Raw genomic sequence first — 144179 nt, forward strand, 5'->3', positions numbered from 1 at the left:
CCACTAGGTAAGCTCAGACTGCCATAGGTTCTAGTCTGGAGTCTGGAATGGGATGTAGAAGAGGGAGAAAATGAAAACCACTTCCAAACTTGAGACCAACTATAGCAGCACAAGCTGTGGTTCATCCTACTGACCTTCCTCTTTTCAGTTTTCTCAGGACAAGAAACCAATCAAAATCCTGGAGGGGCTGCTCCTAGATGGCGTCAACTTACTATGAGGTAGATTATAGTTGATATTGTGGTTCATCATCCAAACCTTTCAGCATTGAGGGACTCTCTGCCTTGACTGCTGGGAAGGTGGGCTCCTGATAGCTCACAGCTGCATGCCATTGTGGGAATTGTTCTCCATGAAAGAAAGCTTCCACCAAGTTACGCCCCCTCCCCAGAGCAGTTGGCAACCAGTGACTGGACAGTGTAGGAGTACAAAGGCCTGAGTCCCTCGCCTCAATTTGAGATTCTCTGAAGGGCTGCCCCAGTTTCAGTGCTCCCTGTAGGACAGGCTGAAGCCATTATTGCCACTGTGACACAATTTAACCTTACTTCATGCCTACTCTTGCTTCCCTTGCTCCCTCAAAATTCCTCTTCATGAGAGTATACTTCAATCAACCGAATCTCAGAGCCTCAGACTCTTTTCTTAGGGAGCCCTATCTATGACAAGGCTCTCAGCTTTAAAAGATAAAGATAGAGGGAAATTAGTTTTAGTTTACATTTAATTTGTCAGCCCAATTCAATAGGTGGGAAAAGAGTTGAGAATTCAGGGTAGAATCTTTTCATGATAAGTCGATGCTTTGGAATGCAGTATGCTTGCACTTGAGTTCTGAGGAATCTGGGCAAAATGTGACAAAGAAGCATTCAGAAATCTTGATATGGATCTCCATTTAGGAAAGTTGTGAAGGAAGATTGGTCTATTTTTGCATATTTAGATTTTTAAGCACTATATTAGTCCCTTTTTTCCCATTTGTTCATTTATTCATTATCTATTAAACTATTTTTGTATGACAGTTACCATGCTAAGCACTGATAATTCAAATAAGATGCAGTCCCCAAATGCAAGGACCTTATAAGCTAGTGAGAATAAAGACAATAACCTAAAAGTGGCAAACAGTGTAATAGATGCTGTAATAGCCACTTACAGAGGATCCTACTTGAGTAGATGTGAAAAAAATAGATGTGGTGGGGTGGAGGGCAGTTGAAGCCTTCTTGGAGCAAATGAAGATTGAATCACCTTTGAGGACAAGAAGAAATTACTTGAGCAGGGGATATGGGAAGGGGGATATGAATGTATTTTATGTAAGAATGATAACATTGTGAGACACTTAGAGAGAATTCGATGTTCAGAATAACTAATATAAAAATATCACAAAATAAGCCATGCTGTGGCAGCGTCCCATATAAAGTGGAGGAAGATGGGCACGGATGTTAGCTTAGGGCCAGTCTTCCTCAGCAAAAAAAAAAAATAATAAAGAAAGGAGGATTGGCAGATGTTAGCACAGGGCTGATCTCCTCACAAAAAAATAAAAAAAAATCACAAAATAAGGTTAGAGGGGTAGGTAGTGGTCAGGTTATAGCAGTGCTTAGGATAAAGGAAATGGGTTTGAATTTAATCCTGCCAGATTTGAGATGGGTGCTTTGAAGAGATTAAAAATAGAGGAATCTCCTGACCAGACTTATGTTTTACAAAAATTACTCTGAATGTAAGCCACTGTATCTTCATTCCTCTTTTAAAGACCAAAAATGTAATCTCACAGGGTCCTGGCTGACTATCCTATGGCATGCAGAGTAGTCCTACCCCTTTTCTAAGACTTAATAACATGATACATATAGCCCAGATCTGTTTCAGTCAAGATGACGCCCAATGATGGGGGGGCAGGTTGCAGGGACTAACGAGGCATTGTGACACACCCTGGGGCTGCAACGGGGACAGTCCATCACCACAACTGGAGCTGAATGGTTACAGAAACCTAGTTTCTCACAACTGGAACTGAGAAAACATTAAATCAACCTTTAAATTACATTAAATTTCACGTGGGCAGGGGAGGGTGTGATTAGGAAAAACATCGAAAAGGGCTGAATGAGGGAGGGCAGTAATCATGAAAAATAAAAGTTGATATACTCTGTCCCACAGGAACCTCCTAGTGGCCAAACCTAAGCAGAAGCCAGAGTGCAATGGAGTCTGGGTGATGCCAACCGTAGAAGTCATCCCGGAGTTCAAGAGAGCTCAGCTGATGGCTTCCACAGAGGTCAAGCTCTAGGGCAAAGAGCAGGATGGAGAAGGTTGGAGACCACATGGGGATGGAAATGAAGGTTACTCAGCATGAGATCCAAACTATAGGACAGGAAAAATAATTTTATCTCTATGCTTCTGAGTTCTTAGCTGAGACTCCTGTCATAAAAGGTAGATTAACAAGAGAAAAACAGACAGAGTTTTATTAACATGTATACCTCATGTATTCATGGGAGATACCCAGGGAAAAGTGAGTAACTCCCTGAGTTGGCTTAGACTTCAGGATTAAATACCATCTTACTAGGAAAAGGGAAGGGGGGATGTAGTCTTTTAGGAGAGAATAAATGATTTCCAGGAAAGATGAAAGGGACCTTAGAAGAATAGCTGGGAGGTATGATAGTTTGTGACAAAGTTTATATGGGTGTTGTGTCAACTTTAGTCTCCTTTCCTGTGATAAGAGTCAATCTTCCCTGGTTGATGAAACTCTGCAGAAGGGGATTTCTGACAACTGAGTTCCTTTTGGAGGATCTGTCTTTAGTCAGATAAGAGGAATCCAGAGAAAGCCTCTCCCTGCATTTGCTGTTTTCCAGGTGCCTACAGCACACAATAATCCGTATACCAAAGCAGTATATTTTGGGGTGGCGTGTCCCGACCTCCTACAGTCATATTTTGGGGTGGCATATTCTGCTACCCTCCAAAACATCCCTACAAGACAAAGCACACAGTCCCCTTCCTGACTTCTTTCTTCTTCCCACTTCTTTCTCGTCTCCTCCCCACCCCCCTTTCTCTCTTCCTCTCTGTCTCTGTCACCAGTAAAGCTGAGGCAAATGATTTCAGGAGTTCAATTATCCATTCCTCCTCCTATATTATTCATCTTTTTCTCTATTTTTTTAAAGACATGAATTATTGTTATTTTCAAGTCCATGTGTGTTAACTCTTATTATTTACTGGATAACAGGTGGTCTGCTCTTATTGTCTTTGTTTCCTGTTAAGAATTGTATTACTTTTTATATTCTGTGAGACTTTATGCATAGAAGAATCTTAGAGGATTCAGATGGTGAGACCCTCCACCAGAGAGCATATCTTCCTTCTGTTCTTAGACAAATAGGATGATTAGGGGCTGATCACTTCAATCCAATCAAGGATCACCCTGGGTTGGGGCTGGATTATAGTTATGGTAAAACTTAGTCTCCTTCTTTTTACCCTGTATGTAGGGGATGGCCCTTCCAGAGTATTTTTCTCTTGAAACTTAAAATTATGCCCAAGAGACTTAATTTGCTCCTTCAGAAGTTTTCAGCTTCTCTCTCCGGTCTCTTGTCCTATGCAGCTTCAAAATTTGTGAAGTGTTTTCTGAAAGTGGCCAGTCACATATTGAAGTACACTTTCCCTCCCTTTAGCGTGTTTTTGTTCTCTGTTCATTGCGAGATTGAAGGAAATTCACCGTCTTTAAAGAGGGATCAACTGAGTTCTCCATACTACCTCAGGGCACTGGAACTCAGCAAATGGCCGTGTGTTTGAGTTTGCACAAGAGTCAAATTTGTCTCTCCAGTCATAAGTAAGAACAAAAAGCTTTTCCAGTTTCTCATTTCCCCACAGCAGGGTCCTTCTGCCTAGGTTAACACCGATCCTTAGTCCACACTCAGAATTGGAAATGTCCCCAGAGTTCAAACCACTTGTGATCATCAGCTTATTTGGAGGGATTCTCTTTTCCCTGTAATTATAGTTCACCTAGCCTTCATTGCTTTCACAGTTCTTTGATGCCTTTAAAAATTAAATTTTATTTTGTAGTTTTCTGGCTTTTTTCAAGTTGGTACTGTGGAAGTATTGGCCTTCCTGATTTACTTTACCACCAATTTTTAATGTCAAAAAAAATTCTAGACAATGTATTCTCCCCATATGATAATGATTTCATTTTCATCATTTATCAGTTTAAAAAGTATGTAACAAGGGCCGGCCCAGTGGCACAAGCGGTTAAGTGCACGCTCCGCTGGGGCAGCCCAGGGTTCACCGATTCGGATCCCGGGCGCACACGGACACACTGCTTGTCAAGCCATGCTGTGGCGGCTCCCATATAAAGTGGAGGAAGATGGGCATGGATGTTAGCTCAGGACTGATCTTCCTCACAAAAAAAAAAAAAAAAAGAAAGTAATTATACATTTATTAATACTTTTAAATAAATTTGAATTTTGCTAAACACAACAGAATTTATAAGCCTTTGAAAAATAATGCTACACGTAGATTTTATTATATTTTCAGACTATAGGCAAAATATCGTGGCGGGTAGATTCACAATTCACTTGCATGGTCCCAAGTTACAGATTGGCAACCATGGGATTAGGTGCTTTATTGAAACATACTCAAATTCAATAGCCTGGGCAGTGTTAGAAGATATTAAATTCTAAGTTTATTTGAGCAAAAATCGATTTGAATCAGGCAGCACCAGAGCAGAAGTGGTTAGAGCTCTGTACTGACAGGAGCTAAGGGAAAGATTTTTATAGAGAAAAGGTGGAAAGAAGCAAAAAAATTATTTGATTGGCTATAGCTTAAGCGTTTGCCTTATTTGGAAAAGTCTAGTTGGCTGTTTGTGACTGTTGTCCTTTGGTTTCCATTTCTTAACCCTGAGGCATTTATCCACAGGCTTAGGTTTTGCTTTGTTTACATGGGCTGCTAAGGCATGAGAATCACCTCCATCTAATGGCCTCCTTGTTTAACTAATTTAACAGCAGGAATTAATCAAATTTCGCCAATTCTAAATTCAGATCTCAAAACCCCGCAACTTCCTCATATAAAGGTGAACCTGTAAGCAAATTAAATATTGGTATGGATCTTCCGTGAAAAAGTTTCAGGTTTGGGAAATTTTGGTTTAGTAACTGGATCACGCAATATTAACTGTTACATGGCATTACCATTACTATTAAAAAATCTACACTTTTTTTTTTAAGAGAAAAATGCAACGGGATGATTCCAGAGATAGTAATCTGTGCTTGTTCTACCTGCTTCCAGTAAAGAATCCAGGTTCTTCGTGCATCCCTGGCTGAAAGAGTTTTTACTGTTAGGCTAAATCACAAGTTACTCTCAGGCAATCTGTTTTCTAGGCTTTTGTTTCTGGATGCGTGATTTCTGAATGGGATAATGCTAATGAGGACTGGGGTTTAGGGCGTGGTAAATGGGAGTAAAAGGATATAGGGCTTGGTGGGTCCTGCTCCTGCATGAACCCCAGGGAGAGATGGCTAGGTCTGTGAGAAGATTGGCTGCCAGACCCAGATATAGGTGCTTCCAGAAAGGAGAGCCCTGTCATCCATGGTGCTGTGCTTTTAAGTGACCCAAATATAAGTGACCATGTGGGCTTAAAAAAAGAGGATACAACTGAAGGTCCAATGATTAGAAGCTGTTCCCTAGTTCTCCCATATCCAGACAAGTATTCTCAATTCTTTTATGACTTCAGGGAAAGGAAGAGAGAGACCATAACAACAGAGATTGAATTTCCTGGCAAGTCAGTCAGATAGGATCTCAGAGTCACATTTAAATAAATTTTTGAAGTTTTCAGTTTTGCTTCCCCAATTTTATGGTTTCAAAATTGATATAAAATAGAGGCCAGCCCAGTGGCATAGTGGTCAAGTTTGTGCACTCCGCGTCAGTGGCCCAGGGTTCACAGGTTCAAATCCCGGGTGCAGACTGATGCACTGCTCATCAAGCTGTGCTGTGGCAGTCTCCTACATACAAAACAGAGGAAGATGAGCAACAAGTGTTAGCTCACAGCCAGTCTTCCTCAGCAAAAAGAGGAAGATTGCCAACAGCTGTTAGCTCAGGACCAATCTTCCTCACCAAAAGGAAAAAAAATATGGTACAAAATAAAGCACCAAAATGGGCATTCAATAAGTCAAATTATTTATAGTGACAACATGAATGTAAAGGCATCAACATTGGTTAGATATTTGGACTCTAAATCAAGCTTTTCCCTGAGAAAGTTGCGAAAAGAGAAACCAGAATCCTGAACTACACATTAATCCACCTGAATTTAAACTTTTGGAGTATTTTATGTGTGCACACATGGTTAATGAAGCCTTATTGAATTCTTTAAGCACTTTGTAATGATAACTGTAGGAATTATTAAGGAGAATTTCAGAACTGGCCCAGCAAAGAGCTGAACAAGAGGAAGTTGGTTCAGGGTCTGTTATAGAAGGAAAAGGCAATATAAGATATGAACATCTTACTGAAGCATCATTCACAGGCCCTTTAAGTGAAGGAAAGACCTTGTGCCTCTCCTCACACTGGGATTCCTCCTAGAGCATGCCGCACCTTGGTTCAAAACTTATATTTTATTCAATGAAATGGCAGTTCCTGAAGAGTTAATATTTTGAAAGAAAGAAAAACATGAGAGTAGAGGAGGTTTCTTACAGAAATTATTTGCAACAATAAGTCCCATTGTAAAATGTAAAGATTAATGTATTAATCAGAGCTTTGTGAACTCTCACATTAAGCAGCTTTGTTATTCTAATTCACTTGTAAATGAAGAATGGAGTGATTCTCTCATTACTGAATATCATTCTTAAAGGCCTGATTTAGAAAAATAAAGATGTCCTTTATACTTGCAAATGATGCTAAGTTTTAGATCAAGAGTCTATTTTAGTGGAAAAGTCACCTTACTTTTTCAAGTTGCTACGTATCCATTAAGCTTTATATTTAGTTTTATTCAGCACATGAAATTTACAAAAGAAATATCTGCTCAAGAAGGAATAATCTGCCCAAGACAACCTTGGGAATTTATTTTCTTGCAATCTCCCATGAAAAGGCCAATGTGGAACCTTTATACAATTCAGCAATACCACTTCTGGGTGCTTATCAAAAGAAAATGAGAACAGTAATTCAAAAAGATACATGCATCCCTACGTTCACAGCAGCATTATTTACAATAGCCAAGATATGGAAGCAACCTAAGTGTTCGTCAGTAGATGAATGAATAAAGAAGATGTGGTGTATATATACAATGGAATATTACTCAGTCATAAAACAAGAATGAAATCCTCCCATTTGCAACAGCATGGATGGATCGAGAGGGTATTATGCTGAAGGAAACAAGCCAGACAAAGAAAGAATACTATATGATTTCTCTTACATGTGGAGTCTAAAAAAACAAAACAAAATAAAACAAATGAACAAACAAAATGAAACAGAAACAGACTCGTAGACACAGAGAACAAACTGGTGGTTGTCAGAGGGGAGAAGGGTGGGGAGAAGGAGAAAATAGGTGAAGATGATTAACAGGTACAAACTTCCAGTGATAAAATAAGTCATAGGGATGTAAGGTATAGCATAGGGAATACAGGCAATAATATTGTAATAATTTTGTATGATGACAGATGGTTTCTAGTCTTATCATAGTGATCATTTTTTCATGTAAATAAATGTAGAATCACTGTTGTACACCTGAAACTAAAAAAAAAGTAAATAAAAAAGGCCAATGGATTATAAACTGAGGCAAATCTCAGTGTATCTACACCAGAGGTCAAAACTGGCTGACTTGGGGGTTATGTAGTCAAAAAAGGTCTATGGTTTACTCTTTAGTGCTTTGCTTTGCTTTCTAAATATTTGAATTGTTGTAAATATTTGCAAATCGACAGATTACATAACAAGATCCTGATTTCTGGATTTTTGTGGAAAATTAGAAAACGTGACAATACTAAGGCAGCCTTCAGACTTGGCCACAGCCACCTGGAGCTGAATAGCAGCTATTGCTACTAGACTGACAGTCTCCCCAATTCATGCCGCATGTTACGTGCAATGTATCATCATAGCTGGTGCTATTAGTCTTTTTATAACGGAATTACAAGGAAAGTAATATATTCTTATAATCTGTCTCGATCAAAGGTGGAAAAATAGAGGATAAGCTGAGAGAGCTGCAATCTTCAAGAAAAATATCCGAGAGCACTTTTTTGCAGAAGGTAATAATATTTTTATATTAAAAATTATTCTACTTTAAAAATACTACGAAGACACATAATAAAATCTGCCACATAGTTAAGAATGTCAACCAACGTAAGAAAGAGGACTGTGATGAAAAACTCAATAAACAAAGAAGTTCCATCAGGATTTATTTCTATCTTTATTTGATTTTTGAAGGCGTGTTCTTAAGTCAAATGCTACTATAAATTTAGTTACTTATTACATAAAAATAGTGTCAAAACCTTGTATAGATTTTAAGTTTATAATTGAGGGTCTATTGAATGTAGCACAAATGTAAGGGTAGCAAGCATTTGCACGTATAAACCTATCTCAAAATACTGCAGCTCAATTTATCGAAGAGATACTTGGGGACTGACAGAACAATGTGTGGGAAAAGTAAAATCATTCTATTGCAGTTAATTAGGAAGTGAATACTAAAAATACCACCCAGTTATCCATATTTCTCCTGTTGTTGTGAAAATTAGTCAATATTTTGGGCATGGAGCTTCTGAGAAGCACAATATCAGGCAATGACTTACGTTTTATCTGTTGAGAATTCTTCAATCATTAATTGGCTAAGATGAGTAAGCAAGAATACAGATGTTCCTCTGATAGTCAGTAACAACAGATTTGATATGAAAATTAAAACCAATGGCAATATTTTTCAAGACCATGGTGCTTAGATTAGTTTATTGCTTTCAGAAATTCCTTTAAGATGAAACATTAAAATGGAATATATTAGCACTTGACTATTAATAATATAAATTGAACAATCAACAAACCATCTGCACTTTGCTGGATTAATCAATTGCACAATTGAAGGTAGCACAAAGTAAGGGTGGTAAGCATTCGCACATGTAAATCTATCTCAAAATACTGTAGCTCAATTTATTGAAGAGATAGTTGGAGGTTCTGTCATAAACAACAGAATCATTTACAGTGCTACATGGAGTTTAGGTAACTTGGTCTTGACCCGATTAAAGAAATTGACTCTCTCATGCCATCCAAGGAAAAATCTCCACCTTTTCTTATAAGATTGGCTCAACGATTTAGACTTTTTCATTACTACAACCAATCTAATTTTTAATAAATTTTAGGTTATTCACAATCAATTATACAACCATATGATTAGAGTCACCAATTCCTGGTTAAGTTGCATCTTTAAGAAATTCATTTGGCAAGAAATAATAGCAATCGTTTTGTTTTGTTGAAGTCAGTTTCTAGAAATAACAATGATGGGCCAACTACATTCCAATACTGTGTACCTCAAGACTGAAATTCAATGAAAATTTTCTTATTTCTGACTTTGTGAAAATTAATGTACATTGTTTAGCCTCTCATAATTAATATTCATAGCTGATAGTATGAATAAGTAGAAATTAAATTATTAATATGCAATATAATGGGGTCCTGAAACTAAATGTGACAATATTAAAACAATAGATTTCTACAAAGATCTCTGGAGTAATCTCCCTAAAAATACACACACACACATATGCACACCCAGTCATAACATGTTAGGATAACACCTATATTTGTGAATAGCTGATTCCCATTATGAAACCAAATATTATTTAAAATGAAAAATTTAAGGATAAATTCTTAAACCTTGACACGCAAATAATTGAGAAATAACAATGACATCTCGGTATAAAAGAAAAGTTGTTAGGTCTCCAGATCCAATTGAAGACTGAATTGTAAAAGAAAATAAATAAATAAATAAATAAATATGTATTTTTTTTCTATTTTGAATTTAAGATATAAAATTCCAAAGCATGCATGTTTTGTTATATTGATATATTATATTTCGAAAAAAGTAAAGATATTTCTAGTATCCGATTTTTTTTTTTAAGCAGCTGATTTTTCTAATACCAGAAACATTTTAGTAATTTACATTATCTCCCTAGTCTTGTAGGCATTTGATTTTTGGGTTTTAATCCACACTAAAGAATCTGTTTGTGGTTATTCTATTCAATTTAATCCAATCCAATATAATTAAATTTTATTTAATTTAATTAATTAATTCATTAGTTTAGTCACAATTTAACAATATTTCCTCCAAAATTATCAGCTGGTGTTGGTTTTTGATGCATAATAAACCACCCTAAAATTTGGTGTCATACAAAAAAACACATTTATTTCTCATATGCTAGTAGGCCTCTGGTGATTTAGGCTAGGATTGGTTAACCTTGACTGGGCTTGCTTATACTCATGTGTTTGTGGGATGGCTCTGCTCCTGTGCTCCTCATTCTTCTCCTGGGACCAGTGGGGTAGCCTGTGCCTGCTACTTTGGAAATAGCAGAGGCATAAGAGAGCAAGTCCAAAGTACAAGCCAATTTCCATCCTTTGCTGGTATCGCATCTGTTAATATTTCATTGGCCAAAGCAAGTCACATTGTTGATCACAGAGTCAAAAGGCAGGCAATTCAGCCTGCCCATGTGGGAAAGCACTACAGAGTTATGCAGCAAAGGGTATGGATAGAGGGAAGCGTGATGGATTGGGGTCATCTTGAAATCCATCACAAGCATTTGACATAGATGCCATAAAAAAGTACGAAGTAAACAAAGCATGAGGGAACAAAATAGAAAAAAAAAACACGTTTCAAGAGAAGAGTCACAGACAACTGTGACTGTGTGACAACAAAGGCTGTCAAGCGGTCTTTAATAGGACTTTTAGATAAGCACCAAAAAATATCTATTAGATATGAAATATGGAGAGCATCGATGATCATAGCAAATGTGGCACAGTATTGGCGCTGGAAGCACAAGGTGTGTAAAAAAGCAAATGGGAACTTCTATTTCTGGAAGTAGGTTGGAATAAATAGTCTAAAATCGTCTCGCTGCAAAACAGCAAGAAATGATACATGCAATATAGTTCAAAATCCTTTCAAATGGATAACAGCTTGCATAAGTAAAAGGTAAATTATCAGAAGCCAGATATGAAAAAAGAAATTGAAAAACAGAGTGATAAGTATTCATCGTTTTTTTGGTCTTTCCTTGGGATATTTGCAGGCCCTATCTGTCACTCTGGGGGACTGAAAAATGGCCTTGGGCCCAGTCAAGGTATAAAGTTGGAACTGAAGACCCTGTGTGATGCCTGGACCCTCAAAGATCTCCAGGATCCGTAGCAGGGTATAAGAGAACCATGGCCCTTGGCAGGACCAACCTCAACATCTCTCTGTAGGCATTCATCCTTAACCTCCAAAAGAATTGCACATATAAGGCTAAACACAAGTCCACAAAACAAAATTCAGAAAATATGATAAAATAAGCTACTATGAACAAAAATAAGCAGGAAGAAAATCAAAATATTACCTCCCAGTAATGAAACTTTCAGAAATATTAATAAAATTCTCACATGTAGATTCTTGAAAACTTAAGAATGAATAAAGAATGAAAGAAAGAATAATCATGATAAAAGAGTAGGAAACTAAGGGAGAATATCAAGTCATTGAAAAATGATGAATTGCAATCCTGAAAGTAAAATATATATAATAATTAAAATGTGTTGAACATTGAATTAATGAACTGGAATATAGCCTTAATGGGCTGCTAAATGTCTACACCACAGTGGAAGACAATAACTCATTTGAGACTCATTCTGATACAGTATTAAAAGTTTATTAAATGTGCATTGCCTGCATCTCTATCTCTTGTAAGGATTTTAGTAAAAGATTTCTTTTCAATTTTATTCAAATTCCTCACTCATTAGGTCTTACAGAAGATTACTCGAAGACAGGTCGTAGACATATGAAATTGATGTACACCATACAATACTCAGAGTTTCTTTGCTCATCCAATATCTAAAACATTGTTATTGTGCTACAGTTATCTCACCTCCAAGTTTGAGTTTTATGGCAACAAGTGCCTTAGCCCAAATACAAACACACATCCATTTCCCCAGCCAAACAATTTTCCAGACATGCCCATGTGTGTCTCAACTCCACAGCCAAACAGAGCTCAATCCAGTATTTCTTTGAATTTACTTTACCAGCAGCTAGTAAAGTAAATCTATTTGTATTTTTAATGATTAAACATTTAGAATAGCTGTACTAACTGGAACAGATTTTTTAAATGTTATTGGAATTTAAAGTTTAGAGCTGACCAAGCATTTATCTGCAGGATTTTAATTTTGTATCAGGCATTTTTTTAAAATCAGTGTCCCCACAAATCTTATTAACTGTAGCTTTACATAGACTAACCAAGAAAACATCACCGGTCATTAAAGGGAATGCTTTTCTTCAGTCCAGTCATCACAGAAATGATTTCTTCCCTTTTCTCCATTGTAAAAACTCTCCAAGAAATGTCTTCATTTATGAGTTTAATGGGGAAACGTTCAAGAGCATAGAGTCTGGGGCCAGAATGCTTTAGTTTGAGTCCTTACTCTGTCATTTAAAAGCTGTATGGCCTTGGGCACAAATCACTTCACCTCTTCTTGGTTCAGTTTCTTCATTCAAAAATAGGGGCTAACTATGGTATCTTATATGGTTACCGTAAGGATTAAATTAATTTTTACACATAAAGCATTTAGGGCTATTCAGACAAACAGTAAATACTGCATAAATATCAGCTTTGATTAATATTGAATATTCAATTTCTCTGCGTTTTCTCCTTCACATCTTAAATATACCCCCATTAGATTCATAATAACCTTGTATTAATTCTTATAACCTTAGAGACTGCATTTATAACATGCATTCTTCATGTATCAAGTGCCGATAGACTAATAATTCCTCTACCCATCCATCCACTCACCCATATATTTATACCCTTACTAACAAAATATTTATTAATCATCCCTTTTCCAGCCTCCTTTATAGGTTGAAATGAAGCCTACACTGTAGTGGAGGAGCAAAGCCATGAAAATGAACAATTACATCCAATTTTCAATTAAAACTATAGTCATAATACTTACATTTGCCTGAGGGTTAGGAAAGTCTTTACAAAATAAATAACTTGTGAGTTGAAACACGAAGTACGAGTAAAATACATCAGGCTGCTAGGGGAGTGCAGGAGTTGTTGTGTGAAAAGCGAAAAGAAGTGTGGCAAATCAGCCCTCACCCTAAACAGTAAACAGAAAATATCCTAGAGAAATTTTAAGCCTGTGGAGCACTGAAGTTAATCATAGCAACAACCAACCTCAAATCCAGACCAATTCCTGCCTAGATTAGTTCAAACTCCTACATTAAAGTCTAGTAGAATGAATGGACATTTCCAGGCCTAACAGTCATTTACCTCAATCATTACTGACCTACTTAAGCTGTCTAGCTTTCAACAGCTATGAGGCATACAAGAAGAAAAGAAAAAAGTCAATACACTGCCAAGAAACCAACCAACAAAACAAGACTTAAATGTGATGTAGATGTTGGAACTATCTGACAAGGAATTTAAAATAGCTATGATTAATATGTTAAAGGGCCTAATGGAAAAGGTGAGCAGCATGCAAGATCAGATAGATAATTTCAGCAAAGAGGTGGAAACTATAAGAAAGAATCAACAGAAATGCTAAACATACACACACGTGAACACACACACACAAACTCATACAAATTGTAACAGAGAGGAAGAATGCTTCCAATAGGCTCATCTGTAAACTTAACAGAACCAAAAAGAACAAAATCAGTGAAATTGATAGACAAATACAAAGTGACAAGTGGAGATTTCAACACTCCTTTCTTAGTAACTGAGAGAAGTGGACATAAAATCAATAAGGACGTGAAAGACTTGAACAAAACTACCAACTGACTTTACCTAATTGACGTTTATAGAACTCTCCACCCAACAAACACAGAATATGCATTATTTTCAAGTGCATATAGAATGTTCTCCAAGGTGGACCATATTCTCAGCCATAAAACAAATCTTAACAAATTTAAAACAATAAAAATCACATAAATGATGTCCTTGAATGATAACAGAATAAAACAAGAAAACAAAAACAGAAAGATGTCTGGAAATGTTCAAATATTTGAAAGTGGGACAATACATTTCTGATTAACCTATGAGTTGGAGAGATGTCTCAAGGGAAATTAAAAATATTTTAAGCTGAATGAAAATTAAAATACAATAAATCGAATTGTTGGTATGTAGCTAAAACAGTGACTAGAGGGGAATTTATAGCAATGAATATTTATATTATAAACGAAGAAAAGTCTTAAATCAGAATTCTAATTTTCTACTTTTAAGAACAAACTGAACTTAAATCAAGCAGAAGGAAGACAATAATAAAGTTAAAAGCAGAAATAAATGAAATCGAAAACAGGAAAATAGTACATAAAATCAACGTAACCAAAAGCTGGTTTTTTGAACAAAGTAATTAAATAGATAAACATCTAGACAGACTGAACTCTTAGATAAGAGAGAAGACACGAATTAATAGGAATGGAAGCAAGGACATCCGCTACAGCCCCCTAGACATTAAAAGGATAATAAAGGAATACTATGAACAACTCAGTGCCCATAAATTGAACAACTTAAATGAAAGGAACCTAGTCCTTCAAAGACACAACGTACTAAAACTTACTCAAGATAAAAGTAATAAATTGAATTGCCCTACTTCTATGAGAGAAATTGAAGTAGCAATTTAAAATATTCCAATAAAGAAAATTGCAAGCCCAGATGATTTCATTGGTGAATTATAGCATTTATAGAGGAAATATCAACTCTTCAAATTGTGTTAACATTTAGAGAAAAGTGTGTGAGGGGCATCCAGGAACTTGCTATTTTAACTACTTTCTGTAATTCAAAAATTATTTCAAAACAAAAATTGTTTAAAAAAAGTAGAAGGAATAAGTTAGGATCCTAAAAATGTTGAATTTTGTGAAAAGGAGCATATTGATGATCTGAGCTATTAAAATTTCAGAGAAGTCATGAGTCTTCCGATTTTGATTTTCTTCTTTAGGATTTTCCTCCCAGGATTATCTTGACTATTCAAAACTTATTATGATGGTATACTAATTAAGAGAGTGAGATATCACCACTGAGACAGACGTATAGATCAATGAAGAGAGCACAGTCTAGGAACAGAGTCACACAATTGATTTTTGACAAAGCTATCGATATAACTTATTGGGGAAAAGGAAGATCCATAAATGGTGCTGTAGCAACCAGATATCTGAATGCGGAAAAAAAATAAACCTTGATCCTCATCTCACAGCATACACAAGCATTAAATCAAAGTGTGTAATAGACCTCAAGTGAAAACTACAATAATATGGTTTCAGAAGAAGACAGAATGCTTTCAAGATCCTTGGATAGGTAAATATTTCTTCAACAGAAAATAAAGTGAGTGCTCTGTTTATTATAAAATTAATAAAATGGGATTTCATCAAAGTAAAAAAGTAAGGTATTGGGAAATATAACATCAAGAAGGTAAAAAGACAAGCCACAGACTGGGAGGAAATATTTGCTATAAACGTATCTATCAGACTTGAAGAATTCAAGAATAAGACAAAACAATTCAATTAAAAAATAGGCAACGACTTAAACAGATATTTTACATAAGATATACAAGTGACCAATAAAAATATCGAAATATTCCTTAAGTCATGAGCCACCAGAGAAATGCAAATTAAAACTACAATTAGATGCAGCACACTTATTAAACTGTCTAAAAGAAAAAAAATGGAAAATACTAGATGATGTTGAGTATGTGAAGCACGTCTCATACTTTGCTGTGGGAGTGTAAAATGGTGAAATCACTTTGGAAAACATCTGGCGATTTCTATTAAAGTTAAATATATACATCCTCTGTAACTGAGCAATTCTGCTCCTTTCACTCCTGATATTCCTGAGATGAATAAAAACACATGTCCTTAAAAAGGATCGTACCAGTACCTTCATAGCATTTGAAAGTAACTGAAATGTCCAGCAACAAGAAAATGAACGGTTAAACAAATGTGGTATATGATACGATAGAATATTACATAGACGTGGTGAAGGCTAGAGCCAGATTCATTGAATTGAGAAATAAATGAAAGAGGAAACATAAAACCATAGTATAAACTATACCTTTTGTACAATTTGTTCTCAGTGGGAGATTATTGTTCTCTAGGTGGCACTTTGGATGCATATGTGTGCATGTGTGGTTTCATGTTCGTTGGAAGGTATTTCTGATATTTAGTAGAGAGGTGAGTCAGTGAAGCTAGACATTTGGCAATTCACAGGACAGTACCATGTGACAAAGATTTTCCTACATCCTGGCCAGCTTTTGAAATACCTAGGGGATATTCATATAGTTAAAAAAAATGTTAAGAATTCTCTTTGCCTAAAACCCTACTCCATTTAATATAAACAAAATGTTTTTGTCTAGTGTTAATACCCACTGTATTTTCCAGGAAAGCAACCATTATGTAAATCAACAGAAGATTTTACTTTGTTTGCCAAGAGTTGTTCGCTATTTTAGAAAATTACAACAGTAATAGCAATGTTAATGTTTGAGATTACAGCACAGCACATTTATATCAGTCTGCTTTTGTAGCTATTGCATTAACAAATATTCTATGTACAAGTACAAGTACATATTTTATTACTTCATTATAACTTCTTTGTGTAGTCATGTCTAAACATTTTCAAACTGAAATGTATATTATTATAAGATACTTTTATCATCTTTCCTTTATATTACATTTAGAGCTTTGTATTGATTTTTAAAATATATATGTAATATGAAGGTTATCTATGTATTTTATTTTAGGATGGAAATTTGGGTGTTAAAAATATTTGTAATTGAAAGAAGATGTTAAGTCTGATAGAGTCTAGAAACACTGTCTTAGAAACTTGTGAAAAGAAGAAGAATGTTAGTAATTAAAGGTATATTTTTAAATTATTTTAATTTAATGTAAAATTGGGAAGTTAGACGGTCTTAGGTCTATAACGTAGGAAGAGGTGGCAATGAAGAAGAGGGTAAATGTACAGAAGGATAAAATGAGTAGTATTAACTCAAAGGGATTGAACAAGATGATTAGAAATATAGTTTGTCCTAAATGCCTAATAACAAGATATACCTGATTAGTCCTGTACCCTTTATCATCAATGTCAGAGAGTCTTAGTGTATATTTCTGAGTAATTTGTTGCTGTTTCCCATTGTTATCATTGTCTCACCCATTTGGCTTTAAGCTCCTTGGGTAAAAGGACCATGTACTTCAGCCATGTACACTGCCAAGCAGATAAGTCCACATGTGTTAAATGCTCTCCTGGTTAATCGCCCATTTGAGTATGGAGACTGACACAGACACTGGATGCAGAATGGTGATGGGACAGAGAAAGGCCTGGGGGAGATAGAACACATAGCCAGCTTTGTCACTAATAATGCAGCTATCCTCTCCTCTACCTACTTCTTTTATCTCTGACTTAAAAACTTCAGAGAATGGGTGAGTGGGATCCTTGCCAAACATAACAGACTACTTGACTTTGACCTTTTAGTTAAGCTTTAAGTAATAGCTGTGACTTGTGGAATAAATTACTTTGGCAATAGAGGGCAAGTACCCCATGTACCGGATCAGGTTAAGGTTACTGCATTTTTTTATACTGTCTTACCATGGTTTGATTCTTCTCTATACCAAGGCTTTAGAGCTATTCACATTTCGGTCCCAACAGTCACAGCAAGAAACTATTCTTATCTCTGTTTTTCAGATGAGGAAACTCAAGCGGGAGGTTATATGACTGAGGTAAGATCAGTCAAGAAACCAGCCGGTTGGAAACAAACATCAACTCTCCTGAGGTCAAAACTTGTTTTCCAAAAAGACTTGTTACCAAATCATGCAGAAATATAATAATTGAAAGGAAATATCTCTGAATTTGTTCTTCCAGATTTTGATCACTTGAAGTCAGGTTAAATGAAACAGCAGACTCTGTAGAAACTTATAAAACTTGAAAAATATTTACTTTATAATATTAAATAACATGTGTAGCACTCAGACAGCACCTTCTCAGTTATGTGCAAGTTGTGCTTGACACATTTACTGAAATTAAAACATAAGAATTCTATTTCTGGATTGAACCTTAACTCATTTGCTATTGCTTTAATAATTTTAATTATTTGCATTTCAGATACCCCATCTGTAAAATGAATATATATATATATATATGCATAATAGAGAGAGATCAAAAGAGAACGCAGACAAGCAGTCTCAAGAAAATAGTCTGTAACACTTCATGATGGAAATATGTTTAACATTTTAGAGTCTATTAGATACTCATTTGTATTGTAAGACCTTAGAGCACCAGATTATAAAAAATCTCATCATTGTTGTTTTCTGGCACTCTACTGTTCCTTTCCAGTTTATTTTTACCTATAGCACTTGTCACTAGCTGATCTTCATGTTTTAGAATTGTCAGCTCCAAGAGAGAGGAGATTTTACCTTTATTTTTCCTTTTTTTGTCCCCTGCACTTGGAAAATTGCTTTGCACATAGTATATACTTAACAAATACCATTGTATAAGATGAATATAAGAAAGTCTGAGATAGATTAGTTAAATCAAGACTTTTCTGGGTTCGTACAGTTCATGCAAGTTATCTACATGTACAGCTATGTGTTGACTGCTTACACTGTGCTTCAGAGCTATGCCTGCCAAATTGGTCACTACAAAAATATGATGTGGTCTTTTCCCTGTCCTCAAGGAGCTACAATTCTATACATAAAACAAAGAAACAACTGAACCAAAATATGATTGTCAAAATTTGTCAGCCAGACAGTAACAATGAATCCATGTTGCAGAGTTAATGGGTATTTTATTGGAATAAGAGTTAACTTCCAGAGAAGAGAAAAAAGAGAAAAGGTAGAAGGAAATAAAGAGCTCTGCCACATACAGTTTTGGAGCTAACATTTTTAGAGCAATATCCCTATTTAGTGTTTCCACGCAACTAGCTCATAGACAAATGCATTAGTATTTAGACATAATCTTTTCAATACAGAAAATAGTATTTAAAATCATTCCAGCAGGTGCTGGACTGATATGGCCATATATTCTTTTTTATAAAAAAAGTCTATTATGCCATTTTTTTCCAAAATCCCAGATAAGGTTGTAAGTCCTAGAATTCAATTCAAATGCTCTCTCTTATTCTTAGGGCCATATCCTAGAAAGAAGCACAGCATATGATTACTAGGTGTACAATAAATCCTTCTTACATAAATGAATTAGAAAAAGCCAAAGAAAACAGAAGTTAGGAATTTTCCCCAAATATTATATATGAATGCAATTATATTATTATATTTCATTTTTACTGCTAATGTGTCTACATTGTCTCAATCTATATGGTTATTGTAATTATAAGCATCAATTACACTCAATATGTTACACTAAAAGGCTTAAACTCTGACGTTCATCTATTCAGCTAATACTTTCTGAGTAACAGTAGATACATGGCAAACAGTGGATACAAGGCTCTTCAAAGAGCCTTTAGTGGAGAAAACACATTACAATATGGATTGATAAGCAAAAAGGGAAATAAAGATGCTATGGATACTCAACGTTTTCTTTAGGAATCAGGGTATTGGCCAAGGTAGACTAGACTTCAGCCACATATAAAACAACCTCCAACTCTTAAGGTCTATGATACAAACATGTGTTTCTTACTCATGCAAAGTCCATTGTAAGGTTTTTAGGAGAGGTTTGTTCAACATGGTCATTCAGAGATCCAGTGTGAAAGAGGCTGGGCCATCTGCAGCATTGCTGGTCTCCTATGCAAAAGAAGAGAGAGGCTGGGGAATTACTTAGAATCTTTTTACTGCCTCAGCCTGGATGTGCCACATGTCACGCCTCATGCATTTCACTGACCAAAGGCAACTTGCAAAATCAAGATGGGAAATAGAATCAAATTAATCCTCTTGGAGAGAAAACAAGACATTGATTCCATTATTTAAAAAAAAAAATAGAAAATGATGCCGAATAATTAATGTCCTGAAATTAAAAATATGAGAGCAGATAGATGGGACTCTAGTTCTGTTCAAAATAGAGTAACAAAGAACAGATTTACTCTCCTGCTTGAAACAACCAAAAAGCAGACAAAATATATGAAACAATGATGCCAAGACATCAGACATCAGACAACAAAGGACAGTGAGAAATTTGAGAAAATTGAGAAAAAATAAGATAAGCCCTCTATTAAGCCCAGCTACTCCTTCGAGACAGTTTCCAAGCTGTGGCACAAGGAGGAGGAATGCAAGTAGAGCCCTGCAGACCCCACGACTTGGAATAAAGGAACTGAGGGTCTCGAGAGAACAATCTGGGTAAAGGTCCAGGGCAGAGTACTGAAGAGGAGAGGGAAGCTCAGAGAGAGAACGTGGAGATCTGCAGAGAGTCCTCTCAAGTGTTCAGCTGAGTACTGACTAAAGCATTTGTGAAAGGAAGTGATCTGAAGCAGGGAAAGGATCCCCTGAAAGGATTAGATGTAACAGTGCCCCATGCTCACACAGGACTTGGAATAATGCCAGTTTCCACTATTCAGATGGGAAAAACCTCAAGATATGTGGTGAACTGAGTACACACAATGGTCTGGCCTTAGTAGCGAGAAGGAGTTAGCACTAGATTGAGTTTGCTCCAGTCCCACTTAGCTAACCTTAGAAACAAGAACCAAAAGGATCAAACCATTTCTCAGTAACTAAACCGTATCCCAGAACAAAGACTGAGAATGTCTGTAGTAATACAAACATATCTAGCATCCAAAAGGTAAAATTCACACTAGGAGGCATCCAATATAAAATTAAAGGGCATGAAAGGAATTGAAAAATAAGGCCCATAATGTGGAGAAAACTTAATCGGAACTGACCCAGAACTGACTTGGATGTTAGAATTAGCAGACAAGGACATTAAAATAGTTATTATAACTGTATTCTATATGATCAAAAAGTGAAGTAGGGACAGGAAAGATATACAAAAGACCTAGATGAAACTCCTAAAAATGAAAACTAAAATATCTGAGATGAAAAATACACTCATTGAGATTAACAGCAGATTACACATTGCAGACGAAAAGATCAGTGAACTTGAAGATATAGCAAAAAAAACTATCAAAAATAAAGCACAGAGAGAAAAGAGAATTTCAAAATATGAACAGATGTTAGTGAAATGTGAGACAATTTCAGATGGCCTAATATATGTGTAACTGGAATTCCTGAAAGGAGTAGAGGGAACAGGAAATGTTTGAAGAAATAATGGCTGAAAATTTTCTAAGTTTAGTGAAAACTAAAAACCCACAGATCCACAAATCTCAATGAATCCTAAGCCTTACATGTTTTTTTCTCAAACATGAAAAAAAAAAAGACCAAGTTACCTCATCAAATTTCTCAAAACAAATGATACAGAGAAAAATTTAAACACGGCCAGAATAAAAAGTCATGCTACATACAAAGGAACAAATATAAGAATGGCAGCAGATTTATTGTCAAAAACAATGCAAGCAAGAATATAGTGGGGGAAAATCTTTAAAAAATTGAAAGACAAAAAACCTGTCATCCTAAAAATTTTCAGAAAGAAAAAGAATTAATCATATACAAATAAATGGTATTAAGAAAGGCACTGTATTTCTAACTGTAACATTTAAACTTAGAATGCAATGATACATTGCTCTCAATGTTCTGATAAAAAATGGTATCTAGGGCCAGCCCAGTGACGTAGTGGTTAGTTTGTGCACTGCGCTTCAGCAGCCCAGGGTTCGCGGGTTTGGATCCCAGCAGGGACATGCACATCGCTAGTTGGCCCACACTGTGGCAGCATTCCACATACAAGGTGGAGGAAAATTGGCATGGATGTTGGCTCGGGGCCAATCTTCCTCAACCAAAGGGAGGAATATTGGTGGCAGATGTTAGCTCAGGGCCCATTTTCCCTACCCAAAAGAAACGGTATCTAACCTTGAATTCTTTACCCAAACTTCCAATCACTTTGGGAGGTAAACGAAAAATATTTTCAGCCATGGAAGGTCTCAAAACTTTTATCTCCCATGTTCCCATTTTTAGGAACTCATTGGTGATGTACTATAACCCAAAAAAGAGGGGAAAAATGAGACCCAGGAAACAGAAGATTCAATATAAGAGAAAGAAGAAAATTCCAGGATATTGTTAGTAGAAAATCCTAGAGAATGTATAGAGCAAGTCTAGAGAGCTGCAAGTCCAGCATCTAATACCAGACTTTTGATGGTGAACACAATGTAGTCTATACAGGGGTCGAAATATAATGATGTACACCTGAAATTTATATAATGTTATAAACTAAAGTAACCTAAATAAAATAAAATAAAATACTGATAATTACCTTCCAGATTAAGAAAAAATCCTATTGGAGATTTTAGAGTTAAATTAAGAGAAAACAAAGCAAATAAGTAAGGCAGTTATTAACTCTAGTGAAAACAGAAAGTTATAGAAGAAATGATCATATAATTGTAAAATACTACCTTGTTCAACTGTAAATAAGATTTAAAGTCATTATATGAACATTGATTATGAATTAAACAAAATTATTATATAATTACACTGGGAAGATGTAATTATCTATGTGCAGTGTAAAAATGTTGAATCTTTGCATTTTGTGTTAGCATAATTAATAATATTTAATACTGATTATGCATTATTTAGATATTTCGGAAAAGACAGCTCAAATAGTTGACAGTGGTTGCTTCTTTGTCAGTGCTGCCTTCATAGACACATCATCTGTGAAGGGCCCTATGCTTGATTTAATCCTCTGCTGTTGCAATCTTGAAATTTTTGATATTTTGTATTTGAACTTAGGTTTTGTAAGTAAAGTCCTCTAGGACAATAGAGCATGTGTGCAAGCAAGAGATAATGCAATATGTGTGTCAACTGCTCTTTGCCAGCCTATTTGCATATAACGCTTGAGATGCCCCAGGAGCACAGACTTCTGGGGCCCCCATGAGGAGTGGGAGTTCAGCAAGATTCAGAGTAAGTAGGAAGTATGTGTGTTACATACATTTGAGTTAGCGGAAGTGAGACTTCCCTGAGTTAGCCAACCACTTACACTGAAAATGGTGACATAGAAGGAAAGGGAAAGATAAGCCAGAGGTAGCAAAAGTTAGTAGAATGTGTGTGTATCAAGAAGTGAAATAAAAACAAGTTAGTTCGTGCAGTATGTCCAATGTTCTGTTAAGAATTAAATGCATATTTACATACAAGCTATGAAATACTAATTGTATAATTTCGGAGATTCCATTTACAAGTTAAACGCTTTTATATTTTCATTTAATAGGCATTGCATAACATAAAGATTAGCAAGATTCATGCTAATACTTTAAAATTTTAATTTCTTTACCTAAAATGACATTAAATAACAAATAAAAGTAAAACACCACACAAGTTGAGAGAGACCACAGACGAAATAAAAAAGCTTTATATTTTAGTACCTTTACCAGCATTTTTTTCCTGTGTTTAGAACAAAAGTACCCATATTTTCATTTTTCTCTGCATCCCACCAATTATGTAGCTAGCTGGGCTCTAGGGATCAAGATTTGAAGTGGTGCAGGAGGTAGAGAAAGGGGGAACTTTTGTTCTTCATATAATCCCATTAGATTTTTTAAATGAAAAATATGTATTGCTTTGCTGCAAATAAAAATTTAAATTAAAATAATAATAGTGATAGGTACAATTAGCCAGCTAAAGAGAGGAGGAAAGAACTTGCCTGGCAGAGGAACCACATGTAAAAATGTTGTGAGGTGGAGGTGGGCCCAGTGGCGCAGCGGTTAAGTGTGAGCACTCCACTTCAGCGGCCTGGGGTTTGCTGGTTCCGATCTGGGCAAGGACTGACGCACCGCTTGTCAGGCCATGCTGTGGCAGGTGGCCCATATAAAGTAAAGGAAGATGGGCACGGATGTTAGCCCAGCACCAATCTTTCTCAGCAAAAAGGAGGATTGGCAACGGATGTTAGCTCAGGGCTGATCTTCCTCACAAAAAAAAAAAAAATGTTGTGAGGTGATGATGAATTCTAAGAACCAAAATCACTAAGAAAGGCAGAACATAAAGTAAGAATGTGACTAGTGGGGAAATAGTATGGGACAGATTGTGAAGAGTCTTATGATCCACAGTAAGGAGCTTGGATTTGATTTGTTCCGTGCTGGGAGACATTGAAGTGTTAAACAGGTCAGATTTTACTTAGAGCAGATGCAATTAAGCAGCAATGAGGGAGAACCTATAGGGGACAGCTATACTTTTTGAGGTTTAAGCCTCTCTAGTAATTGTAATACAGACGGTGATTAGAAAATAAGATGTTTGAGTGAACCATTGAAACAAATTTACAAATCAGTGTATGGGGATTTATTTTAAAGTGAGGTGGGGAGTTTATCAAAGTGATTAAAATTTACCACAATGCTTTCAGCATCAAAATAGAAAGAACGCTCTAGTTTTTTAAAAGAAATATATTTTTCATGAGTAATTGTTTTTACTTTTACTACATAACACATTATTTTATTCTAGTTACTTTGTAGAAAAAAATGGCCAGAAAAAACTTTCAGATCTTTCTCCCGTATTGCGCTGCTATTTTATCTTTAAATTTGCCAACAGAAGAGGGATTTTATTTCAATTGTGTAAATGTCTTAGGATTTTCTTAAATGATCTGATTCTTGCCTAAACACAATGGCATCTTTGCTTGGGGGGAAAAGGGCCAAGCAGAGAATCATTCAGCCCTACTAAGTAAATCATTCAGAGCCAGGTAACTTAAATTTCTAGAGATGGTGAATAGCTATACAGGCAAAAGCTAGGCTACATTTCCTTTGGAGCAATGGAGGATGATGAAAATCATCAATGAGCTGCCAAAGAAGAGAAAAAAATGCAAATGTTCCTAATGCTCCTCAACAATGTGCCAAAAATGTATTTAAAATGTTAAACTATTGTTGTGATTTGAAAGCATGAAAATTGTATAAGCTGCAAATAGAAAATGGAAGAGATAACATAGAATCACAAATTCACGGATTTTCCCTCTTTTAATAACTGCCAAAACCTCGTTGATCAAGTGGATTCTGTTGACAGAGACTTTTTTGCAGCAGATGGAAGCTCTTATCTTGAAGCTATGAAACAGAAGAACTGTTCATCAAGATTGCTTTGAATGTCAGTTTCCCTGTATTATGTAAGTCTAGGGATTTGAAATATACAAAAATGTGTGAGATAAAAGATACAGTGCAGCCTGTATTCTAATACACTGTAATTTATTGCCATTTTTACCACTAAATAGCACATTCTTCTGGCAAACATTGCTCCCCATTCAGAAATTATGACACTGGTTCTCAGCTAATTTTTCTAATAAAAATCATTTTGTACAATATGAATTTCTCTTAACACATGTAACCAGTTTAATCCGATAGTTTTCCCTGTTAATTCAGTTATAGTTCTTGAAAACCATGTACATTTGGTTCATTACCAATAGACTGGCTGAAAAGAAGATAGAACAAAGAAACTTTATGGTTTGAAAAAAAAAGACCTAAGGTGACACTATCGGTAGCTTGTTAAAATTCATGCGTTTTTAGGAAAAACTAATTATATCAGATTTTAACCATGTTTTGTAAAGGGGATGTTTCTCTTGCATTCATTAGCTTAATTGGCCTAGTAGAAATTTAAAGTGGCCTTTCACCTTTGGATACGGGGTTGTGGTTTTAGCAACAGCATTTCAAAAACAGTAAAATAATTTAATAGAAGCTCAAGATTCCAAGATTGTTTTAGAGGGAAAATACAGGTCTCTTGAGTAAGGAGAGTCTTTATAGCTTGACCAATGGAAGCTTTTTGGAACCAAGTAACAAATATTTTATAAGCAACTGCTTTCGGGCAGAGTCTGGCTGGGGTTGAGTGACTGCAATAATTTTGGGGAGTGAATCCTTTGTTCTAATTATTTTCTTCTACCCTGGTATAAATGGCATTGGTTTTTATGATGCTTTCCTGGGAAAAAGGTGTTAGGATTGATATAAATTGAGACTCCACCACTATGCTGCAAATGATGTTTGTTTGTTTGTTTTTGCTGAGGAAGATTGGCCCTTAGCTGTTTCTCTTTTGGCTTGGGGAAGATTGTCCCTGAGCTAACATCTGTGCCAAGCTTCTCATTTTGTATGTGGGAGACCACCACAGCACGGCTTGATGAGTGGTGTGTAGGTCCAAGCCCAGGATCCAAACCTGCAAACTCCGGGCCACCGAAGTGGGGCTTGCGAACTTAATCACTACACCACCAGGCCAGCCCCTGCAAGTGATGTTCTTTTGAATGTTTTTGAATGTTTATCCAGAAAAATTCTAATTAAAATGACAGTAATTTGTACAGGAGAGAAGATGTATAGACATAATTGTTAGACACTTATAGATTATTTATAAAGAGCTTTGAGCTCTTCCATCTTTTTTTTTTTAAACCCAATATAGGAAATCCTCAGAGAAGTAAATGGGAATATTTGAAGAAATTGTAAGCCCCTGAAGTTTTCATGGGTCTTCCAAGGGCAGAGGGAACAGGGCGTCATGACGTAGAAGTGCTCGGGTGAGAGTGCACTTGGCTTATTATCAGGGTGATTCAAGAATGATGGGGGAATATCTTGGGATCTCCCAAGTCTGTTTCCCTTCACGATCCAGAGAGGGGTCTTTCCTTCTTTCACTTATAAGGATTTAGTGATGTAGCTAATTGATGTTTAAAAATGTTACTCTCTGACCATTATAGTGATACCAGCTTCTAGGGAACCATTAAAGAGAATGAGACTAATGTGACAATGATTTGAAATTAACCAGCTGAAGACAGGGAGTAGCAAATATCAATCAATCTGTTGGTCACTAGGTCTTTGTGGGGAAAATCGAGGGTGGAAAAATCAGGCCGTGTGTACTTCTGCACATCTCATCCTTCTCTCCAGCTATGGCTTCATTTCTTTTCTTTAAATCTTGTCTTTAAGGCTTCCCTTTCCCTTTAGTTTATGATTAAATCTCTCGTTGAAAGCCACTTATTTTACTTGAGATGATAGATTGCTTGTGGAAAGAAATTGGACTGCATTAATATATCTACTGTTCCATGTATCGGGAGAATCTTGTAATCTACAATAAAATGTCACAAGTATCAAAGAAATATAATATTTGCTGTGAAAACATTTCTATACCTAAAGTTTACTATAAGAAAAACCCTTAAAATATCAATATTTTATTTTATTGACAAGCTCATGAAAATGTGAAAATATAAATTAATATATGCTCTGGGATGTGCATTTGGAGACATTTCTCTATTTAGGTAAGTCTAGTCTTTTTAACTGGTGATAGCCACACGTGATAGTTTGGTGGGGTAGTGGAGCCTCTCACTAAAGATCTGCTCATCAAATACGTGATTGTATGTGGATTTGCGTGCTGTCATAGAGATCTTCAGAGAGAAAGATTTATCTTTGCTCTCCATACTGTTACTGTTAGTTATTAGAGTTTTTTTGACTCCAGATTTTTCCAGGAAAGCAACAGCTGTCATAATAACCCAAATCTGCCATTTGTAACTTCGTGCCTTGTAGAGTTGCAAACTCCTAGGATGTGCCATTGCTATAATAAAAGCTGACATTAATAGAATGCTTACTACTCACCAGGTGCTTTCATTATTTAAACTCATTTAATAGTCACAATACCCTAGAAGCACTAAAGCCATCTCCCTCATAGAGATGAGAAACTGAGGCAAAGAATACCTTTGGTAAATGTTGAAGTGGGAGCTGGGATTCAAGCCAGACAATCCGAGTGTAAAGCCTACACTCTTCATCACTTTACCCTCTCCTCTATCCTGACACTATCTCTTTGATGGCTCACTCAATCCCTCAATGCCCATCCATGTGTTACTGGGCAGGAGTTATTTTATTTTATTTGTTTATCTTATTCCATTTGGGCTGCTATAACACAACACCACAGACTGAGTGGCTTATAAACAAGAGAAATTTATTTCTTACAGTTCTGGAGGCTGGGAGGTCCGAGATCAAGGCGCCAACACAGTCACGTTCTAGTGAGAGCCTTCTTCCTCGTCCATAGATGTGCCTACTCGCTGTGTCCTCGCGTGGTGGAAGAGGAGAGGGGTCTCTCTGGAGCCCCCTTTGTAAGAGCACTAATCCCATTCATGAGGACCCCCCCCCCCTCATGACTTAAGCACCTCCCAAAGGTCCCGCCTCCTAATGCCGTCATTTTGGGGAGTTAGGATTTCAACACATGAATTTGGGGGAGACAAAAACATTCAGATCATAGCATTGCTATTTATTTTATCAGGGCTCTTTCTAAGCCAGTGTATCTTGTTTTTTGGTGTCTGTTCTACTTGAATCTCTGGTGGTGGGGAAGTATGACCATTGGGAGGCGTAGACATTCAGAGTTTTTCAGATCATACTCTCTCTCTCTCTCTCACATACACACAAAGTAACACATTAAAATACACTTTTTTTGGTAATTTATGTGAAAATATGGAGGAAATATTTTTGAGACATATTTAGGAGGATAGAGTGATCTCAATTTATATACAGATTTTCAAAGAGAATTTTTTTTTTTGGTGAGGAAGATTGGCCCTGAGCTAACATCTGTTGCCAATCTTCTTCTTTTTGCTTGAGGAAGATGGTCTCTGAGCTAACATCTGTGCTAGTCTTCCTCTACTTTGTATATGGAATGCCACCAAAGCATGGCTTGATGAGTGATGCATAGGTCCACACCTGGGATTCAAACCTGCGAACACTGGGCCACCGAAGCAGACTGTGTGAACTTAACCACTTCGCCACTGGGCTGGCCCCTCAAAGAGAATTTTGAAACAAGAATTTTACAACAATTTGCTGATAGAATCAAGGGATGCCAAATGTTTGCTCAGGCAGAACCTTAAAGAGTTGCAGTGCCTGATTAGAATCACAACAATTCAACATGTGATCACCACTTTTCACATCCAGAAATGTGATTGTGTCAGTGTGCTTAAGGAGCACTCTTCCATGGATTCCAAACACACCAGAGACTATGGTGTGAATGAAGATGTGAGTGAACTAATTTATAGTGAGAATTTCAGTCACCAAAGGAACTACATCTTTCACGTTAGTGGTCAGAGCATTCTTTTCCTGACAGCCAATTTATGTTTGAAAACAAATTATAGACTAAGGGTTGCTCACTGAACACAAAAGACATCGAGGAGAGTTAGAAAGGACCTCCAAACCTGATGTGACTTTGTTGTCACATTTTGGTGACTACTCAAGTGCTCATTCCTGAAAGGAAAGAACCCAGGTTATAAACAGCAATTTTTATTACTACCTCTCCATGTAATATTTGGTGACTTTGAACCCCTCTTATTAATTAAAAGATTTTTATTTTTTAAAACCTAAGCAATCTATATGTTTATCAATTTTATGAATATCTAAGAATTTACAAGTATACATGCATAGGTATGTTTCAGAAACTATTAGTCACCTTAGCTGTGCTATATTTAAGTCTTTCACAGGAGACGTTATGGAAAACTTCTCCAACAGGTTTGTGGGAAACCCTGTCTGTGCATGGGAAATGTTTTATTACATTCTAGACAATAGTGCAGAGCTAGACAATAAAAATGATATGGATCAGAAATAATATCCAAGACTCCTTTTATTTTCCTATCACTTTCATTTTTGTCTTTTTTACCATTTCAATTTTGTTCAAATTGTCATTCAATGACCATTTGAAAGTTATTGGAGGCTTCAAAGCTTTATTGGATTTGGAGCTAATGTGATGCCAAAAATGTAACTGACAATTGCTCTGAGTATTCATTTCTTTCCCAATTCACAGACAATCAAATTCGTTCCCACCTTGTGAGACCCAGACATCATCAGTCACCTTGGTCTATCAAAACAGTCAATCTACATAATGGGAAAATGTAAAAATCCCAGGGTCAGAAAAGAGCTCTTGCTACTTGAAAGCTGCAGAATCTTTTATTAACACATCATAGCGATTTCAACTATGCATTCAGCATAAGTTGAAGAAATATTTGTTTGTTGTGCTCTACCCTTCTTCCCAAATGAGATGAAAGATAGAGTTTTTGAGGTTAAGCTATCTTTTCTGTACAAACTTCCTTGAAAAAAATTAAATTTCCCACTATCTCATTTTTTAATCTATAACATTAGATTTTTTAAAAATCTATTCTTGGAAAAGGGTAGAATAAAATGCCATAACTTATCCATCTTAAGTATCCTATTTCAGTCTCCAAATCAGTATAAAAAACAAAATGTCAGTTAATATTTAGCAAATAGATAATAAGACTCTTTTAATTCATCTATGTGTACCAACTGTTACCAAGCCATAGGGTTAGTTGATCTTTCAAAGTTTCTTTTTGTAGTAATTTCTAGCAAGTAGCCTAAATTTTAAAGTAAATGAGCTGTTCAAGGATCTGAAGAGGGAAAAACTACAGCGGGAAAAGATCTTAAACTAATTGAGTTTCAGACTTTAAGGAAGAAAATCATAAATCAGCAAAAATAAAGACATCCAATTAACAAAAAAGTTGTTAGTGCACTTAACACAGCAGGGTTCATAAGTGCTCTGAAAGAATTTATATATATTGACTTATGTATGATGATTATTAAATAGACAAGGTTTTCATATCACGTCAAAATAAGTCTCGTGTTTTGAAACTAATTTGGAGTCATTTACAATTTTCATGTAATAGCTTATCAGGGTCTTTTGACATAAAAAGGGCAAACTCAGTGAGGTAAGTCAACAGAGCAAAAGGAACTTGAAATATAGTAAAAACCGTGTAAGGAAGAGAGTTTCAGTTTGGAAATCATAGTCATGGAGGGCATTTAATAAAATTGCTACCAAGAGACAAAAAGAAAACTATGGCACAGATCTCTTCATGAAAAGGGCGTCTTTTGAAAGCCTAAAAAAAAATTGGTACGAAAACTTAATAATATTACGGTTCTCAGCAAGAATAGAGAGTCAAGAGTTGGGGTAGAGCTGAAAATGAACCTGCAACTATAAAAGGAGTTCAACTTCTGTGCAAAATTTTTGAAGAGCTTTATAACTATATAATATCCTTTTTAAGGACAATTTAAAGCAAGAATCTTCTTGAAAGTGGAAAAAATGTGCTAAGTGACTCATCATATATGAGAGCACAGAGAGGCAGTGCCAAGCAAAATAGAGCGGAGGGCTGTGTTCTCGTCTCCCTGACAACCTTTCCGCTTCACAGCGGTCCTGGGCAAGTGTTTGCTTTCTTCTCACCAAATAACTTTCCCTTTCTCCTTTTAGGTTTCCTCTCGTCTTTCCTTTTTCTTTAATTTAGCTATCTTTGACTTTGTGCAGTTCATTCATCCAAATATTTATTGCACCCCAACTGTGTGCTAGTCACCAATGTTAAAAGATATGGAAGATGCAAGTCCCTGTCATTGAAGAACTTATGCACCGAACAAGCTGCCAACCAAACCCTGAATCCCAATTGCAGACCCATTTCACAGATGAATTATGATGTTGGACACTTGTTCACATGCTCATTGGCAATCCATATAGCTTCTTTTGTGAAGTGACTGTGCAAGACTTTTGCCACTTTTTATGTGTTCTTCGTCATTTTATTATTGAATTTTAGGAGTTTTTATATATTATGAATACAAGTCCTATTGTCAGGTTTTCATGTCACAAATATTTTCTGCCAGTCTACCACTTGCCTGCTTATCTCATTAACAGTGTCTTTTGACATTTTTATTTTTGTTTTCTGTTTTTCCCATTCGCCTTTTGTTTGCTCTCATTCTCTGTTCTTTGGGGAGTTAGTCAAGAATATTTTCATCCTTCATCTGATATCCTTTATTGCTATTTTTAGTTATGCATCTTTTTGTTATTTTTTAGTGGTTGCTGAATATGCAATTTAACTTATCTAATTTATCTACTTTCAAAAATAATTCCACTATTCCATGAATAATGTGTAAACTTTACAATAGTATATTTAAAATACCAATTAATGGTCTATGTTCTTATTATCACATAGCATTCTTTTATGTATGCTATATACCCTACATTGCATTATTATTTTTACTCTAAACAGTCAATATTTTAAAGAAACACACACATACACATACACAAACATACATGTATATATATGATATGTATAAAATAACTTTTAATAGGCCCTTATGTTAACATATTTACACTCTTCATGTTATTTCATCCATCCTCCAGAATTAGGTTTCTATCTGGTGTCATATTCCTTTAATCTTACAATTTTTAACTTAACCTGGAATGGAGGTTTAATGGAGATAAATTTTTTTCAGCTTATATCTAGTTGAAAATGTCTTTATTTTCTTATGAATTTGTGTCTAAATTCATAAAGGTATTTCACCTTTATGTTTTAAAATGAAGGCATAATTTGTGTATAATAAATTTCACCCCTGTTAGTATATATGGTTGGTCAGTCCTCCTCTTTTGCTAGGCGGTTAGTTTGGGAGTTGAGTCAATCTATGCAAAAGTTGAGCTGGTTTTGGGTTTTGTTATTATGTTTATTGCATTCAGTTTATCACAGGTGTCAATTTTATCTATTAATACCTTGTGTTGATAGTGGGCTAGTCTGTCATATGGTTTTTCTCAATGTCCTGCCCTCAGACGTAGGTGTCCCACTGTACCTATGCCTCAAGAAAGGTCCCCTCACATTCTTTATCTTATTCCACTGGTAGTATAGTGTTACTTATTACTCAACACTTGTGAGCCTAGTGGCAGTGGCAGTGGGGGTAGGAGTTATAGTCTGTTGCTCCGTTTAAGCTTTAGCCTTAAGCAGGCATTGGGTCTCTGGGTCTCAGGATGAGGCCTTCTTAGGGAATCTGACCTTCCTTTAGTTGTAGAACTCTAATGGTGTAGGTCAGCTTGAAGAACTTGACTATTCTTTCTAAAGTGACATCCAGCATCATCCTGCCAGTTTTGCTATTTCAGCATCCTATATGTTTCATTCACAGTGCTTTTTAGAATTTACATTTTATCGTATTTATTTATTTTTTGCTCATTATTGTCTGTGTCACCCATAAGGTAAAAGCCCCACTGGGGAAAAGAGTAAGTCCACTTTTTTGACTTTCATATCCACAATACTCAGTAAAAAACCTACATCATAGTTGTAATTCAGAAAATATATTTGAATGAAATAACAAAGCCCTGTTTTTGGTTGTTGTTTTTTTTTTTTTTTTGGTAAGGATTCGTTTTATATTGTCTGTAACTTTGGTTTTTATCTAATTTCAAACATACAGAAAACTTGCAAGAATAATACAAGAAAATCCCATCTTCCTTGTGGAGAGTTTAGCTAAGCTCCTCAACAGAATTGCTGACTCAGCATCCATTTTGTTTGGCCAAGTGGCTTCTGGGGCCTTAAACTGACACCAGCCCCTCAGGCAAGCACATCCCCTCAAGAACAGCCTGCAGAGTTGCAAGCAAGCAGAAGTTCCTGATATGACTCCCCAACATCCCTTGTGATTAATAATCTCCCCCATCTCTCAGGGCCTGTCCCTTGTGTACCCCTAGGATAAGACTCTATGTAGAGTTTACCAAAACCCCACTCTTTTTGGTTTGAATTGACCAATCTGACCTTAGCTCAGGAACCCCAAAGGCTCCACCCACAGACCCTTATAAAGGCACGTGATGCAGGTCCTGCCTCTCTCTCTGTCTGCACTCTGCCTTGACCTCTGCCGAGGCCCCTCCAGGAATGCCACGTACTGACCTGTGACCAATAAACTCCTCTATTTCAGTTTCTCTTGTGGTCCTTTGTTGAACAGAGGCTCACCATCTGGCACTCTGTGCTCTACTTAACAATGTTAATTTAACAAAGTCATAGCATATCCATTACCCAAATTCGTTAATTATTTACATATTGCCCTTGGCTTTATCATCTCTCATTCTCTCTCCCTCTGTGTTTGAATGTATATTTATGTATATTTTTTTTCTGAACTGTTTGAGAGTCATTTAGAGAAATTTATTTCTTTTATCCTATCCATCCCTTAAATATAGCCGTGTGTATTTCCTAAGAACAATGGCTTTTTATTGCATAGCCGTAATACAGTTATCAAAATTAGGTAATTTAAATCTTTAAATTGATGCATTATTACTATCTACTCCATAGCCCATATTCAAATTTTGTCAATTTCCCAACATTGTCTTTTATACATTTTTTTGGTCCAGGATTTAATAGAAGATCAAGCATTGACTTCATCTGTCATTTAGTTTTAGTTACCTTTCAAACTGGAACAGTGTAGCAGCCATTCTTTTTCACATGTGACTCTGATATTTGTGAGGAGTACTTGTAGTTCTTTTGTAAAGTATCTCTCAGATTGGGTTGGTGTGATGTTTCCTCGGGATTAGATTCAAATTTTGCGTTTTTGGCATGCATATCTAGAAATGGTGTTGTGCCCTTCTTAGGGCATCATATCAGACAAAACGAGATGTCAGTTCATCTCATTCTGCACTTTGCATTGGTTTTCTCTTCCAAGCAATTGCAAATTCTTACATAGAAAATGGTCAGATAAAAAGAGGTTAGAGTGGCTGGCCTGGTGGCATAGTGGTTAAGTTCATGCGCTCTGCTTCAGGGCCCCAGGGTTTGCAGGTTCAGATCCTGGGCGTGAATCTACACATCCCTCATCAGGCCGTGCTGGGCGGCATCCCACAGACAAAAAACAGAGGAAATTGGCAACAGATGTTGGCTCAAGGCCAATCTTCCTCACCGAAGGAAAAAAAAAGAGGTTGGAAATCTGGGTTGAGCTGTTGTTGGTAACATAGTATTAGGTATATAAACACTGGAGTTCCGGATTTATGAAGGAAAAGTGGCCCAGGTAAATACCCCAACCTCAATTTGCATCCCTGGAAAGTGGAAGCAGTTAATAAATAGAACAAACCTTACAAAGTCTAAAATCAAGGGTCTAGTCATCTTGATTCCTGATTTGATTGAGATAATCTATCCCTACTTTAGTTTCTGAAAATCTATAATTTTTATATAAAATGCCTGACATTCAATAAAAATATACAAAATACACAAAGAAATAGGGCCAGACCATGAAAGGAAAAATAAAAGTAAATAGACCTAATAAATTAGGATTATTAGACATAGTCTTTAAAATAACTATGATTATGATGCTTAAGACAACAGATATCAAGAAAGAGAATTTCATCACCAAATTGGAATAATTAAGAAAAGCAAAAGTCTTTAACTGAAAAAATATAATACATTTTAGTCAATTAACTAATTGACTACTGACTAACTGACTACTAACTGACAGCTGATGAGAAACAGCTAAGGAAAAGATTATGAAGTTCAATAATACAAGAAAATTCCAGATTGGAAAATCATAAGAAAAACAGAGAGAAATGCAAACAAAACCCAGGGAACAGAAATGCAGGGAAAAAAATCATAAGTGTTATGATGCAGAGGACTAACGTACATATTGTGGAGTTCCAGAGAAAAGGATAGTGAGGATGTGCAGAAGAAATGTTTAAAGGCTCATTGGCTGAGAACTTTTCAAACTTAATGAAAGAACTAAAGCCATAATTTTAATAAACACTATTAACACAAAGCAAGATGAATATAAGGAAAATAATACCTAGTACATCGTAATAAAATACTTCAAATAAAAAAAAGTCTTAAGAGTCAGAGTAAAAAGACACATCTTATTCAAAAAAGAAAAAATACGTATGTCAGCTGCCTTGTCAACAAAGTGTTGAAAGACAGAATACAATCAAATGACAAATATTATGTGGGGTTTAAATTTATGTTTAAGTAAAATACATACAAACAATAAGAAAAAGTTAGGGAATAAGGGTAAATGGAGTTAAAATATTCTAAGCTTTTAGTGTGTTTACAAAGTTGTAAAAGGAATAATTTATAATAAACTCATAATTCAAAGATTCCAGTAGTAATATCTAGGGTAATTCTTAAAGAATAGCAAAAGAATATATACATAAAATATAGTATAGAATGGGACATAAAAGTGGGATCATGAAATGCTTAAATAATCCAATAAAGGCAAGAAGAGAGAGAGAAATTAAACTTGGAATAGATAGAAAAATAAATAATAATGTTGGAATTAATTCCAAATAAAACATACATGGACTAAATACTACAATTAAAAGGTAAAGATTATTTGACTAGAATAGAAATAAACAATAAGAAATATACTCTGATTACAAGAGACACAATTAAATAAAAAGCAAAGATAAATTGACTGAAAAAACAGAATGAAAAAGAAAAATTGTAGCATAAAACCACTAGCTAAAAGAAAGCTGTCATGTTTAAACTAATACTAGACTAATTATAAAATAAACTTAAAATAAAATGCTTTATGGAGATAAATAGAAATATTTTATAATAATCAAATAGTCAATACAACAGGAAAGTATAATAATTTCATATTTGTATGCAAATAATAACATAGTTTCAAATACGTAAAGCACAAATTGAAAGAAGGGAAAAACAGACAAATCCAAAAAGTAGGAGACATTAGTAAAATTCTTTCATTTACTGATATAAGAATTAGATAAAACATCAATATATGAACGATGCATTTAAAAACTTCCACATGATTTTTATATATATACTTTTACATACAACAAGGGCAAAATATATATTATATTCAAATGCATATGAAATTTTTATCAGAATTGATAATATGCCATATTAAGCAACTCACAATAATATCAAAGGATTAAAATTAGATTTTTTTTTATTAGAGAGGACTTAAGCTACTAATCAATATGTAAAATAACTAAATATTCCAAAATGTTTAGAAATTAATCAATACAGATCTACATAAGCAATGGGCTAAAAAAGAAATCACAATGAATTTAGAAAATATTTTAGGGGCCTGCTGGTGGCACAAGCGGTTAAGTGCACGTGTTCCACTGCGGTGGCCCGAGGTTCGCCAGTTCGGATCCCGGGCATGCACCAATGCACACTTTGGCAAGCCATGCTGTGGCGGTGTCCCATATAAAGTGGAGGAAGATGGGCATAGATGTTAGCCCAGGGCAAGTCTTCCTCAACAAAAAAAAAAAAAAGAGGAGGATTGGCAGATGTTAGCACACAGCTGATCTTCCTCACAAAAAAAGAAAAAAAAGAAAATATTTTACAGTGCATGGTAATGAAAATTTTATATATCAAAATGAGTGGGCTGCAGCAAAAGCAGTGCTTAGGAGAAATTTATAGACACAAATGTGTGTATTAGGAAAGTTCAAGGGCAAAAATCTATGATGCTACTTTAAGAAGTTGAGTTTAAAAAGTAAAATGAAGAGTGTATAAGGAAAGAAAGAAAGATAAGAGCATAAATCTTTGAAACAGAAAATATATGTAAAATAGAGAAAATCAACAAAGCCAAACATCCATTCATTTACGTTGCTAATAAAAATCGACAAACTCCTTGAAACCAGATAAAAAAGAGAGAAATGGATCAAATATTATCAACAAGAAATGACAAAGGAATGATCCCCACAATTCTTAAAGATCTAATTTAGACATATGATAGATATATATATATTAGAAGAAATAAATATATATTATAGATTACCTTTGGCAATAAATTTGACAATTTAGATAAAACGGAAAAATCCCTAGAAGAGCAAAACTTACCCAAACTGACTCACAAAGAAGTAGAAAATAAAAATATTTTTTTAACTATTAAATAAATTGAATCTGTAATTGAAAAAATGTGCCACAATAAAATCTCTAGACTAGATAATGGCTGCAGTGATGAGTCTTCCAAACATTAATGGAATATACAAAATAGTATTACACAAACTTGACCAGAGAATTGAAAAAAGAGGAAACACTATTTGCCTTGTTTTACAAGGCTGCCCCAACTTTAATATCAAGTGAAAAGTTTAGGCCAATTACTCTCATGAACATAAAGGAAAAGCCCTAGTAAATTAGTTAATTGAATTCTTGGGAAATAGAATTCAGCAATATACAAAAAAGATCATATATCAGATTGAGTTGAGATTATATCAAGAATGCAAGATTTTTTTAAGCTTTATTTTTTATTGAAGTATAATGGACATATAGAAAAGAGCAAAAATTGCTCCACTGCTGTTCATAAAGTGAACACGTGTGCACTCAGCACCCAAATCAAGAAAGAGAACAGCACCAGCACCCTAGACACTCCCCAGGGTGTCCCCTCCCAGTAACTACTTCATCTAAGGGTAACCACAATCCTCATTTCTTTTTATTTTCTCCAGCTTTATTGAGAAATTATTGACACATAAGATATATAAGTCTAAGGTGTACAACATGATGAAGATTATTTTAATAATTGAAAAATCAATCACTGTAACTCGCCACATATAATAAATAAAAAGAAACACATATGAAAATATCCTTAGATGTAAAACAAAATTTTGATAGCAATTGAACATCCATTTATAATTTAAAACTACCTGATGGCTTCTTAATCTAATAAAGTGTATCAAAAAAAATAATAAACAGCAAGTGTGATATTTAATGATGAAACATTAAAAGCTTTCTACCTGAGATTTTAGACAACACAGGGTGCTCACAGTCGTGACTTCTATTTGTTTGAGGTTATAGCCAGTAAAGTAAGACTAAAGAAAGAAGAAAAAAAAAGATATGAATTAAAAAGGTAGAAATAAAACTTTCATTTAGTGTGCATAGGGACTTCCTCCCAAAGAGTACGGTATGAAAAGGGGAAAATAAGAATAACTTTACGGTGCAAAAACGTGGCAAACACTACCTCAACCAGGTCATCAAGGTCAACAGCCACAGTCATAAATCATATGGATAGTATGTACCCCCGATATTATGTGATGAAAAATAGCGTGTTTACCCCTGTGGCTTTCCTCCACAAGACCCATAACCCCAGTGTAATCAGGAGGAAACTATTAGACACATTCCAATAGAGAGGCATCCCACAAAATATCTGACCAATATTTTTCAAAATTGTGAGGTCATTAAAACAAGAAAAGTCTGAAGGAACTGTCAGAGCCTAAAGAGCCTCAGGAGTCATAATTACTAAATTTAATATGGTATCTGGGATCTCGAGCAGATAACAAACATTAGGTAAAAACTTAGGAAATCCTAATAAACTATGGACTTACGTTAACAGTAGTGCACCAATATGGTTCATTAATTGTGTGAAATGTACCATACTAAAGTAAGATATTAATAATAGGAGAAAGAGTAGTGTGGAGTATACAAGAACTCTGCACTATTTTAACATTTTTTCCTGTAAATCTAAAATTAAAAATTCATTTAAATAGTATATACATAAATTTTACTTACAATAAAAAGATATGTATTGAAAACTTTCTTTCTAAAGGTAAAAGATATTTCTTCCAGAACAACTGTTATAAATTTAGCTGATCCGGGTGTAGGTACATGGTGTAAACAAAGCTTAAAGACTCATGAAATTGTTCATTCCACAATTCCCAAAGGTGTAGGTTTGACTCGGTCAACATACATGACATATCATTTAAAAAAAGGTGGTTTTTCAGGAAAAAGTAAAATTAATTTTCCATCACAATTTAGATTATTTCAAATAGAATGGCAATCTCCAATTAGAAACAAAGTCATTTATATCAGCTCGTAAGAGTTGGCTTTTAAAAATGGGTTGCATTAGCAGATTTCATTGTTCATCCTTTGGGAGTCTATTTATAACATTATTTATATGTCAACTTGATGGTGTTCTTTCATCATAAAGCCCACCTAATTTTGAGTTAATTGGGTCATAAAACAAAATACAAACTAAAGGGAAAAGCTTGTTATATTTAGAGGTGAAGCTATTTCTAGCAGGTATTGGTAGAGAAAATTGTTGGATGTAGAAAGTTCAAGCACAAATTGAAACAAGACCTTTTTGTGACATTTATAAACCATAAATGTTACATAGATTGCAATGAAATTTTAATGAAGACATAGAATTACTTCAAAGATTAACAAACTTACATTACTTTGAATAATGAAAAATGTTATTTATGATCATTAGCCAATGTGGTACATGTTGCTATAGATTTCTTAACTTTTTAATTTTTATTCTTTCTAACTTTAAAGATAAAACATGCATATGTTATCTATCATTAATATATAACTACTAAAAAATAATTTATTTGTTTCTACAGAAAAATGTAGGACATCATAATTATTAACTTCTGATGGCAAAATATACAGTAGTCTCCCCTTCTTTGAGGTTTCACTTTCTGCAGTTTCAGTTACCTGCAGTCAACAAGGTCCAAAAATATTAAATGGAAAATTCTAGAAATAAACAATTCATAAGTTTTAAATTGAGGCTGTTCTGAGTAGCGTGATGAAATCTCGCGCCATCCCTCTCTGTCCCACCTAGAACATGAATCTTCCTTTTGTCCAGCACGTTCATACTGTATGAACATACCTGCCCTTTAGTCAGTAGCCCTCTCAGTTACCAGATCGACTGTCATGGTATCGCAATGCTTGTGTTCAAGTCACCCTTATTTTACATAATAATGGCTCCAAAGCACAGGAGTAGTGATGCTGGCAACTCAGATATGCCAAAGAGAAGCCATAAAGCACTTTCTTTAAGTGAAAAAGTGCACGTTCTCGACTTAAAAGGAAAGGAAAAAAACCATATGCTGAGGTTGCTAACATCTACAGTAACTTTTATTATGCTATATTGTTATAATTGTTCTATTTTATGATTAGTTATTGTTGTTAGTTTCTTACTGTGCCTAATTTATAAATTAAACTTTATCATAGGTATGTATGTATAGAAAAAAACATAGTACATATAGGGTTCAGTACTATTCATGGTTTCGGGCATCCACTGGGGGTTTTGGAACTGATTCCCCATTGATAAAGGAGTACTACTGTAATTAGTTATTTGATGTGTTAGGAAAGAAAACTTCATGGCTTCTTATCTTGTTTCAGAAGTTTCCATTCTCCTCTCCACAACTGGGAAATTTTTGAAGGGACATTTTGGGTCTCTTGGTTCCCCTCATATGGGAAATGAGCCATCACTAGTCCAAGTGTATTAGCTCCAGTGCATTGTAGAGTACATCCCCAGCACCAAGTTCCACTTCCTCCTTTCAAAAAGACCCTGAATGTTCCAATTCTGACATTTAGATGAGAGAGATCACTCAGTTCTAAGGATGGGTCATTTCTGGCTTAAATCAATCAGCATATTTCCCTACTGTTTTCCACAGTTTTTGGTTCAAGGTTGGATACAGCAACCAGATCTAAATAATGGCTTCCTCCTAACTGCAGTGATTAACATAGTGTTGGTAATGAAACTTGGAGCAAAACTGTTGTGTGAAAAGTCTTCAGTTACATGATCTCTCCATCTCTATCTTGATCTTTCTCTCTCTGCCGCCTCTTTCTTTTTACTTTCCTATATATGTACTTTCTGCAGAAAATGAAATGACAGAGAAGGGGATACTACTGTATATTTTGTCATAAGGTGTTAATAAATATAATGTCCTACATTTTTATGTAGAAACAACTTATTTTGTAGCAGGAATCAAGTAGCTTCAAGAATTGTTGGTGGCCATGTTGCAACCACAAAAGAAGATAGCTACAAAGTAACTGAATCCACAAAAAACTGAGTGAAGTAGGGAAATAAACTACATTCTTAGTGACATCATAGACCTATGATATTACACCAACCATAAAGTCCATCTAACTACTTGCCTTCTTTGTTGCATGAGCTACTAAAGCCCCTCATGATGAGGTAGTTGACGTTATCCATCATCTTAACATCTCTGGATGTTAAGAGATCTAGACTTCTAACAGATAAGTCAGTGCAGTGGTCACAGTGAAATATCACTTGTATGTATTACGCTCTATTTCTCACTTAACCTGTCTGTGCTCAAGCAGAGTGGGCTCATTTTTCTGTCTCTGCTTCCCTATGAGTAGACTACATGCGCAGGACCTCCGTACGTGACAAGAGAGACTCACAATTTCTCTCCCTCTCTTTATACTTTCTAGCAAACTGATATGTGAGACAATGAGCTTGGTAAATCAAGTTCTGTTCAGTGCATCCAACTCTTCACACAGGTGGATACACGGGTGTGGATGTACTTAGGGAGTAGGGGACTCTCATTTTAGCGTCGGATCTAAGTCACATTCTCAGATTCAGCTCTAGCAGCCCCACCTCTACTTTGAGAAGTACAGTCACCTCCCTGTCCCATCGCTAATGTGTCACATGGTTCTCATTTGGTCATCAGTTTATTTTGTATAATTTTTTCCATAGTGTAAAATCTAAAGGGAAAAGGGAGTTCAGTTTAACGCTCATTCCTACAAAATAAATTTATTCATTTTGCAAATTATCTATGCAGCAAGCTCAAATAATTAATAACTAGAAAAATACATAATGTATCATCTACAATTTTTGTCTATAAGGGCAGACAACCAGATTTGTGGTTCCGTTGCTCTAATGCATCTCCTCCTCCAGGCTGGATAATGAAGAATAGACGAACAACTAAGCAACTAGTTCATAATGGGAACAGTTTACCTTAATGAGTGTCACCTACTAGGCAGACACAGCACTCCAAACTATGCATATTTTCCCATCCTCATAATAACTACTCCAAATTTGTTCAAAGAGGTTAAATAACTTGGTCAACAGCAATGAGAGTTTGGCAGAGCTCGCTTCTCAGAGCAAGCCTGAATTTCTACTGCATTACTTGGGACAGCGACAATAGAGACTTAAGAAACATTTCAGTGCCTGCTGACTTCCTCATCCTCTAAGCATCATCAGTGAAACTCTGGGAACATCTCGAATTTTTCACTTCCTTAAATTTCTCACAGCAACTACCTGGTTATACCTCTCCTCATCTCTCATCTGAATTGCTATTAGAACCTCCTTAAAGGCTTCACGGTTCTATAGGTTCCCCTGATCAGTAAACTTCCGTTCCATCCTCTTACTACTTGTGTGACTTGGAGTAAATTATAAAACTTTTATGAATGCTTTGTCCCTAGATGTAAATTGTATATTACACTTCCAACACAGGATTAGGGCCAGGATTAAATGTGTTTGAAAAAATGGAAGTGCCAAGGACATTGATTGGCACTCAACAAATGTTATTTTTATTTCTTTCCTTTACTTAATGCAACAGTTCTAAAGTTTAACTGTTGAAGGCTCATCTTATTCAGAATACTTTGGTGAATCCATATAACCTACAAAATAAAGCCCAAACTCTTTAGACTGGCGTTCATGATTCACTACCATGAATAATGATCCCTTTACAACTTTATTTCTCACCATTACCCCACCATACTACTTATGGTTCCCAGATCATACCACGCATTACTTGCCTTGCACATTCGGAAATGTTCTTCAAACTGCCTGGAATTTTGTTCTTTTACTGTTAAAATCCTTCTTACCCTTCAAAGTTTATCTTACATTTTCCTCTTCTTCAAAGCATTCCTTGACCTCTAGATTATAGTTATATCCTCTGTGTCCTCATAAAACTTGGATTTTTTGTTCATTTTGATTTTAATCATGCCTCGACTCCTAGAGAGCATCTCCATCTCTAATAATTTCTTAATTAATATTTATTGAATTTTGATATGAAAATAAGCTTCAAAGAGTGTGAAAATTATCTGAATAATATTTAGCAGTCATAAATGTGATGAGAATCAGATACTGGGAAATGTACTCCTTCAGGGGAGAAAAAAACTGAGATCTCAGATTAAGGAGTAATTTTCATTTCTGAGTTGTGAGGAAGGAAGAATTTATGGTGTGTGGATCTTGTTGCATACACAAATAACACAGATTTGAATATTTAAATATTTTTTAAAATATCTGGAGAATTTGGGAAAGCTTTTTGTACATTTGTGCATCAGAGAGGAGACAATGTCCAGAAGGCTAATTCAGAGCCATGGAAAATCATAGAGAGACCGCATTTCTCTAACTGACGGTATCAGCCTTTGCTGAAGTGTAATTGGACAGTCACATGGAAAGAGTCTATTTATTTATTAAAATTATGAATATAAAAGCACTTTAAATGCTATGTTTTATCCACTTTGAAGATAAAACTGTATCTAATACATGTTTCTCCACAGTAGATGCACTGTAGGAAGTTAAAGAGCTGGCCTGTGATGCATTCATTCTTTTTATGAGGTCTGGGGGGTGACTTTGGGGAAAGGAAAGAAAGAAGGTGACCCAGCTAATTTCCTTGTCAATCAGACCTTCAAGCAAATGGTCTAAAGACATATTCTCGAGGAAGAGACTTAATCTATTGAATGCTTTGAGCAGGATATCTCTGGATAAAAGATTAGATCCAGAATCTATACAGCAAGGGTCCCTGGAGAATAAGTAAGCTATACAGCTCTCTGTGTATGACCTTTTCTGTGTGAGGTAACCACATGAAAATTGCTTGGAAACCTTATTTATTGTTCTGTGCAAGAGATGCAAGTCCAATGCAAGAAAAGTTGTTTTATCCACCATTTTCAATTGTTTTCTGAAGAAGAAATGTTATGGTACTTAGTCTGCCACATTCCTGGAAATGAAAATCTTGATATTTTTATTTCTCCAGAAAAGATTAAGACCTTATACAATTGAATACTCAGAAATAAAAATGTAAGTTGATATATGAGCTACACATTCAGAAGTAAATGTTGCCATTTTTAAATGGCTAATTAATAATGACTGATTATAGGAGTAAAATATGAATTTGGGCTACTAGATTGGTCTGAAAATCACAGTTAGGATCATTTCTATAAATTATCTATTTTTTTGCTCGAACATCCAAAAAGTCCATTTTTTTGCCCACACGTATTCTCCAAGCCTCTCTGTGTTTTGTTGTTTAATGTAGAAAAAAAGTCTCCTGAAGATAATACTATTTCTTCTAAATTAAACATATGGCTTAGCTTATTTTCTGTATTTAACATGTATACAATGTCTCCAGGATTTATTTTACTAGGAAAATATATTTTATTAATAATGGAAATATAATTTTCTCCTCAAAAATTATGCATGTTGAATAAAATATATGAGTAATATATAGAGGAGTTAGAACTCTAGACAATATTTCACACAGATCATCATATCCTAACAAGTACACACACTTATAAGAAAGGTAAATTGATGCCTTCAGCAAAGATATATATCAGCCCACTTGATTTAGGCAGTTATTATATAACTCAAGAGTTTCCTAACCACTTAATCCAAATGGGCATGAGAGAACAATTAGCTCAGTATTTATGTTGAAACTAGGAAAATAAAACTCTGCTTACCAGCAAGTAATAGAATGAGACCAGGTGAAGTACGTAATATTTTACATTTTGCAACCACTTTGCATTTTTATTTGAAAAAGATGACCTGTCATCATAGGAATTTAAACGCTCAACTATACTATAGAGATTCAATCTCGTGAGAATGAGGGTATGGTTTAGCATCAAGTTAAAAACCATTATTTTATATATTTTGTCTTATTTTTCTTAGTTGCTTCAGGTGGAAGGGTACATCCAATCCCTGTTTCTACGTCTTAGTCTGAGGCAAAAGTCACAGTCCAATTTTTATGTTTATTGTAAGACACTAGACGTGATGCAATGAACAATGATTCCTGAGAGAATGGAAACAGGCAAGGTGAGCCCTCTGATTGCCACAGCTTATGGCCTTTAGAGAGCTTCTGGGAGAGGTGCGAGGAAGGTAACCCAAGCACAGCCCAGTGGGCTCCCCAGGTTGAGGAGATGGAGCTGACAGTCCAAGGGACCAAAGAGACTGGAGTTTGCAGGAGAGAGTACCGGAGAGGAGAAAGCTGCGGACAGAGAGAGAGGCCCAGATATCCGCAGAGAATCCTCTCGAATATTCAGTAGAGTCCTCATCAGTGCATGCAAGTGAGGAAACTACCAGAGGCTGGGGAAAGAATCATCTGTAAGGGTTAGAGGAAATAGGGTCTGGTGCTCACAGAGAACTGGGAATAATTCGGTTCCCACCAGCCCATCTAGAAAACCTCATCATTCACTGGGCATTGGACACAGAACTTAGAAGGATCCTACTTGAATATCGGGGCATAATTTGTCCTGTCCTAAATGCAGCTCTGATCCTGATTAATGAGTCTTGAAAGCAAAACAAGAGAGAATCAAGCTACTTCCAAGTAACTTAACTGCATCCCAGGATAAAAGCCCTAGAATATTTATAGGAATAAAAGAAATCAGCACTTGAAAACGTAAAATTCACAAAATCTGTAAAATAAAACGCCTTTTTTCTCTGTACTACACACAACACTTCTGGTACCAGATGTATGAGTTTTTCCACACCAAGCAGTTGTCCAATTCTTTGTAAACTCTGACTGGGTGTCCTACAATTTAACTCAATTCCTACACTAACTGCCCGGAATTAGTGCAGGCCCCACAGGTTTAGTGTTTAGTCTCATAAGTCTGCTCCCCATCTCAGATGCTCATCACAATTCCCAGGTCATCACCAGCACTTCTGACAGACCAGCTATAAACTGGGGGGTTCCTACAACCCCCTCCTCAGATTCAATAATTTCCTAGAATGGCATAAAGTAGAATAAGGTTAAATATCAAATATCAGTCATAATTTTTGAGATTTTTACCTAAATGACATCTAATGTATTTACAAGTACTTTGCTTACAATAATTTCCATTTAACTTTATACTTCTTTTCTAATTTATACCAAGGCAGTGACATTATAATTAGTAATAAGTGAATAAATAAAAGTGATGTGAAATTGTATTTACTCAAAAAGGATTAATATGAATTCTGAAGTATTTAATTTCTTTATTAGCATAGTAAAAACATTTTGATACTCTTTGGAATTAATCTATTTTTTCCCTTGTGACATTGCTTGAAAGCTCAGAATTTAGAATATCACCTATGGGTTTCTCTGATGTAGTAAGATGATAGGAAAAATATTAAAACAACATAAATATACAATATTATATATGGATTTCTCTATGGTAACTTTTTGATACAGAGTATTATTTATATTACAAGTGAAATGTGCTTTAAAATGGTTAACTTTAGCAAAGTAAATAACCTTTATTATGAATAAAAATATATATTTGATAGTATATTTTATTATTAATAAAAATACAAAATCCAAGCAATTCTGTTATTCACTCATAATAAAATATGGCTTATGGAGACGTCCTTATTTATATAATATACGTATCTTTTCACTCAGTCACTCATATATTGAAAATATTTATTGAAAATGAAAAACAAAATGTGTAACTTACTCAAATCTTTTGTGCAAAATCCACTTTCTAATATATGTAATTTACATTCCAACATGAGGTTCGATATAGAAATCTTCAAGTTTTGCTGTAATTCTTGAAAGACGATGGTATAAAAGGCAAGAAAAATAATTGGTATGCAGCAATAATAGAATCTAATAGAATCATTTGTGTTATTCTTTACAGCACACAACCCTCTTGTGTTCAGTACCTTCTGGGCTGACAAGAAGACAGGTCTGCTGCTGGTACAGTTTTTACTTTGCTCTTTAATTATAGCTATAATTTCATTTCTGAAACATATCCTTCTATGATTATAAGAAAAAAGATACATGAGGAGTCATTTGTCTACATCATGACTCTGATAACATTCTTGCTTGTTGCCACAGAAACCCAGATCACGGTCATGCGTTACTATAAAAATAGGAAATATGAGAATAGTAGACTTGCAGTTCCGCTCTTTAATGCTTCTTTTATTTTGATACAAAATCAGATCTTTACTCAATTCAATTGCCTTACGTACATCACTTATATCTGATAACCCACCTTCATTCATGGTTTGCTCTACAAAGAGTGTGTCTTGACAATTTGCACATCAGCAAATGGAGTAGAGCACATGGTATGTTGAATTTTCTTCTAAAAATATATGCTGTACAGATTTTTGTAATTCTCATCACCATATCATGATATTTTAAAAATTGTGCTGACCCTAACTCTGGTCTATTAACTCTGTATAATTATTCAAAGCTATTGGCTTAGCAGTTTTTTAAAATTCTTCATAGCTTCAAATAGATTAAACTCATTGTTACTCCCCTTTGCAGTAGTGGGTTATATAGGTCACAATTACCGGATAACATTTTCTGATTCCTTTTCTTGTGTCTCACATCCCTAAAAAATATGAAAAGGAGGCCTCCATTCTGCTTGGCTTTACATTTTAGATAAGTTTGTATTCTTCAACAAGTCTATTGTTTTAAGGCTAAAACAAATCTTTCAACAGAAATAAAAGTTGTTTACGTACATGCCCCCACTTTCTTTGCTTCTAGTGATATACACCACTGGAAATTAGCAATAAAGAGAGGCTACATAACAGTGAGTATATAACACACCATGATTTTTTTTTAATCGTTCTAAAGAATTTTGTTCATCTTGCATTTTGACTTAGGAAACTATGTGACCAAAAACTAAAATAAAACTAAATCTTGCTAAAGTTCTTTCTGCCACAACATTTCAGTATGGAAAACAAATAGAATTTATACATATTTTTTCTTTCTTACAACCTTAGGTAGCTGATTTGATCTAAACTAATCAGATCACCTCAGATGTGTATATTTTTTAATCGTTATGAAATTATATATAATAAAATGCACACATATTAAGAGTATAGTTTGATGGGTTTTGACAAACGTATACCATCATTTAACCAATATCCAAGCAAAATATTGAACTCTACTACCACACGAAAAAGTTCCCCTCTGCACATTTATAGTTAATTCTCATCCACACTCCTTGCCCCAGACTAAGCTACTGTTCTGATTTCTCATTCCAGAGATTAGTTTTGCCTGGTCTATAATTTCAGGTAAGTGGACTCCTATACACTAATGCACGGTTTGGTGTCCTGCCTCTTTTGATCAACCTAATGTTTTCAGATTCTCATATGTTGTGTGACATCTTCTTTGTTCTTACTGTATAGTGTGCCTTTCTTAAATATACCACATCGTGTTTATCCAATCTTCTGTTAAGTACATTTGTGTTTTCTACTTTTTTCTCTTTTTTTGCTATTATAAGCAAAGCTGTAATGAACATGATTGTAAAAGGGTTTTATGATAAATATTTTAATTTCCTTTGGGACTTATTACCTGGAAATTATTACTTTGGAAATTAAATACCTGAGAGTGTGTGCTGGCTACTGATTTACAGCCTCTCAGTTCCAAATTCACAGATTTGGCCTGCTCTATGACAGTGGTTCTGGGCCATTTAAGTATTTTTTTCCTTTGTCGATTGGCACCATGTTAAGTTTCGTCAATAGAGGGCGCTAGAGAAACATCGTGAGAGGAAGAAGGTTTGCTTCAGGGTTCCAGATCGCTTCTCTGCGTGTTTCAACGTCGATGATTTCTCCAGCCACTGGCTTCTTCAAAACACGGGGCTCCTCCAGCGCCTGACTCCTGCTGCATTGCAGACAGCTGCACCCAGTAACCAACAGCTCCCCCTGGCAGCTTACCCGCCTGGGAAGTTTTGTAGGAGAATGTCTCCAGTGAGATACCTCTCCATGAACAACTTTCCCTAGAACTCCTTTTTTTAGCAAAACAACTTTACTGAGGTATAATTGATGTACAAAAAAACTGCACAAGTTTAATGTATACAATTTGATGAGTTTGGACATAAGCATATACCCATGATACCGTGACCACAATCAAGGTAATAAACATAACCATTACGCTAAGTGAAATAGGTCACTGTCAGAAGGATAAACACAGCATGATTCCATATATAAGGGAATGGGGGGAGGAGGAAATAAGTAGTTATTCAATCAGTATAACATTACAGTTATACAAGATAAGTTCTAGAGATCCACTGTACAATGTAGTGCCCATGGTTAACAATATGCTGTTGTGCATTTACCCAAGACTCTTGAGGAGTTGATTTCCAGCAAGTTCTGCCCACACGGCACCACAACACTTCTCTGCCATCCTGTTAGCCCCTACTGGGCCTTCTCCTAAGAGGTGGGTGCCTTTTCCTTGGGTGCTGTATCTCAGACCTAGGAGTAGTGGCTACTTCTTATATGTGCTATTCCTGTATTCTTTAGTATTCTCTTTTCTTCTCTAATCTCTAATCCCTTGTTATACTTAATCATTTTTACATTAATCTTTCCCTGTTCTAGTTGCTTATGATTTCTCTTTTCTGGCTCAACCAAGACTGATACAGAGTAGAATTGCTGAACCATGAGGACCTCATGGTAGGTGCATGTTTAACACCATTAGAAACTGCCAAGTAGTTTCCCAAATTGATTAAATCATTTTACACTCCCACCAAAAATATAGGAGTTTTCTAGATACCCCATATGCTCTCTAACATTAGCTATTATGCAGTCTTTTAAATTGTAGACATTGGGCCGGCCCCGTGGCTTAGCGGTTAAGTGCGCACACTCTGCTGTTGGCGGCCCGGGTTCGGATCCCTGGCGTGCACTGACGCACCGCTTCTCCAGCCATGCTGAGGCCGCGTCCCACATACAGCAACTAGAAGGCTGTGCAGCTATGACGTACAACTATCTACTGGGGCTTTGGGGGAAAAAAATAAATAAATAAAAATTTAAATTGTAGACATTCTCATGTGTGTGTAATGGTGGCTGTGCTTTTACTTTACAATTCCCTGAAGACCAATAATGTTGAGCATCTTTTTATGTGCTTGTTGGTTATGTATATGATATCAGTTGTGACACTCCTTCCCAAGTCCTTTGCCTATTTTTAAAAATAGGTTATCTTTTTATTACTGGTTTATGGAAATATTTATATATTCATGACATCAGTACATTGTCAGATAAATGTATCATGAATATTTTCTCCCCTTCTGTGTCCTGCTGTTTTTATTTCTCAACTTTGTCTTTTGAGGAACAGTTTTTAATATTAATGAAGAATAGTTTACAAATTTTTAAATTTTTGGTTAGTTTTTTTTTCCTCAAGAAATCTTTGCCTACAATAAGATCACAAAGATATTCCACCACGTTGTCTTCTAGGTGCTTTGTACTTTAGCTTTTTAATTTTAGGACTACCTCAAATTCATTAATCTAATTAATTAATCTACCTGAAATTAATATTTGTGCACAGTATAATGGTCAAGGTTCATTTCCCCCCCATATTGCTACCTAGTTGATCCAGCACCATATAATGAGGAGACTTGGCTTTCTCCCTTGAATTGTATTGAGATCTTTTAATTCCCTCTCTTCCCTTACAGCCATTGGCTATAACCAGCAGTGCAATGCCAAATAGAAGCCACAAGACTAGACATCCTGCTCTGATCCCAATCTTAGGGTAAAAGCATTCGATATTTTACCAGTAAGTGGTATCTTACTACAGCTGTAATGAAGTATAAACGACATACAATAAACTGCACACAATAAAATGTACAATTTGATAAGTTTTGATGTATGTATACAGCTGGGACGTCATCAACACAACCAAGATGGTAGACATACATCATCCTCAAAAGTTTCCTTGAGTAATCCATCTCTCTTACCCCTCCCATCTTTTACTTCTGATCAACCATAGATCTACTTTCTGTCACTGTTGATTAGTTTGCATTTTCTAGAATTTTATATAAATGGAATAATATTGTATAAGATCTTTTTTTTGTCTGTATGCTATCACTCAACACAATTATTTATAGATCCATGTATAGTGTTGCATGTATCAATAGTTCATCCTGTTTTATTGCTGAATAATATTCCATTATACAGATATACTGTAATTTGCTCATCCATTCATCTATTGAAGGATATCTGGGTTGTTTCCAGTTTTTGTCTATTATAAACAAAGCTCCTATGAACTTTCATGTACAAATTTTTGTGTGAACACATGACTTTTTAGAGAAGCAAAATTTGCCATGACAAAATGTGTTCGGCATTAGGATTATTTTAGGCTGATTATTTTTAAGAAACAAAAGACTCAGGAAGTTTTTCTTTTTACCTCCCCCCTAACTGCCTAAAAGAATTTAGATGAAGGGCCTGTTCCAGGAAGGGAGCTATCACCATAGATAACTAGAGTATAATATGAACTAGGTATGGTAGACAGGGAGAAACTTAGCAAAGTCTGTTTGTTAAAATTCCTCTCTGTGTCCCATTGTTTCTGCATGGTCCAGTAAACATTTGTTTACCAAACACTTTCTCTTTTCATCTTCCTGTGAATTGTCTTCCTTCCCTTTGCAGTTCTAGACCCCTAGCCCCTTCTCCTTAGCTCAGGATAGGCATATAAACCTCAATTGCCTGACTGTCTTTGGGCCTCTTATTCTTATGGAGCCCCCATATGTATGAAATTAAATTTGATTTTCTCCCATTAATATGTCTCATGTCAATTTAATTCTTAGACCAGCCGGAAGAACCTGGAAGGGTAAAGCAGAAATTTTTCCTCACCAACACTTTCATTTCTTTTAGGTAAATGCCTAGTAGTTGAATGGCTAGGTCATAGGGTAGACATATACCGAACTTTTAAAGAAACTCCCAAATTGTTTTCTAAAGTGGTTATACATTTTATACTCCCATCAGCAATGCGTAGGAATCCATATGCTCCTCATCTTTGCTAGCACATGGTATGATCACTCTTTTCAATCCTAGCCATTCCAGTAAGTGTGAGTAGAAGTTCATTGTGGTATTAATTTGCATTTCCCTAATGACTAGTGATGTTGAGCATCTTTTTATGTACTAGATTGCCATCCATAGATTAACTTTGGTGAATTGTCTGTCAGATCTCTTATCCATCCTTTTTAAATTAAATTGTTCCTTTACCTTCATTGCTTTTTCTGGGCTCTTTATACACCCTATATATACTGCTTTTAACATATTTTAAAATATTTGATTTGCAAGTATCTTTCCCATCTATGGTTTGTATGTTAATTTTCTCAACAATCTCTTTCGAAGAGCAGAAGTACTTATTCATAGTGAAGTACAATTCATCATGTTTTCTTCTCTGTAAACCATGTTTTTAGTATCATATCTAAGAACTCTTGGTGCAACTCTAGAGTTTTATAGCTGTAGATATTTTATTTCAGAACATGATTCATTTTGAGTTAATTTTTCTATATAGTGTATGGTATGGATGGAGATTCATTTGGGGGCACATAAGTATTCAATTTTTCCAGCATCATTTTTTGAAGAGACTATCTTTTTTCTATTGAATTGTCCTTTCTTCTTTATGAAAAATCGTTGGACCTTCTGTGTGGGAGTCTATATCTGGATTCTTAATCACTTCAAGAGATGTAGAAAACATCATTCAGTAAAAATGAACATCCAGTTATAATTTCAAAAAATCAGCAAATGTAGATAAAAGAAATTTTGCTTAACCTGATAAAAGACATCCAAAAATACCTAATACACACACTATATGTAATGGTGAAACATTTTTTTAAATCCTCTTTATATTCATGAAAAAAACAATGAGGATTACTATCTAATCAGTATGGCCAAGCAAGAAAAAGAAATAAAATTATATGGATTGGAAAAGAAAAAATTAAACTCTCATTTTTCATAGATTTTATGGTCATGTAAGTAGAAAACCTACAGTGATTTACAGATAAATCATTAAAATTTATAAATTTAGCCAAATTGTGTATGCATAATTAATCTAAAAATATTTTTATTTACATATAGTTTATGTGATTTAAAAATGTATATTATGGACATTAACCAACAATATATATATAATTCTCACAAAAGATGCCTATTATGAAAAAAATTATTGAAAGACTTCAGTAAATGGAAATATGTACCATAAGAGATTATTATAGAAGATGTAAAAATAATTCATATAAATGGGAAAGAAAAAGATCAACAAACTAGTGGTCAAAATAATTTGACAGTCATTTCTAAGATGAGGATATACAAATGTCCTTCACCAAAAATGACTGGAGTCTGAAATGTAGGAGGGGGGAGCAGGAGACAGGATGGGTCAGCTGGGCCAAGGTAGGCAGTGCAGGGCCGAGAATGATCAACAGTGCCCAATGCCTCAGGAACGTAAGGGCTGTTTTCAGATCCTTGCATTTTGCAATCAGGAGGCAATGGATGAATTTTTCCGCTGCAGTTTTACTGGTACGTTTAATGTGGAAGGCTTATTTTATGATTCGGGTGTAAGTGGGATTTGAGGAAGTACCCACAGTAAATAGAGTAAATTTCATTTTATACGAAGGCAAGAGACAGAGAGAGGAAGTGACTCGAGGATAAAGCAAGTTGAAAGTAAGGACTTGTTGCTGTGTTTTTAAAACAGAATTTCCTACCTCAAATTCCCATTTTTTAAGTTTTCTGCTGAAGCATTTATTGTGTTTGCCTTGTATGTACCTATTACTGTAATCTCAATTCGTTGATGAGCTCTTGGAGGGCAGGGATTATATTTTATTCATTATTTTAATCCCCATAGCATGTAATTTCTAGATGCATAAGAAATGAGAATTGAATAAAATTTACTTCATCAGTATGTAGTATTTCATCTTTCAAATGATTCTCAAGTATTTTGCCTTGAACAGCAAATCTTAGTTGTAAAATGTAAAATACCCCAAATATGTCTTTCTAATGAAAGGCAGCACTGTATAGAGCAGTGGTTTTCAGTGTGGTTCCCAGACCAGCGGCATCGGCGGCATCACCTGGGTAAGAAATGCAAATTCTCGGGCTGCACCCAGAGCAACTGAATAGAAACTCTTATAACCGCAGGCCCTCCAAGACCAGTTCAACTGACCTGCATCTCTTAACAGAGTAATTAAGAATTGCCTTGCAGAAAATCTGCAAAGTCACATAGTCAGGGCATACGCAAAAGAAGAAATTGTGACCTGAAACGAACTCGGAACCAAAGATCCTCCTTCCCACGGGACCCAAGGACAGGAACACGACTGGAACTTGAGAGTTAGACTCTTATCAGAAGCGAGGAGTCCATCATTCAGGATGATCCAGTGTTAAGCCTCCCCAACTTCATCAAAAATGTTTAGAACCCCGTCACAAATGTTTAAAACCTTATCATAAATGCTTGAAGCCCAGCAATCAAAACCTGTCCCACCAGTGTTTCCATGTGCCAGCCCGTTCTCCTTAGCCTCTTAAATTTTGCCTAAAATCCTGAATAGGAGATGGATCTGAGCGCACACATCGCCTGTCTCTCTGCAGATCAGTCTTGCAGAATAAAAGCTGATTTTTCCCCCAAAGGCTGATGCCATAATTAATTGGCTTGTTTAGGCACATCAGGCAGAGAACCCCAATTTTGTGCAGTAACACTCTGGGACTGAGGCCCGGCAATCTGTGTTTTTACAAGCCCTCCTATTGATTCTGATTTGCCTTAACGTTTGAGAACCATTGATGAAGAGAATCAAGAAGACCCTTGGATTTAACCAAATCTGTTTTCACAACTCATTTTTATAACTTATAAGCTGCATGCAGTCAGCATGTTTTTAATAACTCCAGATAACTTGAGGAATCGTTATGAGGAGTGATATAATAGGTGAAAGCAATTACCCCACTGTCTGATACAATGTCAATATTAAATAAAAGTGAATTTTCCTATTTAATGCACAATGTGTTGCTGTTATGGAATTATGTTTTCCTAGAGAAACTCAGAAATACTATAGTTAAAAAGTGGGGGCAATGGTGTTACTAAGCAAAGGTTTACCATCCAATGCACACAAAAGCTGACACCATGGCACACTGGTCTTTGAAAGAAGAAAGGCTTTGTTGCACAATCAATTGGCAAGGAGACAGAAGGACAGGCTTTCAAATCTGTCTCACTCATCCAAGGTATGGGGTAAGGTTTAAGGGATCAAGGATGGCAGGCTGGTATGCAGAAGCACTAGCAGGGTGAGTTTCGATTGGAAGATCAAAATTTTCTCTTATGCACATGCCCCTGGCTGACTCGCCCCTGAAAAATAACTTTAATATCCTGTTATTAAGATGGGCTCAGTTATGGGAGGTGACCAGGAAAAGCACAGTAAACAAGGGTAAAGTTTTTATGCAGATTTTTAAGTCATTGCCTTCTCTGATAAGAGTTTCTAGAGATTTAGAGTCATCCTCCTCTTCCCAGTTCAGAGAAGGAGGCACCCTTACACATGGAGATTTCTGTTATAAATGTAAATTTCCCTTACAAAAAGGTCACTTCTGCTAGGTCTTCAGAGCTTTTCCTGTGTCTGCTGTTTTATAATAATCATCAGCTCTAAAGAGCCCTTATGCCAAAAAGGCATATTTTCGGGTGGCAAATTCTGTTCCTGGTCCTGTGGTTACAATGGGAATTGACGTAGGCTGAGCACTTACTTTCATTTGGCAGTTGTCCTGGGTGTTTTTTCAAGACTATTAAAGGGGGGCAACATTTGTCACCCCAAAATGTGTCTTTTTGGCATGAGGATTATTTTAGGCTCGTTATTTTTAAGAAAAAGCAGACATGGGAGAAGCTCTGAAAACCAAGTAGAAGTTACCCTTTGTAAAATGCATTTACATTTGTAAGGGTGTCTCCCTGCTTACCAGAAAGAGGGAGATGGCCTTATCTCTAGAAAATTATCAAAGCAGAAGGTAATGACTTACATCTGCATTAAAAACTTTACTCTTTTTTACTGTGCTTTTCCAGTAACCTCCCATAACTGACACCCTCTACCCCCAATATCCTCTTTGTCTTTAGCTGAAGATGGTATTTAAGATGGTGACTTCAGCCGTTTTGGTGTTACTCAGTTTTCCTGGGTTTCTGCAATGTATACATGTTATTAAACTTTGATATTCTTCTGTTATTCTGTCTCATGTCAATTTAATTCTTAGACCTGCCAGAAGAATTTATAAGGATAGAGGAAAATTTTCCTTGCAGTATCACTTCGATTTTAAACAAGGTCTTATTTCAAATGTTAGGGCAAATCTCACTTCAAAGTCTATTTTATTTTTAGCATCACTCCAGTTGCCTTTGTGACAAGAATGAGTTAATTAATTGCAAAACAAAACAAAACAAAACAAAAAGATTTCTGTAAAGAATTCCAAGTTTTCACTTAAAATTTCAAATCCTTTTTAATTTTTAAACTGGGTGAGGGGGATACTCTAGCGAGTGCTTTAATAGAAAAGTTCTAAATCAGGAAGATTTCTCATATTTGGGGAAAATAGAGGCACTAATGCTTGTTTGCCCTATAAATGCTTTTCATCATCTGGGCAGGAATGGAAAGATAAAGGGATCAATCACAGGGAAAGGCATGCATTTTTCAGAGCTTTGTCTCTTTCTATTGTTGAGCGTTAGCGAGGGTATTAAAACAGCTTCCTGTAAACAGCACTTACACACTGCTCACACTTTCATACAGCTTCCCCCCATCCTCTATCTTTAAATGCAAGGTCAGCTCTACACTGTTATGAAGAAAACTGTTTTGAAATCACGCCTCCTTCTTTCTCTCATGCCTCAAATATATCTCTGAGCCCTGTTCTTGAATTGACGTACGTTTAAAAACAATTCAGTCATGGATTGATCAGCTGATCCAGTGATACAGGCTACAGCTCGCTCTTGCCATTGTTTCTTTGTTGCTAGTGGGCCTTTGTTTGAATCCTGCAGCATCAGCCCTGGCTGCAATAATTGATTGACTGAGCTATGCCACAGGGCACAAAATAACAAAGGAAGGAGAATATGAACAATTAGTGAAAAAAGCCCTGGGAAAAGACATAAATAAACATAGTGTACCCTAATACTGCAGCGTTTGTGGAATCCTAACCAAGGCAAGATAGATCAGGTGACTGTATCTTTATTTTAATGTTTGAGAGGTGAATTCAAGGAGAGACATTGTGTTCCAAGAGCTGTGTTAAACCTTCAAGTGATTATTTCCTAAGCTAATGGGACAAACACCCCCACACATAGATAAATTCTGAACCTAAATGGCCTTCACAGTTGGAGCTCCTTAGATAATATGGTAATGAATATTTTAGAAAAGTCTATATAGATAATAGTCATCAAGTCAATAAATACAGACTGGCTACATCTCTGGTAACATTAGCATATAAATCCATTTGAGTGAGCCATTCAGAACCCAGCGTTTAGCCTTTCCCATGAATTTGAATAGGACCTAATAAAATCCCTAAACATTCTGTGAGGTTTGTATATGCATGAGGAAATCATAGCCTTTTAAAATCTCAGAATTGGAAAGAAATTTAAAGGTCAGATAATCCAGTTACCTTGTAATGAGTTGTTTGGGAAAAGCAACATTATCAAGTTGTGTCAATTGTAAACTTACGCACATTTGGTAATTTGGGCTGAAGCTCAGCATCTGGGGCGCTTTAATTGATGACAATGCATGTGGCAAGGTTCAGACAAAATTATGTAATCAATGAAAAAGATAATTTTGAGCTAGGTGCCTTTGCAAGAGGACACAGCATTTATATGGTATTAAATTTATATGGTATTAAATGAAGAGATTTCCTTAAAATGCTCTTGTTCACATCTAAGTGGGCTGGTTTCTTAAGACTTCTTTCTCTTCCCTCCCTTCCATTCTTCCTTCCCTTTTTCTGTCTCCCTCCCTCTCCCTTTCCTCCTTCCTTCTTTTCTACATGATAAAAACTAGTTAAAAGCTAATTACAGAATCCATCTCAAGAATTGTTTAGAAACACACCTAATAAAGCTATTTAGTCAAGAATATGAGGCTGAGGAGAGAGAGTTGGCTGGGGCTAGACTGCTCTACATAAGAATTTAACAGGATTTGTACATGGGTACAGTTAGCTGAGAGATAGAGAAGATGACCTGAGCAGTTGCTTTAAAATATCTACCTGTGAAAATTCCCAGAGGCTACAATAGCTACAGATTTTTATGAACAGTGATATTTCAATTTTTAAAAATGTTTGCTGGGCAGTGCTGTACTATAATGCTTTTCTATTTCCTCAAGACTTTAATAAAGTATGCTCATATGAAATCATCTTGTTTTAAGTGGGGTTGAATGAAGGTAAAACAAACAAACAAACAAACAAAAACCTGTGCTTCAGCTCTGGATTAACACAGTGCAGAGAGAAAAGTCACAGATAATGAGAAATCATTAAGATCAAGGTTTTAGCAGAAACAGAAGTTAATAACTAACATTTACTGAAGAAAAGAGCCAAACGTTATGTTATGGGCTTCCCTGGATTTTCTCCTATTGGGGAGGAAAAGTTTTTCCTCCACTCTTCTAGGTTATTCTGACTGATCCAAGAATTATGTTGACATGAGACAGAGTAACAGGAGAAAATCAAATTTAATTTTGTACATACAGGGGCTCCATAAGAATATGAGGCCCGAAGACAGTAAAGCAGTTGAATCCTGAGCTAAGCAGAAGAGGATAGGAGTCTGGGACTTCAAAGGAGAGAAAGACAATTCACAGAGAGATGGAAAGATCAAATGTTTGGGAAACAAATGTTTGCCCTGCCATGTGGAGAAGTCTTTATTATGTAAAATAAAGTTATCATTGGTAATAGCACTCTTCCTGGTACAGGATCCTTATCTAAATCCTTTTAGGCAGTTGACAGAGAGGTAAAGAAAAGCTTCTTGAGTCTCCTGTTTTGTAAAAATAATCAGCCTAAAATAGTCCTTATTCCAAAGACACATATTTTCGGATGGCAAATTTTCTCCCCTATCCTCCTTTACTCCATGAGAGGAATGATTATTTTTCTCATATTCTACAATAAGAAAATAGAAGCACAAAGAAATTGTCAGATCCATTAAGGCACACAGCTAATAAGTAATGTTAATAAGCTTCAAACCCAGGGAGTCTGACATAAAACACAGAAAATGATAGATAGATCGATAGATAGATAGATAGATAGATAGATAGATAGATAGATAGATAGATAGATAGATAGATGATAGATAGATAGAGAGTTATGGACTGAATGTGTTCCTCCAAAATTCATTCATTGAAACCCTACACCCCAATATAAAGGCATTAGAAGATGGGGACTTTGGGAGGTGATTGGGTTAGATAAGGTCATTTGGGTAGAGGCCTCATGAATGAGATTTGTACCCTTAGAAGAGTCACTAAAAGTTTACTTCGCCTCTCTGCTCTCCACCATGTGAGGATACAATGAGAAGTCAGAAGTCTGCAGCCCAGAAGAGGGTCTTCACCAGAACTCAACCTTGTTGGCACCCTGATCTTGGACTACCAGCCTCCAGAACTGTAAGAAACAAATTTCTATTGTTTATAAGCCACTTAGTCTATGCTATTTTGTTATAGCATCCTGAACTAAGACAGAATACATACACGATAGAAAGATATTTGTTAAATAAATGTTTTTTCCAAAGAAAATCTGGATTATTCTGACTTCAACAGTATCATTGGGGCTGGCTGGGTGCCATAGTGGTTAAGTTTGCATGCTCTGCTTCAGTGGCCCAGGGTTCACAGATTCAAATCCCAGGCACAGACTATGTCCTGCTCATCAAGCCATGCTGTGGCTGCATCCCACATATAAAATAGAGGAAGATGGGCACAGATGTTAGTTCAGGGCTAATCTTCCTCAGCAAAAAGAGGAAGATTGGCAACAGAGGTTAGCTCAGGGCCAATCTTCCTCACCAAAAAAAAAAAAAAGATTATCAATAATAAATCCTTTAGATATATAATGTATTTTTAAACATAGCTTATAAACATAGTTATCTTCTCTGTAATGTAACTGCTCTCACATCATCCACACTTAGAGTGGTAATTTAATGAGTGACAATCTTTACTGTTCTAACATACCATATTGTTAATTCATAGGAAGAAGTGGTAATAAATTTAAAAGCCCTTTTTCATTTTGAGATAAGTCTAAAATATATTATAGTAGGCTATACTGCTTCTTCAATCTTTAGTCTGTGCAACTCCAATTAGGTGCTAATCATAGGTGTGCTAATCTGTTTTGTCCTTAAAAGGAATTCCACTCCTTAAATGCTAAGTTACTAACTGCAGAAGGAATATGGAAATGACAAAGATGTGCATTTGTTGATCATAGTGACTCTCAGAAATGATTCAGTAGACTAAAGTAAAAAGTTTGCCCATTGACTTTTTCATAGGTTTTTGTTTTTAATATCTTTTATTTTTCTATTCCCAAGTGCTACACATATTGAAAGACTTATCTTTTTACAAATTTATGCTCTTCTCAAAAGGAATAGAAATAGTTTCTTTTAAGAATCATCTCAAAATAGTTAATAAATATGATTTAACGTCAAAGAAATTTTATAAAGTAAAAAGGGAGATGAAAAATGGTGTATACAATGAAGTTCCATTACTTCAAAAACAGATGTGTTAATTTTGCTTCCAACAGAGATGGAAGTACAATAACTGGATTTATCTTCTTTCCTGAAACAGCAAAACAAAAGGAAAAAATACATGTAACAACATTCTTAAGCCACTGGACATCAAACAAGGAAGGCCAATGATTGCTGAGTGATAGGACACAAACAAGGAGATACCCATCATGTCCACAGGTAAATGCCTAGAGAAAATTTCCAGGCTATGGAGCAGAGCCAAGGGAGGTGGAGTTCACAGGCCAGAGTATGGGAAAGGAGAGAGAATAGAGAGAAAACTCTGGAGATTTGCAGAGGGTTCCCTCGAGTATTTAGCTGAGTACAGATCAGCATTTACTTGTGAGGAAAAAATGTCTGAGGCTGGGAAAGAATCACATGGAAGGACTGAGGGAATGCCAACCAAAGTCATACTAAGCTGGGAATAGTGTCTGTTCTCCAAAGCCAGAGTGAAAATTCTTTTACTTCATGGAGTATTTATTAGAATATTAAGGAAAGTTTTGTCTTTTGGGAGGGAACAATTAGTCCTAGATTAATGTGTAATGAATAATTGAAGTCCTGGAGAAAGAAGGGGAGGCAGAAAAAATATTTGAAGAAACAGTAGGCCACAATTTTCCAACCTTGATGAAAAGTTGTTATGTATATGTGAAGTAACACGATGTCACTTTAACATGCATTCAGATAACTTGCAGATGTATACAATAAATCCTACGGCAACAAATAAGCATGAAAATTCATAATTAATGAGAAAACAAAGGCAATAAAATTGAATCATAAAAGTTACACAATCCAAAAGAAGACAGAAAAGGGAAACAAAGAGTGATGGGACAAAAAAATAAATAAATAGAAAGATTATAGATTTAAAACCAATCAAATCAATAATCACATTAAATATTAATGTTCTGAACATCTCAATTAAAAGGCAGAGATTGTTGGATTAATAGAAATGCAAGACCCAACTCTATATATAGTCAATCTATATACAGTTTAAATACAAGAACATAAATCGGTGAAAAGTAAAAGAAAAGGAAAAAAATATGGACAGTGTTAACATTAATCATGAACACTAGAGTGGCTATATTGGTATCAGAAAATGTACATTTCAAGATAAAGAATATTCTAGAGTTTAAAAAAAGTAATTTCATAAGAGGATATAAGAATTCTAAATGTTTATGTAGCAAATAGAGCTTTAAAGTACATGAAGCAAAAACTAATAGAAAGGCAAGGACAAACAGACAAATCTGCAAATTAAGACTAAAGACTGTTAATATCTCTCCCTGAAAAATCAATAAGAGAAATAAAAAGTCAATGAGCAAGATTATAATAGACTTGAATAACTCTATAAACCAACTTGACCTGATGGATATTATAGAACACTCCACCCAACAATAGCAGACTACACATCATTTTAAATTGCCAAAAAAATGTACAAATAGGCCATATTTAGGGCTATAAAAAATTCTCAATCGATTTTTTAAAATTCAAGTCATACTAAGTAAGTTCTCTGACCGTAATAGACTTAAGTTAGAAATCAAGAACAGGAGATTTCAGAAAATCGTCAAATATTTGGAAGTTCAGTAACACCCTTTTCCTTAACCCATGAGACAAGGAAGAACTCAAAGAGGAGTTAGAAGATATTTTGAACAGAATGAAGTTGAAAACACAATATATCAAAATTTGTGTGATGCCGGTAAAGCAATACTTAGAGAAAAATTTATAACAATGAACATCTATTAGAAAAAAAGAAAGGTCTCCAATCAATGACCTCGGCTTCTACTTTATGTGACATGAAAAAGAACAAATGAAACAAAAATAGGTAGTAGAATGGAATTGATAAAGATCAGAGTGAAAATCAGTGAAACTGAAAACAAAACATATACAACAAATTTTTAAAAATCAATGAAACCCAAACTTGATTCTTTTAAAAAACCAATAATATTGATAACTGTCTAGCTAGGCTGATAAGAAATAAAGAGAGAAGATACAAATTATCAATATGAAAAATGAAAGAAGTGATACTACTACATATTCTACAGATATTAAAACGTATTATACAAGAATATTATAAAAAATTTATCCAAATATATATAAAATTTTTGTAAAATGGACAAATTCCTTGCAGGATACAAACTATTAAAGCACACTCAAGAAGAAATTAGTAACCTGAATAGTCCTACCTCTATGAGAGACATTGTATTTATAGTTTAAAATCTTAAAAAAAAAAAATAACAAAACTTCTTGGTCCAGATGGCTTCACTTGACAATTTTACCAAAACAATACCAATTCTAGCCAAATTTTCCCTCCAAATTTGAAGAGGAAGCAATGTAATACAATTCCTTGTATGAAGCCTGTATTATTTTGATACCAAAATGAGATGGAGATAATTCAAGAAAGAAATTGTGTAAACCAATATCCCTCATGAACACAAATGCAAAAAAGTCTTAATAAAATTTTAGCTAATAAAATTCAACAGTATATAAAAAAACTAATACACCATGATCAAGTGGAGCTTATCCCAGGCATGCAAGGTTAGTTTATCATTTGAAAATAAATCAAAGTAATTTATTATATTAACAAAAAAGAAAATCCATACAATCATCTCAACAGATGCAGCAAAAGCATTTTACTAAAACAAAATAAACTAAAAATAAAGGAAAACCCCTTTCATGATTAAAAAAGTGTTTTAGCGGGCAGGCCCCGTGGCTTAGCGGTTAAGTGCAGGCGCTCCGCTGCTGGCGGCCCAGGTTCAGATCCTGGGCGTGAACTGACGCACTGCTTCTCTGGCCATGCTGAGGTCGCGTCCCACGTACAGCAACCAGAAGAATGTGCAGCTATGACACATCATTTTTTGGGGGAAAAAAATAAATAAATAAAATTAAAAAATAAAACATTAAAAAAAAAGTTTTAGCAAACTAAGAATAAAAGAGAAGTTTCTCAACTTGATAAAGGGTGTCAACAAAAACCCCTACAACTAACATATTTAATGAGGAAACACTATTGCTTTCCTCCTGAGACTAGAAATAAGGCAAGTATGTCTATGCTCTGCACTTGTTGTCAGCATTGTACTGGAACTTCTAGTCAGTGCAAGAAAGCAATAAATACAAATAAATCTCATTCAGATTGGAAATAAAGAAGTAAACTTGTCTTATGTGTGCAGAAAATGACAATTTGTATAGAAAAATAATACGGAAACTACAAAAGTGCTACTGGAACCAATAAGTGAGTTTAGGAAGGTTGCAGGATACAAGACAAATGTACAACAAACCAAATGTTAATTACAAACAATTGGACATTGAAATGAAACAAATTATCATACATAATAGTAACAAAAACTATGAAATAGAGAGAAATTTGATAAAAGCTGTGTAAGACAGCACACTAAAAGCTACAGATCAGTGCTAAGAGAAACTGAAGTAGTCCTAAATAGATAAAGAGATGGTCCATGTAAAGGATCAGGAGAAAATTTTTGAGACTTTCAGTTAAGCAAAGATTTCTCGCATATGACATCAAAAGGACGATCAATCAAAAAATTTAGAACTTGGACTTCATCAACTTTAATAACTTCTACTCTTCAAAAGACTCTGATAAATGAAGAGAAGACTAGTAGCCATGGACTGGAAGAAACATTTACCTGATAAAGCACTTGTATCCAGCATATATAAATATATAAAATTCTGGTCACAAGTTGTTATACACTGAATATTTGAGTCCTCTAAAATTCATATGCTAAAGTCCTAACCTCCAATTTGATAGTATTTGGAGGTGGGGCCTTTGGAAGGAAATTAAGGTTAGATTAGTTCCTGAAGGTGGAGCCCTCTTGTGGAGATTAGTGATCATCTAAGAGAAAGAGAGTTCTCGCTCTGCCTCCACGCATGTGTACTGAGGAAAGGCCTTGAGAAGTGCAAGTCAAGAAGAAAGTTCTGACCAGCAACCAAACCCTGCCAGAACCTTGGGCTTGGACTTCCCAGCCTCTAGAACTGTGAAAAGTAAATTTCTGCTTTAGCCACCAAATCGATGGCATTTTGTTTTAGCATGGTATTTTGTTTAGCAGCCTGAGCAGACTTAAACACAAGCACATAAAACTCAATAATAAGAAAACAAAAATTTAAAACCACAATTGAAAGCAGAAAAAAGTTTTTAACTGATACTTTGTAGATACACAAATTGCGTATATGCATATGAAGTGATGTTCAGCATCATTTTTCATTTCGGAAATGCAAATTAAAACCACAATGAGATACTACTATGTGCCTGTTAGAATACCAAAAATATTAAAAATCTGATGAAATGGTGACAGAAAGCAAATCAGCAGTTGGCTGTGCATGAGTGGGCAAGAACGAGTGGGAGGGAGAATCTATAAGGGACATGACAAAACTTTTGGAGGTGATGGATATGTTTATTACCTTGACTACACCGATGGTTTCACAGGTGTATACGTATGTCCAGATTTATCAAATTGTACACTCTAAATATGTCCAGACTAAATTCAGAGGCAGCTTCTACACTTAGATGGAGAGTTATATGGCATCTAACACTCCGCTAGCACGTTCATTCAAGTTTAGCAACGAGAGAGTAAGAATACATTTTATTACCTTAGTAAGGGTGATTAATTTGTAATCCAGGAAAATATATCTGGATTTGATAGATATAGGCACAGATTTACCTATAACTATGTCATATATATATATAACACAATTTTCTTATTTTTGAAGTAAGTTTAAACATAATATGCATCTCACAAACTTGTGAAAATTAAATGTTAATGCAGTTAAAGTATTTAGGATATTAGCTGGCCCAAGGTAAGCCAGTCCTCAAATTCTAGACCTTATTTTTGGTCAGGGTTGGTTCCTTTATGTATTCATAGAGATTTTTAAATATTTGTAATGAACATTTTGAAGAATTTTTCATCTTCCTCTCTTAATTCAGCAACATCCGCTTGGATGATAGTGGTTTTCATTATCTATCTCTCAAAATTAATATTCTAATATTCTAAATGTACCTAAATAATCTGAGGAATATATCTTTTACATTATCTATCAGTAATAAATTCATTTTTATTGCTCTAAAATTTTTTTGAGATTCTATTTACTTTATTGCTTTTCCACTTATAGAAGTTTCAGATCACAGAAAATTTTTGATGGAAAAGAAATTGACATTAAAATCTCTCAAGGTAGCAGATAACTATCTATCTGGTTAAAGTTTACTTTTTTTCGTACACCGTATCTATTCTCAGTGGAATGAGAGAAGGAAAATTGACCCAGAAAAATTAACCAAATCTAGTTCGAAATATTGTTTTACTATTTTTACTGTTTTTATCTTAATATTTTTCATTGTTTAGTGTTGGAAGAAGTCATCTATAAATAATTCCAACCTTTATAATATATAACCAATTAGGAAGCAAGAGGATAAATATCTATAGTTACCACTTGAAAATTTAAATGTTTATGTTGCTAAGATGATTGTTTATAGAGAATCGTGATGAACATCTTACCTAAATAAATAAACATATTTGTCTTATTCACTGGACATGGTCTCTCTCTCTCTATCTCCATATGTATGTACGTGTACACACATAATCATATATATACAAGTAAAGAGGTAGTGTACACACAAACTGGATATATATACATGGATATATAAACATATGTATAACATACACATATATAGCCATATCTTATGCACATTTTGTATATGTATGTAATATTTTACGCTGCATTTTGAGTACAAATTCTTATATATCAGTGTATATATACATGTACACATTTGTATACACGTATATGTACTTATACATGACATGCTTTGTATATGCTGAACTAATAAAACTGTTTTAATGTATTGTCTACCTGTATGTGACTATTCTTTAACTACATGGGAAACTATAGAAGTTAGAGTTGGTTAGGAGGGATAAAGAGGTAAATGTGAGCTGATACACATGGACTTGGTCAATGCAAATTTTGCAAGCTGCACATAAATTTTGTAGACCTAATGATTTTTGAAAACCATTTCCAAGGCTGTTTGTGTCTCGTGGAAATCTAAATGGGATCTTACAGGAACTGGATTAAAGAACTTAGCTCTTGTCAAATACTGCTGGTCTCTGCTTTTTAATTTTCCTTCTCCCCTTGCCTTTAATACATGCTTAGCCTCAGTAGGCCAAAAGGAGAACTCTCTAGCTAATATTTTTTTCTTCCTATTGTGCAAAAGAATTCTTCTTTAATGCTTACGTGGTTATCTGAGTTTTACCGTAGAATGCTGTGCACTGCAGTTTTGCTTTGAAATGAATGATCTGGTTTTTCTGTTTCAAGGTAAACAATTTTCTGCAGTGTTTTTGTTGCGCATTGTTAGAAGTCATCCTATTGCTTAGAGGTAGAAGGGGTTTTTTTTTTTTTTTTTAAATCTCTGCTGTGAACAACTAGCCGTTTGATCAGCAATGCTTCCTTTTCTTTCTTCCTTCTTTTGTATTGGTCTTAGTCCCTGTCTGTTCTCTATGATACATCAGGATATGACTAGCTGGTACCACTCAGTGGAAGCAATTTAATCTTTGTTAGAAAAGTGCCCTGTTTCTCAGAAGTCACATAAACATCTTAAAAAGAACGGTTGATTAAATTGTTTTTGCCAGCAGTTGTACTTATCTGACCACATACTTTCTTTGTGCAGGATTTGGAATTTTTTTCTCTTTCGCTTTAGAGGGTATAATCAGGCTCAATTTCTCCCTGTGTGTGCATCCTTTATCCTTTGAGCATTTTCCATAGAAAGAGTGAATTTCAGTTCTGAACTTACCTTTCAGTAGGAAAACTTAGTTTCCTACTGAAAAGGAAAAGCTCAGCATTTTAGGAAGCAGAGCTTCTTAGCTTAAAACTTCCATTTGGAGCTTTGTCTTCTGGCCAGTGAATAAAATGACTGTGTTTCATAAATGGTGTTTCACTTCATTTTCGGCATCATTTCTTCTATCACAGTAGAGTCTGTATACATATTAAAACTGGATGAAGGATTTGGTAAGAGATTGGTGTGTACCAGCTGAAAAATGGTGTACTTCCCTGCTGAGAGCCTAGTCTAATTTACTTTCCTTTCCTGTAACTTGAGAGAAAACTGACGATTGATGTTCTTTAGGACTTGGATTAAAGATGATTAAGGGGATTTCAGTGACAATAGGTGTTCTCCAAATAAAAGGAAAGGATAGAACTAGAAGCATACAAAATATTCCCTTTGTTGGGACAATGAAAGGTTCAAGCAAGGAGAAAAATAAAAGGACTTTTCATTGTTATGAAAAGTTATGAAAAGTTCATTGTTATTGTATTTCAGTCAGTCTATGTGAATGGATAACTTGGAAAAGATTATCTTTCTCTGATTATGTATTAAGCCTTTATATGTATTTATAGCTATTTTGAGTACAATTTCATAGAATGCATAGATTAGGTTTATGTACTTGCTTTTAGAGGTTGCTCAGCAAAATATAATGTTATTTAAAAAATATATATGCAAAAGCTTGAGCATTGAAGCTCAGATGCTGACTTATTTAAAAAACCAAAGGTAAAAAAGAATCTGAAAAAGATATTTGAAAATGGAGAAAATTTCAAATAGTTTTGCAATATTGGAACTACTCTGACTAATAAAGGGAATAAAACTTTATATAAAAATGAAAAAATAATGCATCATTATGAAAAATTCCTGAGTTTTCTTGTTAGTTGATCCCACTAGAAAGATTTAAAACAGCACTTCATGATAAAATTTTGGAATCGAGACCTTGGGAAGGGGATGTTGAAAGAAACATATTTGATTTACAACTGATATGCTGATCATTTAAAAGGATTTAAACATTCATAATGAGAATATTTGTTACAAATGTGTGCAAAGGTATTACTCCATTTTCTGTTCTTAATGTTCGATATGCTTAACGTTGTCTGTTTTCATGTTTCACCAGAAAATGACTATAGCATGTTCATATATAAAACAGGCATCTTTAAATACACATTTGGCTGAATGCTACCACAATGATTTTTTTCCAAAGACACTATTTTCGTGATGACAGAAAAATAAATTCTGGTTGTAGCCAAAGCCTTTGCATTTTCTTTGCCTTGTGCAGACATCTATAATATTCCTTTAGATAAATGTTGTCTGTCAAAATGGCAATTTTGTGTTCTCTTGTGAAAACTGCTTTGAAACAAAAATGAATTTGATTTTACTTCTTTGGAACATGTGAGAATGTTATTTTTGCAATTCTCCCACTTGGTATTCCCCATCAGTCCTTTTTGAAGTCTTACCTATGTTTTTGCACAATTTTTTTTTTTTAGATATAACTCCTTGTAAATCCTGTTCTCTCCCATGCCTCTCCATTGCTGGGTTGGTATTTGTCTTGATCATTTACATTCAAGGAGCACCAGCCATTTTTAGTCAGTAAGTTGTTGGTAATGTGCTTCTGCAAACTATAAGAACGCTATAGGTTTTTATTAGCTGTAGCTAAAAATGAGTTATAATTTATCAATTTTATAAGCTATAGCTCATGTAGCTAATTTACAAGAAGCCCAATGAGACACAAAGTCACGTTTTCTGTCTGAAATATTAGTAGATGAAACAGAGCTGATATCTAGTTTGCTATAATAAATTAGAAAATGAAAAGAAATGTTTGGAGCTCTTTAGGAGAAAGAGTATCATAGATCTTCACACTTTCAACCTTTTCCTCTTTCTCTACCAAATATCCAGTTGTTGTTTGGGTTCTGTCAGTTTATTTTTGGTAACTCTTTTGAAAGTTCAGATACAAAACTTGGAGGAATATTAAAATATACTGGGACAGTAATGCTCTCCTCTCTGATTGAGTAAAAAGAGTACATAATCACTTATACATTTTCAGGGCCAGGGATCATTGAAAGAATATATAGTAAAGAACTGTAACTAAACTAGCAAAGTCTATTACCATGACTATGTTATGAATTTAGATTATTACAGAGTAAACTACTACTAATAATAATCATTAGATTGGGAAATTTTAGACAATATATGAAAATACATGTTCACTAATCTTGACTTGAATGATAATTTTTATCTAACACAATGGCTTTATCTTGGGAAATGAAACCATTATCATTTATAATTCAGGTTCCTTAAAGACCATCCCATTTTGTTAATTAAACTTTTTATTTTGAAATAATTATAAATTCACATCCAGTTGTAGGAAATAAAACAGAGAGGTTTCATGTATCCTTTACCCAGTTACCATATCCAATGGTAATATCTTGCAAAATTTTAGTACAATATCACAATCAGATATTGACCTTGATGCTGTCAAAATCCACGACATTTCCATCACTACAAAGATCCCTCTCATTGCTCTTTTATAGACGCAATCACCCCTTAGACTTAACCATTGGCAATCACTAATCTGTTTTCCATCTCTATAACTTTATCGTTTCCAAAATGTTTAAATAAATGGAATCCTACAGTGTGAGATACCTTTTAGGATGATCTTTTTCACTTAGCATAATTCTTTGGAGATTTATCCAGGGTACCACGTTAACATAAGTTTTCCTTTTTCTGGGATAAATGCCCAGGAGTGTAATTGCTGGCTCATATGATAGTTGCATGCTTAATTTTTATGCAACTGTCAAAACTGTTTTTTAGAGTTTACCATTTTACATCATCACTAGTGATATATGGAGTGATACACTTTCTCTGTACTCTCACCAGCATTTGGTGTTGTCACTTTTGTTTATTTTAACCATTCTGATAGGTGTGTAGTCATATCTCATTGTGGTTTTAATTTGCATTTCTCTAATAGCTAATGATATTAAACATCTTTTCATGTGTTTGTTTGTCATCAGTATAACCTCTTCAGTGAAATGTCTCTCAATGTCTTTTGTCCTTTATCTAATTGGATTGCTTATTTTTTTACTGTTGGATTTTCTTTTTATTGAGGTAACATTGGTTTATAACGTTATATAAATTTCAGGTATACATTATTATATTTCTATTTCTGTGTAGACTACATTATGTTCACCACCCAAAGACTAATTACCATCCATCACGATGCACATGTGGCCAGTCACCCCTTTCGCCCTCCTCCCTCCCCACCTCCCCTCTGGTAACCACCAATCTAATCTCTGTATCTATGTGTTTGTTTGTTGTTGTTGTTGTTTTTATCTTCTATTTAGGAGTGAGATCATGTGGTATTTGACTTTCTCCCTCTGACTTATTTCACTTAGCATAACACCCTCAGGGTCCATCCATGTGGCCACAAATGGCAAGATTTCATCTTTTTTTTTAATAGCCATGTAGTATTCCAATGTGTATATATACCACATCTTCTTTATCCATTTGTCCCTTGATGGGCACATAGGTTGTTTCTAAATCTTAGCTATTGTGAATAAAGCTGCAATGAACACAGGGGTTCATACATCATTGCACATTCGTATTTTCATGTTCTTTGGATAAATAGCCAGCAGTGGAATAGCTGGATCATATGGTAGTTCTATTCTTAATTTTTTGAGGAATCTCCATACTGTTTTACATAGTGGCTACACCAGTTTGGATTCCCACCAGCAATGTATGAGTGTTCCCTTTGTTCCGTATCCTCTCCAACACTTGTTATTTCTTGTCTTGTTAATGATAGCCATTCTGATGGGCATGAAGTGATATCTCATTGTAGTTTTCATTTGCATTTCCCAGTAATGAGTGATGTTGAACATGTTGTCGTGTGCTTCTTGGCCATCTGTATATCTTCTTTGGAAAAATGTCTGTTCAGATCTGTTGCCCATTTTTCAGTTGGGTTTTTTTGTCTTTTTGTTGTTGAGATGTATGAGTTCTTTATATATTTTAGGTACTAACCCCTTATCAGATGTATGGTTTGCAAATATCTTCTCCCAATTGTTAGGTTGTCTTTTCATTTCATTGATGGTTTCCTTTGCTGTGCAGAGGCTTTTTAGTTTGATGTAGTCCCATTTGTTTATTTTTTCTATTGTTTCCCTTCTCTGGTTAGACATGGTATTTGAAAATATGCTGCTAAAACTGATGTTGAAGAGCATACTACCTATGTCTTCATCTAGAAGTTTTATGATTTCAGATCTTAGATTCAAGTCTTTAATCCATTTTGAGTTAATTTGGGGGTATGGTGTAAGATAATGGTCTACTTTCATTCTTTTGCATGTGGCTGTCCGCTTTTCCCAACACCATTTATTGAAGAGACTTTCCTTTCTCCTTTGTAAGTTCTTGGCTCCTTTGTTGAAGATTAGCTGTCTATAGATGTGTGGTTTTATTTCTGGGGTTTAAAATTCTATTCCATTGATCTGTGTGTCTGTTTTTCTACCAGTACCATGCTGTTTTGATTACTACAGCCTTGTAGCATATTTTGAAATCAGGGAATGTGATACCTCCAGCTTTGTTCTTTTTTCTCAGAATTCCTTTGGCTATTTTGGGTCTTTTATTGCTCTATATAAATTTTAGGATTCTTTGTTCTATTTGAGTGAAAAATGTCTTTGGGACTTTGACAGGGATTGCATTGAATCTGTAGGTTGCTTTAGGAAGTATGGACATTTTACCTATGTTAATTCTTCCAATCCAAGAGCATGGACTATCTTTTCATTTCTTTGTATCTTCTTCAGTTTCTTTCAACAGTGTTTTATAGTTTTCAGTGTACAGGTCTTTCACCTCTTTGGTTAAATTTCTTCCTAGGCATTTTATTCTTCTTGTTGTAGTTGTAAATGGGATTGTATACTTAATTTTTCTTTCTGCTACTTCATTGTTAGTGTATAGAAACACAACTGATTTTTGTTTGTTGATTTTGCGTCCTGCAACTTTACTGTATTCATTTATTATTTCTAAAAGTTTTTTGGTGGATTCTTTAGGGTTTTCTATATATAAAATCGTGTCATCTGCAAATAGTGACAGTTTCACTTCTTCCTTTCTAATTTGGATCCCTTTTATTTCTTTTTCTTGCCTGATTGCTCTGGTTAGAACTTCAAATACTATGTTAAATGAGCGGTGAAAATGGGCATCCTTGTCTGGTTCCTGTTCTTAAAGGGATAACTTTCAGTTTTCTCCATTGAGTATGATATCAGCTGTGGGTTTGTCATATATGCCCTTTATTATGTTGAGGTACTTTCCTTTTATACCCATTTTAGTCACAGTTTTTAATCGTAAATCAATGCTGTATCTTGTCAAATGCTTTCTCTGCTTCTATTGAGATGATCATGTGATTTTTACACTTCATTCTGCTAATGTGGTATATCTTGTTGATTGATTTGTAGATGATGAACCATCCCTGTATCCCTGGAATGAATCCCACTTAATCATGTTGTATGACCTTTGTAATATATTATTGTATTTGATTTGCTAGTATTTTGTTGAGGATTTTTGCATCAATGTTGATCAGTGATATTGGCCTGTAATTTTCTTTTTTGTGCTGTCTTTGTCTGGTTTTCGTATCAGGATAGTGTCAGCCTCATAGAATGAGTTAGGAAGCTTCCCCTCCTCTTCAATTTTATGGAAGAGTGTGAGAAGAATAGATGTTAAGTCTTCTTTGAATGTTTGGTAGAATTCTCCAGGGAAACCATCTGCTCCTGGACTTTTATTTTTTAGGAGGTTTTTAATTACTATTTGAGCTTCCTTACTGCTGATTGGTATATTCCAGTTCTCTATTTCTTCTTGATTCAGTTTTGGAAGGTTGTACTATTTTAAGAATTTATCCATTTTTTTCTAGATTATCCAATTTGTTGGTTTATAGTTTTTCATATTATTCTCATATAATCTTTTATATTTCTGAGGGTCCATTGTAATTTCTCCTCTTTCATTTTTCATTTTATTTGAGCCTTCTCTCCTTTGTTCTTGGTGAGCCTAGCTAAAGGTTTGTCACTTTTATTTATCTTTTCAAAGAACCAGCTCTTAGTTTCATTTATTTTTTCTATTTTTTTTAGTCTCTATTTCATTTTTTTCTGCTCTGAATTTTATTATTTCCTTGCTTCTACTGATTTTGGGCCTTGTTTGTTCTTCTTTTTCTTGTTCCTTTAGGTGCACTGTTAAATTGTTTATTTGAGATTTTTCTTTTTGTTGAGGTAAGCCTGTATTGCTATAAACGTCCCTTTTAGAACTGCTTTTGCTGTATCCCATAAATTTTGGCATGCCATATTTTCATTTTCGTTTGTCTCCAGGTATTTTTTAATTTCTCCTTTGATTTCTTCATTGACCCTATAGTTGTTCAGTAGCATTTTGTTTAATCTCTATGTAATTGTGACTTTTCTGGTTTTCTTCCTGTAGTTGATTTCTAGTTTCATAACATTTTGGTCAGAAAAGATGCTTGGTATTATTTCAATCTTCTCAAATTTATGGATGCTTGTTTTGTGGCCTAATATGTGATCAATCCTGGAGAATGATCCATGTTCATTTGAAAAGAATGTGTCTTCTGTGATTTTTGGATGGAATGTTCTGTATATATCTACTAAGTCCATCTGGTCTAATGTGTCATTTAAGGCCAATGTTTCCTTATTGATATTCTGTTTGGATGATTTATCCATTGGTGTAAGTGGAATGTTAAAGTCCCCTGCTCTTATTGTATTACTGTCTATTTCTCCTTTTATGTCTGCTAATAATTGCTTTCTATACTTAGGTGCTTCTATTTCGGGTGCACAAATATTTACAAGTGTTATGTCCTCTTGTTGGATTCTTCACTTTATCATTATGTAATGCCCTTTTTTGTCTCTTTTTACAGTTTTTGTTTTAAAGTCTATTTTGTCTGATATAACTATTGCTACCCCAGATTTCTTTTCATTGCCAATTGCATGGAGTATCTTTTTCCATCCCTTCACTTTCAGTTTGTGAGTGTCTTTAGATCTGAAGTATGTCTCTTGTATGCAGCATATATGTGGGTCTTTTATTTTATCCAGTCAGCTACCATGTGTCTTCTGATTGGAGCATTTAGACCATAGACATTTAAAGTAGCTATTGATAAGTATGTACTTACTGCCATTTTGTTACTTTTTTTCTGGGTGTTTTAGTAGTTCTTCTCCTTTCCTTTCTTCTTCTCTTGCTCTCTTCCCTTATGGTTTGATGGCTTTCTTCAGTATTATGTTTGCCTTCCTTTCTCTTAATTTTTTGTGTATTTATTGTAGGTTTCTGGTTTGTGATTACCATGAGATTCATATATAATAACCCATGTAAATAGCAATCTATATTAAGTTGATGTTATCTTATGTTTGACCTCTTGCTAAAAGCTCTACCCTGTTACTCCTCTCTGCACACATTTTATGTTTTTATATCATATTTTACCTCTTTTTTGTGTGTGCATTTCTGTTAATCTTTTATCATGGAAATAGATAATTTTAGTACTTTAGTCTTTTGACCTTCATATTGACTTCATAGGTGGTTGATCTGCTTACTTTGCCATATATTTGCCTTCACCAGTGATTTTATTATATTTTTTTTGACAATTTTCTTATTCTTATTTGTGGCCTTTGCTTTTCCACTTAAATAAGTCCCTTTAGAATTTCTTGTAAGGCTAGTTTCTTGGTGATAAACTCTTTTAGTTTTTCTTGTCTGGGAAACTCTTTATCTCTCCTTCCATTCTGAATGATAATCTTGCTGGGTAGAGTATTCTTGGCTGTAGGTTTTTTTCCTTTCAGCACTTTAAATATATCATGCCACTCCCTTCTAGCCTGTAAGGTTTCAGCTGAGAATCAGCTGATAGCCTTATGGGCTTTCCTTTGTATGTAATTTGTTGCCTTTCTCTTGCAGCTTTTAGGATTCTCTTTTTTTCTTTAGTTCTTGACATTTTAATTATAATCTGTCTTGGTGTCGAGGTCTTTGGGTTCATCTTGTTTGGTGCTCTCTGTGCTTCATGTACCTTGATGTCTGTTTCTTTCATTAGGTTAGGAAGTTTTCATCTATTATTTCTATGAATAGATTGTCTGTCTCTTTGTCTTTCTCTTTTCCTTCTGGGACACCTATAATAGTGTTGTTAGTGCTAGACTGCCCTTGTTCTTTTTAACTTTTTTTTCCTTTTCCTGATCAGGCTGTCCCCCTGGCTGACTTGTTGTAGGGCTCAGTTGTGTGTGGCTGCTATGGCCCCTGCTTTCACTATATCGGATGTGGGGAGCCCCAGCACAGTTGGCTGCAAGGTATAATCACACATTGCTGTTGCAGTTTTTCTGTTAAATGAGTAGGCTCCCAGCATGGCTAGTTGGTGAGCTCAGAGCTCACAATTGCTGTACGCCTCCAGCCTGCAAGGCTGTTGTCAACTCTTTCAGTAGTGTAGTTGGGTGGGGCCAGTCCCTGGCGTGGCAGCACACAGTTGTTTCAGGCATTGGATGGTAGGGAAAATTCCCTTTCTCTTACGTTCCATAGATTTTCTGGGGATATTCCCATTTGTTGTTGTTAATAGCCAGCAAAGCCAGATATTATGACACTGGTCTCATTTGTGCTGAGCTTCTTATTGTGGCATAGCTCTCCTGCTCAATCCCCTGCTCCTCAAGGGAAAGCTTTGTACCTTAAGATTGCCCCCAGCCATGAAGTGCCAGGGCTAGAATTGTCCAGAAAGGTATTTCTGCCTCTTCCACCTCAGTCAGCACTGTCCCTTGTTGTGGGGGTTCTTTTTATCTAGTTTCCAGTTCTCTCTCAGGGGTAATTGTTCCAAGGGTAGTTGTAAATTTGTTGTGTCCATGAGAGGAGGTGAGTTCAGAGAACTCCTATGCCTCTATCTTCCCAGCAATCCTACTCTTGGGTTTTGAGAGTTCTTTATATGGTCTAGATACTAGTCCTATGTTGGATATGTGGTTTGCAGATATCTTCTCTCACTCTGTACTTTGTCTTTGCATCCTCTTTACAAGGTCTTTTGTGGAAGAAAAGATTTTAACTTTAATGAAGTCTAATTTATTAATTTTTTATTTTATGGATCATATTTTTGCTGTCAAATATAAGAACTCTCTAACCCTAGATCCCTATGATTTTCCCCTACATTCTTTTTGTAAGTTTTATAGCTTTATGAGTTGCATTTTGAGTTAACTTTTTTATGAGATCAAAGTTCATTTTTTTCCCCCTGAGGAAGTCCAAATGTCTTCATGCCATTTGTTGAAAAGGCTATTCTTCCTCTATTAAATTAATTTTACACTTTTGTTAAAAATCAGTTGGGCATATTTCTGTGAGTCTTATTTCTAGATTCTCTATTCTGTTCTGTTGATCTCTATCTATCCTTCATCAATACCACTCAGTCTTGAATACTGCAGCTATATTAGGAGTTTGGAAATTAGGTAGATTTCTCCCATAATTATTCTTTTACAGAATTGTTTTAGGTATCCTATTTCATTTGCCTATGCATTACATTTTAGAATAATCTTGTCTACATCTACAAAAAAATTGCTGGGATATTAATAGGAATTTTTTGAAACATGCATATCAATTTGTGGAGAAGTGATATCTTTACTGTGCTGAGTTTCTAATCCTTGAAAACGCAGTGTATCTCTCCATTTATTTAGGTTATCTTTAATTTTTTCATCAATATTTTATGGTTTTTAGCATACAAGTCCTATACACATTTTGTTAGATTTACATTTATTTCTCTTTTTTTCAGAGATTATAAATGACATTGTATTTTAATTTTCACGTTCTCATGATCGTTGCTAGTATATAGATACATACTTGATTTTTATGTTGATTTTGTATTCTGTGACATTGCTGAATTCGGTTATTAATTTTAGGATTATTTTTTTATGAGGAAGACTAGCCCTGAGTTAACATCTGTTGCCAATACTCCTCTTTTTGCTGAGGAATATAGGCCCTGGGCTAACATCCGTGCCTAGCTTCCTCTACTTTGTATGTCAGACGCCTGCCACAGCATGGCTTGATAAGTGGTGCATAGGTCTGTGCCAAGGATCTGAACCTGTGAACCCCGGGCAGTCGAAGCAGAACACGTGAACTTAACCCCTACGCCTCCAGGCCAGCCCCAATTCTAGGATTTTTTTTCTTAGATTTCTTAGAAATTTTTACATAGATAGTCATGTTATATGCAAATAGGGACTTTTTTTTTCTGATCAATATGTCTTGGTTTATTTTTCCTACTTTGCAAAATCTTTCATTACTACATTGAATAAGATTAGTGAAAGTAGACATCATTGCAGTATTTCTGTTCTGAGGTGGAAAGTATTCAGTCTTTCTTCTTTAAACATTTGGTAGTATTCTCTAGTGAAGCCATCTGGGCTTGATTTCTTTTTTTGGAGCTCTTAATTTATGAGTTCAATTTCCATAATAGTTATAGATCTATTCAAATCATCTGCTTCATATTGGGTGAGTTTTGGTTGCTCTTTTGAGGCATTGATGCATTTCATCTAAATTGTCCAATTTATGTGTATAAAATTGTCCATAGTATTGCCTTATTTCTTTTTTGATGTCTGCAGAGACTATAGTGATATCCCCTATTTCCTGGTATTGGTAATTGTTTGAGATCTTCCTGTGAGATCTTTTTGGTTCTTGGTATGACAAGTGATTTTCTATTAAAACCTGGATATTTTTGGTAATATGTAATTAGACTCTTGATTTTACTTAAATATTTTATTTTATTTGGCTTTCTCTTACTCCATTCTTGCAGAAGAAGGCTGAAGGTAAGGGAGAGCACAAATGCAGAATCCCTAATTGGTATTTGTTGACACCAGAGATAGGGAGGGTCTCCTTATTAGTTCTGGCTCCCCATTGGTTGCTGCTGCTGTCTTCCAGACTGAGAGGGGTTAGGGTGCCCTGTTACTGCTCCCCACATGGCCTTCACTGATAACCTTGGGAGTGTGGCCTCATTACCACTGGGCAATGGTGAATGTCCTGACTTTCCACTGACTGTTAGGGACATCACATGTATGAAAATGAAACAATCATTGAAACATGAACAATCATCTATCAGGAAAGAATGCATGAACACAATTTTCAAAATAAAATCTTAGTGGAGAATTCAACTGCACACTACACAAAACTCACTGGATTAGAAGATGAACCTCAGACAATTTAGAACAAGGAAGAAAAGGATACAAATTTAAAAAACCCAACAGATCCAAGGGGCAGATTGAGAGATGGGCTATGCATTTAATATAATTTCCATGGTGTGGGGAAGGTCAGAATATATGGGAAAGAAGCCATAATCGACAAATGATAACGATCATTAAAAAATTTAGGTGCTGGCCCCGTGGTGTAGTAGTTAAGTGCGCACGCTCCACTGCTGGCGGCCAGGGTTTGGATCCCGGGCACGCACCGAGGCACTGCGTGTCAGGCCACTCTGTGGTGGCATCCCATATCAAATGGAGGAGATAGGCACAGATGTTAGCCCAGGGCCAGTCTTCCTCATCAAAAAGAAGAGGATTGGCATGGATGTTAGCTCAGGGCTGATCTTTCTCACAAAAACAAAAGTTTAAAGAGTTTAAAGAAAACTCAAAATTTTAGACTTTAAATTTAATTTAGATTTCACAAAGAACTAAGCAAAAATAATTTTAAAAATTGGTAAAAGTTCTGAATATTAAAACTCTCCAAAAATTCATTAAGACAAGAAAAATGTAAGACATGTAAGAAAAGAAGGGAATTAAATTATTGTAATTGGAACACAATATGATTTTCTACTTATAAACTCCAAAAGGATTAACTCCCAAAATACTTCAGTTAATAGGATAACTCTATTAAAAAGCTAGTTTCAAAATACATAGAAAATTACATATTATTCATATAATGATGATGATGATAAAAATTATTTGCTTACTGTATGCCAGGATTTTTGAAGTACTTTACATGGACTATTTCACAGCAGCATTATGAAGTAGTTATAATTATTATTCTCACTTTACAGATGAGAAAATTGAGGCATAGAGGAAGTAAATAACAAGTCCAAGGTCACACAGCTGGTAAGTGGTACATAAACACTACATGAAAATTTTTTTCTCCTGAAAGCAAGGTTAAAATCCACTAGGACTTTGATTCCTGTTAACATGAAAATATGTTTTATTGGAAAGATGGTATTAATCAGAGGAATTGGGAATGAAGAAGAGGGACAGGAACTTGTGGGGACATGTGAGACCTGGTTCCCTAGGGGAGGTCTTCAGATGTCTGTGGCTTTTGCTCCAGGAGTCTTCATTCACAATGTCTGTGAGGTAAACGTAAGTCCAGCTGGGGCCAGGTGTCTACTTCTGGGCTGGTGGTTGGGAGGCGGAAGCAGGGTAGAAGTCGGTTCTTTAAAAGCCTCACTACAAACACATAGAGTTGGATGAGCAGAGTTCTGCAAGGGAAAGGGTGCAGGGAGACGTAAATTACATATATATTGAGACCTGGTCTCTTGGGGGAAGACTAGAAGAGTTAGACAACAATGGGCAGTGTAAATTCACTACTATAATAATGAAGGGATTGATTTCCTGCTGGAACCTGAACATATTATCTGCTTTAAAGATTATTTGAGGGCATGTTGAAGACTCTTATGTTGGTAACTTTCTATCTAGGATTCATTTTAAGTGGTTTTTACTCTTTCTATCTTGAATCAAATCAAAGAGATGCTCCTGAATAGAAGTATACTCCAGAGAGTTTGAGGGATCCGAACATTGTTTTTCGCTCAAACTAGGGACTCTTCAAAGTATGCTTCTTATAGAAACATCAGTCGTTGCACAGAAATTTAAATTTCATGAAAAGAATCGAATGCCTAATTAAATTGTTGCTAGATTAGTGTCATCTGTTTTAGTAGTGTTGGGATGCCTTTTATTTGAATTACTTTGATATTTATAGTGCCTTAAGAAAGATCTTGAATTTAAAGATAAACCTCTGAAATAAATGTTTTGTGTAAATCAGAATTTCTCAACCTTGGCACTACTGATATTTCGGGATAAATAATTCTTTGTTTGGTGTAAGGAGTCTGTCCTGTGCACTGTAGGATGTTTACCAGAATCTCTGGCCCTTACCCTTTAGATATCAGCTGTGGAAATCAAAAATGTTTCCAGAAGTTGTAAAATGTCCCCTGGGGGGCATAAAGCCCCTGGTTGAGAATCACTACTGTAGAAAAAGAGGAAATTCTGGACAACCTTAAATACACACTGCAGAATATCACCAGATAAGGTTAAATGGACAAAGGTCTACCCATCTAAGAAGGGCTAACCTCAGTGTTCTGTAGGAACTTGGCATGCACACTTTTTGACTGGAAAAACATCCTACGAAGTGAATCTCAACTGTGGATGCACAATTAGAATCATTTGTGGGACTTTCAAAAAATACTGATGCTTAAGCCACAATCTAGAAAAATCGTATCAGAAATTTTTGTGGTGGACTCAGGCATTTTTATTTTTGAGATGTTCCCCTAGGGATTCTAATATATAGCAATCTAATATGCACTAACCTTAAGTAATTATCCTCGAAAGTCCACCAGAATTAAGCCCAGGAATGTGTGCAGGGGTTTGCCACACCTGAATTCCTGCCTGAGTATTCACATGGCCACAAGAATTGTATGGTATACAGAAGGTGCAGGGACAAAGGGCCTCAGGGCACTGCTCCAGTGGTTTACAGCACTAGAAATCTGTATTCCAACTGGTTGATCATTAAAACAAACTGAATAAAGGAAATTTACAGATTAAATAATGTATTCTCTGATGAAGTGCTAGTTAAAATACCGATATAATTTTATATGGGTCCAAGTGTTGCACCAATTTACTAGAAATCTAGATAATACACTTTTTGCATCATAGAAGACATCCTTGGGTAAGTTTTAGTTAATTATGGGTGTATAGCACTACACTAACTATCCTAGATTCAACAGCAGGCCTGATTCATTGTCCATGTGTATTTAGCCTATAGATATAAGTCCACCATATGCTTTGAATCAGTTCTGATCATAGGAGGACTTAAAAAATCAAGAGAACATATAAACTTTAGACCAAGAAACAAGGGACTTAAGTCAAAAATGTTGAGACTATGGAGGTTCAGGTCAGGTTTTCCATATGATTCTTGTTCTGGTGATTTATTTATTAGGGGCTACTCAGGAGACAGGGAGTGAGGACAGCAGGACACGGCAGAGGAAAAAACAACAAGCAAGAATGTGGTCTCAGCAGGAGACTAGGTTTAGTCTTATTCTATAAGGGACACTAGAGACCAAATTACAGAGCAGCGATAGGCCCACCTTGAGGCAAGGAGGACCAACTTTTGGATTCCCTGTCCGTCAGTCATTGGCTGATTTGAGGGGGAGGGAGAAATCTCTTGAGATTCTGTTTGGCAGAGTGCAATTTTCTGAAGAAGTATCTGACCTGTTGTCAGCCAAAATGCACAGCAGCTGGGGGACTAGAACACCCTCTGGTAAGGAGAATCAGGGCAGCCCACCAAACTCATCCACTAGAGTATATGCCACAATTACTTCTTTTGATATTTTCAGATGCAATAACATATTTTAAACATAACTGAATCAGGGAATGTGAACTGGCAATATAATGTTAGGATATCTGCATTTTTTAACACTTCAGTCATTTGTAGTCAAAATCTCCCTGTCATTTTCAGGGAGACTTTTGAGACATAACCAATCAATATTGGGGATAGACAGCTCACTAAGATAAGATAAGATCACCTACTTCCAAAATAGAAGGTTAACTTTTATGTGGCTAACTCCTCTTGTTTTTCTTACTGAGAAACAAAAACCCAAAACATAAAAAAATATTTCATAGAGCTTCTGCATTCATTTATCCAACAAATATTTATTGAGTACTCTCTACATACTTTACAATGTTATATAATTTGGGGATACAGAAGTGCAGAAAATAGGTAATTTCTGGAGACAGTTCTCATGGAGCTTTCATTCTAGTTGAGAAAGAAAGAAGTGAACAAATAAAAAGATAATAGTTTGGGTGGTAATAAGTGCTATAGGGAAACATAAAGCAGGTCAGTGGATGGATACTGGTGGAGATGGGAGTGAATAGATGCTATTTTAGATCAGATGCTAAGGAATCCTCTCTGATAAGCTGACAACTAAGCAGAGAGCTGAATGAATTGAGGGGGTAAGTCCTGCAGATACAGAATTTCCTAGCCTAAAAGTGTTCTATTAAAATCACATAACACAAAATGCTTTAATAAATTTGGTAGTGGTTTTCCATCAACGAAGGTTAAGGCATGGACAACTATTTTAGTAAATGTGGTGTTATAGCACCAATAGTTGCCCATCACTGCTAGTCTCTAAGCACAAGATGTCTCTGAGCTATACCAGAGGAATCAGGACATCAACACAGATCTGGTGTTTGATTTGAAAAGTAAATATGTTTATGAATCTGTTGTAAGAAACTACTAACTGTATGCAGTAAGAAATTAACTTCTTGGAAGTCTAATGCATGCTTAAAATAAATCCCCTTTATTTCACTATAAATTTGTAAGTGTTATTTTGTTATAATTTAACGTTTATAAAATTGAATTTTTTTCTAAAAGATTTAGGAGCATATGGGGCCGGCCTCATGGCTTAGCGGTTAAGTGTGCGCGCTCTGCTGCTGGCGGCCGGGGTTCAGACGCCAGGTACGCACCGAGGCACCACTTGTCAGGCCATGCTGTGGTGGCATCCCACATAAAGCAGAGGAAGATGGGCATGGATGTTAGCTCAGGGCCGGTCTTCCTCAGCAAAAAGAGGAGGATTGGTATGGATGTTAGCTCAGGGTTGATCTTCCTCACAAAATAAATAAATAAATAACTTAAAAAAAAAAAAAGATTTTGGAGCATAAAAGAGGCTATTGATTCTAACAAGCCTCATTTAGAAGGACATTACAGATTTGACCTTAGGAAAATAGAAAACAACATAACTACATTTTACTATTATCAAAGGGGTGAAGGATGAAAGTCAAATGAAAACTGTTCATAGTATCTCATAAAATGAATAACGTTTTGGATTAAATTGTGAGCAGTGAACTGAATATCAATTTAATTTAATAGCTATGTAGGAACAAAAATTTTTAATAACTTATAGCACTTTTCCACTTGTTGCTTTATTGACTGCTAAAGCTCTTAGAGCATCCTGATGGAAAAAGATTTTGGAACCTATTTATACACATCATCAATATGGATAGCCTTCAGCTGCTTAGAGCAGCTTTAAAAAACTCGGTCACTTCTTAAGGAAAACTAGATTTGATGCAAAAATTAGAGTGATTTTTGTTTCCTTAATCATATTACACCTCTTAAAGTCAGATCTAAATATGTGCCACCTGCAACAGAATAAATTGTGTATGGCAGTATTGAAGGATTGCTGGAAACATTGGCTGTTTACCAAAGCACATAGTTTTGTTTTATTTCAAGAACAATGTTAGAATAGCCTAATCATTAATGGAAACCCAAGCCAAGTTCCTACTATAATTTTCTGTGTCAAACTTTAAGGTTCTTTTTATCCTTACTATCAGATTTCTGAGTGAAATAATGTCCTTGACAATAAATGGAAATACTTAGGTTCTAATAATACCATCTTTGTAAGTCAATTATTTAGAGTGTTATGAACAGTTGGTTTAATCAGAGACTTGAAACAAGTAGACTCATCCTTGTCCTACATCACTGACAGTACATTGCTTCACAGATCCAAAGAGATTCCTTGAATTTTGCCTTATGAACTAGAAATTGTATGCTGCTGAAATAGTCATCTTACATTTGGAAAATCCTAGATTGTGTGCTGCTGATGGTATGTGTGCCTCTCTTTAGGTTTTACTTCAGTCCCAGCGGTGTTAAATAGGTTAGACAGATCGTGCTACCTGAATTATTTTCAGAATCCAAAATATTCCTCTAGGCTTGAACAAATCTCACTTACTCAAAAGTATTTTAAGCCAATGATTCCAGAATAAATATTCCCACATTCAATGTTAATTATGCCTGTTAGAAATGAGCATTTTAAATTATTGGAATGAATAACTTTAGGACCTTGGTAAGAAACTCCATCTCATGTTCATATTCTCAAGTCGATTATATCTATCTTCAAATGGAAACTTTCTCTAAGTCAGAGATATTACCAATGAGGATTCTATTCTACTATGTATTAGAAACATGAGTCTGCTAAATAGGAATTTTTGATATTCTTATTAATTTCTTGACACTAGAAATAAGTAGTTAAAAGATACAATACTTAAAAATCTTGAAAACAGTAACAATTGATTTGTAGATTACTAATTGCAAGTATGCATTTCTATTTTTCCTAAGATGTTCACATTCCTAAATTAAGGTATTGGTTATATAACATGAATTAGAAACCATGACATCCATGTGATTGGTAAGTATGCTAATATAGCATTTGTATGCCAATTAATGAGATTCTCCAAAGCAGATTAAAGGATATAATACAGTGTGCAGACACCATGAGCACACTTTTTGTGTCACTAAAGCATAATGAGTTTTTATTTTTCTTCCAGATGCTGAAAATAGGAAGCGCTATGACTTACCTTTAAAAGATGTGAGCGTTTTAGAGATTTGTGAGCACCTTATATGGAATGAAGGATATAACTCTATAAATTCTTTCAAATTACACAAATTCAGTCTGAATCTACTCAATATTTGAATATCTAAGTACTCAACACTGTGTCAGGTGATGTTATTTTTTTATGGGAAGAAAAATCCAAGTTCACTTAAGCAAAAACATTCCATAAGATTTCATTATTAATACTGGGATCAAGACCTCAGGAAAGTTTAGGTTACCATCTAGGTTAAGAGTCAAATATGACTAAGACTTGACCAGCAAATAGGAAGAGGTTAAGTGATTTTGGAGAATGGAGAATCATGTGTTGATATTCTGAGGGTTCCATATTCTTCAATGTTTCTGAAAGAGGATATACAAACTTGGAAATTTTTAGAAACTCTAAATGAACCACTTCTCCTCACCCATACGGGCTTCCAAACTTCATGGATGTTTTCACTTGGTCCCTGCCATTTGTTGGGGAGAAAGGTGTGTTGTGGAATCCTGAGAAGTTCTTAATAAAACGGTGCTGGAGGGAGGAGAGGAGATGTGTGCTATTGTACCATGAAACACTCAGAAAGAGAAGCACTTTGGCCTTACCAATGAAATTCACAAGCTACACCACGAGAAGTGTTTTGAAAGTGTGTCACTGTGTATCCTTGACTAGTAAACTTTTAGACAGGAAAAATATAAAGGGATGAAATTAGAAAAATGACCAGGAAGTGTGCCAAGCATAAGTTGATCACTATGACCACATTTTCAAATAGCATACTTTTGTAAAAATTTACGTTAGCACAGAATTGGGGAAATCCGTACGTGTAAAAGAGGAGAGGAAAAAGTTAAAGGGTAGAGTCATTCTTATATAATTTTCCCTCACTAACTAAAGACTCAGATCCACCACCTCCCTCCCCAGGCTCTCTCACCATGATTTTCAAACCTTGATATACCTCTGAATGGAATGATTTGGCTTGAAAAACATAGGATTGAAGAGTAAAAATAGCAAACTTTAGAAGCATGCAGATTCTATAGTTTTGAACCTACTTGTTCATTATTGTTATTGTTTTAACCAAGAGAAACTAAAGACAAAGGGAACAATCCACGAAAATGTTACCTGTTCAATATTAGCTCAGGGTTTAGCATCTCCTCCTTCATACTCAAGAGCTATGTCTCTTTCCTCCTTCCCAAATCCTACCCTCTGATATTGACCCTCTACTTCTTAATACTCTATAGTCAGTAAGTAAGGGGGAAAGGGAGGCTGCTGTGGGTTATCCACCCCCAAAATGACCAAAGATGACTTTTCAGACAATAAAGTACACACTTCATTTTGACTAAAGATTTGCCTTCCAATTCTGATGTGGTGTCTCACACTGGAGAACTGGATTAGGCCATATGTTAGCCTCAAGAATATTTGTGATCCATCCTCTTGCCTAAGGCCCAAACTAAAAGCAAGTGAAGTATCACCATGTATTACTTTCCCTACAATTGTGTTTCTCAAAATGTGATCCACAAGCCACAAGCATCAGAATGATCTGGGATACATGCTAAAAGTGAGCACACTCCACCTCCTTCACTTCCACCCCATGTGCACATAATGAATCAGAATCTCTGAGGTGGTCTCTGGGAATCTGTAGCTTCAACAGTCTCATCCAAGTGAATCAGCACTCTGAAGGCTGTTGGTAGCTCTGCCCCAACCACCCCTGATTGTGGTGCCTAAGGTCTTGTCTGTTAGGCACGAAGGACCCAAAAAGACCTATGGAAGGAAAACAAGAGTATTTGTCCAAACCCATGTGCGGTTAAACTCATCTAACTGAGTTTCCACCTGGTGTTTTCTGATGCCTCCATCATCAGGGGGAATTAAAGATATGAGTGTCAGGCGCAGGCCCACCCCCAACATTCAAGAAGATGCACGTGCCCTGTGTCTAAATACTTGAAAGTGATAAATTAAGCTAACTATTTGTTAAATAAAATATGTTTCACATCCTCCTTTGATAAACATTCCTCTATAATGTCCTGGGAAGCCAGGTCCAATTTAGAATTTTTTCAGATTCCTTGAAGTTTAGTGCTCGTACCTGGTGACATAGGCAAAGCCAGCTCCAGACCCTCAGCCTCCAGCCCACAGCCCACCCCTTCTTATCTCAATCTGCCCACACTTGTACTCTGAGGGGCCTCATGCATGTGAGAGTGGATACCACATCCTGCAAGTACAGAGACGGTGGTCTTTAACCACACAAAGAGCTATTCCTTGGCCAGACATTCTTCAGGCTTCACATCTGTCCCTGTCACATGTGTCTCAGAGGAAAAGGCCCTGCAGCTCCTAAAAGTGAGCTAGGAACTACTTTACTTGGGTATGGAATCTCCAGTGTGCTCTCAGAGGGAGTGTCTTGAGCTCTTGTAAGTTCATCCCTTAGGCCTGAGGACTTCTCATCCTGTGAGAAGGGGTGTGGCTAGAGCAAGGCCAGACCAGGACTCGATAAAGCCTAGGACCCAAGGGAGGGACACATAGAGCTATCTTATGTGCAGATTCTTAAAATTTAAATATTATCTAGTTTAAGTTTCTGGCTGATTTATTCATTTATTCTCCAAGTATTTTTTCAGCTATATGGCAAGTATTAGTCTAGACATTTGGGACACATTAGTGAATAAAACAGACTAAGCCTTTGCTCTTGTGAGGCTTACATTCCAATGGATTCTTGATCCCTTCTATAACATACCTAACAGCTGCTGTCTGAGGTTGGCTTGAACATATCCATTGATGAGCAATTCAGTTTCTTTCATTGTTGGCTATAGTTTTCATTTGACTTTCTTCAATTGGATATATGGAAACATCCCTAAGATAGTAAAAATTCCAGCTGGGAAAATTTTTGCAATTAATTTATTGTACATAGGAGAAAGCACTCTTTCAAGTAGATAACAATTTTTTTAAAGCCAGTAAAAATAAAGAAAAATAAATGTTACCATCATATTATGAACTGCTTCTTGATCATGATTCTGAAATACAAATTAATTTGATATTCTGAACTTGTTTTTAATGAAAGCACAAACCAGGAATTTATAAACTTACGTAACTTTTTTAAAAGTTTGTAAACTCTTGCAATTTTTTAATTGAAAATACTTTAATCATTGTTTAAAATGTGCAAAGCCATGAGTTATCTGTTCAAAGAATGATCATAATACACAATTTCATGTGAGAACTTGAGGTTCAGATATATTAAGTGTGGTAAATAGTACTGCTGGGTTGACTGATAACTCTCCAAAAATATCCCCAGGAAAATCTGTTGATGCAAAAATGCTAAGTTAGTTAGACATAGTACAGTAAGGGTGAACACTCCCTTGACAGCGTCTTTGTAGTATTTCAGAAGTGAGAACTCTGGAGAGGATATTTATCATGGTTAGGGCCTTGGCTGAATACTTTTAAGGGGTTTAGTATCTGGGCTGGGTGATTTTAGAGTGGATATTGCAGAGTTTGATGTAGGTTGAGCATGGCAAAGTTTGTGACATGGTGGCTTTGGACTGGCAGGCATAGCGAGAAGAAAGTCTTCAAGTGCATACTAATGTGTAAGCTATGCTAGTAAGTCACTGTTGAACAAGTATTTCTTGAGAAAGTAGCTAGGCTATTTTTACCTGATCCCTGTGTTGCTTAGATTGTGTAGCACAAAATCAGGTGTTTATGTTTTGTTCCAGAATAGACTAGCATGGAACTAATCTATTAATAACAGGAAAGTATGGTGATTTCAGTTCTCAGTTGAACTTTATTTTTTTCTTTCTAATAAGTCACTGCTGTAGGGAAGTTGGAAGTTATTTAGCAATAGTCCATTTAATAAGAAAGGAAACAAAAGCCTAATCTTATCATTTACATGAAAATGTGATGCCTACACCATCAAATAATCTAAATAATTTTCCATTTCTACTAGCCATACTGATATTTCATGTTTCTATACACTGATTTTTTAACAATATTTCTTCTTTTTCTTGAATGTCTTGACTTCTAGAAAACCTGTGAGAGAGGGAATAACAAATTCAATGATAAGGAGCATAATCTTGAGAACTCTGGTATTTGTGATTGATTTTGGTTTTTTGCTTTTGACTAGATATGATCTTGCCATAAGAATGATTTCCTTGGGACAGCCCGGTGGCATATCGGTTAAGTTTACTCACTCTGCTTGGCGGTGTGGCCTGGGGTTTGCCGGTTCAGATCCTGGGCGCTGACCTACGCACCATTCGTCAAGCCATGCTGAGGCAGCACCCCACATAAAGCAACTAGAAGAATGTATGACCATGACATACAACTATCTACTGGGGCTTTGGGGAAATAAAAGGGAAAAAGGAGGGAGATTGGCAACAGATGTTAGCTCAGGGCCAATCTTCCTCAAAAAAAAAAAAAAAAGAATGACTTCCTGTAAGTAAGGAAAATGAAGAATTCAAGTTTCTTTGCCTCAGACTCTCAGCTTTAGAAAATTACCCAGAGGCTGCCCTTGAGCTGAAATTGATGTGCCAAGAACACCTGTGGCCTTCTTTTACTTGACTCGAAAACAAATTGGCATTAGGTTAGGAAAACTGTTAAGAGAACTAGATCGACTCTAGCTGCCTTCCAACTCTTGTCAAAGCTGCCTCACCTTGGACTGAGACCACTGTGTTACTCTAGGTGAGCAATTATCAATATTAGGCTGATTTGTGTAAGAACTTTAAAAACAAACATTTAGGACATTGAAGCTGATATTAATCTGTTAAGAGCACTAAAACTTTTGGCTTGATCTTCTTTTGTCACTATTTTTCATTGACTGCAACATTTAATTGTATTTTTTCTTTTTTGCATATTTTCAGCAGTGTTGCTGACTTTTGTTTTCCTCTTCAGTCCTTTAACTACAAATAGCTTTTTGATAGTTTATGCCCAGTCTATTCTAGTTTAACCTGTTCTAATGATCATGTTAAGAGATCATTGCCATTCATTTCCAAAAGGTGACTATAATAAGAGTGTTGCAATGCAGTGAGAACCACCGTAGGAGTCAGGCAATCTGAGTTCTAGTCCTGGCTCTCAAAACAACTAAGTGTATAAATTTAGGAAAGCTCTATGGGCCTAAAGTTTTTCACTTGAACAGAAGGCTGGTTGAAGGTGTTGGGCTATTTGGTTGATTAAAATTTTCCCATGTTAATAAAAGTTTAATTTAGCTTTAATTATAAAATATCCATAGTAAATTAGATTGCACGTAGAAAAGGATTTTAAGAAAATAAATAGGTTGAAACATGATGCTTTTAATGTATTGCTGGTTATAGGATGTGTAATGGATTTATATATAAAATATGAAAAAGAAACTCAAGGTCAAATTAAAATTAAAAAATCAGATTAAAAATTAATAGAAATTTAAATATTTAAGGAAACACTTGAAGAAAAAACTTTAGTTTGTAAAATGAAGTTAATTTTGAGCAAATTTAATATAGGGAAAAAATGCAATGTTTCTAAATAGAAATCTGGGAGTGTTTTTCTTTCTTTTTTCTTACCCTTCTGCTGACAATATAGAACCTTACCTAGCCCCATGCTCTGGAAAAGAATGATGGTTAAGAACTCCCCCCCAAGTTTTTGTTATCCAAAATTCCTCTTTTGTTTTATGGGAAATAGCTTATGTCAAAGAACCACCCTTTCCCACGTGAATTAGATAAGACTCGCTGTCCACCCTTTCTCGTGATTCCTGGGAGATTTGCAGATGACTCTCTTGCTTACCTGTGACAAGGCCAAACACAGACCTTTCCCCCTTTTGCCTGAACCTGCTGACAAAGCCAGACATAGACTCTCCTACTTCCCAGTCCTTGTCTCATGAATGAATAGCTGAGATTAGAACTGTTTGTCCCCCATGAAACTAGCTAGACACAGGGATAAACATTTCAATTTCAGCTAACTGATTGAGACTTCTCTGAAAGAAAAAAAAAATCCCAACTATAAATCACCCCACCTTTAACTTGTCTGCTCCTCCCTATAAAAGTCTAAGGCAAAACTGTGCTGCTCAGACACTGATTTTTGTATCTCCCTATTGTAAAAGCCTGAATAAAATGGATCTCTTTACTTGTTTGGTTTCTGTCTTTGACACGCCTTCCATTCTTCTTCCTCTTCTCCTTCTGTTTCTGTTTGTCCCTTCTCTTTAATTGTATATCCACAGGGTTTCTCAGGTTTTATTCAAGGTGAGGCTTGAAACACTGAGAAGACACTTCCCTTGCCTTGCTAAACAGTAAGAATGATGAGTAGCAGATGGGCATGTGTCTACTAAAATGGGAAAAGAAAAGATTAATTGCATACTAAAAAGATAATGCTGCTGAGCTGAATAGCATTTTAAGGACCACATAGCAGTTATGATAGAAGAGTTTAATTTGGATTCATCATTAGGAAACCTTGGATTTGAGATTCCTGATTATAAATCCCTCAGAATAATTGAAGTTCAAAGTTGTCAACTTAAATAAAATTACATATGTGAATGTGTGTGTGTGTTTGATACATATTTATTTCCTATGTAAGGTCCCTCAGATTAAAGAGGCCCAAAATAGTGTAACTTAATTATTAAGTATATATATGTATATATCTGTGTGTGTGTGTGTGTAACACACACGATCACATGTAAAGTATCTAACTCTTTTATCAACTTGAGGGGCAATTCAATATATTAAAAATTTTAAGATGGTTTCAGTTTTAATGAAGTTCTTCTAGCTTGAGAATTATTCTTTTTTTAATATTCCTTTAATCTATAAAAGTAATCCATTAAAAAATGATGATTCAGTTACTAGAATTCTTGGTTACTATCAATTTAACTCTCCACATGCTACAGCTCTACAGCATTTTTACCTCTACAAGATTTACAGATAGGCAAATCTCAAAAGATTTCATTTGGATTGGTAGCAGAGAGATAGAAACATTTCTATACTTCTCGTGTTATAAAGAAATCCCACTCCTTTTCCTTGTGCAGACACATTACTCTAAGTAATGAGGTTCATGGCACTACACAGCATGCTTTCTTGGATCACCACCAGCTCTTCAATCCCAACACATCTCAGAGTGTATTTTTGATGAATAAATTACCAAGCTAATGAGACACACTAAGAGGTTAAGGATTGATCAAGTACTTAATCTTTTTAATGAAGGACACAGCGTGAAACACATTCCTCCAAATAGATACAATAAACAATCTTCTAAAACCTAATTAGAATAAAAATACAAAGAAAGGTGCAAAGTCTTAGAATTTGTCTACCAGATAATAACTCAGCATTTTCTGCAACAATGGAAAACTTTGTGTTATCAACCTTATTTATATTTGAATCAGATGAATCCCAGAAGTTCACCAAGATAAAATAATGGTATTTTAATATAGAATTTTAATATGTCTTGATGTCTTCTGAGTCCATGAAAATTGCTTCAAAGTATGCATTGGAGCTTTTCTAGAATTTGCTGAACTTTGAGAAGACTTAGCAAGTATTTTGGAAATCCTGTAAGGACACACTTAGTGTGCGTATCTGTGATGCATTTGCGACCTGGATTTAACTCTTTGGGTGTCAACTTGTTTTGGTATAATTCCGAGTTTAATCAAGTTTTTGAGTTTTTCTTTACTTTAGTTTGGATATTAAAAATAGCCTGTATAACTTTAGTGAGAGGTTTACTGAAAACTGCTAGTAACAAATCAAATTTTTTTCATGACAAATCTTTACTTAAAAAAAAGATAATAACAGGATCGGGTGGCACATTGAACCAAACAACCTACCTGGATTAAAACAATATAGCAAAAGAGGTGGCACTTAGGAAGATTGAATCTAAATAAGAGCCTAACATTTGGGTTGATGGTGTACATACTTATATAATGCTTCCCTTTTCAAGTGTAACAGATTAATCATTAGTTATCATTATTTCTGATTAATTAGACCATAATACTGTTATACGTTATGCACTGGAATAGTATACTCTTTCCTTCTCTAAATGTCACACCATCTGCTTGAGTTGAATATTTAGAATGTATTGCTAATGGCATCTACTCCAGATATCACCATGGTATGTAACAAATCAAATTGTCTAATTCCATTTTCCTTCCAAAGACTCTGGAATCTGTTGTAAATCTGTTTAACAAAGAACTGTGTCCTAATTGTGGCATCAGTAAGCTAGGTTTTACTCCCTGTTGATAAAGAACATGTGAGGTATACCATGCTGAAGGTAACAAAAAACAGATTAAATTCAATTGGACATATCTAAAGTTGTACTGATCTCAAACACAAATTTTAAATGGGCTTCTTTATAAAAAATCAGAGCTCTATCCAGTAGACTAGTATCTTCCTAGTAAAACTCAAATCGTTGATAAACATGGAATTTCAGTGTTGTGGTTCAAGGAATAAAAGGTGCAATTTCAAATAGAAGTAACTGCAATGTCCCCCTACTGTAATATCTGTTCTGCTGGGAGACCGTCGGGTACTTGGAAAGCATAGAATCTACTTTTAGGAGACAGATGGACCTCATTTATTACAGTTAAAAATATAATTAAGTAAATATTTCCAATTGTCTTGAAACAACCAACATTTTGCCCCATAAACAAGTACTTGGTTGTCATGTAAAATAATTGGTTTCTGTGGAGACTAATTCATACTCTTGGACACCAAACTCTATTTAGTGAATCACTTTCTCATGTTTATGACCTTGTGATTTAAAAGAGTTATGTTATAACTGCTGGTCAGTTTATTTCCTTAGAATACTAGAATTCCAGCCATTACTTTTAGAATAAACTTGTTTTTGAACTATGTTCTAAAGAGATCTAGAGGCTCAAGGTGGACCACGAGGGGCTGCCTAAGATGGGTGGACAAACAACTACCCTGTCCCTGTTCATAGCGGGCTGCCAAATCAGACTTTATTTGAACAGAGAGCTAAAAAAACAGAACCAAACACAAAAACCTTTAAATCCCCTGAGTTAGAATAATAAATAGAGGAAAAGTCATGGTATAACATACATTCATTTCAGTATCTTAAAACATTTCTCTTTGGAAACATATGAGTGTTAGACAAGTCATTAGAAGACTCAAGTTAAACATCTGATTTTGTATTTACCTAATATGTGAACTTTTGGGTCTAAGGCTCAACATCTGTGAAAAAAAGAAGGTTGGATCACTCAAATTAGCTCTAACTTGGAAATAAAAATTTTTAATGAAATTAACACCAATGATCACAAACAAGTTGCATTTGTTCTTTGAGGATTATATTATACCTCAGTTTTCCTATATTATTAATAAATAATTACCTCACATAACACTTACTGTTATTCAACATGACATCTAATATCTGTATGCAAAATTAAACTTTCAATCACTCAGATATTTATAAATACCCTCATGTTTGTTTCCTGTGAACAGAGTTTGTGACTAGGATTATTTCATTCTTAACTAAGAGTTTTTCAGGCCTGGTGAACTATTAATAGCATCGTAAGGAGTTACTAGCTTCTGTAGGACTGAAAGAATTTAGAAAATTCATAAACCTTTCGAAGGTGTCCAATTATCTTTCCCATATTACTCTACAATTAAAAAAAATTTTGGTTCTTCATAATTTGCAGTTTCATTACTTACCAAATTTACAATTGTCTCTGAAAAAAGTTTGTTGCACACATTTTATAAAAATATGGAGTATATTTTCTTTTCTCAAAATATATGATTCTCTGCGTTTATTGCTTTGTGGATTTTTATAACCATAAAACTTAGCATTTTTATTTCCCATTTTGCTTTTTAGGACTTTAGGTAATAAAACTTGGTCATAAGTATGCTAAATCATTAAAACTCTAAATTTAGTATGATTTACTTTTAAAGACCTGCAGTGTTAGTTTAGCAAAAATTTTTGGAAACATTTGGGTTTTGCTTGTTTCCTTCTCTCTTCCTTTTCTGGAAAATGGCACAAATCATAAGTATACAAAGTGAATGCACCCCATAAGCATATCAGAAAATAGAATATTACCAGGACCCTAGAAAACCCCTGTCAGCGCCCCTCCCAATCACTGCTCTCCTCCAGGTGTGATCTCCATCATGACATCTAATATCATAGGAACTTGCCTGATTTTAAACTTTATAAAAAGAGAATCATATAGCAAACACTCTGTTATGTCTAGCTTCTCTGGATTAACCATTCATTTTTTAATCTGTCCATGAATTTATGAATAAATATGAATTGTTATTGTAGATCTTTTGATAATCAACAGTCAAAAAATAGTAGTTGAACTGTTTAGGGAAAAAAACGTTTTTATAAGTGATGTACACATGTCTGTTCTTCATTACTACATGTTATCTCCACCTTATGCAGGACCTACTCTCTTAATATAATAAAGGTTGGCTGAAAAGAAATGGTATGTAATCTGAGAATAATCTAACCACAGCCAATGTAACAAGGCTTCTCTTCCCACAGCTTTTAATTTCAGGGCTCAAACTTTATCTTAGAGACTCTACAGAATATATTTTCTCTCCTAAAGTGAATAATGAGACATACTACATATTTGGAGCAGAAAATAGGAGAATTTCATATATGTGACTTTTGAATCACGGGAGAAAGTTAATCAAATAGACTATATGTTATGCTAATTCCAGATTAGCATTTATACATTCTCCTTTTCTACCTTGCATTTTGAATGTACTTATACCAATTTCATTTCTACTGCTTGACTGTGTCTAGGTTCTTTGTGTGGAGAGGCATCTGTGTCCAATTTATTTTTGTATCTCTCAACCTTAGAGTAACTTTGTACACAAAGTAGGTGCTTGTTAAGTGTTCGTGGTCTAAATGAAGAATATGCCATTTCCATTTTTCCACATTATGTAATAGTAAGTAGTCAGAATCTCTGTTTTTGCATTTAATCTATAAAATGATACCTTTAATATTGATTTTTGCTTGATTACATTACAAATCTATCATTTCCTAGGTGCAGGAATATTTTTTGTTCTGTGTAATATAAGTACCTCTGTTATTGCCTTTAGAGTAAACGAACATTTTCAAAATATTCTTGAATTTTCAAAAATAACTAAAGCTAAAGTGCTTTTCCAAAGCCCATGAACTTTTCCTTTGCCAGTGGCAAAAAAGAAACCTAAGAGAAAGTGGTAATTTTACCTTAATCTCTAAATCAATACATAATCATAGCCCCAAATTACTGAATTCCAATGGATTGATAGGTACTACTCTAGAGTGCATCAATGGCTGTCAATCTTTGCCATGGAAACAATCAGAGAACAGGCCAGTGGGCTAGAAAAATGTTTTAAAAATAGAAAAAAAGATAATCAATCAGCTAAGTAATTCCACATCATGGGAGAAAATAAGATATATTAAATGCAATCTTCAAGCATCATATTGCTAACTCTCAATAAGTCAATATAACAAAGTAAACATATTTTCTAGGTTTTGTTTGTTTGTTTTTTGGTGTAGTTCAGTCTACAAAATAAATTGGAGGAGTTATCTTGCTGTTTCTTCTAGTCGTAGTTGATTTGAAATTGCTCCATGAGGCAGACAGACATTTTGTCAGTAGAACTGGATCTAAGTGACTCATTAGTTTTTGTCCTACAAGAAGAATCTTTATCTGAATTCCCAGCCCAGTGTTTTTCTATGTTATTAGCTTGTTTAGATGTATTTAACATCCTCCAGCATTAGCGGCCTAGCAAAGGATACCATGTGCAAATCTTTCCCTGTCAGCCTGGGAAGTTATTGGTTAAAATTATCCAGGAAATATGGTAGAGATTAGTCTCCTTGTCTAATCTTCCTTCTAAATGGCAGCCATGCTTGAGCTGTGCAGCAAAGCAGAGGAAGAAGCAGAGAAATCAGAGAAACCAGCAAGCAGATGGCTTAATTGTCAAGTCCATCCTATCCATCACTGGGCCATGTGCTATTTTGGCAGTCCAGGAAATGTTATTTCTAGGAACAGCATGAACTGTTGCTAGAGCCAGCAAGCACACTTTTGTGGTAGCACCCGTAGTCGGTAACATTTAATGCCACAGCTAGAGATAAGAATTTTATATCACAGGTAGTGGTATTAAGTGTTTAACGTCACAGGTAATGGTATTAATTTAATACAACATGTAGCGATACAGATGCCTTTCCTTCTTACTCTATCCTAAAGAAATAGGAGAACATCAAAGTAATCCTTATATACCTTTAAAACCACTTTCAAAGTGTAAGATATACTTGTGGGTTTGTTTAACATTTACATTCATACTAAGTTCCATTGGTAATTTTTATTTTATTTATTTATTTATTTATTTTTGTGAGGAAGATCAGTCCTGAACTAACATCCAATGTCCATCCTTCTCTTTTTTGCTGAGGAAGATTGGCCCTGGGCTAACTTCTGTGCGCATCTTCCTCTACTTTATATGGGATGCCGCCACAGCATGGCTTGACAAGCAGTGCGTTGGTCCACGCCCGGGATCTGAACCTGTGAACCCTAGGCCCCTGAAGCAGAGAGCACGCACCTAACTGCTGCGCCACAGTGCTGGCCCCGGTAATTTTTATTTTTAACTTGAAAGCTTTTAGTAATTTTTTTTTCTAGGATGATGAAAACTTATAATAAAGGATTGTGTTTTGTCATAATCTGATAACGTTAAAAATATTTATGGTGCAGACCAACTCACACAAAATGATGGCTGATAAGCAGGTTGAAATGAAAGCTTCTTTTTTATTAATAATTGTATTGATAACGAGTAATAGTAAACCAATGTATTGAAAAAGGGAATACTATATCACTCAAAGAATCTATACTTAATGTTTGTGGTATTGTACATGAAGAGAGAGAGGATATATTAAGGACACTGCTTTTAAAGTTCAGCTTTGCAAAGTAGTTGATATAAACATATTGTTAATAAAAAGTAAAGTTTACATATATAATTACTGACTACAGATATTCAAACGTGATTAATATAAGAGCTAGTCAATTTTTGGCAGGAAGAAAAGAAAATGTCTTTTTTTTAGTATAAAATGGTATACAGACTGTTGTGTCTATTTATTTGGCAAACATTACATTTGCTTTCCTTGAAATAACAAGAACTTCAAGTCTAGATCTTCAGATAAACATTATACAAAGAAGGGTCATTATAATTAAAAATACAACTAATATACAGTAAATACCATAAAGTGAGCTTTTAAATTTTTTAAATTCTTTACATTTTGAAAAACTTTCTCCTAGTTCCTATTTCTGAAGTATTGTCTTACCTACAATCTATTTAAATATGATTTAAATATCTGCATTTGTAAATTTCTGTCTTTGTTTTAAAGTAGCACTTAACAAGCTTTTGCAGATATGGTCTCCTTTTGTTCCTACAAAACAGTCAGTCCAAAAACTATGACCATTTTATTGAGGAAGAGCAGACAATTAAGTTTCCACACAGGAACTTGGAGGTAAAGGGGCGAGAAAGGAGATGGATTAGCAATTGTCAACGGTATGTTAGCTGTCTTTATGTAATTAAACCCAAGGTCCCTGGGTTCTCCGGGTAATGGGGTCTAACTTCCCTTCACTCTCCTCATCACGCTGAGCAGAGCCAGGTCTTCCATTAGTCCTCCAGAAGCAGTCCCTGAGGCAAGGATTCAGGTGCAAGTGATTTGTTAAGGACGTTCCCCCAGGAGAGAGCAGGAGAGGCAGAGAGGGAAGCAACAGCCAAATAACTGTGTGATTTCAGTTGAATCCCAGACTCAGCCTGAGCTCTCAGGGAGCTCTATAGTGTCATAACACCCCAGTTTGTCAGACTTGAAGCAAAGGAGACAAGCTTCTGTGCTCTCATACCAGACAGTCAATGTTAGGCATCATGGCTGGGCAGGGGGTATAAATTCCCCCGCACTTCCGGCTCTCCACAGGGGCGAGCGCCAGTCCTCTAGAGAGGCAGGTACAAGCAGTCAGCTGCAAAATGCACTGAAGCTGGGAGGTGGTTGCACAGAGGTTGTCCAAGGAGTCTGAGGGGATTCGAAGGGCACCACTTGTGTTGCTGCAGCCCCAGCTTGCATGAGCACAGAAGGTCCAGTTCCCGCTCAGTTATTTCTGAGGAATCCCAGCAAGGGTTTATCTTTTCCTGGCTGTTGCTTGTTTCCTGTCCCCTCACTGTGATTCCTGTGGTTATGTCAGTCTGCCCCTCTGACCATCAGGTGACTGCTACTCGAACCTGTGACCCTGCTTCCCTAGTCCACTTTGCCCTAAGCGTGGGCACAGGACTTTCTCTTTAATCACAGTAACACACAGAATACAAGGCTGTGCAGTGAATAGACTTCAGTAAATCTTTAAGATAACATCATAGAATTACAAAGCAGAAAAGGAAAACTTAACTGGCTACTCATTCCTTAGAGTAACCCCCCTTGGCTCTCTCCCTGTTCTTGAGATCTAACCCGCCCCCAAATAAGATAAGAATCTTCCTTTTACTTGGCACATTTTACAAACCCTATCTAAGGCACTACAAGATGTTAAAAAAAAAAAAGGTTGTAATTATCTTTTCAGAGGAAAAGAAAGACCATCATACCATCTTATTTATTAAACAGAATTCTTACAGAGTCCAGTCTCAAGAAAGTACGTGTGGGTTACTCTCTGTATACCTACTTTCTAAGAGAACAGTGCTAGATCCTTACCTTACCTCTGCACTACTAAGTATTCACATGAAGGCTCAACCAAGACAAATTTCAGTTTAGACCCTAGAATGAAGAAACTGTTGTTTTTTAAAAATCAGCACTGTTTTTCCCCTGCCGTATCTATACATCACATCTAGACCACGTCACTAAATTGTTTTATAGAAGAGGAAGCTAAGCCTCAACATTTTAAGTCATATAGTTACTGCATGGCAGAACTCCATGGCAGATCCCACCTTGGATCATTCGTCTCCAAATATACATCTTTTTCATACTATTCCATTCTTTTATGAAAGAAAGATATCATAGTGCCAAATTTTGTCTTATGTTTGTGTATCATCTTTTGGGGGCTTTAGAGACCACTTGCCACACAGCGTGGCCTCTCAGAATATTCTGAATCTCCTCTGTTTGGAGAACGTCCTTCTTTATGAATCCTGCCTGCCTAAGACAGGAACTATACCCTGCTTTCCAACCTTTCTAGTGGCCAGGAGCCAGAAGTTCAAATGTGAGACTTTGCTACAGAAGGGAGCAATGTAAAGAAGCAGTCAGGGTCCCACAGACCCATCTTTGAGACAGCATGGTGGTTAAGGTGGCTGGCTTTTGTGGGCTGCATTGGTGAAGATTCTGGCGTTCAGTTCCAAGCACCAATAGTATAAGCAATAGACTCACTCCCAAATTACTAACTTTGTGATAAAATTCATACTTACCTCTTTTGGTGGTTAAGAGAATTAAGTGAGTAATGCATGCACAGTGCTTAAAAGTATGCATGGCACAGAATAAGCCCTCAATATACATTAGCTTTTATAGAGAGGATGATGATGATGATGGTGATGATGCTGTCATTCTGCTGAAATGCTTCAATGGTTCCACAGATTTTTCAAGATGGAGGTCAAACTCCATAGCTCATGCCAAAAATGACTCCATTAACAGGGTTTTGCCTCCTTTCTTTCCAAACTCTTTCTTTCTCCACATCAGATATAGGAATTTGCATGAGTTACATCCACTTACTTCCAGTTTCTGAATATATAATATTTTTAAAAATCTCAGTGCCTTCATGCATACTATCCTTCTCCCACAATTGCCCTATTTTTGGCTATAAAACTTACTTCTCTTTCAAACAGAAATATCTCTGGGAAGCTTTTGCTGGCCCAATTTGAATTGATGCTCCCTCCTCTCTGCTCTTATAGCGTGATATCTATTTCTCCATCTCAGCGTTTAGTACAATACTTGTGAGCTTTGTTACCTACATTAAAAAATGCTGAAACATTCTCTTCCCTTTGCCTCTATGCCCCCAAAACTCTCCTGGTATTCCTCTCACCTGTTTGTACTCTTCATTCCAAGCTCAACCTCTTCTATTGCCATTAAATCTTAGAAATCTTCATGGCATGATATAAGGCCTATATCTCTTCTTTTTTGATATGCAAAGAAATTTCTTCCAAGAATATGACTTTAATATGTTTTAGATACTCTTGACACCCAGAGCCTAGAACAGTGTCTGACACGCTGTCAATTTCTATTTGCTCAGTGTGTGACTGAGTAAATGAACAAAACATCAGAAAGCTGGAGTGAATGCCTTTTTTGTGGTCCACTGGGCCTTAGAATGAGCAAAAAAGAGCCCAGTAATGCTTTGTACAATAATGGAGGACCATTGCAACTATATTATATTACTAGAATCTCTGATATGAGATTGGATTTTGTCATCTCTGAGAAAATATTTATCTATGGGATGTGTGTTGTTTAATAACTCATCTCATTAGGAAGCTCTGCTCATAGGTTGAAGTCCATGCTCCACTTACAACCTAAAAGTCTGGGTGGAATTGACCGGCCATGCCTGTTCAACTGAAGTCTTGAGTTCAACTTTAGGTCTACGGTGCTGGAAAGAAACAGTAGGATAGACTTGCTATTGTTAGTAGGAGGTTGAATTTTCCCCAGGGAAGCAGTAGAGTTTGTGGAACACAGAGACTTATAGAAGGGTATGGCATTTTGTATGGGATGGATAATGTGAAACCTGAGAAGGAAGGCTCAGGAGTGGAAGGAATAAGGACAACTTATAATGTCTCTTGTTTACTTTAACACATAGACATTATGGTATCTTTTGTGCTAGATAACTCACATTTCAACTCTAAGGGCAGTGAATTGTCCTAAATGAGAATGTATACTTCAGGGGTCCTCACTGGCAAATCATCATAAAGGCCACACTCCAAAAGTGTACTATATATAAGCACTATGTAAATATTGCATATACTATGTACAATATTACATAATGCAAGAGACCTGACACATGCAAGAGACCAAATCTTCTGATTTCCCTAGAAATAATCAGAATCCACCATGTGTTGAGGAAACAGAGGTGGGTATAGAAATATCTAGGTTACATGACCCTGACGTTTAGTACACTCCTAAGACCTAGAACACACGTATACCTTACGAGCCTGAAGCCTCGTAAGGACTCAACAAATGCTTTTAGATGAACAAATGAATGCAGTTAGCCTTTAATTTTTAAAAGTCAGTCTTATTCCTTTTCTGGATTGTACAGAGAAGGGAGTCCTCACCAGTAGTTTGACTCAATCTTCAGGGCCTGCCATTCTGGTAAGTGCATAAATATATTTATTGGATGAATGAATGGTTATTAGAAGAAAAAATCAATGAATGAATGAATAAAAAAAATAGCCACTAGATTCTAAATATTAACATGCATCATGATGAGATAAGAAAGTGATACTGTGCCGAACAGATGAAACATACATTCTTTATATTCTTTAAGAAGCACACATGATTTTTTTCAATTCCTAGATAAGTAGGATGATAATAAAACAATGCATCTCATAACTTCATATTGCTGTGCTAAGGTTACACAAATTAAGATTAGGATAAATTTTAAAATATTAGAAAACAGGTAACATCATATTTCTAATGTAAAGATAAGAGAGCAAAGACATAGTTTCCTTTTGAAAAGGTTCATTTTATTATTAGTGGTGCCTTAGCCTGGGGACCCACGTCACAGTATTTTCAAGCTGTTGTTTTTGATCTTGTACTATTAAAGGCTTTTACCAATAAAGTCTTTACCAATTTCTTGAACAATGGGCGAGATAATGCATTTTGAAAGTAAAGAGGTAGCGAGGTCACGATTTCATCTAGGGATACTAACTGAACAGTGTAAATCATTCCTGAGCAGCATATTCCTTGGGTCATCAATTGGACTTGATATTCTAGACTAGAAGTCTAGAAACATGGTTACTGCCCAGCTGTTGAAAGTTGATTAATGTAATGGAATTTACACAAACTAATATCACAGGAAACTCATGTATAAAACAATACCAATGAATAGTTTTACATTACATCTCTACACAGACTTGCCCAGGATCAGAGAATTTAGAAAACTTGAATTTGTAACTATGGAGTTACTTTGTATGTATGAGATCAGAACAAAGAAAGTAGAACTCTTAGAGATGTTCTTTTTTTATCTAGAATAAATTACCCACTGTTAAAATAGAATATGTATCTCCAGAGACTAGAAAGTTCTTGTCCACCAGGTGTAGCAGGAGGTAGGAGAAGGATTATTAATGAATGATGCTAAATATACATTTTCAGTTTTCATAGAGGATTGAAAAGGGAATGAGCTTAAATTACATGCATTGATTATAGCCTTGTAATTGATTAAGGAGTCATACTTTAATTGGCTTAAGTTGCTACATAGAAATTTAGGAAACACATCGTACTAAGCAGAGTTCATAGAGGTATACCTTATCTTGAAACAACTCAAAGGGCACTATATAATTTCATTCTCAGTGTTCTAATATGAAGACTCCTTCTTCAACTTACATGTTGCTTGCCCCTTTTAGCTCTGTCATAGTTATATCAGTTCTGCCTAAATATTACCAATTACTCTTCTCCTCAGAGATAACTTACCTGGAAACTTTGTTCCTGAATGCTTCCATTAAGTTGACCTATATGTATAGTACTCTGGTTCTCTTACTTTTGTGAATATCAAAATCATCCACAAAGTGCAGTAAAATTTCAGCTTCCCTGAAGAAACTCCATAGTTTTTCATTCTAAAGGTCTGATTGAGAATCAGGCATCTGTACTTTTAACAAGCACCTCAAATGATTCTAGGTGAGAGGTCCAGGAACCAGGCTTTCTGAAAAACTTTCATGTAATGATTTCTTTGTATTCCAGAGTGTCCCTTAATCCCACTTTCCCTGTGATGTTGGCTGGGCTGCTCTCTGTTCACATCCAGATGTCTAACTGGGTTATGCTGGAGGTAATGTTTTGGCCTGAAGGTCAACAAGTGCTCACTGGTATGGTCACTGGTGTGTCTAGCCAGTACCTGTTCTGACAAGGAAGGCATCTATACCAATCAGTGCTGCTCTCATGTACTGAATCTTTAGCATTTGAACATTACCTGTTCTAACAGCAGCTCTTGGTCCCTCTATTCCCTGAAGGAGAATTCTTTCTGACTTGCCTCTGAAGTACCCTATTTTTCACTTTCTCTGGGGAAATATTTCTACTCAGATTTCCCAAGAAGCAAGGCAAATCTTTTCCAAGTCAATAACCCAGGTCTTATTGGGATTTCTTTATAGGTAGGGTTGACCTATTCAAACATCTTTGACCAAAGTTTGACAATCAAATAACCCAGTTTCTTCCAGAGGTGTCATGGTAATTTTTGGCCCATTAAGCAAACTTTGAAACAAAAATTTCTCTACAATTAACATGAGTTGCATACAGAAAAAAATATGTATTGAATTTAAAATTTATTAAGAATTTTGCTAAATATGAGTTGTCAAAAGTCAAGAAACAGTATTAGGAGAGGCAGCAGATTGCTTTGTTCTCTTCGGTAGTATATCATAGATTTTGAAGAAAAAGTTAAGCATTTCTCTCTCTGGTATGGTGAGAATGCAGCTTTGTGAGGGGGAGGTATGGTGGGAGTACGTGGATTATCAAGACTCCATCTAGCCTAGTTAGTCTGTTTTGTTCTTTTCCTATGTTTAGATGTGGCAGTGATGGATGCTATTTCCACACAATACAGTGCCTGTAGCTGGCACTGGGACCACATTTTTTAATGAGGTAGTTTCAGTCCTTTACTTTTCACATCTTGGCTACTGGTCTATTTAATATAGACTTTGGAAAAAGCACATTTAGTTAATAAGTGTTTAATCATTTTTCATAAATAACAGTTTTCATAAAGCTGTACTTGGAAAAGTCTAATTTAGACTATAAATTATGTATATGTACCCTGATTTCAACAACCTATAGTGTTTTATTTTATAATATCTGCTTCTTAACGCATAATGCTCTCTTCTTTCCTTGCCTTTTAGATTTTAGCCTTTAATTTAAATTATTACTTTAACCTGCTCCGTCTGCTAACTGGAAGTAATTAATTTTATGATATATTTGGAAGTAGTTGCATATACAAATGCTAATGAGGCTTATATTTATCTCTGTATTTTGTCATCTTAAATTTCATCTAATTAACAAAGGGGCACAGTGTTGGGATATATACCAAGCACTCATATATTTGTGTATTTTTTTCCTGGGGCGTATAACATTTTGAAGAGAGAGAGATGTTAAAAAGGATGAAAAACAAAACCAAAAAAAGGAAACCTACAACATTTTTGTGCATTTTTAAAAACCAAACAATTAATAGTGCAAAAGATATACACATAAGAATAAAACTAGACAATTTTTTTCTAGAAATTTTTTTTCTCCAGAAGCTTCTTCCTTCTTTTATCTGCTATTCTAGCAATTCCTTGGAGCACTGCAGTTTGTTTCTGCTCATTGGTTTGAAGCTGACAGCAATGTTTTGAATTCTTCCATCAGTGTGCTATACACATTTTCCTTTTCAGTATATTTATATCATAATTTTGAAATCTGGGTATTGAAACTGTTTTAGGGCATCCCTGGATAGGTCTCCTAGAATTTCCCTGAAGGCAATGTTGTTCTGATGTGGCTGATGGTGAACCTGAACTCATTGATATAATGGTATCTGTGCTGGGCAGTAAACGATGACTTGAATCAAGATTCTAAATGTTTTTCAGATTAAATTGCTTTCCAGAGTTGTCTAATTTTATAGAGTCAGAGTGGGTGTTTCTATTTCTCTTTTGTGGTTTCATTCCCCTAGATGACAATTTCTCTTAAATCTTAAAGCTGTAAAAGTAACTAAGACAAAAATCTTGCTATTTACCTAGTGATCACGTTTTGTTTTGCAACCTGAAGCACATGGATGTTAGTACCAGTAGAGGTAAAGGAAAGACATGTGCCCTAATTTTTCCTTTTCATGATCATTTCCTTTGAACATATAGGAGGAATATTGCACAAGAGGCTGGCTTTGTTGCTAGTCATGTGAAAACTATCTAAACAAATAAGTATTGGTTGCTTGAATGCTGTTACCTTAAAAGGCTGTGCTCTCATCTCACTGGTGTGGTGGTTGCCCTGCAAAGCTTTCATCCAAAATTTTAGAATTGTCTTCAGAACTAGAAACAGATTTATTTTTACTCCTTCTTTCAATTTTTTTTTCCTACTGTTCTTTCTTCCCTCCTTCCTGCCATCCTTTCTTCCCCTTCCTACCATCGTTTTCCTCCATTCCTTCTGTTTTATTCCTGGTAGGGCTCCTGGAAGCAAAACTCACAGAAGTGTAGGGCTGCCCTAGGACTGGGACCCCCCTGGAGTTTTTAACTCTCAGACTTGTCTACACTGAGCCTACAGCAATTCATCAATTACAGTTTAAGTTTTCCTATCCCAATATTGGTTCCGGTGGAGGTTTCGCTCTGGTAAGTTGTGAATCTCTGTATCCCCTGCCTGTTTTTCTAATTTTGGGGGCAGCAGTTTGTCCTGTGACCTCAATTCTCTGATGAACCTAAGAGTAGTAGTTGATTTTTAGTTCAACTTTTTTCTTGTCATAAAGATGGGGATGATGACATCCCAGTTCCTTACAAGCTGGACCAGAAAATGGAAGTCTCTGAAGCATACTTTTAATGCATAAGAAATTTAGAGCTTTGCAGAGATTCTTGCATGTATTATGTTTTCAATCATTTTTAGCTATTGTTATTATTGTATTTAATATACCATATCTTATTAATTCCAGGGCTGTGTTTTTTCAGATTTCAACAGTCATGAAATCATGATGCGGTGTCTCACCATTGTTTGCACGTGATTCCTGCTGCTTCTGACCCTGACTGCCCCAAGGGAGATCTCAGCAAGTGCCCCCTCTCCACCACGAACCTCCCAGGCCCTGTCAATGTGGTCCCTTTGTAACAGCCCCTCTATGTCATGCATGAGCATTAACATCCCTAGGCTGACTTTTACACCTGGCAAGCACACTGCAAGGCAACTTAGATTTCTTTGGGACACAGTCCAGTTCTGGTATCTATTGGCTATGACAGCTTCCATCCAGACCTCTCTGTCTCTCTGTCTCTGTCTCTGTCTCTCTGTATATCTTTCTGTCTCTCTCATTCTCTCAAGTTGACTAGAGGATAGAGAGCCCTTCCGGGGCCAGAGGATATTTGAAAGAACTTTTCCAAAGTGCAAAACAAATGATGAGAAAACATTTTGTCATAATTTAATTGGCAGCATTACTCCCTTCTTACTGGTACCTAAAATGATGTTATACGATCAACAGCAATTTACATTTGATCAAATCATCCAGTGATATGCTGAAGCCAGCTCCTCCTGGCTCGCGAAGTAGAATGTGTGCATTTCTTCCCAACTCCATGCCCAGTGACATCAAATTTGTGGCTCGAAGTTAGCCACAGTGGGAGTTTTAACACCACATAATTTAGCAAACATTAAAAATCAGCACCTACTCTGTGAGAGCCGGTTGCTAAATATTTACCAGAACATCACTGATTTTATCTCTGAGTTACAAATTTCACTCTGAAGGATTGTCTGTATGTGACTGGTTGCATAAAATACAAACTTGAAAATTAAAACATATTTCAGAAATGTACATACATCACCATTTGTTGGCATGAATCAGTCACTATGAAGTCAGAAGAGCTTAGCAATCATTTTTTTTTTTTAATCTTACTTGGGTTGATAATAAAGCCATAGACAAAACTCTAATTAATTATTTCTCTTTCCTTGTTGAACATTAAGCTGAAAGGTTTTGTTGTTGTTGTTTTTGCTGAGGAAGATTTGCCCTGAGCTAACATCTGTGCCAATATTCCTCTATTTTGTATGTGGGTCGCTGCCACAGCCTGGCCGCCAATGAATGGTGTAGGTCTGTACATGGGAACAGAACCCAGGCCACTGAATCAGAGTGGGCCGAACTTAACCACTAGGCCATGGTGCTGGCCCCTTAAAGACTTTTAAAGAATGTTTTTCAATAACAAAACACAGTTGAGTTTGTCTGTTGGAATAAAGAAGACCTATAGCGACTTCTCTGGACCTTGCAAATTTATAGTAATTGGACTTAGACTTCTTAAAAACATTTTCCAGATTTAGCTAGTAATTAGAAGATCTTTTTTAAAAACAGAAACTTTGTAAAGTTGAAAAACTTTTTACCAAGAGCAGCAATTTTTAGCTAATATTTTTCTGACTATTATTAAACCATGACCTTAGATAGACCAGTTTCTTTTTCTTTTGAGATCTAGCAATGAAGAAGTAATCCTCTGTCTACAGTATAAAGGAAACAATACCCTCTGGAGAACAGTAAGTGAGGGACTATAATTTTCTGTAGAATCCAGTATAAATGAGTTATTAAGATGGAAGCTTTTATTATGGTATTTATACCTTTAACTGAAAGAGCAAGTAGAAATTAAATAATAAAAAAGTTATATATCTAAATCACTCCCTAAGTCTGCACATTGCTTTAAAATTTTTATCTAGGTCAAGTGGATATCCTTGGAAAAGTTATCACTCATTTCCTCTTTGTATCTTCAACTTTTTATTGTTCATCTATTTTAATTTCTCATTGATTTCATCCAATATATCTCCAATGCTTAGGACAATGTCTTGTGCATGATAGGAGTTCAAAAAATATTTGCTAAGTGTATGAATATACATATGTGTATCTGCCTGTCTATCTATCTATCTATCTATCTATCTATCTATCTATCTATCTATCTATCCATCCATCCATCCATCCATCTCTCTATAGATCTATCTTAATAAATTGATGACAGCATTCAGATATAGTATGTAACAGGAGGAGAGTTTCCAGAAATTAAATAACTTTAATCAGGACTAAATGAACCTCTGCTCCTGCTCAAGTTCAACTTTAACTTTGCTTTCTTTCACTACGGCTCTTTTTCAATCCTATTTCCTGAACCCTTTCCTTCTCCTTTTCACTGTTTTATTCAGTAGCTTCTCAAATTACTTTTTTATTCATTCTGCCTCTTTTCATAGAAATTGCTGAATCATACAGGAACATGAAATATTGAACCTGATTCCTTACCTTCCTTCATATTAAAATGTATAACTGCATTACAGGTCACAAAAATGATTGGCGAATAGAAGCTGTTGTGCAGTTACATTTCTATGCATCAAAAGATAAATACAGCACATAGTGCCAGAAAGCAGGAAAATATAATCAAGAATTTCATCCACTGCCATTACCATTCAAGTGGAAAACTGTTTCTGAAATGTCTAAAATGCTACTCTGACTCTATCATTGATAAATAAATAATAAATGAACATTTTCTTTCTCCAAGTGGTTTATAAATCAATATTTTATAAAGTATAAATAGTATTTCCATAATTTACACATGGATATTTATTGAAATAACTAACAAATATTAACTTTCTTATTTCTTAAGGGTGTATTTCTTTAGCCTGTTGATTTAAATGATACTTGTAAAAAGATTTCATTCTTTTTTACTTAGTCTGTTAGTGTAGGGTTATTCATTTTTTTATATTTTAGATAACAATTAATTATTACTCATGTGTTATATGTTAGGAAAAATTATATTAAAACGACTAAGATAAAACATTTGACTGTTGAAACTACAATATAATTAAGAATATCAATACTAAATAAGTTAAAATAATTTGTTTGGAAAGAAAAATATTGAACATTTAAAAAAAGAAATGTTTTTAAATATATAACATATACCAATTGATAACATATTTTGTTTATAAGCACTCTGGTCTCTGCAGAAGAAAGTTACTATAGAGAGATTTTTATTAATTTGAAAAGCAAGGAGAACTGGAATTCAAATGTAATTAATCACATATTAACAAACATATCAAACTAAAAACCTCAAAGTTCATATAGCCTTCCAGTATAAGATTATGGAAGTAATAAACATAGTGAAAAGTGGGGAAATATCTGCTGTTCATCTCATTCCTTTTTCTAGATGGAAATTCTGAGCTTGGGGCTCCTTGTTGCATTAGGAAATTCCACACCTGAGTGGGCATCATAAGGTTGTTTTTAATATGAGAATTGAACCCATTTACTCCCTTGCTTGATTCTATTTCAATTATATTGACCTGAGAGAGAGACGTAATTTGATTAGGTTGTGATTATTTTTATTCTAAAATTGTGCGGCAATCACCTGTGGAAAATATAAAATGTTTACATCTGGATTAGTACTTTGGAGATTAAATCTCAAGTTATTTTCCAAGGAAAAGTCATCAAGAGGCTTTGGAGAATTTTTTTTTCTTTAAATTTCTAGCTGTTCACTTAGAAACTTTTGGAAGACAGATTTCTGAATCAGTTTTTGAGCTTCTGAGATGATTAGCAGAAATGCAAAGAAACGACCATAATCGAGCAGTTGTGTTTGATCTGCTGTGATCAAGGTCATGGTGTAAATTATGAACATTTCTTTTTTGGGGATGGGGAGTGGGAGTGCTGCTATTCATCTCTTGATTAAATGAATACAAGAAAAAATAGAAAGAAAAGTTAGCCAGTTGAGTTAGCCGGTTCTTCCCAATGAATTTGAGAGAGAAGTTCACATTTGCCCAGTAAGGCTGATTTTAGTTTGGTAGAGGTATAAACCCATCTCAAAAAGCTCTTGAGATATAATTTAGGTATTTTTAAGCAGCAGCAAAAAACATTCACCGGTAATGACGAAGCATCCATCTTTTTCTTTAACCACTTGAAATCAGCAGCCCTATAATAAAAAGGAAAAGATCCCGGGGTGATTATTATCAGAGTGCCAACAAAAAGAAAATAATTTTTTCTTGCCTAGCCCAAAATATGAATTCTAATGATAAAAGTGATCAGAGAAGGGTAACAGGTCCCAACATTCTGAGCTGACTATAAAATTAGTACAAATAAATTTGTCCTAAGGTTTGCGTTTTGCCGGCACACAAATGAGGTGAGGAGTTTTGCATTGAATCTGACATATTTGTCCCCAGAGAAAGCAATCTTTTCATTCCTCGACAGCCTCTGTATAATCCTATCACTAAACATTGGTTTCAGGTTTCCAAAGTTAATTATTTCTATTTAATTATTTCAGAAATGTATATGAACCCTAGAAAGCTCCAACAATTATCAAATATGACAAAATATTGAGTCAAGTCAAACCCAATTAATTAGATCTAGAATACAACACATATAACAACCAAAAAAGATTCCTATTGTCTGAGCTAATGATTGCTCATTTAGTTCAAACTAGGAGAAAGAAAAAAATAAATCCACCACAAAAATTAGTTAATATAATGACTATCAAACAAATATTACATGGTAGTCAGAATAGGTAAAGAACATGCACTTGGAAATCAAAAAAATCATATTTTAAATTCAAACCATTTCCCCTACCCATGAGGTGATGTTTGAAATGCTTCTTATTCTTTCAAATGCCCACTTTCTTTATTTGTGAAATAGAATAGTAATGACAAACATTCAATTTATTGAGCCTTATAGAAATGGCTTGACTTTTAAGAGTTACTCAGAAAAATTAGCTCTTACTATAGATTTTAAAATGGAATATTTCAAAGAATTAAAGTACCATTGTTACAACTTTATAAAGATTTTATCATCTATTTAATACTAGAAGCTGGCAAATAACTTACATTCTTATTTAAGGGATACAAACAATGGTTCCGTTTTATACCTTTTGAATAAATATTCCCTTAGAATTGCGGAAGATATGCATATACACGTGTGTGCACAAACACACACACATACATGCATACTTGTTTCATGACGTAACTGTTCTTATAGTAACTTCAAGAAATGACACATCACAATTTTATAAAAATTTTATAATGTTTTGATACATTCAGAAATTATTCCTAATGAGAAAATGTGGCTAGATTCAAATCTGCAACACATCTGCTTCTGGATCAAATCGCAAAATGACCTTTGTAAACATTTTTAGTGTTCATTTTTTTTCCATATTTTCTTTGACTTTCTTTGTTTCTTATGAGGAAAATGACAGCATTTTTCATCATTACTTTCCTTTCACAATCTGACAGATCTTATTACTCCATCTACATTTTAATAAACCTGTTTTTAAAAAGGAAATATCCGTTTACAATAGATAGCACTGTTTTTCCCACATGATTTTGATGACTTTGCTACTTACTTTTGCTGCAAACCTGTTGAATCTGGCTCACAGAGGTATTTTGTTTTTTTGATCGCAACAATTGGTGTGTGTCTCTGTGTCCATGTTTGTATATATAAATGTACAAATAAATATGTGTAAACTGTTTTTAAATGGGGTGTGTTCACCCCATCATTCTCCAGTTCACCACAGGCCCCGCCACTCTCTGTTGCCTTATTTTGAACTGCCTCAGATTCTGTCTTCCAGGAAGACAGATGAGTTTTGATTGCATCTTTATAGATCTCCAGATTGATAGAGCCATTTAATAAATCACTGCCATTTATTAGTCAGGACACAGTGATTTTAGTGTTCTCTAACAATTTTTCTGCTTGTTTTTATTACCGAACTTATTGCTTAAATATATGCTAGTTATTCATTTTTAAAACAATTCAGATTAAATTCATGGACTAATAGAGATCTTGGGTTCTATGTAACAGATGGCTAAATCTATGTAAAATATTCAGAAAACTTTTATTCTTATGATATTACATTTGTCAGATAGCAAAACAGTTAACTTTTGCTGTTAAAGCACTTTCAGAGGAGAAACGATGGCATTTCCACATTTTTATGCGTATCTAATATGAAAATGAAGAACCAAGTTTCACTAATTTTGAACTAACAATTTTACATACATTGCCCTTTGTGAAAATGTGCCACTGTGTTGTTTCTTGCAGGGCACATTCAATCAATTCTAGTTATTTTTAAAACGACAGGCAGATAGCATTAGTTATTGCTATGCCTAGTGTAGGCTTGTACTTGGTGCCTTTCCAAGAATCATTCTTCTAAGACTCAGCAGATTTAAATAATATTTTGTTTTAAATCTTGGATTTCTCGTAATTAGTAATTACAATACATTATATGATATCTTCTGAGTTCTAAGTGTATAAGGAAAGAAAAAAATATATATGCAAATATAGAAATATATGCATATATATACATATACATATTTTTGTATATATGTATATAAATATATGTATGTATATATACATATGTCTGTAAGAATATGTACATGCATATATACATATGCATGGGTGTATATGTGTATCTTTTGCATTAGATAGGATTTAGGTATTATATTTAATGACAATGTAGAAGCATGGCAATTTGTCTGAAAAGTCTAGGAGGGTGGCTTAGAGAGGTTGGCATTAGATCCTCCAAGAGATTGGGGGAATTGAAACAGATGCTAACGGTGGAGTTTCAAACAAGTGGAAACATGAGCATAGTCTAAGTTTTATGAAATCTGGTCAATATAGAAGAAAATATTAACTATGTCACTGTGATGGAAAAACAGAGATTTCATATAGCATCAGAAATCTAAGTTGTGTTACCAATTATTGTCTTCCAGGTAAACAGGTGCAAGAAATTTGTAAGAGGATAACAAGACTAAAGCTTAGGTTTCGAGGTCAGATCTTAGTCTCTAGAGAGGGTGTTTGCCAATTAGGCAGGGTTTTGGTCCTCGGCAGAGGATGAGGTAGAGAATGAGAAGCAAAGTGCCAGTTATTGAGGGCTTTGTAACATATGCTGTGCTAGATGCAGATAATCAGGACTGTGTTTGAAACAAGGTTTGAGACAAAGCCCTGGTGAATTAGAGAGATGAGCTCCTCAGGTCTGGAGAGCCAAGAGGCGAGGCCCTGGGAGAATTGTATCCAGAAACCACATAGAAGCTGCCCCTGGCCAGCTGAAGAAGGAGGGTGAGGGAATGGCCAGCCCTCTAAAAGAGATACCCATCTCCTGGGGCTCCTTCTAGATTTAGTCAGGAATAGTTCAGAAACTGAGTCCACAGTGTCCTACGTGTAGAGTAGTCAGTGGAACCTAGTTACTGGGGAGCTGGAAAAAGTAATAGAATCTTTATGGCTAATATTTAGTGTCTAAAACAATGAAGTTTAAACTAGGAATATTTCAGATTAATGTGTATATTTCTTTAACTCATGAGTATCATTCTTTTATGTAATTGCAGTCATAACTCCTACCTGTTGAAATACATGTAGGCTTAAAAATGCATATGTGAATAATTATTGTTTTAGTAAATTGACTTGTATTTTAAATGGATAAAAATACTCGTTTAAAAAATATCAAATGAAGTCATCAGAAATGTGAATTTTGTCCTTCAATGTATGACCCTATGTTTTAATAGCAGTTTTACAATTTAAAATAAACATTTGTATTGCTATTGTTGCCTTTGAATCTCATAACTCTGTAAGTTACACAAGTGAGTATAATTAGGTGTGCTTTGTGGAAGCAGTAGAGGCTGAGAAAGAAACAGATATGTTCCCAATGTCACATGGTTTCCAAAAGTTAGCTCTAGACCTTGGGCCATCTCGCTCTTTCTCTCTCTCTCTCTCTCTGTGTACACCACTGCCTTCATGTTTTGTAAAAATGTATTCTTACGTCCCATGTGTTACAGTCTGTGGTTGGGAACTAATTAGTGAGAGGAGCCACCTTACTTCTTGGTAACATCAGCAGTATTTAGCCCATCTTCTTATTAGGGGGCATGGCAGCTTGGAGCTTGGAGTATGTAGCTCCTTTTCGCACACTTAGCTCCACACCTGCATCCCTTATTGCTCATATTCTGGGCCCTGGAGAACCCTCCCACAAGTTGTGTGTCCCTTTCCAATGGAGCCTTAACAATATATATAGTAGAAAGAGAGGATAGTGTAATTGCCCATGAATGAGAAGGCTTGCTGGAATTTTCTTTTATTTCCCTTCCAATTCTGTTGCTACCACGTGGATTCTTTATATCCCATTGCTTACCACTCTGAAATATCATAACAGACTGAAATATCATAACAGACTGAAATATCAACACAGCCTGGCTTCCTACACTGCCTCAACAGTTGGGAATGGACCGGGCTAAACCCTCGTTTTATTTGACCCATAGTTCCTCATTCCTAAGCTGACCTGCTGGACTCAATTATTTCCACGTTCAACAAGCATACCTCAAGTATAGGTTCTATGGCTTAAAAATTTTTTATATTATACATCGTCACTACTAAAATGGGTTACCTGTCAATCTTTTCCTTTAATATTAGCTTTTCCTTCAATATTTCCTTCAATAATCATTAAGATAAATGAAATAATTACTATTTCTTTTGGTTTAATTTATTCACTAGATTTGTGATTGGACAATTTTTTTTAAAGTTTTATTATTGCTCATCGGAAGTGTACAGTGTTTATAAAACACCTATTTATAAAATAGGTTAAATGCTAATTGTGGGCTGATTTGCAGAGACAAACTGCCACATAGAAGAATGGTTCCTTTGGGAGAAATTCATATCAGATTTCAAACAAATAATTCAAACCTAAATTTAAAAAGAAAATCAACCTATTTGCAGCTTCAAGGTTGCTTGTATTTGGCTGTTTTGAAATGAAGCACACCTGCTTGACTCAAATTACTAATACCATACTTATCATCTCTTCTGACTATTGCAGCTGAGTTTACAAATACTACCTATTCAGCGGAAGCCATTTATTAACTCTGGGTTCGGTAAAGTGAAATACCATCACCTTAGAAGCTTTTGTTGCTCAATCACGCTTTAGTTGAATTCACATATTGTGTTTCAGAAAACAAGGTTTGACATGTGAAATATCAGAATTCCCATAATAACTAAGGATCACAGCACACCTTGAAGAAGAATGTATTTGAAAAGAACTTGCCAGTCAATTGAAAGGGTTTTACATTGAAATGGGAAAAGGAGAGAGGAAAGAAATTAGTAGGATTAAATTCAAAACAAAAGATATTTTAGAAAACAATATATGATTAAAAAATTTAAAGAAAGGCTATAATGGAAAAGGAGACTAGTAGTTTTCAGTAGAAAATAGTAGAAAGAAGAAGGTTAAGAAGTCTGAATATTGGTTAAAAATCCAGATGGTAGAAGCAAGTGAAAAGAATTTGGCAGAGGGTGGAAATAATACAAATGTGGGAGCAAGCTACAAACTAATAGGCTAGAAAAATGCATGTTATTTCTCTAACAGAGAAGGAGCAGAGACAAGATATGACATTGATTGAGGAAATTCACTCTTCAGATATCTGCAGGAGCCCTATTTTTCTGAAAGCAGACAATCTGACAAATTTTTGTCTTGTCAATTTTATCTTTTACAAGCAATGAGAAAATACATATATACTGTCAGTGCTAAGATTGGAGAAGAGAAGATTCAGAGGTATCACGATGACTGTCTTTAAATAAAGGAAGATGTGTCATGTAAGAAAGGGATTACTTAACCTAAATACACAAATCCAGAGGCTATAATTAGGACCCATTTACAGAAATTCAAGGGAAGTGAAATTTAACTCAGTAAATGCAAGAGTTGTTATTTATTCATTGTTAATGAGTAGGGATACACAACAATAGAATGGGGTTTCCAGAGAGGAGATAAGATGGTAGTCATGGGTCCATTTGTGATTTGAAAGTCCACATTGGTGAAGTCTCTGAAGCTAAAGGACACTAATCTTTATTAGGAGGGAAAGATTTGATGCTGCTACTACTAATAGCTAAAGTTTATTGAACTCTTACTCTAATTCAAGCACTATTTTAAGCCCTTTACTTATTAATTTATTTGAGAAGAATGAGGATCACCAAAGAGTTGACAATAATCAGGAGAAAACCAACATAGGATGGTACTTGAGAAGATGATGTAGAACTCTTGATGAAAAAAAAAACCATAGTTGTCAACATTGGTTGCTTGAACTAGATAAAAGGAAGTGGAGTGAATACCTGGAACTTTAGTTGATAAGACACTGGTAACTTAAAGAAGGCATTTTCAATATAATATTGAGAAGAGTATAAATAAATTTAAAAATATGTAAGAACCCTGACTACAGTCATTATAATTTAGAATTTTAGATGCAATAGTCAAAGATTGTAGGAGAGTGCAGAAGGATAATTAGAACATTGGAATTTTCAAAAAGGCTTTTGAGATTAATACACTCAAGCAGAATAAGTGAACTCCATTGGCTTCTATCACATTCTATACATGTTTCCTTCTAATAAATACTACTATTTATTTGTCTAAAATTCAATGTATTGAATGTATGGTTATTTATCTCAATATAAAGTTTGACCAGATACTATATTATTATTTACTTACATAATAATTGAAAATGTATTATCTAAATATTTTTAGTCTAAATAAGTGTCCTATTTCAATAGCACCATTAAAATAACATTTATGTGGCAAACAATTTAAATGAATGTTGTAGATGGTGTTCTGCCAACAGCACTTTACTTTGCATTACTTATAAGGAATAGAAGCCCACTCTTGACCATCTCAAATTGAAAACTGAGATGAGATTTTTATAAAGAATCAACAGGCAATATCAACAAAATCCATGGTAAAGAAATCCAGTAGAGCAGGGTATCATAGGAACTGAATTTAAGAAATGAAGTAGCTGGAAGCAAATTCTTTTCCTTTACCATTTTTCTAAAAAGTTAATTTTTTGTTTGTTTTCACATAACTAACTTATTTAACTTCAGTTTCATGAACACTCCAAACACATAGAAAATGAAAATGGGATATAACAGAAGTGCTTCCTGCCTGCCAGTGTCTAAAGAATCATCTTAACAGAAGTAGATTGCTTGTATGTTTTTAAACATAAATTATGACATGGTCACCACTTACATGATTAGTAGTAGCACAGTCAATTTTTTTTTTAATTAAGCAAATAAAATCTCTACTTTTCATAATGCTTTTAGTTTAGAGACCACATATATGTGTTATTCTTCCTGGGAGCAAAACTTTTAATTTGAAATATCTTTTTTTTTTCATTTCAGTAGGTTGCATACTGCCTTTACATAATCTTAGGTTCTAAACTGCACCAAACATCTTGTAAATATTTAAACAAAAATGATGCCTTTACAATATTTTTAATTAGTAGGCATATGGAATGTTAATTTCCAAAAGAGGGATGTCAGAATTTGTGGGTAGCATACATTGATGCTTTTGTCCTAGCTTCCAGCCTTTATTATGGTGGTAGGATCTGTGTAGGTGTGAGAATTTGAGATGCTGGAGATTGAATGATCTGACTTTAAACATAAACGAATCTCTGTGAGGCTTTGACAATTCACTTTTGGAAAACCTTATTCAAGTCACTGTAACCTATACTTAACAGACATGCTCTCTAGAGATATGTCAACTCCATTCCAGAAAACCAGTTAATGAGAGCTATAAGTAAAAGAATAATTTTCAATAATCTATTATTTGACACGGTAACTATAGCAACCATACAGGTTTTTTTTTTTTTTCTCCTCTGGCAGAAACATGATTGTTCATGATTCATTGGTCATTTTTATTTTTTTGCCTTCCATATTACTTTGAAGAAATGTCTTACCATTTTATTCTTTAATCTGATAAAGATTACCTATATAAAAATACAGTAAACACAATATTTTATGGTGAAATCTTGGAAGAATTTCCTTTAAAGTTAGGAACAAGAAATAGGTTACTGTTATCACAAATTTTTTTCAATTTTGGGTGTCCAATACAGAGAGGCAAAGGAAAAAACTGTATGCAACTTGGACACAAAAATGAAAACCAAAATCCTGCCAGTAGTTGCAGGTCATACCATTGTGAATGAAGACAATTTGATAGAATATACAGATAAATTATTTATTAATTTATTAATAATTATTAAATTTAGCCAGACCATTGAATATAGGCTTAATAGTTAAAAATCAAAAGCATTATAAATAAATTTACATAAAGTTAAAAAAAATAGTGAAAAAAATTAAACCCCATTTCAAATGAAAATAAAAATACAAGCTATCTAGGAATTTATTGTACAAAAATAATTTAATTTTTAGAAAAAAATCTAATTGAAAATTCTTTAAAAAGAAACCTAAATAAATGGAGGATATGCCAGGTTTATTGCTTGAAATATTCAATAATCAAGAAATATGAATTCTCTCAAAATTTATCTGATGCAATGCAACTCTAATCGAAATCTGATAGTGTGTGTATGTGTATTTAAATTGATTATTTTAACTTAAAGTTTATATGGAGTAAATAGAACCAAGAATATCTAAGATAATTTTAAAGAAAAACACATTGGGAAGACTTGCCTTACCAGGTATCAAGATCTATGATAAAGCTATAGTAATCAAGAGAGTGTGGTATTGGTGCAGAGATACACAAACAAAAGGAGCAGAAGAGAGTCATCAGAGATAGACATATAAACATACACACACACACACACACACACACACACACATACTTCATGTAAGTGGATCAATGGGGAAAAGAGGCTTTTTAACACGTTGTGCTGGAATGAATGATTATATCTACGGTCATGTACTGCTTAACCACTGGGATACATTCTAAGAAATGTGTCGTTAGGCAATTTTGTCATTGTTCAAACATCACAGTGTACTGAAGGAGAACAAAATTTGCCACTCCAAAATATGTCTCTTTAACATGAGGATTATTTTAGGCTGATTATTTTTAAGAAACAAAAGACTGAAAATTTTTCTTGTTATCTCTCCCTTAACTGCCTAAAAGAATTCAGATAAAAAAAAAAACCTGTCTCAGGAAGCGAGCTATCACCTTAGCAAAACAAGAACTAAGTGGTAGACAGGGAGGAAACTAGAAAAGCCTGTTTGTTGGGCCCCCCTCTGTGTTCTTGTTTCTGTAAGGCCAAACACTTGTTTTCCAAACCATTTGCTCCTTGTCACCTACATGTGAGTTGCCTTCCTTCGCTTTGAAGTCCCTGACTCTCCCCATCCCCAACATCTTCTTTTGTCTTTAGCTGAGGATGGTATTTAAGGTGAGGGCTTTGGCCATTTTGGTGAGTTACTCGGTTTTCCTGGGTTTCTCCCATGTATACATGTTATTAAATTTTCTTCGTTTTTCTCCTGTTAATCTGCCTAATGTCAATTTAATTCTTAGACCAGCCAGAAGGACCTAGAAGGGTAGAGGAAAATTTCTTCCTCCCCTACAGTACTTAACGAACTTAGATGGTATAGCCAACTATATAGCTAGACTATATGGTACTAATCTTATGGAACCACCTTCATATATGGTGTCTGTCCTTGACAGAAATGTTGTTATGCAGTGCGTGACTGTATGTAAAAAAGGAGAGAGAGGGATTAAATTTTTTCTTTACACTATACACAAACATAAATTCCTGGTGGATTAAAAACCCAAATATGAAAGGAAAATTAATACAAGTTTAAAAGGATGATATAGGAGAATATTTTCATAGCATCAAAAAAGGGATGGATTTTTTTAACTAGGAAACAAGCAGAAAATCATAAAGAAAAGAATTGGTAAATTCAACTTCTTTAAAATAAAGAATTTCTGAGTATCAAAATATATGATAATAACAGTGTAAAGTCATGCCACATTTGCAACATAGAAAAATTTTTCAGAATATATAAAGAACTTCTATGAGTCTATATACAGAAAAGATAAAAATCGAATAGTAATATTGATAAGAGTTTTGCACAGGCACTTCATAGAAGAGAAGGTTCAGTTGTGTCACAAGTATGTGAAATATTAATCAGGCAAATGCAGACATAATTATTTTCTTATATATAGTTTTTGTCATAAAAAGAATGTGAATGGCAAACTTTTTGAGTCAATGTATATTTGAAATTGTCCCATTTCTTCTAGGATTTAATTTTGTCTATAATTTGTCTTCAAGTATTTTCTCTTTATAGATAACCTAATTTTTTATTCTGGATGATTGTTCAATAATTTTTCTCCTCCTTTTCATTTAGAAATGTTACAAAGCTGTGACTTATTTTTCAGATACTTAGTGAGTTTTCTTTTTTTTTTGAGGAAGATCAGCCCTGAGCTAACATCTGATGCCAATCCTCCTCTTTTTTCTGAGGAAGCTTGGCCCTGAGCTAACGTCCGTGCCCATCCTCCTCCACTTTATATGGGATGCCGCCACAGCATGGCTCGACAAGCAGTGCATTGGTGCGCGCCCAGGATCCAAACCAGTGAACCCCAGGCCACCGCAGTGGAGTGTGTGCACTTAACCGCTTGAGGCACCAGGCCAGCCCCCTTAGTGAGGTTTTTAACATAAAAATTTAAATGTCTTATACTTGGAAATTTTTAAAAATATATTTTTGCTTACTTCTTTTTTCCTCTTCTCTCCATATGGACTTCTATATATGAAATTTCCCAAATTAGCCCTCCCCATCTCTTTCTTCTTTTTCTTCCTAACTTCCATCTCTTTGCCTTTTTATTATTTCTTGGAGTTCAGAGAATTTGCTGAAATTCTCTTTTAGTTTAATAATTTGCTTTTCTGCTTTATTCAATCTATTATTGACTGCTTAAAAAAAAAAAACAAAAAACCTCGGAATTATCATTTGAATTTCCAAGAACTCCCTTTATTTTGTTATTACTCCATTTTCACAAGAGCCAGCTCTAGATTTACCTATGCAACATGCTTTGTATTTTTCCCCCAAACAAAAGAATTCTCTTCATTTTCTTGTAATAACTATTTTCACAAAGCATCATTTGCTCTCAATTCTCATTTTATCTTATCTTATTCTTTTTGATGCTGAAGGCTTTTGTATTCCTGGATTTTTCCCCCTTTTCCCCTTACACTTATATAGAGAAGTCTATAGATATTAACACTTGTAGAGAGTTGGGTCCTTATCCAATATTGTTATTACTCATCAATCCCTTTAGTTTCAGTCACAAGTCTAAGTATTTAGATATGTTATAAGATATCTTTTTTATGTTAAGTATTAAATACTCTTGGGAATGTTTAGCTTTCAGCAGAAAAAAATAGTTTTGGAGCAGAGAGTTTTTCCTTTTTTAGAAACAATCACTTCTTTGAGTGTGCATTGGCAGCCCAAAGACAGATAAAGCAGACTCCACCTCTCTAACTGGCCACCTGGCATGTGTGAATGTCCATGTTTTCCCCAGCTCCACCCAACAAGCTGTCTCTGAATTTATTCCCTGCTCCCTAGAGAGTAGCCATAGCTTGGAGTTTCAAATAGGGTCACAATTTATTCCTATGCTCTGTTCTCCAGTTCTTCTATCCTCTAGTTTTGTTCTAACTGTTGGGCTTCACTTTAATAAAAATTTTGTAGTTATAATTCTGTGTGATAATTTAGTTTTCGACTTTTAGATATCTGATTAATAGAATTACATTATAATATTTTACAAAATTATAGACAATTCCATTAATTTCTATGTGAATTTCTGCCACATATTTTTACCATATGATATAGTCTCAAAAAGTTTCCTCAATTTTGGTGTTTAATTTTTCACGCGTATGTTTAAAATAACCTACTATATTCTATTTATTTATTTTAGTTATTCTTAATAATTTTGAGCCTAGTGTTACTCTTTGTGTGAAATTAATATTGACATCACAGCGTTATTTACTATTTTTTTGTTAATATTATTGTTAATGTTATACACTATATTGTTTAGGGTTATCATTTATATAAAACTTATTCTTTTTCCCCCCAGCTTATTGAGATATAATTGACATATAACATTGTGTAAGTTTAAGGTGTACAATATGTTGATTTGGTATACATGTATGCAAAATAATTACCACCATAGCATTAGCTAATACCTCCATCATCTCACATCATTACCATTTTTTTTTGAGATGAGAATGTTTAAGATCTACTCTCTTAGCAACTTTCAATTATATAATACAGTATTGTTAACTATAATCACCATGCTGTATATACCTTACATCCCCAGAACTTGTTCATCTTATAAGTGGAAGTTTGTACCTTTGATCAACATCTCCCCATTTCCCCCACCTCCCAATCTCTGAGAACCACCATTCTTTTCTCTGTTTCTGCTAGTTCAGCTTTTTTGGATTCCACATATATGTGATGCCATATAGAGAAAGTATTTGTCTTTCTCTGTCTGACTTGTATCAATTAGCCTAATGCCCTCAAGGTCCTTTCATGTTGTTGCAAATGGCAAGATTCCTTTCTTTATCATGGCTGAATAATATTCCATTATATATATATGCACCACATCTTTATCCATTTATCCACTGACAAACATTTAGGTTGTTTTCATATCTTGGCATTATCAATATTGCTGCAATGAACATGAGAATGCAGAAATCTCTTCAATAATCTGTTTTTATTTCCTTTGAATAAGTACCCAGAAGTGAGATAGTTTGATCATATGGTATTTGTATTTTTAATTTTTTGAGGAACCTCCATACTGTTTTCCATAGTGGCTGCACCAGTTTCCATTCCCACCAAGAGTGCACAAGGGTTCCCTTTTCTCCACATCCTCTCCAACACTTGTTATTTTTTTGTCTTGTTAGTTATAGCCATTCTGAAAGACGTGAGGTATCTCATTGTAGTTTTGATTTGCAATTCCCTGATAATTAGTGATGCTGAACATCTTTTCATGTGCCTGTTGGCCACCTGTATATCTTCCTTGGAAAAACGTCTATTCATATCCTGTGCTCATTTTTTACTGGATTGTTCATTTTTTTGTTGTTGAGTTGTATGAGTTCTTTATATATTTTGGAAATTAACCCCTTGTAAAATATATGATTTGCAAATATTTTCTCCCAGTTAACAGGTTGTCTTTTCGTTTTGTTGATGGTTTCCTTTGCTGTGCAGAAGCTTTTTAGTCTGATGCAGTCCTATTTGTTTATTTTTTCTATTGTTTCCCTTGCCTAAGTACATAGTATTTGAAAAGATACAGGTGAGACCAAAGTCAAAGAGTGTCCTGGCTATATTTTCTCCTAAGAATTTTACAGTTTCAGGTCTTACATTTAAGTCTTTAATCAATTTTGAGTTATTTTTTGTGTGTGGTATAAGATAATGGTCTTTTGCATGTGGCTGTCCAGTTTTCCTAACACCATTTATTGAAGAGAATTCCCATTCTCCATTGTATGTTCTTGGCTCCTTTGTTGAAAATTAGCTGTCCACAGATGTGTGGTTTTATTTCTGGGCTTGAAATTCTGTTCCATTGGTCTGTGTATCTGTTTTTCTGGCAGTACCATGTTGTTTTGATGACTACAGTTTTGTAGTATATTTTGAATTCAGAGAGTGTGATACCTCCAGCTTTGTTCTTTTTTCTTAGGATTGCATTAGCTATTTGGGGTCTTTTTTAGGATTCTTTGTTCTATTTTTGTGAAGAATGTCATTGGGATTCTGATTGGGATTGCATTGAATCTGTAGATCGCTTTAGGTAATATGGACATTTTAACTATGTTTATTCTTCCAATCTGTGAGCATAGGATATCTTTCCGTTTCTTTATGTCTTCTTTGTTTTCTTTCAATAATGTCTTATAGTTTTCAGTGTATAGGTCTTTCACCTCCTTGGTTAAATTTATTCCTAGGTATTTTACTGTTTTTGTTACGATTGTAAATGGGATTGTATTCTTAAATTCTCTTTCTGCTAGTTCCTTATAAGTGTATGGAAATGCAACTGATATTTTTATGTTGATTTTGTACCCTGCAACTTTACTGTATTTGTTATTTCTAATAGCTTTTTGGTGGCTTCTGTAGGATTTTCTATATATAGAATCATGATTCTCAAATAGTGGCAGTTTTACTTCTTCCTTTCCTATTTGGATCCCTTTTATTTCTTTTTCTTACCTAATTGCTCTGGCTGAAACTTCCAGTACTATGTTGAATAACAGTGGCGAGAGTGGGCAACCTCGTCTTGCTCCTGTTCTCAGAGAAATATCTTTCAGTTTTTCACCATTGAGTATGATGTTGGCTATGGGTTTGTAATATATGGCTTTTATTATGTTGAGATACTTTCTTTCTATACCCATTTTATTGCGAGTTGTTATCATAAACGGATGTTGGATCTTGTCAACTGCCTTATCTGCATCTATTCAGATGATCATGTGATTTTTACTCTTTGTTTTGGTAATGTGGGCTATCACATTGATTGATTAGTGGATGTTGAACCATCCCTGTATCCCTGGAATAAATCCCACTTGATCATGCTGTATGCTCCTTTTAACGTGTTGCTGTATTCAATTTGCTAATATTTTGTTGAGGATTTTTGCCTCCATGTTCATCAGTGATATTGGCCTGTAATTGTCCTTTTTTGTGTTGTTCTTCTCTGTTTTTGGTATCAGGGTAATGAGGCCTTGAAGAATGAGTTAAGAAGCATCCTGTCCTCTTCAATTTTTTGGAAGAGTTTGAGAAGGATAGGTATTAAATCTTCTTTGAATGTTTGGTAGAATTCACAAGAGAAGCCATCTGGTCCTGGACATGTGTTCTTTGGGAGGTTTTTTATTACTATGTCAATCTCTTTACTTGTGATTGATCTATTTAGATTCTCTATTTGTTCTTGATTCAATTTTGGGACATTGTACAATTCTAAGAATTTATCCATGTTTGCTAGGTTATCCAATTTTTTGGCATATAGCTTCTCATAGTATTCTCTTATAATCTTTTGTACTTCTGTGGTGTCCATTGTAACTTCTCTTTTGTTTCTGATTTTATTTGGGTCTTCTCTCTTTTTTTCTTATTGAGTCTGGCTAAGGGTTTGTCATTTTTGTTTTTGTTCTCAAAGAACAAGCTCTTAGTTTCATCGATCCTATCTATTGTTTTTTTTTTGTCTCTATTTCATTTATTTCTGCTCTGATTTTTATTATTTCCTTTCTTCTACTGACTTTGGGCTTTGTTTGTTCTTTTTTTCTTAGTTCTTTTAGGTATAGTGTAGACTTGTTTATTTGGGATGTTTCTTGTTGCTTAAGGTAGGCCTATATTACTGTATACTTCTCTCTTAGTACCACTTTTGCTGCAACCCATGAGTTGGTATGTTATATTTTCATTTTAATTTGTCTCCAGGTATTTTTTGATTTCTCCTTTGATTTCTCCATTGATCCAATGGTTATTCAGTAGCCTGTTGTTTGGTCTCCACATATTTGTGACTTTGCCAGGTTTTCTCTTGTAGTTGATTTCTAGTATTATACCATGTGGTAGGAAAAGATGCTTGATATAATTTCAATCTTCTTAAATTTACTGAGGCTTGTTTTGTTTCCCAACATACAGTCTATCTTTGAAAAACATTCCATGTGTTCTTGAGAAGAATGTGTATTTTGCTGTTTTTGGATGGAATGTTCTATATATATGTATCAAGTTCATCTGGTCTAGTGTTTCATGTAAGTCCATTGTTTTCTTGTTGACTTTCTGTCTGGATGATCTACCCATTGATGTAAGTGAGGTGTTAAGGTCCCCTGCTATTATTGTGTTGCTGTCATTTTCTCCTTTTAGGTATGATAATAGTTGCTTTATATACTTTGGTGCTCCTGTGTTAGGTGCATATATATTCATAAGTTTTGTGTCTTCTTGGTGGAATGTCCCTTTTATCATTATATAATGTTCAGCTTTGTCTCTTGTTATCTTTTTTATCTTGAAGTCTGTTTTGTCTGATATAGGTATAGCTACACTAGCTTCCTTTCGCTTGCCATTTGCTTAGAGTATCATCTTCCATTCCTTTGCTCTGAGCCTACCTTTGCCTTTAGAGCTGAGATGTGTTTCCTGAAAGTGGCATATTTTTGAGTCTTGTTTTTTAATCCACCCAGGCAACCTGTGTCTTTTGATTGGTGAATTCAATCAAAAATTCACATCTAGACTGATTACTGGTATATGAGTGCTTAATACTGCCATTTTATCTTTTGTTTTCCAGTTGTTCTATATTTCCATTTTTTTTCTTTTTCCTTCTATTTCCTTTTGCCATTTCAGTTTGGTGGTTTTCTGTGATTTTTTCCCTATTTTTTATTTATTTATGATTTGTGACTCTGCTCTGACATTTTGTTTTGTGGTTACCATGAGGTTTGTATAAAAGATCTCATAGGTGAGATAGTCCTTTTTCTGATAGCCTCTTATCTCTATTAGCCTAAGCAGGTTCTATCCCTTTCCTCTTCCTCTTTTATGTATTTATTGTCACAGATTATTCTTTTTTGTTTTGTGAGTTTGTGACTAAATTGAAGTGTTTATAGTTATTTTTGATGCTTACTTTACATTTATATTTTATGTTATATTTTTTTAGTAATATAATCTGTTATAGAGCTGCAATTTTCTGATTCTGTCTGTCTATCTCCTTGCTTAAGATTTTGTAAACCTTTGCTTTTTTGTTTCAGATAAGGCTCCTTTCATTTCTTATAAGACAGGTCTAGTGGCAATGAACTCACTCAGCTTTTGTTTGTCTGGGAAAGCTTTTATTTCTCCATCATATGTGAAGGATAATTTTGCTGGATGGAGTACTCTTGGCTGATAGTTTTTGTCTTTCAATATTTTGAATGTATCATTCCACTCTCTCCTAGCCTGTAGGGTTTCTGCTGAGAAATCTTCTGAAAGCCCGATGGGGGTTCCTTTGTAAGTTATTTTTTCTCTCTTGATGCCTTTGCATTTTCTCTTTGTCATTGACTTTTGACAGTTTTACTATTATATGCCTTGGAAAATGTCTTTTTGCATTGAGGTAATTAGGAGTTCTATTAGCTTTGTGTACTTGCATGTCCAGTTCCTTCCCCAGGTTTGGGAAGTTCTCAGCTATTATTTCTTTGAATAAGCTCACTGCCCTTTCTTCTTCTCTTCTCCTTCCGGGACATCTGTAATCCTTATGTTACTTTTCCTAATTGAGTTGGATATTTCTCAAAGAATTTCTTAATTTTGTTATATCTTAGTTCCCTCTCCTCTGCCACCTGAATAATTTCTAGGTTTCTGTCTTCAAGCTCACTAATTCTCTCTTCCATATGATTTGCTCTCTTTTTAATGCTTTGTATACTATTTTTCATCTCATTAAATGTGCTCTCCATCTCCAGAACTTCTGCTTGGTTTTTTTTTTTAGAGTTTCAGTCTCTTTGGTGGAGTACCCCTTCTGTTCGTTAATTTTGTTCCTGAGCTCATTGAACTGCCTTTTTGAATTTTCTTGTAACTCATCAAGTTTCTTTATGACAGCTATTTTGAATTCTCTGTCAGTTAGATGTTAATCTTCTGTAAATTCCAATTTGGTTTCTGGGGAGCTGTCTTCTCCTGTTGCTGTGTTACTATATTTTTTCGTGGTGTTTGATGAATTAATCCTCTGCCAGTGCTTTTGTGATAGTAACCACCTTTCTTATTTGGGTATGCCTTTGGTTACTTTGGTTCTGAACTGCTTCTGGTTCTGTTTGAGAGCCTACACTTTCCACCCTTCACTGCCTCTGCGAGGGGCATCATCAGTGCCTTCCTTGTGCTGCTTGTGACTCTGGGGTTGCTGGTGCCTTCCTGCTTATGGTGTCACTTTAGTCTCAGGTGTTGTCACTAGGATCACCAGGCTGTGAGCACTTCTACTGCTTCTGGGTTTGCCTGGGCCTTGTGTTGCTCCACTGGCTTTTCATGGGCTCTCCACAGGCTCAGATGCTGGCTACCCCTTGCCCCACCTGTGCTGCTGCTCTGGTGGAGCAGCAGGGTTGTCTGGGGGTATTGGTTGCACCCTGCCAGGGGTGCTGGGTTCCTGGGTGTCACTGTCACTGCTAGGGTCCTGGGACCTGGGGAATTGTATGCAGCCCCTGCTGCTGTTGGAGCTGGTGTTGGGGGTGCTGCCACTGGAGGCTGGGTCACAGGTTCTGCTATAGTTCCTAAAGCCTCTGGTCACAGGTTTCACCCGGTCACCACTAGGGCAGAGCAAGGGCTAAGCAGGAAGAGAGTTTTTTTGCTGTTCGCTTACATCCTCTGGTCTCTGTTGCTAGCCAGTGTGTTTTGAAAACTCAGGTCAGAGTGCCTAGCCCCATGTGGGAAAAATCTGAGTTTTGTATACTATCCCCACTGTTGGGAAGATCTGGCCTCTGCCAGGGGACTGTGGGGCCCGCATGCTGGATCTGCTGGGAGATGGGCAGGGAGCAAGCTAGACCAGTTTGTCTGCCCCCACCACGATGGGGCTGGAAGCAATCCAGCCCACCTTTTCTGCCCCCACTGGGACCACTCATAGCCTGGCAGGCTGTGTCTGCTGGGAGATGGGTGGAGAGCATGTTAACCTGCCTTCTCTGCCCATGTCGTGAGCAGGCATGCAGGCTGGGTCCACTGGGAGACGGGCAGGGAGCACACCACGTCTGTTTTCTCCTAGGCATGTAGTCCAGTGTGAGGATCAGTGCCCTGGATTGCTGCTGCTGGGGTGGGGGAACTGTTCCCCTAGTTCCACTGCCTCCCAGGTGTCCAGTCCACGTACCTTCAGTGTGTAGATACATGGATCTCTTAGGCACCTGTTGTGCTGTGTAGGGAATTTTCTGTTGGTCAATGGACGTTCAATTGGTTGTAACTTAGAGGGGATAGACAATGGGAATAACTTGTTCCACTATAATGCTGACATCACTCCTCTCACTCTTTTTCATTCATCTTTTTTTGTTCTCCTCTAACTGGATAATTTCAAAGATCCTGTCTTCTCTCTCACAGATTCTTCTGTTTGATCTGTTCTGTTTTTGATGCTCTCTATTGTGTTTTCTTTTTTCATGTCATTCATTGTATTATTCAGTTCCAGAATTCGTTTTGTTCTTTTTTATGATTTTTATCTCTTTGTTAAATTTCTCATTGTTTCTGTATTGTTTTCCTGATTTCATTGAATTGTCTTTCTGTGTTTTCTTTTAGCTGATTGAGTTTCCTTAAAACAGCTATTTTGAATTCTTTGTTGGATAAATTATAGATCTCCATAACTTAGGAGTTGGTTACTGGAAGTTTATTTTGATTCTATTGTGGTGTCATTTTTTTTGATTATTCACATTCCTTGAAGTTTTGCTGTTTTTGCATTTGAAGTAGCAAAACTGCCCTCTCCAATGAATCCAAATTCATATATCTGTTGCTCCAACAGTGTGCTGGAAATCCTCCTCTGGAAACCTTGACTTCCACGAAGGCTTACTTATCTGTGGGTAATGGTCTAAGACAATGTTTGCTAGGGGCTCCTGGACTGTGGCCAAGAGGGACTGGAGCTGATTCATGGGCCATTGCTGGGTCCACAACCAGGATTGACATCGGTATGTCTAGTACCCAATACACAAATGCATGAGACTTCTCCTTGGTCCTTTGGCATAGGCTGTTGGATCCCACAGCTTCCATGAAGGCATTTTTGTCCATAGATAAATGCTGAATTATTGTTATTGTTGGGGGGGGCAGGCAAATGTGAGAGATGTCTTATTTTGCCATAATGCTGACATCACTCCTCTAAAGCTTATTCTTACATTTTAGTTTTAACTTAAATTTATATTATTTGATATTTAAATTTAACCATTTACATTAATTTGTATTATTGAAAATTTTCATTATTAGCAGTACTGGTGATTAAGATGGACATGTATGCACATGTGTTCAAATTCTGATTTTGCCATTTACATTGACCTCCATGTTATCTCAGCTTCATCTTCCATAAAATGGAGAAAATAATACGGCTGTTCTCACATTGTTTTTGTGAGTAGATTAAATAAATAATGGAATATTAATTGCATATTATTATCTTATTTCTATCTTTTTAGTTTGTTTTCTAAAATTTTAAAGTTTTCTTTTCATTTATCTTGTTTTTGTCTGTTTTTATGTAGGATATTTTGCTCATTAGTATCTTCTCCATGTATTTTCATTTGTTTTAAATTCTACAAGGAGGTTCCTTTAAATAATTCAAAAGCAATCTTGAACGTATATTTAAGTAATTAGAAACATTAAGAGGAAAATTATTAACTCCTACTTAAGTAGGGCACATAATTTTGTAGTCTTTTCTTTTGTCTCTATTAATGTAATATTAGATTTTAATATCCTATCTCTGTTGTTAATTTTTAACAATATTAAACATATTATCCTTCAATAATTTTTGACATTTTTATAGATATGACTCCTATAATACTTATATAAATTATTCCTATTAAGCTGATTCTAAACTGCTTTTGATGTCTACCTCATGCCTTGTCCACTTTGAACTCTTAATTGTATTTCATTTTTGTAGATCATGAAGTATTGTTTTTTCTTTTCCACAAAGATATTTCTGTAAATATTTTTATTGACTTCACACACAAAGGACAATTCAAGTGGCTATAGAATTCTGAGGGTTCAAAATATTTGGTCTTGCAGAAGATAAGCCTTATTTCCTTTTATTTATTTTTAATTTTATTTTATTTTGTAACTTTTCAAAGTCTTTTTCTTGTTTGGATTTTAGTGGGGCTTGTACTTCTTTATTATGTGATTGAAAATCCTTGTTACATATTTCTAGATGTGAACCTTCTTTTGTATGACTGTTACTCAGTAAAGATGTTTGATAGATACTCTCAAGATTCACTTTTTAAGTCAGAAAATAAATACTTTTCTCCTGCAATTTTATCCTTTCTTATGGTCCATTTCTTCTACAAACTTGATCAGGATTTTCAATTATCCATATGTTTAATCTTTTTTCTTTGTTGTTTATGTAAAATATTTTCTTCTTTGTTCTTTTCATATTTTGTACTTTTAGAGACACTCTGCATTCTGGAAAAGCTCCTCTTCCTCTTCCAGGGGCTTAAAAGGGAAATTCTATATTTTCCATTTTCCATTCATTCCTTCCTTTAGGACCTCATATATAATATATCAGTTAAAGAAACCATACAGTAGTCACTGATTGATTTTGTTTAATAAACTTTCTTTTAGAATGGTTTTATATTTACAGAAAAAGTGTGAAGATAGTACATAAGGTTCCTATATAACCCACCTCTAATGTCTTCTGTTATCAACATCTTTACATTAGTATGGTACATTAGTCATAATTAATGAACCAGTTAATTATTATTAACTAAAGTCCATACTTTATACAGATTTCAGTTTTTATCTAGTTTTGTTATGCTCCAGTTGTTATCTAAGATAAACATTGTTTTGTATAAGACGGTATGCACTTCAGCTCTCAGAATTCTTGTGAGGTTGATTTGAAATAATGAACGTAAAAGCACAACCCTAATGATGGGTACATTGAACAAGTGCTGGTTCCTTCTTTGTCTGAGCAGTGGTCAACAAAACAGGGCATATGCACTCTAAGGAGTATGCAAAAAAATGTAACATAGGGGAAGGAAACTATATTAGAACTTTAAAATTTTTATTTTTATCATAAATTTTTAATTACATAATACATGACTATATCAGTTTAAAGGCTTAAGTTATAATTAATTAAATACATAGAAAGACAGTTCTTGTAAAAACCCTTAGACTGATAAGGATGCATAAAAAAATAAATGGATAGTTCAATGCCTTAGAAAAAAGATTCATCGTTTTCTTAATTTTGTAAATTGATAGACACTGATGAAGTCAAGTATTAGGGTCATGATACTCCTGAGTTGCATCTGGCATGGTTAAGTATCTTGAAATGAAATCTCAGCTACTTAGATCAACAAAGATATCCAAGGGCATACAAAATGATTCAATTACACTAACAGATATTTATTGTTAACAGTAGTCAATTCAAAGATAACTTCCTGATATAATGATAGTAAATTCATCAATATATTGCAAAAAAAACTTTTTATGTCTGAAAGAAGACTTCTATTGTTGCAAAACGTAGAAATTGAAGGTCTTCCGTTTTATTTCATTGCATACTGAATATCATAATTTGTCCTTGAAATTCATCAAATTATTTTTTTTTATAGTTTGTAAAATTACTATAAAATTCCTAAAATATTCTGATTTTTAACACTTTTGGTTATTTTATAATTGTAAAAACTCCACATTTTGCCTATTATCTTTATAAACATTCTCTTGATGTTAGCACACTTCAAAGCACCTAAAATATGAGCTCAAATTGCAAAACAAATCATTACAATGAATTTGAAATTATTATTGATATTGATATTAATCACTCTCCATACTTTTTCATTATAATCACACACATAGGAGTATCTTTCTATAGTATCAATACTGAAAAATGGATCTTATTAACTAAAAAATAATATAATTTGTGTTATTCATAGGTATTTAAGTAAATAAATTAACAAATTTTGTAAACAGATGTAAAAAATGTTTGATCAACACTCATGATGATTAATTAACTCATAAATACTGTTTTACTCTCTAAGCTCCTATGGTTTCTGTGATACCAGGCATTAAAGTAGCATTTTTTAGGAGCAACTGCTTTATTCCATGGAATGTTCAATTTGGTGTGTTATATGAAATATTAAGCTTATCAGATAAGGACACTTCTACTTCTGATCAAGATAGAGTAGCAGGGACCAAATTTACCCTCCTGTCTGAAACAACTAAAACAAAACAAAAGAAAAAAAAGGAAAAAATACGAGAAACAATGGTTCTCAAAATATTGGAAATCAGGTAACTTAAGACAGTAATTGCTAAGAGATAGGAAACAAAAGAGTTTAGCTGTACAATTGCTCTAGCTTACTAACTAAAGTAATTTTCAAGGATGCATTACCAAGAGGGGGAGCTCAGGCTAATCTCAGTGGTCTCCCTGAATTGAGGAGATGGAACTGGGATTCTGGAGAGGACAAGGCAGCTTGACTTTACAGGCGAGAGTACCAGAGGAAACAGAGTTTTCTAGCCCAAAAACTACTAGGATCTGTAAGGGTTTCCCTTCAAATATTCAGATGATTACTGATCAGCAGATGAATGTGCGAAAACTGCCCGAGGCTGGGGAAAGAACCAGCCACAAGTATTATAGGTAATAACCACCACAACTCAGACAGGGTCAGGAATAATGCCTATTCTCACTAACATGGGGCATTGAGTAGAGTTCTCATTGAGGTTTTGCTGCAGTAGTGGGGATAAGTAACACTAGACTAAATGCCTCACTAGCTCCTCATGACACAGCATAGAAACAACGCTTGAGAAGATAAAGTTCTTTATAAATAGCTTAACTGTTTCCCAGAACAGAACTTATATATATATATGAATAAAAAATTCCTCACCCAACAAAGTAAAATCACAATGTCTTTCATCCAGTTAAAAATTTCCAGACATGCAAAGATACAAGAAAACATTGCTCGTAATGAAGGAAAAAATGAAACAGTCAAACCTGAGCCAGAATTAACAAAGATGAGAAAATTAATAGACAAAGATATTAAAATAATTATGACTGTCTTTCATATAGTGGAGAAGCTAGAGACATTTTAAACATGTTAAGTAAAGACATGAAAGCTACCAACGTGGCTGAAGTCAAATTATATTTAGACACTATAATTTCTGAGATGAAAAATACACGGAAAGGATTAATGGCATATTAGATATTGCAGAAGAAAATATTAGTAAACTTAAAAATATAACAATAGAAACTATTCAAAAGGAAACACACAAAGAAAGAAAGACTGAAAAACACTTTAAACAGAACTTCAATGAGCTGTGGGACATCTGTATTGGCCTCCTATATGTTTAATTGGAATCCCTGAGGAAGAGTGGGAGCATTCAGAAAAATATTTGACGGATTAAAGGCTGATAAATTTTAAAATTTTATTAAAACCATATAACTACAGATCCAAAAGAACAATAAACCTCAGCACAAAAAAAATGAAGAAAACTATTCCAAAAACATCATAATCATATTGCTTAAAACCAGTGATAGGAAGAAAAGTATTAAAAATAGCCAGAGGAAAAAGACTCATTACATACAGAAGAATACAAAAGAGAATTAAAACAGATTTCTCACTGAAAAAAATGCAAACAAGCAGTCAGTGGAACAATATCTTTAAGGTACTGAATAAAGAAGATATTAACTTGAAACCCACTACCCAGCAAAAATATCTTGCAGAAACAAAGACAAAAACTACAGAATCTTTCAGAAACACAAAGACTGAAAGTATTCATCATCAACTGACTAGCTCTATAAGACAGGTGGAAGGAAGTCCTTCAAAAAGGGGAATATGAGGGGCCAGCCCCATGGCGTAGTGATTAAGCACGCGTTCTCTGCTGCTGGCTGCCCTGGTTCGGATCCCGGCCACGCACTGACGCTCAGCTTGTCAGGCCATGCTGTGATGGCATCCCACATAAAGTGGAGGAAGATCTGCTGGATGTTAGCTCAGGGCCAGTCTTCCTCAGTAAAAAGAGGAGGATCTGCGTGGATGTTAGCTCAGGGCTGATCCCTTCACACACACAAAAAAAGGGGGTAATATGATACCAGATGGAAAACCAGATCTACACAAAGAAATAAAGATCACTGTACACAATAATCACATGATTAAATAAAAAGGATTTTTAAAATGATTTAACATCTTTTAAACATAATTGTCTGTATAACTGAAAATAATAACAATATGTTATGGGGTTTATAAAATGTGTGGGATTAAAATGTATGACAACAGTAGCACAAAGTCCCATCAAATAGTAGAGGAAGTATACTGTTGAAAGGTTATTAAACTACATGTGAATTGGTAAATTATTTGATGGCTGACTGTGGTGAGTTAAAAGTGTGTGCATACTAAAATAACACAACAAAGAATTATAGTTAAAAAGTCAACATAGATGATAAAATAGCATTATTAAATAAAAAGTTCAAGTCATCCAAAGAAAGAAGAAAAGAGAAAAACAAGAACAAAGAAACAGATAGGAGAAATAGAAACCAAATAGCAACCATATCAATAATAGATAATAAATCATCCATATAGAAAATTGTATTATATTTATATAGTCCAGATACTCCAATTAAAGAGATTGTCAAATTGGATAAAAAAGAAAGACCTAACCATATGCTGTCTACAAGAAACCTGCTTTAAATATGAAGATAAAAATAGTTAAAATAAAAGGATGGATAAATATATACCATGTAAATATTTAGGAAAAGAAATCTGAATTAGCTGCACTTCTATCATACAGAGTTGATTTCAGAACAAAGCATATTATCTGGGATAAATAGAGTCACTTTATAATGGTAAAGCAGTTAATTTAGCAAGAGGAAATAACAACCCTAAATGTTTATGAACCTAATAACAGAGCTTTAAACACATAATGCAAAAACTGTTGGAACTCTAAAGAGAAATAGAAAATCCACAATTAAAGTCAGAGATTTCAACTTCCCTACCTCAATAGTTAATAAAATAATAGACTAAAAATCACTATATATATAGAATTATTACCCATCGTTATCAACCAACTTGACCTAATTAACATTTAGAGAACACATCGCCTAACCACAGTAGAATATACATTCTAATAAAACACTCAGCGTCCTAGACATAGAAAAAGACTTTCTCAACCTCATAAAGGGCAGTTATAAAACATATATAGTTAACATCAACTTAAGCTTGAAATAAAAGACACTACAAATTCATGAAGCATCTGCATTTGTAAGGACAAATACTCTATGATTCCACATTAATGAGACACCTAGAAGAGTCAAATTCATAGAGACAGAAGGTAGAATGATGGTGGCTCGGTACTGGGGGGAGGAAGAATGGGGAGTTATTGTTTAATGGCTACAGATTTTCAGTTTGGGAAGATGAAAAATGTTCTGTAGTTAGATGGTGGTGATGGTTGCACAACAATGTGAATGTACTTAGTGTTGCTGAACTGTATGGTTACAGATGCTTGAAATGATAAATTTTATGTATATATATTTTACCATAATAAAAAAACAAAAAATAAAATAAATAATACCCATATGTACTAGCATAAGAAATATGAAATATTTTGGAATGAATATCCAAAGCAACTTTGAAAAGGGGAACTTACACTGATTTCAAGACTTATTGTAAACCTTCAGTAATCAAGATTTTGTCAAGATAGACAAATAGATAAAAGAAATAGAATAGAATTCAGAAATAGACCACCACACATATGCTAAATTGATTTTCAACAAAGGTACATAGATAACTCAGTGGAGAAATTATAGTCCTTTTAATTAATAGTGTTAAAAAAATTGGATATCCGTGTGCAAAAATATGAACTTCTATCCATACTTTGCAAGATATACAAAAATTAACTCAAAATGGATCATAGACATACATGTAAAAGCTAAAAGAATAAAATATTTAGAAGCAAATGTAAGACAAAATCTTACAGATATAAAAGATTACACATCTTATGATTCCATTTATAGAAAATTCTAATTCATCTATAGTATCAGAAAGAAGATTGGTGGTTGCTTAGGGATGTGGGGGCCAGAGGTTTTGGAGGAACGGATTATAAAACGGTACAAGGAGACTTCTGGGGGTAATGAATAGATTCATTAAATTGACTGTGGCAATGGTTTTATTGGTATATACGTATGTGCATTTTTTTACATGTCAATTATACCTCATTTAATCTGTAAAAAGTTAAGGAAAAGAGTTTGATTATTGAATAGGATATGTAAGTAAGGCTTTTTCTAGCCCTTTATTAAAGATTTACAAGGAGCATTATTATATTAAATGTTTGAAATATCCTGCATCAAATAGCCTGTTTTACTTTGTTTAAACTAGAATTTCCCAAAAGCATTTTATATTGGGATCCTTTATCTGACATTTTTCCTTTTCACATGTTACCTATAATTATCCTCAAGTGCCAGGATTCCACAGATCTCGCTTTAGAAAACACTGATCTTGAGCTATAAGCAATGGAACATTGTCTGATTGTGGATCACAGATATGGAGAATGTAGCCAGGAGTATTGAGTGCAGGGCTGGAGAGAATAATGCTCTAATCCCATACCAGAGGGGAGATTCTGTGGGATTCTTTAGTTGGATGTATGTTTGGGTGATGGTAATAGGTCCAAATATGTATTAGCAACAAAGTTAATCACAGGATGACAAATAAGTTCCAGAAGTTTAGTATCCAAGATAGTCACAGAAATTAGAAAGAAATGATAAATTGGACAGAAAAATATTGCTGGGACAATAGATCTAAGGATACTTAAGATATTTTTGAAAGGAAAGGGTTCTATTCCAGATTTAACCAGAATAAGACCTGTGGGTAGTCAGAAAAGTGATTGTATTTGAGAGAAGACTTAAATAAAACTTAGAGCGTATACTGAAAGATGGCTTACTTTTAAAAAGATTTGCATTTATCATACATACTTCTAGAATTTACAATTGTTTGATCAATTTTTCTGAGAAATGTATTTATACCATGAACATAGCTTGATTTATGCATATTCTGATCACTAAAATCAAATGATACCTTCAGGAGTTAGAACCAACAGCCTTCTACTGAGTTTTGATAAGACAGACACCTCTGAAGTTTTTAAGTTCATTCAATGTTGAATAAAAAAATAGGTTTCAGACAAAGTTGTAAGCATTACATGACTCTCCTGGATCCCCTCTCTTTCTATATGTGTTTCTGTCCTCAGTTGTGATTCTTCCAGGATAGATAGATGATGGGACTGACAAATCAAAAATTTTAAGGTATTTTCAGGTTAATTGGCAACATGTTGTGATTCTGCCAAATCTGTCTTTAATATTAATCCACAGGAATATATAAGGGAAGGATTTTGAATCTGGTGAAAAAAATCTGGAGGTGGGTAGGTAGAATAAACATACCTTCCTATATAAATTTCACGAATAACTCCTTGCCCTTTCAAAGTGGGATCAGAGACCATTTCTGACTAGGACTTTCTTGTTTACAGCAAAATATCAAAATGTTGATACATTTGTCTTTTTACTTGTTTTTCTCCTAGAGGGATCGTTAGTTGGAAATGTGGTTAACATTGTGCCTTAGACTTGGTTCCCTAGACTCACACCCCAAGATAAGGAATCAGCTACATGTTGTTTGTTAAAAAAGTGCTCCCAGGAGAAATCCACTTAGGAGTGGGGAAAGCAGGACATGAAATAGAAAGAAGCCAAAGGTGAGGCTTCAGGCAAAGTCCCAGTCAGCCTGATTCCTCAGGGAAGCTCTGGAGTGTAGATCAAGCCGCAGAATCTGTCCCAAGTTCAGTCAAGGAAGCTGGGCTTTTATAATTCTTACCAGTCAGTCATTGGCTAAGAGCTATCCTGGAGGGACATCAATTCCCAGGCACCTGTGGCTCCCTGTGCTTGTAGTCAAAGCAGCTCTGGTAGCCCAAGGACATTCCTCCAAAAAAAGTTAAAGGTGTAGGCTGAAGGAAGCAAAGCACACAGTAGCTAAGAGGATGAGGTTTTTGTGAATTACATGGAGTCAGTAAAGATTCAATAGGGTACCAAGCGCATTTCCTGTTAGTACTGTTTTAAAATTAAATACAAAAAGCATTCATTGGTTTTGTTGCCAAGTGAACATCATCCATTTACAAGTCTTACATAAAGGCTTTACATTTTTCTGTGTGTTCCCGAGAAGAATGATAAAAGGAGAAAAATGACAGAAAAATCTATTTTTCCACTTAGGACAAGCAGAGTCTTCATTAAGAACAGTATGTTATATATAATGCCAACCCTTTACAATTTGTGAATATTTTCCTATTCGTTTATTATATGTAATGGTTGAGTCAATAATTTGTTCATTTTACAATAAACTTCTACTTTCCTTATAAATAGCGTTGGTCAGAAGTCCCATAATAGAGAACTTTTTGCAATTGGTTATTTTTGGAAGGTCTCCTAGAGGGAGGATGCAATTAAGGAAAAAATTTTTTTAAACCCTTAGATTCTTTAAAGCAATGTTTTTTAGATTATAATCCCTGGGTCACCTACATTAGAATTTCTTGGAGAATTGTTGAAAACTCCATGAGTCCTATCCTAGAACTTCTGATACAAATTTTGTAACCACGGGCCCTCCAGGACCGGTTCAACTGACCTCATCTTATCAACAGAGTAATTAAGAGTGGTTTTTTAGGAACTGAGATCCCTTGTCCAGTTCAGGCCAGGTTGACACTGTCAGTGCTGGGCCTGCACAAATATCCAATAAGTAACTGTTTTGACGTCAAAGGGCTGAAAACTCCACCCTCAAGTCATGCTAACACCACCATTTTGTGAACATGCGCCCTAGGAAGAGCCATAAAGCTTAACTACGCTTGTGCAGATCATCAATTACCTCACTTCTCCATACCTCCAATCTTCTGTCTCCACACTTCAGACCGCCATGTCTTTCATCTCATAAATTTTGCCCCAAGCCCTGGATCTAGGAGACAGATCTGAGAGCATATGCCTCCTATCTCCTTGTAGATCAATCTCACAAATAAAGCTACTTTTCTTTTCCCAAAGGCTGATGCTGTAATAATTGGCTCTTTATGCATGTCAGTTGGTGAACCCTTGCTTGGTAACCATTTCTGATGGTAAGATCCTGAATATGCCATTTTTAAAAGATACCCAGATGATCCCTGTGCACACTCGCAAGTGAGAACCTCTGTAAATGTAGAGATGTTTTATCCAGGTGTTACTTTTCTTTTTTAGAAAGGGGAGCTCCCTAGAAGAGATTTGCTGAACGTGCAAGACTTCAGAAGTAAAGCTCTGACCTGTTACTTCTCATCTTAAGTTTTGTAGTGGCTGCCTTGATGTTTTCCCCACTTTTTGCACTGTTTCTCTTCCAATCTAATTTCCATTTCTGCTGACAGACCACTCTTCTTAAGGGTGCCTACAATCCTGCTTTACTTTTTCCCCAAATCCTTATCCCTATGCTTACTAAATCCAAGCCAAATGCCTAAACATAGTCCTTAAGGACCTTCAAGAGTGCCTCCCATGTGTATTTTCAATCTTATCTTTCAATGCATTCCTTGGAATCCATCCAAGTTCATCTGTTCACATCCACTCATATAGTTTATGCATTTCAAAATCCTACTGTTTGCTTTTTGTCTTACCGTATCAATGTCTTATCATTCCATAGCTACCTCAAGGCCCAGAACCAATGTCATCTTTTGATAGCTAGAAGTGGCCGTTCTGGCCTACACTCTCTCCTTCTAATAAACTTTGAAAGAATTTCAGATTATATTAGTCATATATACTTCTATGGTTCTATCTTACGGTTATTTGGGTTTACATTTATTTCCCCTGTATAATGTTGTAAGATCCTCTTCATTAAATTAACTCATTTATTACATAAATTTTTATCTCTCAGAGCTTCTTGCACTTGTCCTTTCATATAATCATGCTCAGCAAATGATTATTATATAAGTAAAATAATAACTAGATTACAGAGTCTGCAAAAGGCTTCTAGGATTAGTCTAATTGGCTAAGAATTTATTTCTGTTTCACAAATAACTAAGTTATCTATCTCATCTTCACTCTACCCACTCCATACATAATCCCAATAACCCAACCCTCAAACCATTCCATATAAACATGCATTCCAAGTCAATACATTCTATTTACCAAGGACAGATTATTCAGAAGGAAAATTCACTGGATCCAATCCTATTTCTTTCTTTCAACCCTATTGCTACCCTGAATGCTAACTATATTAAAATTATGGTTTACTACAGTTCTGTCCTAAATGTTCTATCTCTACTTCTGTGAGAAGCATGAAGACTTCGACTGTTCAACATTATTATCTTGAACAATCTCTCATAGTGCTTTAATTGTCCGCTCTACCTCTGTAGCCTCAACCTTATCCAGTGGGTCATACTATACATAGAGTCCCTCAGAACAAATGAATGATGAGAAGGGAACTCAGCTGCAAGAGGCTTGGGCTTGCTGGATACTGAACAGTGAGAACATCTGCTTACTTGCCTTAGGAGAAGTTTACTATCTTTCTTCAAAAGCAGTATGGAATTTTGGAAAGTGTTTTGGGCTGAGGCTTATATCAATGGGGAAAGGATATTAAAAGTTGATGTTACATACTATTAAAGACAGTTTCTGTTAGCTCTATAATTTATTAGCTTTGTGAACTTGTAGAGATCAATGAACTTCTCTGAGTCTCAGTTTCTCAATCAGTATTGGGGATAATGACACCTGGCCTTTGTCTTGTCAACACTTGAACATTTACTTAATCACATAAAAACTCAGTGTTTAACTCTAGATTAATTTGCAAATGTAAGTCATCACTGAAGTGTTGATGAATTGACATTACTCTCATGTAGCATATGAGCAGATTTTTATCATAACCATTTTGGGGAAGCTGTTAAGAACTCTTTTTAGAATAAACTATAGACTTCATGTTTCTTTGTCAAAAAATGTTGCAACACCTATTATAAATTTATTTAATTTCAATTTTAGGAGTGCACACACATTTTACTGCTCTGTTTTTAAGATAAATAAGATATTATAACTTGGTACATTGATGTACATTAATCTCGTATTAGCTATTTCAATTTTTTGCTGCTATAGTGTGAATGGCTTTAGGAGAATACATAATTCAAGTATTCTTAGCATTTTTCTTTACTTTAGAAATAGCTGCTGTGAGAAGTAAAAATGTGTTTTAAAAAGTTGCAAACATTAATCAAAGCTGGATCATAGAATGCAATTTTTTTTATATTGGCAGAAGTCTTCCTGTTAGTTTAAAGAAAAAAAGTGAGATTCCTCTAGGCAGTGGAAATATAAAGCTAAGATTATTGGTTCAGTCGAGCTTTTATTGTTAGTGCTGTCCAGTAGATTCTGACTCCTGGTGACCCTGTGTACAGCAGAGCGGAACGCTGCCTCGTCTTTTTGCGTCATCCTCTCACCTTCCACTGCTTTAGCAGACAATGCTCCACTCCTCTTTATAGGGTTTTCATGGCCAACTTTTTCCGAAGTGGGTGGCTAGGTCCTTTTTCCTAGTCTGTCTTAGTCTGGAAGCATAGTTTGGAAGTCTGTCCACTATGGGGGACCCTGCTGGTATTTGAAATACCAGTGGCATAGCTTTCAGCATCACAACAACACACAGCCACAACAATATGACAACTGACAGATGGGTACTGTGGTTCCCTGTTAGGGAAACAAACCCCACTGGGGCGGTGAGCATGCCAAATCTTTACTAGACCACCTCAGTCAAGCTAAATAAATTAAATAATTATTAGAAATATAGTAAATGAACAAATTGTGTATTTTCCACTGTGCAATGATATACATGAATTTCTGCTACTAGCTTTGAGTATATGCTAGCTTTTCATGCCTCAGCTTGGTTTGGAGAGTCTCCTAAATTCTTAGTCTAATTTACATACCCCTTCTGTGAAGGCACTAGAACTCTGAAAGTACTTCCATCACAACTCGCTTCACATTGCCTTTTCCAACTCTATATCCCCGACACAAATTGTTACTGGCAAGGAGCAGATGCTCAATACATACCTAATAAATATATGAATTAATTTCATGATTTATGAAAAAAACAAAATAAATGTATTAACGTAGAAAAAGTACAAGAAACTTTTGCCTGTCAATCTCCCCACGTTTAGAAATTTGATTAAAAAAATAAAACTACTGAAGAGCTTATAGTGTGGCAAATCACAGCGCTGTGTCCTCCCAGTATACAGAGATGAATAGGAAATGGCCTCTGTTCTCCAGTTTTTCATCCAATAGGACAACTGAGACGTGACCCACACACAGCTACGGTGCAAGACATTACGTATTGTGTGGTTATGTATGGCCTACCTTCCTTTCTTTCTTTCTTCTCTCCCTCTCTCCCCTTCCTTCCTTTCTTTATTTTGGAACAAAACACAATCAGTAGGGGAGAAATGCAAAGAAGGGAAAGATCACTATTCATCAAGGTAATCAGAGGATGTAATTTAAGCATAAAGATTGCTCAGTAGAGGCAAGAGTGGAAAAGGAGTCTGAGTTGGCATTAACAAAGCATTGCAGACAGAATCGGAACACACCTTTTGATACACTGAACAGCACCGTTTGACTGGAACAGATGTGTCAGGAAGATAATTGCTGTTAGAAGAATTGAGAAAAGAATAAGTCACATTTTTGACTTAACCTTAAGATGTGAAGGTTAGATCTCCCTCCTGAATGCCTCACCC

The 144179-nt window shown here is 35.1% G+C and overlaps 1 pseudogene; it reads right to left on the minus strand.

Annotated features, from left to right (window-relative positions):
- The window catches only part of LOC131415135 (large ribosomal subunit protein eL36-like), a 7022-nt pseudogene extending 4735 nt beyond the window's left edge, over positions 1-2287 (minus strand).
- Between the last annotated feature and the right edge of the window lie 141892 nt (positions 2288-144179).

This window comes from Diceros bicornis, chromosome 16 (genome assembly GCF_020826845.1).
Source record: "Diceros bicornis minor isolate mBicDic1 chromosome 16, mDicBic1.mat.cur, whole genome shotgun sequence".
NCBI classification, from domain to species: domain Eukaryota; kingdom Metazoa; phylum Chordata; class Mammalia; order Perissodactyla; family Rhinocerotidae; genus Diceros; species Diceros bicornis.